Consider the following 139,229-nt stretch of genomic DNA (forward strand, 5'->3'; position numbering starts at 1 on the left):
ATAACCATTCATTTCCACAAAAAGGTGGAACAAATGCTGATGAAAATAGAATGAAATTGAAGACTAGGTGAGGAGGAAGGGGTGGTGGCACTGAGGGATCTGGGTCTGTGCCAGGTAACACTCACGCGTCTCTGTCATCACCAGGTATGACATCATGTACTCGTGCTGGAGTGCCGATCCCTTGGACCGACCCACCTTCTCAGTGTTGAGGCTGCAGCTGGAAAAGCTCTCTGAGAGTTTGCCTGATGCACAGGACAAAGAATCCATCATCTACATCAACACCCAGCTGCTAGAGAGCTGCGAGGGCCTGGCCGACGGGCCCTCGCTCGCTGGGCTAGACATGAACATTGATCCTGACTCCATCATTGCCTCTTGCTCCCCCAGCGCTGCCATCAGCGTGGTCACGGCAGAAGTTCACGAGAACAACCTTCAGGAGGAAAGATACATCCTGAATGGGGGCAATGAAGAATGGGAGGGTGTGGCCTCCACTCCTTTTGCTACAGTCACACCTGGAAAGGACGATGTCTTACCAGAGGACAGACGCACCAAAAATGGGATCCTCTGGTCTCACTGCAGTACGCTACCCTTGGGGAGCCCATCACCAGATGAACTTTTGTTTGCAGATGACTCCTCAGAAGACTCTGAAGTCCCGATGTGAGGCAAGCTGAGGGGAGGCATGAGAGAACCAAGCAAATACTGCTTCGTGGGATCTGGTTGACTTAGTTACTTTACTATTGCTGTGATGAAACACCACGAGCAAAGCAACCTATAAGAGGAAGTGTTTAACTAGGTTTACAGTTTCAGAGGGTCAGAGTCCATGACTGTAGAAGGAAGGCAGGGTGGCGGAAACAGCTGAGAGCTTACATCTTGAATGGCAAGCAAGCGACAGAGAGTACTCTGGGAAAATGGTACCACTCTTTTGAAACCTCAAAGCCTACTCCCAGTGACGCACCTCCTTCAATAAGGCCACACCTCCCAATCCTTCCCAAACAGTTCCACCAGCTGGAGATGAAGCACTCAAACATATGAGCCATTCTCACTCAAAATACCACACACTGGTTATACCTGATGCTCTGGCATTTGTTTTCCTTACTTATTTTACTTGTAAAGTTCGTGGCCTGATAGCACCAGGTGAATGCTGTCAAGTTTTCACTATAAATACATAACCAGGGTCTGGAGAGATGTCTCATGGGTTAAGAGTGTCTGCTGTTCTTGCAAAGGACCTAAGTTGAGTTGCCAGCAACTAAATCAGGGGGCTCACAACCACCTGTAACTCCAGGTCTGATACTCTCTTCCGGCCTCTGAGGGCTCCTGGACTCATAAGGCCTACTCACATGCAGTCACACATAAATCCAAGTAAATTTAAAAGTAAGTAAACAAACAGCAAGACTGGGAGTGTGGCTCAGCCGCTGAGTGTGTGTTTCACCCGTGGACTGCCTTGCGCTCTATCCCAAGACCCCAAAACAGTACAAAATAAAAATACAGAGGCTAGGGGAAATAGCTGGGTTGGAAAGTCCTTAACTTGTAAGCACTAGGATGTCAGTTTGATCCCCAGAGCCTACAGAACAAAAAAGTTCCATGTGGTGGCTCAGGCTTGTCATCTCAGTGCTGGGGAAGAGGAGGAGACAGGTGGATTTCTGATGCCCACAGGGCAGCCAGCCTAGGTGAGGTCCAGGCCAAGGGAGACCCTCAAAGAAAAAAGGTGGACAGCACCTGAGGAGTGATACTTGATGCTGCCCTTTGACCTCCATACACACACACAGACACACATACACACATACACACACACCCCAGCATATACATGAACATGTTCACACAAGAAAAAATATACATAAAATACATAATATATTTATTTAAAGAGAGAACATATATGCATATGGTGGAAAGAGACAAGGATATTATATTTTAATAAAAGATGACTTATTTCACTGACCTTGCAGATCTTAAAATATATTTCTCAGTGTTAACGTTTGTACAGAATCAATGTTGCTTTTTTAAAGTCGTTTTCTTTTCCACAGTATTAAATGTAAAAGTGTTTGTAAAATGAAATGCTAGATTTTGACTTCGTTTTTGACTTTCATGAGAGTCCTGGTATGCCTTCACGAATCATGTGTCTGATACGAATGATTTATTTCATGTTCGAGGTTTTACAACTGATCGCCTGATCTGACTTCTTAATAAAATACAAATAAGGAAGGATGTGTTCAGCATGCTTCAGACTTGGAAAGACAACAGTCACCAGCAGCCCTGATACCTTTGCAAAGGAGTCCCTTAATGGCTGTCCCTCACCACAGTTCCTCTGCTCATTCTTAGGATTGCTTTTGAGGGAAATGGAAAAACCATCTCAGAGTCTATAGATGAATGACTGGCAAAAAGGCTCAGCTGGGCCGGGCGGTGGTGGCGCACGCCTTTAATCCCAGCACTCAGGAGGCAGAGGGAGGTGGAGCTCTGTGAGTTCGAGGCCAGCCTGGGCAGCCTGGGCTACAGAGTGAGTTCCAGGACAGGCTCCAAAGCTACACAGAGAAACCCTGTCTCGAAAAACCAAAACCAGAACAAAAAACAAAAAAAAAGGCTCAGTTGGTAAAGGTACTTGTTACCAAAGCTGATGTCCTGGATTTGATTCCCAGGACTGACCTGGTGGAAAGAAAACCAACAGAGATGTCTTCTGACCTCCACATTCACACACACACACACACACACACACACACACACACACACACACACACACACACACACTAAATTAGTAAATAAATAAATGTAATTTTAAAGAGTTCATAAATGAGAAAAATAATAAAGGATTCAAGATTATATATACTGAGAAGATTTCAAATAAGCTGGAAGGGTCTGACAGATTGAGTCATGCTGCTGTTGGAGAGGTGGCACTCACAGGAGGTGGGCAGCACAGGGCCAGGACTGAGGCTATAGAGTTCTGCCTTCTCATTCCCAGCTCAGCCATCACTTGTTGAGTACTTGCCTTGTTTCCAGCCCTGTATATGTCCGGTCCCTTTACTGTGTGTCCTTCTACCATAGGTACCAGTGACATTATCACCATGTCTAGGCCAGGAAACCAAGGCTTGGAAATACTAAATAACCTGCTTACAGCACGTGTCTAGAGACTGTGAGAGCCAGATTTTAGAACATTTGAATGAGCACATGGTTCAGGGGGTTGTACTAGTAAGTTTCATCTTACAACAAACACTAGAGCACTGGTTCTCAACCTGTGGGTCGTGACTCCCTGGGGGGTCAAACGACACTTTCACAGGTGTTACCTAAAACCGTCTGCATATCAGATATTTACATTATGATTCATAACAGTAACAAAATTACAGTTATGAAGTAGCAACCATAGTAGTTTTATGGCTGGAGGTCACCACAACATGAGGGAACTGTATTCAAGGGTCATCAAAGCATTTGGAAGGTTAAGAACTACTGTACTAGAGGCAATTAACTTACAAAAAAAAAAAAGAAAAGATAAGGTTTATTTAGCATACAATTTGGAGATTACAATCCTAGATAGGGCAACTCCTTGGCTCTGCCTTTGGTAAGGATGGCAGATGGTAAAGGTTGAAGAAACACATGCTTATGTGCACACCATTAGCCAGGAAGCAGAGAGGCCAAGGTTGGAAGAGTACTCTTCCAAACACTGAAGGTCCTCCACAAGATCCCACCTCCATGGAAACGTTGTGGAATATTCATGTGTTACATTCATTTATGCTGTGGAATATTTGTTTAATGATGCAAAGATGTGTTGCATTCTTTCATGTTGCATCTGTTTAAGTCTGTGAAGCTGTGTTACTTTGCCTGTCTAAAATACCTGATTGATCTAATAAAGAGCTGAATGGCCAGTAGCAAGGGAGGACAAAGAAAAGGAGAATGACAGGAGGATACCAGGGGCCAGCCACCCAACCACCCGGTCAGCCACAGAGTAAGAAGGAAAGAAAGGTATTTAGAATAAAGAAAGGTAAAAAGCCCAGAGGCAAAATGTAGTTAAAGAGAAACAGGATAATTTAAGTTAGAAAAGCTGGCTAGAAACAAGCCAAGCCAAGGCCAGGCATCCATAAGTAAGAATAAGTCTCCATGTATTTGTGAGCTGGGTGGCATGCCCCCAAAGTTAAAAAAAAAAACTACAGGGAACCCCTGGGGAACACCCATCCAAATCATAGCAGGGTTCTACTCCAAAGCCTCTAGACATTTTATTTAATATATACAGATTTCATTCACTGTGTGCCAGGGATGGCACTCATTTAATTTCATGGAGCAGACAGGTGGGTAGACAGGCTGGGAGAGACTGACTGCCAAGGGCAGTAAACTGATGCCATCCATGGAAACACTGTGCAGATCCAGGGCCCTTGGCATCATCAGAATTGTTTGCTTCAAACTTGAGAGTGAGCTCACCCCGGCTGCAGCGGCCTTCAGGGATCAGAGTACACAGGGTTCAGAGCTGCAGTCTTTCATAGCCGAGTCCTGGCTCCAGCTGCCAGGCCAGGATCCCCATCTCCAGGGTGGCTCCCTTGTCACTGTGCAAAGGTTCTGAGGAGTTTAGATGAATCTACATCCTTATCAAATGTCAGCATCACATTTTATTAGTGAAAGGAAAAACAGACAATCATAGCCTATAAAGATAATTATGCAGTCGGGCAGTGGTGGCGCACGCCTTTGATCCCAGCACTTGGGAGGCAGAGCCAGGTGGATCTCTGCAAGTTTGAGGCCAGCCTGGTCTACAGAGTGAGTTCCAGGACAGGCACTTAAAACTACACAGAGAAACCCTGTCTCAAAAAACAAAAAACAAACAAAATAGATTAATATGCTAGGGTACTGGCAAGGTGGCTGAGCAGTCAAGAACACTGACTGCTCTTGCATAGGACTTGGGTTTGGTTCCCAGCACCCATGTGGCAACTCATAACTGTCTGTAACTCCAGTTCCAATGAATCAGATACTTTTATGGAGAGTGGAGACCAGGCAAGCACATAGTATGCATACATACATGCAGACAAAAACAAAAAACAAAAAAAACAAAAACCTCATACACATAAAATAAAAATACATAAATATTTTAAAACTATTTAAGGAGCTGAAGAGAAGGCTCAATAATTAGAGAGCTTGCTGTTCTTGCAGAAGACCTGAGATCAATTCTCAGCACCCATGTCAGGTGTCTCACAACTGTCTGTAACTCCAGCTCTAGAAGAATCTAATTCCCTGGCCTCCAGTAGCATCTGAATGCAATATCTCTATCTTTGTCTCTCTCTGTCTCTCTGTCTCTCTCTCTGTCTCTCTCTCTCTCTCTCTCTCTCTCTTTCTCTTTCTCTCAAAGGTCCCTGTTTTAAAAAATATTTTAAAACATATATTGCTGAAATTTTGTGACTAGTTTAAAAATTAATGAAACACATTTTTAAAAAATTTTATTATTTATTTATTTATTTATTTATTTAGGTTTTTTGAGACAAGGTTTCTCTGTGTAGTTTCGGTGCCTGTCCTGGGTCTCACTGTGTAGACCAGGCTGGCCTCAAACTCACAGAGATCCGCCTGGCTCTTTCTCCCAAGTGCTGGGATTAAAGGTGTTTGCCACCACCGCCAGGCCTGAAACACATTTTTTGTTTGTTTTTCAAGACAGCATTTCTCTGTTTAATAGCCCTGGTTGTCCTGGGACTCCCTTTGTAGACCAGGTTGGCCTCAAACTCACAGAGGTCTGCCTGCCTCTGCCTGCCTCTGCCAGCTGAGTGCTGGGAATCAAGATGTGCACCACCACGCCTGGCTAATAAAACACTTTTTAACACTTGGGAAAAGTTTCTTGTTGGTGGTACCCACGAGAGTTTGAAGAACTCAGGGCAGTGAGACGGCTCAGTGGGTAAGGTGGTGCCACCAAGCCTGACTACCGGAGTTCGATCCCTAGGACTCATAACCTGCGTGGTAGGAAGGAAGAACTGACCCTTCAAGTTGTCCTCTGACCCCTGCACAAGGGCAGTGGCACACACACACACACACACACACACACACACACTCACAGTAATCAAAAAACACTGTTAAAGAATTTGAAGAGAGCTAGAGAGATGAGTCCGTGGTTGAGAACACTGGCTACTCTTGCACAGGACCTGAGTTCAGTTCCTGAATGCACAGCCATTGCTAACCACAGCTCCAAGGGACCCAAAGTTCTCTGCAGGTACCAGCCACACATGTGGTGTGCATACATACATGCATGCAAAACACTCAAATACATGAACTAAGAGTGAATTAAAGCAGCTTTTCCGTTGTGTCATATTAACTTAGGATGTGCTGCATTTGTTTATGCTGTGGAATATTTGTTTAATGATGCAGAGATGGGTCACATTTGTTAGATTAAATAAAATTAACCTGTGGTCAGGAGGCTGAGTTCGCAATTAGCTGACAGGAAGCGGTAGGGAGGAGCCACTATAGTGAGGGTTCTTCAGTGGGGGTGGAGCAGAAGGACGCTGGTTTTTGAGGAGACACAAGCAAGGAGAGAAGGTGAGCTACTTGCTATTCAGCCTCTCTGAGCTAGCAGAATTTCACTTCAACCTCTGAATTCTGAGTTATTTCAAGAGGTAAAGATCTAAAGTTTCCCTTAGTGGCCTTGAGAGAGCAGTGCCCGAGGGAGCCGAATTCCCGCAGGCTGCAGCCCTTGAGCTGGAACCGCGTGCTGGTAGCTGCAGAGTTGCAGCTGCTGATTAGGACAGGCATTGCTTAAAGGGCAGCCACTGTATTGAAGCCCTGATTAGGGATTAAGAATAGCTAGATTAAACAACAAAAATTTACATAGAAAGGAAAGTGCATATCTGCTGGAAATTTTCCTATACATTTAATATTAAGTATCTAAACTACTATGCAATGGATTTTATATTTCTTAACTATATGCTATTTTAAAAAAGCATATACTGAATTAGATCATCAAATGCCCCACCACACTCCAAATCCCACCCAGGTGACTCTCTTCTCCATGTGGCCTGGGTCAGTGCTGCTGTAGTGGTGTAAGGGGTGAGCAAGCTAGGTCTTCTGGCTTTTCTTGAAATATCAACAAACACAGCACAGCTGTTCACTCCATCCAGCTACGCAGCCACGGTCCTGGTATTGCTGCAAAGTGGTGTTGTTAGGAGCCTGCTCTTACTCCGGCACATGCGCAGCTTGGTCTAACATCTTACATCATCAGTGGGGGTGGGCGACTGTGTACCCGTCGAGTGGTCACGCAATCCCCGCCTTAAAAAGTCAGACCGCAGACCCCCACACTCTTTCTGTGTTTCCTCTCTGCATTCTCTCTCTCTCTCTCTCTCTCTCTCTCTCTCTCTCTCTCTCTCTCTCTCTCTCTCTCTCTCTCTCTCTCTCTCTCTCTCTCTCTAACTCCGGTAGTCGTGGTCGTGACCCGTGACTTTTCCGCCGGTAACTGTTTAACTATTAAATGAAGCTGGACTACTGCAGTGATATATTAATTCCTTCTGGCAAGAAGTCAGTTCATGGCCGGGTGGTAGCCCACACCTTTAATGTCAGCACTCAGGAGGCAGAGACAGGGGGATCTCTGTGAGTTTGAGTCCAGCCTAGTCTACAGAATGAGTTCCAGGATAGCTGGGAGTACACAGAGAAACTATGTCTTGAAAAGCCAAAAAGGAGGAGGAGGAAGAGGAGGAGGAGGAGGAGGAAAAGAATGAGGAGAAGAAGGAGAACAAGAAGAAATAATCAGTCTGTGTACTGAAAAGGAGAAACTATTTTAGCACCTAGCCCTACCTGCTAGCTATTGTTCAAGGAGGTTTTGACTCTAATCAAAAACCTCTCACACTTTACACAGATTTTTAATTATAATCTCATAATCTTATGTAAGCTTTTATCTGCAGGTGGCTTTTAGGTATGCCCCCCAACCCCAAGTTACATTTTCTGAACAATTAAATGTGTTTTGTAGAGTCAAAGAATTATGGTTACGTTTCTGGGGCTGACAAGATGAATCAGCATTATGAGCACTGGCTACTCTTGCAGAAGACCAGAGTTGGCTTCCCAGCACCCACATGGGGGCTCACAACTGTCTGTAACTCCAGTTCCAGAGGCTCTGACACCCTCTTCTGGCCTCCACAGGGACTGCACACATCTGGCACATAGACATAGAAGGATGAACACTTATATACACATAAAATAAATTAACTCTTTAAAAATAAGTCTTTTTTTTTTTTGGTTTTTCAAGACAGGATTTCTCTGTGCAGCTTTGGAGCCAGTCCTGGAACCAGGCTGGCCTCAAACTCATGGAGATCCACCTGCCTCTGTCTCCCGAGTACTGGAATTAAAAGTGTGCACCACCACCACCCAGCTAGTTTCAGTCATCTTAAAGCAAGCAGGATTTGCTCTCTGGGCAGCTGGCAACCAGGGTCATTCCTTGAGGGAGTTTGTAAGGAAAGGGGGTTTAATGAACAAGGAGCCCTAATGAGAGGGTTTACAAAAGATCTGGCTTCAGCAAACAGAAATTCTGATAAAATCAGAACTACAACTCTATTTTTTATTTTTCTAAATTGTCCTGACAAAGCCTGTCTGCATAACAATTAAGACAGACAGCTTTAGCTAACTTTCTATTTCTATGTAACACTATTTCCAAGTAAGCTTGTTAGTAACGTGTGTGTAATCAATGTTAAAGCTTGTTATTATATGTCGCCCTTCACTACCATGGCTCAGCACATTTAAACCTCCTCCCTGAGAACCCAGAGTCTGTGGGGTTCTCAGCCATAGCCTTGAACGTTAGTGGAGACAACTCACCTTCCCAAACTCCCATGCTGTCTTTCCCATTAACTAGAGAGTCTTTCCTGTTCTCTGTGTACACACTCAAGTCACTTTTCCAAGTGGCTGTTACGGTGAAAAGCTGGAGAGAGGAAACAAGCCAGGTCATTGTCTTCTGCTAAACTCAGACTAGGGCTGAGAGGCCAAGAGGACAGGGAAATAAACAAACACCAGAAACACTGTGGTCTGCAGAATGAGGCTCGTCTGACCTCTTAAGGGGGCTTTTTCTTTCCTTTTTTTTTTTTTTAATTGCTCTAGATTTCTTCCCTTTCTTAATAAGAGTTGTAAGGGCCTTTGAGGGGGGAAAATGAAGTGCTGGCCCATGTGGCCAGAAGAAAGGGCTGTATCAAGGCTATCCATGCCTGCTTTCCTTGGGCAAGACACCAGTATCTTGTGCTACAGCACCCTGCATAGGAAGGGGATGAGGCAGAGTCTTTGAAAGAACTCCGTCCATGCAAACTTGCTTGTGGTTCTTCCTAGTTCGAGGCTTCATTCCCTATGCAGTGTAGGGACCACCAACATCTGTCATATAGAAATGTCTCCCTTGACATTTTGTCTAGGTGCCTTCTCAAGTACTTAGACCCATAGATAAACGCTGCTCTCAGCCTTGCTCAGGGAAATATTTTTGCACTGGGCAGCTGTCAATGCAGTGACTTGGAGCTGCTAAAGAGCTGAGGGTGACTGTCCTACATGGAACGTTCATATCAGCGACGTCAAGACTCAGGGAACATCCTAGGGGGGCAGGGTGGGGTGAAATGTTGTCTTCTAGACAGGACATGGCCTCTGTACTCATGAACTCCCAACAGCTGTGGTCGCCTACACAGGAGCAAGTCAGTCAACATTCCAGCATGGATGGGGAGGGGCTCATGAGGCCCCACCCCTTGCTGAGGAGCTCCTGGCAGTTGGGCTGCTGGAAAGGGGGTGTCATTTTTCTTCAGGGATGTGGTCAGCAGTAGGTTGCCCATGTGGTGGATGGCTCCACACCAATGCACACACAGGCAGTGTGGACTCAGTGTTATTTTTTTTTTTTAAGAGAGGACAAGAAGATGGGAAGGGGATGTGCTGGAGGGATGGGAGGGAAATGGGGGGGGTGAGGATGATATAATATGTTGTATACATACATGAAGTTGTTAAAGAGCAAATAAAAATACATTTTAGCCGGGCGGTGGTGGCGCATGCCTTTAATCCCAGCACTCGGGAGGCAGAGGCAGGCAGATCTCTGTGAGTTCGAGGCCAGCCTGGTCTCCAAAGCGAGTACCAGGAAAGGCGCAAAGCTACACAGAGAAACCCTGTCTCGAAAAACCAAAAAAAAAAAAAAAAAAAAAAAAAAAAAAACTTAAAAAAATACATCTTTTAAAAGAAATAAGTATTTTCCTTAGTGTGTGTGTGTGTGTGTGTGTGTGTGTGTGTGAGAGAGAGAGAGAGAGAGAGAGAGAGAGAGAGAGAGAGAGAGAGAGACTACGTCACTTTAGCCAGAGATGCGTTATTGGGAAGCGCAGAGTGAAGGATGACTTCCCTCCTCACCTCATGCAAACTGTTGGGTTCTGGAACCTGCAAGTTGCTTCCTTTGCACAAACCTGGTCCTGGCTAGTTACTGACCATGTGAGCCTTGGCGTCCCTTTCCCACGTGTGAAAGAAAGCCTTAGTTAATGGATATAGAGACATGAGGTGGGTCAGAGTCTAAGCTCGCTCTCTCTCTCTCTCTCTCTCTCTCTCTCTCTCTCTCTCTCTCTCTCTCCATTTAAGTTCACCAGACGAAACAGAAGTTCCCCCACAGGAAATGGCCAAAGCACCATCACTCATCTCAGAAATCAAGCCTGTTCTGGTCATCCTCATTCACAAAGTCAAGCTGCTAACTTCTCCCCATCAATGGCTTAAGCAAGCTGGGACTTCTGCTGACTCGGTGGAAAAACAGGCAGCCTGACAGTAAACTTGCACACCAGCAGCTTCCACTTCTCTAAAGACCTTTCCTTACTTTGGAGGGTAAATGGGAAATCAGGAAGTCTTTAATGAACATGTCAGTACAGCACAATGCTCTTCTATCTAGATTTTTTTTTTTTCGAGACAAAGTTTCTCTGTGTAGTTTTGGAGACTGTCCTGGAACTCATTCTGTGGACTAGGCTGGCCTCGAACTCACAGAGTGCTGGGATTAAAGGTGTGCACCACCACCACCCAGCATTTCATTTAGATTTTATTTCCTCTCTTTTCAATAAAAATTTCTGCAAAACTACTGTTCTGTTTAACATAAAGCTTGTCCAATTACTTATTTCATCTTTTTAAATGCAATGATTATTTCTAGAAACTGTAACCCACTACTTTAAAATGCTTTCATGTATAGCATATTTTGTTAAAATGGGATTTAAGGGGCTAGAGGTGAAGCTCAGTTGGCAACATGTTTGCCTAGGATGCATTAAGGGATGATCCATCCCCAACATTACATAAAATAAGCAAGGTGTCACACACCCACCATCCCACCACTTGGGAAGTAAAGGTAGAAGGATCAGGAGTTCAAGATCATCCTTGGTTATATAAAGAGTTTGAGCCCAGCCTGAGCTACATGAGACCCTGTCATTGAAGAAGAACTTGGCGATTACTTATTATGGAAATATTATTAAAATAAAATCTTCTTGTACAAAATGCAAAAAAATAAATTTAAAAAAGTTTTAAGAAAGAGAAAGCATGGAGAGGTCAAGTGGATTCTACATATAGATATTTAAAATAGAAATTTAAGATTATCTTAAATAAATTTAAGCATTTTTCTCAGATTTAAGAATTATCTTGGGCTGGAGAGATGGCTCAGTGGCTAAGAGCACTAGCTGCTCTTTCAGAGGTCCTGAGTTCAATTCCCAGCAACCACATGGTGGCTCACAACCATCTATAATGAGATCTGGCTCCCTCTTCTGGCCTGCAGGCAAACATGCAGACAGAACACTATATATAATAAATAAATAAATCTTTAAAAAAAAAAAAATCTCAAAAAAAAGGCCGGGCAGTGGTGGCACTCACCACCTTTAATCCCAACACTTGGGAGGCAGAGACACGTGGATCTCTGTGAGTTCGAGGCCAGCCTGGTCTACACAGTGAGATCCACGACAGGCACCAATACTACACAGAGAAACCCTGTCTCAAAAAACAAAAACAAAACAAAAAAACAAAAGAATTATCTTTTTTTTTTTTTTTTTTTTTTTGGTTTTTTGAGACAGGGTTTCTCTGCGTAGCTTTGCGCCTTTCCTGGAACTCACTTGGTAGCCCAGGCTGGCCTCGAACTCACAGAGATCCGCCTGCCTCTGCCTCCCATGTGCTGGGATTAAAGGCTTGCGCCACCACCGCCCGGCCAAAAGAATTATCTTAAATCTAAGAATTAACCCTTACTACTCCTTAAAGATGTGATAACTTTCAGTTGTTTTGTTCAGAGAATACAATTATAAGTCTGTCCAAGGAAGCGTTTTCAAGCAGCAGTTATGGGTGACATACTAGTCACAAATACAGAGGAGGAACCCAGCGGCGAAGGGGTCTGCACAGTGAAGGGGTCTGCACGGCAAAGGGGTCTGCACGGCGAAGGGGTCTGCACGGCGAAGGGGTCTGCACCAAGAAGGGGTCTGCACAATGAAGGGGTCTGCACCGAGAAGGGGTCTGCACGGCGAAGGGGTCTCTCAACCTGTAAGTGCTGTTTAAAGACTAAGAAACCTTTGAACTAGAAACAAATTGACTTCCCCAAGGCAAGCTCTAAGGTCCTGCCCCGTGTGACTTAGAAGTAAAGGATCATAGGTTGAGATCTGAAAACCACAATAGTTTCACACCACCAGCAGTCTGAGCAGCTTGGAGGCAGGCAGGCTGCTGTGCACCCGCAAGGTGACTGATGACTTTTTTTAAAGAATTGATTTTTCCTTCCTGGGCCCAAATATGTGTGTCTCTAGTTCTTTTTCATTCGGTACTTCAAATGGCGTCTCTAATGAGCTTCCTTCAAGTGGCCAGTTTTCTCTTCTGCCAGTTCCTATCTGTTGTTAGGCTGTTCTAAAGTGTGTGTGTGTGTGTGTGTGTGTGTGTGTGTGTGTGTCTGTCTGTCTGTCTGTCTGTCTGTCTATCTGTCTGTCTGTGTGTGCATATAGGTGCACATGTATGTGAAGGTGACCAGAAAGAGGTCCGTGATGAGTGTCTTTCTTGATCATTCCGCCTTAGTTTTTGAGACAGGATCTCTTGCTGAAACTGGAGCTCACCCATTGACTAGACTGTAGACTGGCTGGCTGGCTGCTGAGCCCCAAGGATCTGCCTATTTCTGCCACCCCAGCCTGGGATGGTAGGCTCACCACAATCTTGGCTCTTCATACAGGTGACAAGGCTCTAAAGTGAGGTCTTCATGCTTGCATAGTAAGTGCTCTATAGACTGAGCAGTCTCCATGGCCCCTCTGATTACTGTACTTCTCCCACTCTGGAATTGCACCCCACTGTGTGTGTGTGTGTGTGTGTGTGTGTGTGTGTGTGTGTGTGTGTGACTGAAACTTCTATTTCACAGTTCCTGTCTTCCAAACTGGAGAAGGGACACAGAGGACATTAGGTGCCACATGCCTGAAGGCTTCCTTCTTTCTCTTCTTTTCTAAAAATCCAGATTTTTTTGTTTTAAATGACTTATATTTCTTTATTGATATCCTCCATTAAAAATGTAGGTAGGTGTGGTGGCACATACCTATAATTCCAGCATTGGGAAGGCAGAGACAAGATTGCTTGAGGTTCAAAGCTAGCCTGCTCTACATAAAAATTCCAGGCCAGACAGGGCTATCTAGTGAGATCCTGTTTTAAAACACTAATGAAAGAACAAATAAATAAATAGATAAAATTTAAATTTAAAAGCCATTTTTTGGCCAGGCGGTGGTGGCGCACACCTTTAATCCCAGCACTCGGGAGGCAGAGGCAGGCAGATCTTTGTAAGTTCAAGGCCAGCCTGGTCTACAAAGCAAGATCCAGGAAAGGCACCAAAGCTACACAGAGAAACCCTGTCTCAAAAAAAAAAAAGCCATTTTCTTTATTTGTCTGAACATATTTACAAATAGATGCCTTCTTATAATAAAGTATTTATCTAATAATTATAACCTTTGGGCCTCTGCAGGGACAGTTTCTACTGACTTCCTTTTTCTCCTGTATAGGATAATATCAGTTACTTATAGGTTTGGTTTTGTTTAGGGGTGGGTGTAGCGCTGGCTGTCCTGGATCTCACTCTGTAGCCCAGGTTGGCCTCAGACTCACAGAGATCTGCCTGCCTTGGCCTCCCGAGTGCTGGGTTTAAAGGCGTGCACCACCACTGCCCAGCTGTGTTTTGTACTTTTTAACTGAATATTTTTCATCATATTATTACAGAAATTCTGGATTCCAGTGTGCCCTTCTCTCAGAGGTGGGAATTGGGGTAATTACCTCCTGAACAGGCATGTGGAGAAGTGGGAGAGAAGGAGAGGTGGGGGTCCGTGCTCTGGGGAGAGAAGCAGAACTGAAAGCATGACACATGATGAGGAATAGGCTGACATGTGTGCCCTATGCTTCTACTTGGGGCCATGTGATGTTGGGGTCTGTGCTGCCACCGAGGGCCATGTCTGGGTCTGTGCTGATGTCCGTGGCCCATGTTACCACAGAAGACCAAATGGATGCCCATGGTCTGGGCCCCCACCTGCTGTGGATATTGCTCTATATAAATAAAGTACTGATTGGCCAGTAGCCAGGCAAGAAGTATAGGCAGGACAAAGAGAAAGGAGAATTGTGGGAAGTGGAAGGAAACAGGAGACGCTGCCAGCCGCTGCCATGAGAAGCATGATGTAAGATACCGGTAAGCCACAAGCCACATGGCACGGTATAGATTTATAGAAATGGGTTAAGATAGAAGAACTAGGTAGCAAGAAGCCTACCATGGCCATACAGTTTATAAGTAATATAAGCCTCTGTGTGTTTACTTGGGTCTGAGCAGCTGCAGGACTGGTGGGTGAGAGAGATTTGTCCTGACCGTGGGCCAGGCAGGACCAGGAAAAAACTTCAGCTACACCCACCTGAGGCCATGTTGATGTCTATTGCTGTCCTGAACTTCCAGCCTCCAGGACAGCACAGGGTTTGGAAGAAGTCTGTGGCATTGGCGAGGCTACGACTTTTCTATCTGAGGGGTTAGGGAAAAATGGAAAAACTCACGCCTCTCTTGATGGTTTCTTTTCTTCATTCTCTCAGGTTGTTCTCATCATGCTGTTCTCTCTCATGTTGTACTACTCTCATTGTTCCCTTGTTCCCTTCCCCTCCACTGCTTAAATACTCAAACAAAATCTTTCAGGCAGTAAAAGTCATAAAAAAGTCACATTCCAAAGGTAAATATATGACCAAAAACAGAGACATTCTGCCAACTCTCATGCAATATATCTAAGTAGCCTGTCATGAGCAAGCAAGGAACATTTTTCTCAGCCAAAATATTGGCACAGGGTTGGGCTATTTAACATTCCCTATGGAAGAATCCTCCATTGATATCTCTTAACTGGTTGAGAATTATTATAAGTAGGCACCGTGAAGACAAATCTTTCTCTGTCCTTTTTTTGTAAGGATATTGAGAAGAAACAGTCTGTTAAATTGATAATTATAAAAGGCCACCCTTTTGGTAACAGAGTAGGTAAAGAAATTCCAGATTGTAGAGAGCCCATTGGCTGAATTACCTTGTTAATTGATCTTAGGCCTGTTACCATTCTCCACTTACCAGATTTCTTTTTAATAACAAATACAGGAGAATTCCAAGGGCTGGTTGATTCTTCAATATGCTGAGCATTTAACTGCTCTTGTACCAGCTCTTCCAAGGCCTGCAGTTTCTCTGTTGTTAAATGCCATTGCTGAACCCATACAGGCTTGTCTGTTAACCATTTTAAAGGTAGAGCTGTTGGTGTCTTTGAAAGATCAGCAGGTGTTGTGCCCTGTTCTTGTACAATCTGGATGGCTGGTGACTGTTCTTTATAATATCTTCTAATATTTCTCTCAGAAACATGTGTTAGTTTCTGGTTTGTTTCTGAGGTTGGAGGAATGTTAATCTGGGTATTCCATTGTTGTAATAGATCACAGTCCCATAAATTCATAGCTCTATTAGCTACATATGGCTTTAATTTTCCTCTCTGTCCTTCTGGACCTATACATTTGAGCCATCTTGTGCTCTGTTTCATTTGAGATAATGTTCCAATCACTAATAGCCTAACATTTACCTCCTGAAGAGGCCAATTTGGATGCCAAGATTCTGGTGCAATTACTGTTATATCCGCACCTGTGTCTACAAGACCCTCAATGAGAATGTCATTTATTTGTATTTTTAATTTTGGTCTTTGTTTATTTATAGAAGTTTGCCAAAATTTGCTTTATGGTTTCTCCTGAAGTTCCTGTTCTCTCTGCTATAGCTGTTCCATCACTCCAAGCAGTATGGTTTATTACAATAGGCATTTGGTTATTTAATTGCTCTGAGAAGGGGTTTCTTCTATGATGGCAGGAAAGGACTGAACTGAATTTGCCATGGGGGCCTGCAAGAGGCCCCTCATGGAGTTTCCCAACAGCAAAGGCAAAGGGTTACCTTGTCTGTCTCTTGTTGATCTACATTCATTAGTCCAATGTTTGCCTTTACCACACCTTCTGCATACTCCAGAAGGGAGGGGTGTTCTGTTGCCATTGTTTCTGGAAGAAACATTGTTTCTAGGAATGCCTTATTTACAGTCCCTTTTTAGGTGACCACATTTACTTCAATTAAAGCATCTGACATTATTACTTTTCTTCAAATCACCTCTCCTATCCATGTATCATCATGGTCATGAAATTCAATATTAATTGTATCCCAGATCCATTCTTCCAAGGGTGCTGATCTTGCCTTTAATGGCCTAATTACCCTTTTGCATGCTGTGTTAATTCAATTATTATCTGTCTAACATCTGAATTTGATATCATTTTATTTACTGCTGAAGACAGCCTTTGTAAGAAATCTGTGAAGGTTTCTCTTGGGCCCTGTATAACTTTTGTAGATGACTCAATTTTCTTATCTACTTTTTTTTTATTTTTTGAGACAGGGTTTCTCTGTGTAGTTTTGGTGCCTGTCCTGGATCTCACTATGTAGACTAGGCTGGCCTCGAACTCACAGAGATCCACCTGGCTCTGCCTCCTGCGTGCTGGGATTAAAGGTGTGCACCACCACTGCCCAGCTTCCCTACTTCTTCACTGCTTTCCCACACATTCATGGCTGCCATGTGGCATAGAATTAGAGTGTGTTCATCATATAAAGATTGTCTTTGTATATCAGCATAATCACCTTCTCCAAGAAGTTGATCTTGGGAAATTTCCATACTTCTAGCCCAACATTATTCTTTTATAGTCTTAGCCTCCTCTTTCCACCAGGTTCACCACTATAACTGTGGACTAGCCTCTAGGATAGCTGTAACCACATCTTTCCAGTCCTGAGGGATAGTTCTATTACAAGTTGACCATGTGTTTAACATCTGCTTTACAAATAGAGAATGCATACCATATGAGACTATAGCTTCTTTAAATCTTCTCAAATCTAACATTTCCACAGGAGTCCAGTTAGCTTGTACACAGCATTGAGCATTTGGCAGTTCCTATAAGGTTACTGGGTAGATTAAGGTTGGTTGTTTGAAAACAAGCTGTTTCTCTGTAACCGTATAATTCAATGCTGAGATAGGTTCACCTTTAAATTCTTCTGTCTGGGTCTGAATATCTCTATAATCTGTTTAAACAAGTTTTTCTAAAACTTTTATCTTGGTACTCAAATTTACCAACCTTTTTAATGCTAAAATAAAAATTATCAAACAAATAATATTCATAATTGATGTTACGTAAATCCCATCAACATTAATTATCCTCTCATTTAATTGTTCCATTTTCAGACTACCTAATGTGTTATCAAACAGAGACCAAATACCCTCTCTTGTAAAAATGTTTCCCATTTTTTTAATGTGGGAAAAAATTCTCTTTAACTAATGTCTTCCTTTAAGATATCTTAATTGACTCACCAAGTCAGCTGACTGTGTAGAACAGCAGAAGTCTGAGGGAGTTTCAAGGCAGCTACCTAGTGTGGTAGCAGTCTAAGATGGGGACCAAGAGAGAGCCCACCATCCACCAGGAGAGAAGAAGCCAAAGAGACTCCCATCCACATGGGGTGGAGACTCCTGCTGTATGCAGCTCTGGCCTGAGCCAGGGGCCTGCAAGGTCACAAGTGGCTTTTCAGTGAATTAGTGCCACAAACGTTAGGGCGTCAGATGTAAGACAAATTGCTAAATGATCTTATTAATAAAAAAAAAAACCCAGAGCCAGATATTGGGGTGAAAAACTGAGCGATTAGGGGAATAGGACAAGCCACAGCCAACCTCACCTTACCGACTCCTCAGTCTCCAAAGAGACACTTCCTGTATGTCTATACGCCCTTCTGTTCTGCCATCTCATTTCCTCTCTCTGCCCAGCTACATTAGCTGGGTGTGATGCGAGCACTTGGGAGGCAGAGGCAGGTGGATCTCTATGAGTTTGAGGCCAGCTTAGTCTACATAGCAAGTTCCAGGACAGCTAAAGTTACAAAAAGGGAGACAAGAGGGAGCGAGGGTGGACAAGAGGGAAGCAGGCAGGCAGACAAGCAGCTAATGGTTAATGGTCCACAACTCCTTATCTCCTCAGGAAGGGGCATCATGGGTATCTCTTGTATCCACTGAAGGGCCCAATCTGAGAGGACTAACTGGGAAGAAAATGAGTTTAGAGGGAAAGGAAGGGAGACAACAGAGGGTGAGGGGGCAACATACTCACAGCACATTGTGTATATGTATGCAATGTCAATTTTTGTTTCATTTTATTCTATGCCAATAAATAAATAAAATTGTTTCCACTATAAAGCAGAGAGAGAGAAAGAGTTGGGATATGGTGGTATACTCCTGTGATTCTAGCACTTAGGAAGTAGAGGCAAGGGATCATGAGTTCAGGGACTGGGATAGTTCAGGACAGTGAGACCCTGTCTCAATAAAGACAGACATTTGATGTATCCGGCCTACAAACAGCCCAGCTCAGCAGCATAGCACACTACAGAGCTTCTTCCATTTTGTTAGTTGACTTCAGGCTGCCCAGGACCACCAAAGAGCACCACATCACACATCTCCAGCCATGGACAGATCAAAATTCAAAACACAGTCTGCACTGAGTGTGTGCTGCTTTTGTAATATCATAAAGGTGAAAAACTCTGAGTCTGTCCTAGGCTGGGAACCATCTACACACACACAATCCAGCTTCCTGGTTAGGTGACTTGGGGACATTGCTCACACACTTATCCAAAGTCTCTCTGAGATTACGTGCCATTTGCCACCGTGGTAGCTGACTGAATGGTTATCTTGTTTTTATTGTTCCCATTCCATTCCCTGTCACATCTGCTCACTGTCTGGACTGATTTGTTAAGACTGACAAACAAGGCAGCAGGAGGCTGGGCAACACCACATGAGCTCCTCGTGGTTGAGGCTGAAAGTCCAAGGCAAAGCTGTTGACACAGGTACTCTTCTGACTGCCTCTGCCTTGGGCTGACCCTGCCTGGGGCTTGTCGCTGTTCCTTTGGTCTACAGTGTCCTCCCCAGGCTGTGAATGTGTCCTGAGTTCCTCCTGTGCAAGGGATGCTAGTCAGGCTGGATAAGGGCCCACCCTTAATTATATCTTTCTGTAACTATCCACATTTGATGGAACTGGTGCTGTGGGATGTCTTTCTGTATGCTGTGAATATGTGTCACAATGATTGGTTAATAAAGAAGCTGCTCTGGCCTATGGCAAGTCAGGATATAGCCAGGCAAGAAATCCAAGAGAGAGACAGGAAGAAGAAAGGCAGAGCCAGAGGGGACACCATCCTGCTGTCCAGGGAGCAGCATGTAATGGCACACAGGTAAAGCCACAGAACACATGGTGACATATAGATTAATAGAAATGGGCTGAGTTTATTTATAAGAGCTGGCTAACAAGAAGCTTGAGCCATAGGACACAGCCATACAGTTCGTAATTAATATAAGCCTCTGTGTGTTTATTTGGAGATTAGAACTGTAGCACATGACTGAATTTCAGGGCATAGTATCTGCCCCACAAGGCTAACTTATTGGTGTTTACGATCCTTTCCTGACGAACTTGGAGTCTTGACCCCAGAGACTACTTCTAGAAACATCTAAATCAAAGAACTCTCTAAAATGTAAGGATTTTTTTTTTTAAAAAAAAGTTACTTATAGACTTTTTAAATAAAAAATACTTTTAGATTTATTTATTTTATCATGTGCTTGAGTATTTTGCCTGTCTGCATGAATGTGGACCACATGGGTGCCTGGTGCCCAGGAACTCAGAAGAGAGGGCAGCAGATCCCCTGGAACTGGAGCTGAAGAAGGTTGTGAGCTGCCATGTGAGTGCTGGGAAGAGAATGCTGGTCCTCTGGAACAGTAGCCAGTGCTCTTACCTCTGAGCCATGTCTCCAGACACCTCAGGATGTGACCAGCTTCTCCTGTCTATTAGCTCTTTCCGGAGTGCTGGGGATCCAACCAGGGCAGGGTACATTTGTCAGATGCTATATCCACTGCCTGCTGATGGATCTTCCTGTGTGTTACGTTTTATTGATCTTATCCAGGTAGAATGCTGTGGATGTAGGAGGTAACAAATACAGCCTGACTTAAAGAAGCAATGTTAGTACCACGGCTCCTTGGATATGAAATGACCCTAGAATAAAAACCATATAATTAGCAAAAGTAATTACTCTTTAAAAAATTTAATTACATTTTATTTATGTATTGAGCGGGAGCATGTGGAGGTTCAAGAACAACATGTCACAGTCTGTTCTCTCCTTACACCATGTGGGATCCAGGGATAGAACTCAGGCTTGGCAGCAAGTGCCTTTAACCTCTGGACCGGTTAAAAAGCTCACTAGTTCCTATGCTCTTTAATAATGTAAAATCCCTGTTGAGTCTATTACTCGAAATTGGTACCACTGTGTGCTACTTAATGAGTAGTAAGACACAGGTGTTCTGAATTGATTACTGGTTTAATGATCTCTTTTAAAGGCACTTCTTGTAGCATGGGATGTTGCTTAGGTGGGGGGGGAGGCTTGTTGGGAAGACCAAGGAGATATTAGAACTCTCTAGAGATAAATTCCTATTTCACTGTAAACTTAAATGTGCTTGCAAAATAACTAAAAATAAGTAAATCAGAGATATGGACAGCAACTCCTACTGAAGTTAGCAACTGTTATCTAATAAGGAGAAAAAAGGCCTTCAGGGAAGATTCAACTTTAAATAAAACATCATCGACTTACTAGTGCCACCTACTGGTGAGATCTGACTATTGCTCAGGAAACGAGTTTTTCCTTTAGAGCTCGTTTTGATGGTTATTTAACAAGCGGTCTGTTGTTTTGTTTTGCTTTTAGACAAGGGCTCACGTAGCTCACGCTGGCCTCAAGCTTGCGATGTTGCTTAGGCTGTCTTTGAATTTCCACTGTCCTCCTACCGCCACCTCCCAGTGCTGGGATCTTCATTTCTGCCAACTCCTAATTAAGAGTCCCATTATCCCCCCAGACCAGATCTTTTACTTTCTAGGCTCCCTGCAGGCCCTGCCTCTTTTTCCTCCCCTTCCTCTCCCCGCCCCTTTCCCCGCCTCCATCTTGCGACACTCAAGCTTCCCCTCCAAGCTGCTTCTAGCTCCGCCCACCCGGCCCTTTAGTCTCGTTACAGTCCAGCCTTCCCCCCTCTCCCGGGAAGGCCCCGCCTCCTGACCACGCCCCGCGTCCATAAACCCTCCCAAATTAAGCTCTTGGCCCCGCCTTCTCCCTCGGTCCCGCCCCCTTCCTGGGCCGGCAGGTCCTTCTCCCGACACTCCTCCCTCCCCTCCACGCTTCCTCGGTTTCTCTCAGGCCTGTCCCTGAAACCCACCTCCAGGTTCCGCCCCGCTTCCCGGGCTCTGCCCGCGCCTCCTCGCCTCAGCCCTAGACGCCCTCCGCACTCGCGCTCAAGCGCGAGTTCCCGCCGTGGGCCCGCCCCTCCGGGGGCGGAGCTACGCCAGGTGCGGCCCCGGGGCGTGGCCCGGTTCCGGGAGCGCAGGTGCGGCTTCCGCGTCAAGATGGCCGCCGCCTGTCGCTCTTCGGCTTGGCTCCCTCCCGGCCTCCTCGGCCGCCTGCCCGCCGGGGCCCAGCTGCTGCGCGTTGCCCTGTGCCTCCTGTGCTGGGCCCCGGCGGCTGTGGACGCCGTCCCTGAGCTCGGGCTTTGGACGAAGACGGTCAATGACGTAAGTACTCGGTGGGGACTGAGGCGTGGCGCTTCTCAGGCCCTCAGGGCCCTGGCAGGGTAGCTCCGCCCGCTCAGGGATCTGGCCTTGGGCTTGTTCACTAGCGCTCTGTCGGGTCAGCAGTGGGTCCTCTTGACAGTCTAGACTGGGCTCTGGGAAAGGAGCGTCCCCTCCTCTGCCCGACGTGGGCTTCAGGGAAGAGTGATCCCGGTTGTGCCTAGGCCGGCTTTCCCCTTCCAAACGCTCTTGCGGTTCATGAGGCTCCCCACCCGCTTCGTCCTGGCCTCTCACTGTGCCCTGACACAGTGTGTCTAGATCTTGCCTTTATTTGTTCAGTCCAGAGCCCCCGGTCTCTGCATTGGCAGCGGCATCGTCGGGACTGAACCCTTCGGCTAGATTACTGCCACAGGGGCCACATCCTCAAGGCCACAGGGAGGTTTGTCTCGCCCTTCTGTTGGAGTGTACATTTAATGTGCTCCATAGTCATGTATACAGTCACCTTGCCTTTCTTTTACTTGCGTTTCTGTATATTCTTTGGCGGTCCTATCACAATTCAGGGACTTCTACGTGTGTAGGCGGGGCAAGTGTGTGTTTAGGAGTGTTTAAAAGGCGGGTCTGGAGGCTTGGGTGGATGAACATTTCCTTAACTGGACAGGCCATTAGAGAACTGAACGTTCTGTGTGGTTAAGAGATGATGTGGGGAAAATGCCGGGGTAGAATTATGGAAAGTCTTGCAAAAGAGACAGGATATTGGGAAGCGGCATTGTCTCTAGTTTCTCTAGAGTTTGACTCACCCAGATCTGCTTAGGGTGCATTGAAATGACGTTCAAGTTTTAAAGATGAAATTTATATATTTCTTCAACCAAAAGTAATATCAGAAGCTGCACATGCTTCCAAACACAAAACTACAGAGAATCAAATATAGGCTTGTTTCTGTATCCTGGCTCAGTGTAGCGTTTCTTTTAAGATTGTTCTGAGTCGGTGTCCTGTGTTATATATAGACATACCAACGATAGGGGCTGAACTTCTCATCATCAAACGGCAACGTTTGTTGAAGCACACTTCACAGTTTCCTGCTGCCTCTGTGGTGAATGTGATTAAGCCAGTGTTTGTAAACTCAAAATAAAAACACTACACAAACACTGTTGCTCTACTTGAGCATATCTGTAAAGATCATTGCCAAGCATACATTGGATAGTAAGAATCCCATGGGGAAGAATGGCAGGGTCTTTGGACAAGCAGCAAAGCTTGTTTCTTGACTGTAATGTGCTATAGTCAGGCTGAGTTTCCTATGTAGCTCAGGCCAGTGGTATCAGAAAGCCTTTCTTTGCAAAAAGCAGGCTGATTATTTTCTTCTTAAATTAACTTCAGAATTTGTCTTTTAGAATAGAGAGAATGAGACTTTCATTTGTTTTGTGAATTCATCGAAAGAAAAATAAAAGGTTCTTTAAGACATAAAAACCAGTTTGAGCACTGCCGTGTGCCATGTGCTAGGTTGGTCATTACGCTTGCAAAGATGAATTTTAGAGACAGTGCTTTCTCTCAAGAAGCTGACACAGTATCGGGGACAACACAGTTATGAGTAGACACTTAGTACCATAGCATCCTTGGGATATGAGTATTCAAGTACTGGTGGAGCCGGCCTGACCTTGGTTTGTGGACATGGGTAGCTAGTCTGAAAGATGAATAGGTATCTCCTTTGTAAGAAAAGGAGTGAAATAATAGCAGTGTGGGTAATCCTTGGTGTTTGTTGAATGACGTCCTAGAAGGTTGGGGACTAAGGTCACCATAGGTCTCCCTCACTAGACTTCAGCCTTAAACTCTAGGACCTACCGGGCTGAGACAGAGCATGTCTGAAGTAAGCTCAGTTTGGACAGCATGTCACTTGAAATTGGTAACTGTTATGTGACTCTCCCTCTGAGGCTGTTTCTAATAGGACAATGACAGAGGAAAGAAACAACTCTGGAAGTCCAGCTTAGTGAACCAGTGAGTACATTGGGGTTCCTCATAAGAACAAGGGTGTCCCTGAAGTTCCACCATACAACGTGCAGGCAGCTACTCCACCCCAGCAGTGGTTCCCTGCTCCTGTCTCTTCAGGGAGGACCCTTGTCAGCCTTGTGAGCTTCTTGAGCTTTAGACCGCCCTCTCCCCTCAGGAAGGAAAGTTTGAAGCCAGCTATATAGAGCAACTGCCATTTGGCTCCAGAGGAGGAAACACTGTGGTTCACGGGCACAGAATTGCCAGAACTCCTTTCAAGTGAAGCAATATGTTTATTATATCACCTAACTCGGATTTTTTTTTTTAATTGCTCATCATGGGCCAGACATGCACTTTCCCCACATTTTGAGGCTTGATTAGGCCCTGGGATCATCAGTAGCTAGTTTTGGATATGAATAACAGAGAGCCATTACAGAGATTTGCTAATTATTCTGGCTGTCATCTAAGGATAAATTGTAGGCTCAGGTCTGGCACCAGTTATACTGTTGAGGTCAAAGCAGAAATGTTGAGGGGCAGCATGACAACCATGTTGGTAGGTGTGGAGAGGAGCAGCTCCATGTGGGAAGCATGCGCAATAAATAGGCATGTGCTGGGGTTGGGATCGGAAGTGAGAGCGACGGCTTGGGTGACTGGAGGGTTTGATCTTCACAGCAGACAGTGTAAGACTTGGTGAGAACAGAGAGGAGTGTGCCTGGTGACTGCAGGTTAGCGTAACGTGCCTGTTGAACAGATCCATGACTGTGTGGCTCTGGAGATCAGAGGAGGGATCTCTCTGGGCCGCTGGTTTTGTTATTGTGGAAACTGTTGGGGAGGGGGAAAGGTTACCAAAAAAGGTGACCTGTCCTGTCGGGGCTCTACACTTCCTTTCTGCTCTTCGTGCAGCGTGGCTCCTTCTTGCAGGATTTTTGTTCTTGGGAAGAACTGTTGGACTTTAATCATGGTTAATGTTGTGAGGCACAGGGGCTGCTAGAGACTGCATAAAGGAGGGATGGGATCCCTGGGGAGCACACCCAGGGTTGGAAACATGCTAAGCAGGCTCTCTAGCTACATACTCCCAGCCAGCAATGAGATTTTGAGCTGGTTCTTGAGGTAAGGAGCTAAGCAGGGGAAGGAAAAGCATGAGAGGGGTTTGCAGTTTTCAGGTTCGCTGCTGAGGTCCTAGCAGCAGGAGTTTTCCACAAAGTGAACAGTGCTGGAGAGGCGAGCAGGCTTTGATTGTTTGGGGTCTGTAGGATTTGGGCCTGCTGTAAGTACAGTGGTAAACAAAATCAGTTTGGAGAGGGATGTTATTTATTGAAAATACTTTTAACTTTGATACCAAGAGAAGAGCATGGAAAAGGGTGGTTTGTGTTACGTCCAAGAGCACTGACCATAATGGCCAAAGCCCTTCTGCCTTGTGTGTCGCCAAGCTCCAACTTTGACTTTTTGAGGTCTTTTGTTTTTTTCCAAAGTTCACTGTGTGACTCAGGCTGGCCTTGAACTCATGATCTTCAAAGGCAGAGCCATTACTTCTGATCCTTATTCACAACAACTAGGGAATAGACACAGCAGTAAGATTTTAAGCCAGCAAGAGATGTGATCAATTTTGTGTTTTAAAGATTAAATTTTAATTATGTGTATAGGGGTGGGGGAGAATGTGTACATGAATACAGGTACCGACAGAGGACAGAAGAGGGCACAGATCCCCTTGAGCTGGACTTATAGGGAGTTGTGAGCCTTGTGTTATGGATGCTGAGAACTGAACTCAAATCCTCTACAAGAGCAGTAGGCATTCTTAACCACCCAGCCATCTATCTAGCCCCAATTTTACGTTTTTAAAATGTCTTGACTTGAAGACTAGATGTGGAAGCTTTAAAATATAACCACTCTAATCAGTGTCACAGGAGTAGAGTGCTGTATTTAGAGGATAAAACTACATTTAAACAATAGAGAAAGAGAGCTTTAACTAAGATTTTTCTGTATTTGTTTTTCACTTTAGAAATCAGGACCTTTGATATTTAGAAAAACTATGTTTAACTCTACTGAGATCAAGTTTTCTGGTAAGTATATTAATATACGATTTTGATATATTGTAAATGAATACAATAATATAAATTAATATAAGATACATTTAAGTTGAATTGTACCAGACTTTTTCTTTTAGGCCACCAATCAGCTCTCAAATCATGACACAGAGACTTATTATTAGCTATGAATGCTAGGCCTAGCTTAGGCACGTTTCTGGCTAGCTCTTTTGACTTAAATTAACCCATTTCTCTTTATCTACCTTTTGCTTCGGGGCTTATTACCTTTCCTACTTCTGTGTATCTTACTCTCACTGCTTGTCTAAGTCTGGCTGCCTGGTGTCTGCCTGGCTTCCTGCCCTGAGTGTGACCCTCATTCTCTCCTCTTTCCTTGTTTTTTTTTCTCTCTTAAGCCTAGATTTCTCTTCCTATTTATTCTCTCTGCCCGCCAGCTCCGTCTATCCTTTCTCCTCCCTATGGGCCATTTAGCTCTTTATTAAACCAATCAGGTGCCTTAGGCAGGCAAGGTGAAGCAAATACAACACAGCTTTTTTTCATAATTAAACAAATGCAGCACAAACAAAAGTAACACACCTTTACACGGTTAAGGTAATATTCTGCAGCAGAAACAAATGCAACACGTCATTGCCCAGTTAAAATAATATTCTACAACACTGAATGTTTTGTTTTTAAACTGATTCTAAAATTTTAGAATTTTGTTTCATTTAAGGCTTAGTTATTTGCAAGAGTAGAGTTTTTTTCTAAAATTCTATCAGCCTTATCTGTGGGCTCTGTTTGGGTTACTATCCTTTAAGATGATACTCAGTGATCCTCACCTTCTGGTACTCATCATCCACCATGGTCTACAGGGTTGCTCTTGAATGTCTGAGGCTATGTTACAAAAAGATACTCTGGCTTCTCTGCCCTTTCCTGATCCTTTGCTCTGGGGAAGCCAACTGTAGTGACATAAGACACTCCCAACAAGTGTTTTCTCTGGCTTTAGACCTAACCCTTTTCAGTCTTAATCACACCACCTAGAACTTTAAGCATGGTGGTGCTTTATGGTATTCAAACTAAAGGTCAGACTGCTTGGTCTGTTTGAACTATATCTAAGCAGTCATCCTTGGTCTGGGCTCACACGTAGACTAGGCTTGAGTGCATCTCTTTACCCTCCTCTTCACTTGATTAGCTCCTGCTTTTCTTCCTCCCTAGATCATGTGGGATGTCCAGTGCCCTTGACACCCTGTTCTCAGCCTCTTGGGCTTCTCAGAGCACCCACTTGTTAACTCCCACAGCATTTTAGTTCATAAAAAGCAGTTGTTCTTGTTAGCTGCTGGTCTTTCGTGGTACACAGGCGGGAATTCATTCAGCATGTTTTGGATGAGTGAATGAGTGAGAGAATGTGGTAGACTGAGAGAAGCCATAGCTGAACAAGCCAGGATGCTTAGTTGATTACATTGGACTTACATTTGAATAGCTGTAGCAAGTTCTGGCCAGCTGTTAAAATTCAATGAATTTATCCTTCTCATTTTACAGTGATTTAGAGAAATTAGGTAATGTTTTACTCATGTTATCATTAAAACAGCCAGTTTCAGACAGTATTCTTGAAGTCTCAAGTTCATACTAGACTGTTTTTAATGTACAATAAAAGTGTTTGTCTGAACAGTGAAATCGTTCAGTTGTTCTGGACCTGTGAAGTTCACCATAGAGTGGCACTTGAAGTACCATACCTGTCACAATGAGTACCCTGAGCTGGAGGAGGTAAGTGAAAACAAGTCTTCAATGTGTACAGAGCTGTGAAGGGAAAATTATAAATAGGCAGATGTAATAGCACCCCAGGTGAGGAGACTGGAAGTGGAGCTCACAATTTTATAAATGCTCCACATTGGAAGTGTCTGCTTCTTGACAAAACTGTAAGCTTTGTAATCTTGTGAGGTGTCTCATTAAAAAAAAAAAAAAAAAAAAAAAAGTTGCCGGGCGGTGGTGGCGCACACCTTTAATCCCAGCACTTGGGAGGCAGAGGCAGGCGGATCTCTGTGAGTTCAAGGCCAGCCTGGTCTACAAAGTGAGTTCCAGGAAAGGCGCAAAACTACAGAGAAACCCTGTCTCGAAAAACAAAAAAAAAAAAAGTTTAAATCAGCCTTATAGGAGCCGTTGATAAAGGGCTAAGACAAATCAACTTAATTTGAGAAGGAAATTGAAGTTTCACGTCATTCAAACAATGAGTTGCTTAGGAGCATGAGTAGATTTCGTGAGTTCGAACCAGTCTCTGAGGAGAGAAGAGTGGAGACATCTGAGGAAGGGCAGAGAAGAAGGAGACTGTGCCAGAGATGGCGTCTCCTCTCCTGGATGGGGGGCGCTCTGTTGTTGTTTCTGCTCATTTTACTCTTTTGGGGGGCCCACCATCCAGCTCCCAATAAATCACATACAGAGGCTTATTCTTTAATTATGAATGTCTGGCCTTAGCTTGGTTTGTTTATTGCCAGCTGTCCAGATGAGGAACTTTCAGTCTCTTCATCTACCTTTGGCCTCTGGGCTTTTCCCGTTCTCTTACTTCTGTAATCTTACTCTTACCGTTGCCTGCTGTGTAGCTGGGTGGCTGGCCCCTGGAGTCCCCCTCCTTCTCTGGCTCTTTCTTTTTCCTCCTAGATTTCTCCTTCTGTTTATCCTCTCTGCCTGCCAGCCCCGCCTATTTCTCTCTCCTGCCTCACTATTGGCCGTTCAGTTCTTTATTAGACCATCAGGTGTTTTAGACAGTCACAGTAACGTAGCTTCACAGAGTTAAAGAAATACAACATAAACAAAAACAATACACTTTAAAATAATATTCCACAACAGCGTTCCTTGTTGTTCCTTACAAGATGCTCTTTGATGAGTCTCATGACGATTGCCTAGAAAGCTTCTCCATTATATGTTTGGCTTCTATCCTGAGTAATGTTGGGTTTCCATTTTATTAGTGCTGTCTTTTCATTTAGAGCAAAATGTCCCTCAATTTGACTAGCTCTGCTTCTTCATGATCAGATTCCAGGTAGGTACTTCTAGCAGGCATTCCACACAATATCGAGTTGTCCTTTGTTTGGAGATGTTAACTCACATAGTTGATAGAGGAAGTATTTGGTGATCCCTCCACTGTAGAGTTACTGCTTTTTGTTGGTGTGTAGGACAGTTTTTTTACAGCTATAAAAATGTCCTGGGGTTTTTTTTCCATCAAATATCTATCCGTTCATGTTAGCAGCCTTTTATGAGTCTTGCCTTATGAATCAATTGTTACTGTAATTGCCAAACAATGATTTTATTATTTCCAGTTTTCTTTTATATTTCTTAGCATTTTTTCTTTATGAATGAGCTGCCCTGTTCTCTTTTTTTTCTGTTGATCCTAGGCAACAGTATGGACACATTAATTTTTACTTTGTTTTATAGGCAATGATCAGTTAATTTTTGTTGTTGTTTTTATGTTTTTGTTTTTTCAAGATAGGGTCTTTCTGTGTAGCCCTGTCTGTCCTGGAACTGTCTTTGTAGACCAGGCTGGCTTCGAATTCACAGCGATCCTCCTACTCTGCCTCCCAAGTACTGGGATTAAAGGTGTGTGCCATTATTCCCAGCTATTGTGTTCTTGTTTGAGACAGTCTGCCTGTGTGTCCCAGAGACAGTTCATCTTTTTCTTTGCTCTGCTCCAGTTGTCCTGTGTTTGGTCTGTGAGAGGCAGTTCTTGGAAGACTGGGTGCTTCTGTTAGCGGCTTCGCTTAGTCCTCTGTTGTTTGTCCCAAAGTATTCAGTTAGGTTAGCTGCTTTTGCGTTATTTACCATTTGCTTTTGCTTCTACTTCTTTGTCATTAAATGCTCTGCTCTTCTCGCTGTAACATTTCTTACATAGAGGATAAAGTAGAAGTAGTCCTAGGGCATGCTTTATTTTTCTGGAAGCTATTTCTTTGTGGTAGCACATTGATTTTTGTTTTTGTCTTAAAGCAGGATTTCGTTATGTACCCCTAACTGGCCTGGAACTTAACTGAGCTAGTCTTGAACTCAGAGATCTACCTGCCTCTTTCTCCACAGTACTGATATTAAAGATGTGCACCACAAATTCCAGCTACTGTTTTGTTTTTTGAGACAGTTTCTCTGTGTGTCCAAGAATAGTCTTGAATAGCCTTCAGTCTTAACCGTCTGGGGTTAACAGTCATGTACCTATGCCCACCTACGATAGTGTCTTAATCACTTTCCTCACAGTAACACCATGATTGTACTTGATACTGGGTACAAACACATTGGAATGGCTAAAATGTAATGGTCATCTCAGTTATACTTAGAATCACAGTTAATATTTTTTTCCTTTGGTATTTTATTTTATTACATATTTTCAAATATTCCAAACTAAATTAATTCTTGGTATTCTTTAGATATGAAATTTTATTTCTTCTGGGAAAAAATGTAGAAGTAAATTATAACCTAGAATTTTACCTTGGATAGGAGCTGTCCCAAAAACATGAACTTAATGCTGATGCGGACGTCTGTGCTTATTTCAAGAACATTGACTGTTGGACAACAAAAAGTGAAAATTTAGATTGCAGCAGTGATTTACAGGCATTTCCCTCATTAAATGTAAGTATCTGCCTTGCCATGATAAAATCAACTCATTTTATTGAAGTGAATACAAACTTCTCAAGCTTGAATAATGTTTTGTCAGTATTTTCAGAAAGGAAGGTGCTTGTCTTTAAGTCTTGGTTTTAGTTTTTGCATGTATGCATTAGGATGTAAGAAAGAAATTGGTATCCTGTTCCTTTTTCTTTTCCTTTTTCTTTCTTTTTTTGGAGATAGTCTTATTATGTAGCCCTGACTGACATGAAACTGTCTATGTAGATGAGACTGTCCTTGAACTCAGAGAAATGTTATCTGCCTCTGCCTTCAGATTGCTGGGATTAAATGTGTGCACCACCATGCCTCCGGTTCGTTCTCTTTTCAACCTTACAAGAGGTTTTTATGATCTACTCGCTCCCGTTTTATCTCTCACTCTTCTCTTCACTGTTCTCAGGCTTTTACTCCCAGCATCCTGTCAGATGAGCCCTAGTCAAGGTTTCCAGTAACCTCCATGTTGTTAAGGCCGGTGATCTGTTACCCTTACAAAGGTCTTGCCTTGTCACCAGCATTTAACAACCTGAACATTCTTATGTGCTTGTTTCCTCTCCCAACAAGTGGAGTTATAAATGTTAATAAAACAGTCATATCTGGTATCCTGGGTTTTTTTGCAGGGGCAGGTCAACTTGACACAAGCTAGAGTTATCTGGGAAGAGGAGCTTTAATTGAGAAAATGCCTCCATCAGATTGCCTGTAGGCAAGTCTTTGGGGCATTTTCTTGATTAATGATTAATGTGGGAGGGTCCAGTTCATTGTGGGTGGTGGCACAGTATCACTGGGCAGATAGTCCTGGGTTGTACAAGAAAGCAGGCTGAGAAAGCCACAGGGAGCAGCCAGCAAGCAGTGTTCCTCCATGGCCTCAGCTTCAGTCCTCCCTCCAGGTTCCTGCCCTGACTTCCCTCAGTGATGGAGTGTTACGTAAGCATCATAGAATTAAACCCTTTCCTTCCCGGGCTGCTTTTGGTCATGGAGTTTATTACAGCAATAGAAATCCTAACTAACGTAAGTGGATAGGGAGGTTATGGATCATTATAATTTACTTTTTCCTAAAAATTCTAAAATGAAAATGCCTTTAGTAAAAAATTTAAAGTTCTTTTTAAATGTGTTTGAAAGCATAATGAACATACAGAAAAGTACACGTATATGCCTCAGTGGTTTTCAGAAACTACAGGTCTCAACCAAGTACAGAATGTTAGCACCTAGAGTCCCTGTTCATATCCTATACTTTCTCTAACAGTACCCACTCCAACATTAATCACATTATAAAGGAAGCAATTTTTAAGCAGAAGAACTTTTTTTTTTTTTAAAGGTAGCATTTTTTTAAACTTTATTTATTTTTATTTTATGTGTGTTAGTGTTTTGCCTGCATGTTTGTATGAGAATGCCAGATCCCCTGGAACTGGAGTTAACAGACAGTGTTAGCTGCTGTGTGGGTACTGGAAATTTAACCCTGGTCCTCTGGAAGAGCAGCCAGTATTCTTAACCGCTGAGCCATCTCTCCAGCCCCAAAGAAGAACTTTTTAAATTCATGTTCAGAGTACAATGAGGCTTGTTCTCTGATATTCAACTTTTAAATCTATTTTCTTCTAACACGTTCATTTTAATTATTAAAAACTACTTTTCTCTAATTTAGAGTGGATTGTTATTAGATAATTGTTGTAATTAGATAATTAAGCAATAAATCCATTGTTTGGAATGGATTATTATCAGCAGTAATATAGAATGGTATTGTTTTATTCTTTTCCAGAATAAAGAGCTAACAGGTAGCAGAAATGTTTCAAGCCAAGAAGGAGCAACGGTAAGCCCTTTTGTCTTTAAATCCAACATGCGCAAATTATAGTGAGATTGAAAAATCCATCTGATGGCTGCTTGAAGAATGATAATTATTTAAGTTGGAAAAGAAAAAGAGAAACTATTTAAACAGTATATTTTCTTTTGTTTCAATATGTATTTTACATATACTATTTCTGCTTTTTAAGAAAAATCTCTTTGAAGACTAGCTCTGCAGCCAGTTTTTTCTTTAAAAAAAAAATTCCAGTTCTCAATGTGCAAGACAGCATAGCTGTCGGCTGCTGCTGTCACCCTACAGTGAGAAAGGAGTGTAGCACAGCAGGGAAGTGTGGCGTTTGGGGCAGTACTAAGAGTCAGAGACTGAGTAAGATGTACACAGGCTCAGGAGGAGTTATGTGCAGGTACTGAATTGGACATAGGAGAGCTTAAATTTAGCTTTTAGATACTGACTTCACATGTTTTCCCAGCCATTCCAAAGAGAAATCTAGTAGGAAGACATTTTCTGCAGTGGCTGGGACAGGACAGACTCTTGGCACAAACTGTCGTATTTTGTAGAAGAGTAAGAAATGAAAGGAAGAAAGTACTCACAGGTGGGGACTGTGCCATATTGATTTTATGTCATTCCCTCGACAATCCTCTATAACAACTGTTTGTATAGCACTTACATTCTATTAGGTATTAGAAATAATCTAGAGATGGTTCTAAGTATACAGAAGGAGACTGTGCAAATCCATGGCATTTTATATGAAGGACTTGAGCGTTCAAGGATTTTGGTACCTATTGGGGGTGGTGCTGGGACCTATCCCTTGTGGAGACTGAGGAACAATTCTGTGGTTTCATTTTGTTTTGTGACATGGTCTTACTGCTGCCCAAACTGGCCTCAGACTCAAGCTCTCTGGCAAGTCAGACTTACTTTTGACATTATCTCACTTCTCTCTCATCTCAGTTTTTAAAAAACAACATTTTGTTAGAATGCTCGGTAATATTAGGATGGAAGATGAGGATTCCAATATTAGATTTTTTTTTTCCTTTTAAGACAGGGTCTCACTCTATAGTCCTGGATAGCCTGAAGCTTTATGTAGACCAACCTGGATTGAACCCACAGAGGTCCACTTGTCTCTGCCTCCTAAGTATTGGGATAAAGGCCTGTGCCACCAAGACTAACCTAGAAAAAAATATTTGAATGATAATCTTAAAGAAAACATAGAATGAGAATCCAGGGGAACATGTGGCAGTATTCGTAGTAGAAGGAACTGAGGATGTGAACATTTGTCCCCCCTCTTGGGTATGGGAGTGTAGGGTAAGAAAAAATTGGTAGCAATGTCTTCCTTCCACTGCCTGCCATTCCTTCCCTCACTGTCTGTTTAGTTACTAAAACTTTAGAAATGTTGACTGTCTAACTGTGTCTCACACACTGATCTGTTTAAAGAACAAAGACTTTTTTTTCCTGTTGCAGGATGTTGTAGCCAGGACCCAGAAAGATGGCTTCCATATTTTCATCGTGTCTATTAAAACGGAAAAAACAGATGCAGTCTGGGATTTGAATGGTATCGTTAACCCCTTTGTATGCATTCTCTGTGTTCTATAGTTTTTGTCATTAATGTGAATCTATATTGTCTGTTTAAAACATGTCTTTCAAACATGGATTTGTTAGCCATACACCTATTTTGAATGCTTAATACTAATATACTTTTTTTAATAGATAGGGAGAAATGAGCTTATGTTTAAAATGTTTTTAAAAGCCTGATTATTGCCAGGCATGGTACTGCACACCTTTAATCCCAGTACTTGGGAAGCAAAGGCAGGTGGATCTCTGTGAGTTCAACGCCTGCCTGGTCTACAAAGTGAGTTCTAGGACAGCTAGGGCTACACAGGGAAATCCTGTCTCAAAAGACCTAAAAACAGAACAGAACAGAACAAAACAAAAAACCCCTGATTATTAATTAACTCTTGTATCTCTTCTTCTCCCTCCCCCTCCTGTCATTAGTTTCTCTTTCTATGGTGGGGCCTCATGGATATATCTCTGCATCAGACTGGCCTCTAATGATTGTGAGTATGTCTCATCCTTTTTTTCCAAATGAATTTTTAAAAAGTATTTATTTAATGTATATGAGTGACCTGTCTTCAGGGACACCAGAAGAGGGAATCAGATCCCATTATAGATGGTTGTGAGCCACCATGTGGTTGCTGGGAATTGAACTCAGGACCTCTGGAAGAGCAGCCAGTGCTCTTAACCACTCAGCTATCTCTCCAGCCCCAAATGAATTTTTTTTTTGCGGGGGTGGGGGTGGGGGGGGGGGTGTTGAGCCAGGGTTTCTCTGTGTAGTTTTTGGTGCCTGTCCTGGATCTTGCTCTGTAGACCAGGCTGGCCTCGAACTCACAGAGATCCACCTGGCTCTGCCTCCTGAGTGCTGGGGTTAAAGGCATGTGCCACCGTCATGTCGCCCGGCCCAAATGAATTTTTAAGGGTTCAGTAGTCTAACTTCTCTGTAGGTATGCTCTGATAAGCCCTCTAATTCTGCTTCCAGAGTGACGAGAAAATGGAGTGGGGGAGACTCCTGAGATGTCAGCTCTCTAGAGTCAGAAGGATCAGAGGCTAACACTGTTTCTCTTCCTGCAGTTTTACATGGTGATGTGTATTGTTTACATATTATATGGTGTCCTCTGGCTGATGTGGTCCGCCTGTTACTGGAAAGATATATTAAGAATCCAGTTCTGGATTGCAGCTGTTATTTTCCTAGGAATGCTTGAGAAAGCAGTTTTTTATAGTGAATACCAAAACATCAGCAGCACTGGACTGTCAAGTAAGTTTCGACTGTTTCCATGAGTTCTGTGTAGTGTGTTTTAGCTAGTGTGAGCAGAGCTGGAGGAAGGCCTCTTTATACATAGGTGAAGAGGATGGAAGCCAACCAGAGAATGTCAGGACGCTGGGAACATAGCTCAGTCCGTAAAGCACTTACTACGTGCATGAGGACCTGAGGCAGGATTCCAGTACTCACGTCAGAGCCAGATGTGTCTGCACACACACTTCCAACCCAGCACTAGAGGATCCATGAGCTTCCTTGCTAGCAGCCTAGCTGCAGGTCCAGTGAGAGACTGACTCCCTCTCAGGGGAATGAAGTGGAGAGTGGATAAATCAGGACACTGTGTCCTCAGCTATATGGACACGTGTAGGCATGTGCGCTCTCCACACCTACCCAAAGTGAGAATGTTAGAGTAGGAACCCGGTCATCTGAGCTCCTCTGTGTGTTCTCTCCATTTGTTTTCTTTCTGCTAATTTTCCCGTCACCTTTTTTTCTGGAAAAAGAAAATTCCCATTCTCTAACGGTATTAAAACAGTACCAAAGCATGGGTAAGGGTTACCTTAGATGTGGCCAATGCTTTTGATATCTTTCCTTCTCCAATTTTTTTATCTCTTTGAAAAAAAAAAGAGAGCCACTTTGGCCCCAGAAAGTAAAGTGAGTAGCACTGAATTGTGTGGTTTCTGTAGTCTGTGTTCTCCTCTTCCCTTCACCCTGCAAGAGCTCCTTAGGACCAAAGGAGGCACTGCCATGGTTTGCACAGTGGGATGTTTGAAGCTGGGAAGGGTGCTGCTACACATTTCAGATGTGTGTTTCAGGCTTGTAGAAGATAAAGTCAAACAGGCTGGAAAAGTGAGGGGTCGCTCTTACCACTGACACTTTGGAAGTGGTAAAGGAGAGAGGATCTCAGAGGGGTAAAATGACCTCTTGAGTGCAGTTACAAATGGTCTTGGCATAGATTATTGACAGAAATAGTGATGCTGGCCAACTCCAGGAAAAAAACTGAGTTGAAATACACAGGAAACCACTTTGGACTCAAGTTGCTATTTATTGAAGCTGAGTGATAGGTTCGTAGAAGTTTATTACACTAATTTTTTTCTGTTGAGGAATGTTGGAAATTCATCAAAATAGAAAGGCTAAAAGCATATCTACAAAAGACTAAACAAAGGGCCAACATGGAGGTCTGCATAGTAGAGCTGCTCCTGCTGTATATGTGCTTGTGCATACTTGCACACAGATGTTTGCATATGTGCACTAAGTCAGAGAGTGAAGTGCTGAGGGAGTATCCCAGTGGTAGATAACTTGCCTAGCATACATAGGCCCTGCATTCCTTCCCAAGCTCTGTCAGGGGCAGGTTGAGGGTAGTATCAGATGATAAGAATTGAAACCTGACTGGGTGTCAGAGAAGGCAGTTCCCTTCCCTTTGTGTTTTGGTAAGGACCTAGAGAGAGCAAGGGTGATGTGGACTGAAGAACAGCAAAAGCCAGAGATCCATGAAGAGATGGTGTGCCATTGTGACCATCAGGGAATCCAAGTCCTTCATCTGAGGTGTCGCTAGAGGGGTGGTCAAAGAAGCTGTGAGTCACTGTCAATGTGTTTGAAGAGTTGTGTAAAGGCCTGGCCATGTATTTTTGGCTTTGCATACCACATGGTCTCTGTTGTAATCACTCAGCTCTGCCATTATGAAAAGTAGCCACAGACAACAATAAATAAACATGTCTGTGTTATGATAAAACTTGATTTACAGAAATATGCAAGGCCAGATTTAGTCCCTGGGCTGTAGTTTACCAATTCCTCTTCTGTATTTACTGTGGTTGACTTCCCCCTGCTTATCAAGTCTGGACTCCATAACAGAGTGTCCAGAGCCATGAATGGTCCTGGTCCTGGTCCTGGCCTCTGTCCTACCTACCTCTTCTCTGTTTCCTGTTGACTTCCCACTGCCTTCAGCATTAAGTCTAGACTCTGTAACAGAGTCGCCAGAGCCATGAGTGGTCCTCGCTTCTATCCTATGTTCTTTTCTTGGCATCCGATGTTGCACTCAGCTGCATACACACTCTGCGTTTCTCTTCTTCATGCTTCCTTCCACAACATACGTCCACTTAGTCTTGAAGTCCTCATTTATTCACCTTTTGTGAGTTTTCCAGACCAACTGTGTATTATGTATTAGGTTGCTCTTTCTCCTAGTCCCAGTGCTACGGAGTCACATGTAGCACTCCCCATGCTGAGTTGTGTCTGCTTCCATGGCCTAACCAGAGTTCAAAGTCTGTGCAGACAGGGGCCAAGATGCCTCTTTTATTATTACAGTCATATAGTAGGAGTACAATGAATACTTTCGTTGATTTTTATGGTGTTAGGGTTTGAACCCAGGGCCTTGCACATTCTAGGCTAGCACTTTACTGCTATAAATATACATTTTAAGTGAATAAATGATGAAGGCACATGGAGAAGAGAGAACTCCAGAGAGCATGATGACTTTCAGATAGTTGCTGGACGTGAAGAGGGATGTAGCTGGAGGGTTGGTATAAGAAAACTGCCCAATAGAGCTGATCAGACTTGAGGTGAGACTTGAGGAGGTAGTACCACCTTCCTCTAGGTCTGCAATATCAGTTGGATTAAATGGCTTGGAAATCACTTATGGCTAATTAATCTGAGGTCAGTGTCATTGCACATGGTAATTTTTTATAGTCTTAGTTAAAAGGCCCTCAAAAGTACACATAATGAGTTGGTTTTTTTCTTCCCCCTCAGCCCAAGGTTTACTGATATTTGCGGAGTTAATATCTGCAGTTAAGAGGACACTGGCTCGCCTGCTTGTGATCATTGTGAGCTTGGGCTATGGCATTGTGAAGTAAGTATTGCTGCATTGAACAGCTCCTGACTCTCCAGTCTAGTGCTTCAGTCCATGATACCACGACTTCTGCAGAACTCAGGACTTGTCAGTATTGCAGCCTGAATCCCAAGAGAAAACTCTACAAGGGCACAGGCCTTATTTATTTATTTTATTTTATTTTTTGTTTTTTTTCGAGACAGGGTTTCTGTGTAGCTTTGCACCTTTCCTGGAACTCACTCTGTAGCCCAGGCTGGCCTCGAACTCACAGAGATCCAACTGCCTCTGCCTCCTGAGTGCTGGTATTAAAGGCGTGCGCCGCCACCACTGCCCCGGCCTACAAGGGCACATGTTTAAAAACGTGTTTGGACTAGTCATTTTATATCATTTCCAAATGAAGATCCTGATTGAATCCCAGTAGCCCGAGGTGGCCTGAGCCTCCCAGAGTGCTGGGATTCTAGGCATGTGCCACCGCACCTATCTCTTAAGCAGTCTGTGTCTTACTATAAAGGTGCAGCAAATCCAGGCCAAAGTACAGAACCATCATAACTAGGGACCACCGCTTATTTCTTCACTGGACATATGATCTTCCCTGGCCTACAGACAAAACCATGACGTTCTGGACACCCTGTTCTAACAGTAGAGCTGCTGAGCGCTCCATGCAAGGTCCAGAAACTGCAAGTGAAGGCAGGAGAATGGGTCACACTACACTGACTCTTCCTTTCTCAGGACCTCATTTCCCTCTGTCTTGACTTCTGTTTTAATAAGCTTGCAGAAGAGGCTAAGGGCTGATAGAAGAACTGTGCATCGAATGAGATGTACCTAGGTAGACAAGAAACATGGGACGGGCCCAACTTACAGGGGTTCCACTGGTAATAGTGACAGTTGTGGCAGAGGGCTGGTGCTCCTAGCCATCCAGGCAGCAACACTGTTACTGTCTATAAAGCAATCTAGGGTGGGGGTGTGTACCCAGAGAAGAACTCAGTGCTTGGGAGGGCTGTAACCCACAGGAACACCTACCCTTCTTTTGTGGGTGCTCTCTGGTAGGAGACTGAGAAAATGGTCATCATCTGGGTCACTCCCATCTGCAGGATTCACTAATGAGCTGTGGTACCATTGACCTACCCAGGGAACCAGGAGAGGCCATGCACTCCCAGAGTAGCTCTCCCATCTGAGGCTAACCCCACCACTGCAGCTCAGGCACGGGCAGCTTTGGAGAGGTGAGAGGAAGGTCATTGTGAAGTAGAAAGCCCTGTTTGTAGCTTCAGCTGGTCTCTTTGCACAGTGCGAATGTTTGGCAGGTGTTTTAGGTACATGTCTAAGGATATTTTCAAGTTAAGGTAGGATCTCTGGGGAAGCAACATTGACGTCAGCTAATAAAAAATACCAAGAGTAATCTAGGAAGTGATTACTGAAGTGTCCCTGGCGAAGGCAGAGGTAGAAAGGTGGTACTGAGAGTGTGGCTTCAAGGGTCTGCATTCCTTACGTCTTCTCGTTGATTCTCACTGTGGGAGCACAGCTAGCACCAAGATGTCGGGCTCCCAGGCCCTTCTGAAGAGTTGACAGGAGCGAAGCCAAAACAAATGTTGAAGTTGGGTTCCATGGACTCTGGGATCCAGGCAGAGGTGATGTTGCTGTGTCTGATGTTTCATTCACAAGAGCAGTAGAGACTGTTTAGAAACTGCTACCTAGGGACTGGAGAGATGGCTCAGTAGTTAAGAGCACTGACTGCTCTTCCAGAGGACCCAGGTTCAATTCCCAGCACCCACGTGGTGCCTCATAATTGCCTGTGACTCCAGTTTCAGGGGATCTAACACCTTTACACAGACATACATGCAGGCAAAACATGAATGTACATGACATAAAAATAAGTAAATTATTTTTCTAAAAAGAAAGAAAAACTGCCATCTAGTCCCAGATGCAAACATGGAAACCGGGCTGTGTCTTTGAATTACAGACCGACCTTCTTAACTGTACACTTCTGAGGTGCCATTCCCTCCGGTGTAAGGAGGACTCTGACCACCGTAAGGACTAAGATGACTTACTTCCATTTAAGCCCTAATCTGTCACGTATCATTGGCTAATTTAACTTATAGGTGTCTTGGAGTTCTGGTCGTTTTAGTAAATGGTTTTTTGTTTTTGTTTTTTTATCTTATTTTACTTCTAATTGAATGTGACTGGTGCAGATGGACAACGCTAGAGTAGGGATTAGCCAAGTTGTTCAGCTTTTGATGGTGCCAAGAGCCAGCCTGGCTTTGTTGGCTTTCTAGTAGGGGATCATTATCCTCACGTAGTTCTACCCGGTTCTTTGCCTGTTAAAGGCAGGAAGGTAAGCAGGAACTGTGCTTCTCAGCAGCTTATGTTGTTATCCTGAAGGGGCACACAGAGGGTGTTTCCATGAAGTGTGTCTCCTGAAGTGTTCTGTTACATACATAATTTTCCCAAGGTAATGAGGATGCTTCTCTTCCTAAAGGTGTTAGTCTATTACTGGCTGGTAAAAATTTTCATCCTTAACTCTTGGCGATAATGGGAAAGCTGTCGTGGTCACTCACAAACAGGCTTTAGGCTTTCTTATTTTGTTTTCTTAAGTATCTTGGAGTAGGCTTGTTAGGTCACAGCTAGGTCTCTCAACACCTGTATTCCCAGCACTCAGGACATGGAATCTGAATGATCTCCAGTTCAAGGCCAGCCTGGGCTGCATTCTAAGCTCTTTCTTTTCTATAACCTGAAGGAGGCCACCACCCTGATCCCCTTCTCCACACCTGACACTTAGCTCCTTTCCTTAGGTTTTGTTTTAACATGACTGTCTTAGATATGTTTTCAAAGCCATTTTTTCCATACTAATTACTCTGAGAAGAGGGTTTTGAAGTATTATAAAATGTATGTGCATCATCTGATTTGTAGATCCCAGTCTGTATTCAGATTGTTAATTGTAAAAGAAAATACATTTTCCCCTACTCATACATATTTTAAGAATCAAAAATATTATTTTAACTTTTAAGTTGAAAGAGTAAAAACCAAATTATGTTATCACCTCTGCTGTGGATAAGAGGCAGGAAAGAGAGGAAGGGCTCTGGGGTTCCTTGTGCTCATACTCTGCTCTGTGGCCAGTCACAAGATCGGTTGGCTCCTCCAAGACAGCGCTCTATGTGGTTTGCAGGTAATGTTAGTAGAAGTTATAATCTCTGTCAGCGGCCCCTAGAAGCTGGCCTCTCCCTTCCTAGGTTCACCAGCCTGCCCTCTGTTCTAAGTAGTACTTGGTTATGTTCATCCTCCTGCTTGAACTTCACATCCTCCGGCACGAGCACAGCTTCAGGTCCTAGAGGAAAGGGCTGGTGCTCCTGGGCCTGGGACTGTCCTGTGAGAGAGAATGCAGAGTTCAAGCACAGCTGCGTAACTAAATAGTGCCCTGTGTATTGACCCTGTGAGTCGTGTTCAGATGCACCCTACTTACCCATGCTTTCTCTCCCCCCTCTTCTCACTCCAGGCCCCGGTTAGGAACAGTCATGCACCGGGTGATTGGACTGGGACTGCTGTACTTGGTCTTTGCAGCCGTCGAAGGCGCCATGAGAGTCCTCGGGGTAAAAGCCACATGAGCCTGACCAGAGTGTGCCGCTGTTCTTAGTGTCTTCACTTTCCTCTGTTTAAGATCAAAATGTGTGAGAAAGTCCCAACCTGAGCTCTTTCCAGAGGGAATAGTCTGCTTTTTTAATACTTGTGAAGGAAGAGCCCAGCAGACTGCTTCCTAAAATGGCAGACCGTGAAAGACTGCTGATAGCATCCCCCTTGGACGTAGCTCCGTCCAGAAATGTCTGTGTTCATTATTAGTGGCGTCTATTTTTGCCCTCACATAGTTTAAACTCAGACATACCTTTCTTAATCCTGGACTTAGAATGGGTTGATGAGCAGAACGGGAAGTATTCCCTTCACTCATGGAAGCACTTCTCCTCTCTGTTGCCTCTGACTTTGCCCTGACTGGACTTACTCTGTGGGGAGTCAGAGAGTCCCACAGTGGAGAACCAGGTCATGTTCAGGGAAGACTCTGGTCATGTGGGCAGCAGCACTTTATCCTCTGAGGAAGTGTTGGATTTTAATCTGTGAAAACCCCTAAGAAAAAAGCAAAACCAAATAACTTGTATGAAAGGAGCTTGGGTTCTTAGGAAGCCAAGTGATTGAGAAGCTTACTGCGGTTTACTTGATTCAAAGACTTGCATTTTACCCAAACCACATTTAAATTCAGTGTGTAGATCAGATCACTGTGCACAGAGCAGTTAATCTGTATGTTCTCATGTAACTTTACTTCACATGTTTTTGTTTGACTCCTTTTTTTTTTTTTTTTTTTGGTTTTGAGATAAGGTTTCTCTGTGTAGCTTTGGAACCTGTCCTAGATCTCCTCTGTAGACTAGGCTGGCCTTGAACTCACAGAGAGTGAGTGCTGGGATTAAAGGCATGTACCACCACCGCCCAGCTCTTTGTTTGGCTCTTAAAGGAGGACATTTTTCAGCAGTATTAAAAAGCCTCATTCCATTGTCTTCATACATCTACATTCCATGCCACAAACCTGCTCTTTTTTTCTTTGAGTATGTTTGTTCCTGTGCATAATCATGAAGAATCCCTCATATATGTGTGTGTGTATACATACGTGTGTGTGTGTGTGTATGTATATATATGGTTTTTTGAGATAAGGTTTCTCTGTGTACCAGTCCTGGCTGTCCTGGAACTCACTCTGTAGACCAGCCTGGCCTTGAGCTCAGAGATCCACCTGCCTCTGTCTTCTGAGTGCTGGGATTAAAGGCCTACGCCACCACAGCTGGCTAGCCTCATATATATTTAAGTATACATCTAATTCATAGGAAATTAGTCTTTGCTGAAAAGATTATAGGAAATAATACCCCACATATAAATTCAACATTATTCATTTTAAAGTTTACACAGCAGTTTAGATAGTGGCTGTTTTAAATGTAACTGTTGAAGCAGGTGTCTAATTTATAGTTTGTTTCTCCCTTTCCACATAGTACCTCACCTTACTTTGCCTTTTTTGTGTGAGTGTCCCTTTACCATCAGGGGACATCAGGAGTCTGTTCCTTTGATAGACTCGGCTCTGAGTTTGGGGTGATGAGGCAGGAGATTGAAATGGCAGGTCTGGATGAGATTGGGGCATGGCCAGCGTTTTGTTTATTGCCAGTCTATTTCTAGCGTGAAATAAATTGGTAAGAAATTACATTTGCTGTTTCCCAAACAGATGATTTCTATGTGTTAAACACAATCCCATCAAGATACAAACTCTTCGGTGGCATAGTAGGTGATAAAGAGCGAAATTGTTTTTCTTCAGATGATACTTGTACACTGCAATGAAACTTGAATAAATTTAGGCTTTCCCTACTTTTATCTTTCAGGGTTCTAAACATTTAGCTGTTGTTTTGAGTGACATTATTTTAGCAGTTATTGACTCCATTTTTGTGTGGTTCATATCCTTTATCATGTCCTTCCAAAATGGTTCGTGGTATTATTAAAATCAGATTACTCTTAATTCATAATAATAGTAGAATGAAATATAATTGTGCATTATTGTTTTCTCAATAAAGGAGTTTAGCTAAAGATAAGAAAGTAGTAACTCCCCAGATAGGAATGTCTCTGTTTTCCTGTTAGTTCACTAAACATGTAAATGCTCAATGTACACCCACACAGTGAGGCTTACACAGAGAATATCGTCTCTGCGTTTACAGAATTCACACCTGCTAGAGAGACAAATAGACAACTTCACTGAATCCACGTATCAGGAGAAGTTGCCATCCTAGAGTGCTGGGGTGAGGGTAGAGGTGAGAGGAAAACTAGCAGAAAAGATAAAGACTTCACAGAAATGGTTGAGCACATAGGAAGAGAATTGAGGGGAAAGCATAGTTGAAGTGTGACATTAAAGGGGACAGTGGCAGAATGTCCCAGCTTAGCTTTTCTGCATGTAAATATGGTGGTGAATCATGGCAGATGAGACCATGGGGAAAGATGTGATGACGTGGCTTCTTAGAGATGCTCCCTTCCTTCGGAGAAGGGCAGGGAATCGATACCTCTGGAACTGGATGGCAGAGCTGCAGTAGAGATGGGGGCAACCCCGCCTTTAGCAGTACATCTCTGTCCTGATGCTTGTCCTCTGCCACTGTGTATTTAGAAAGGAGCCTGAGCTGCCCCTTTTGAAATTGCCTCTTTTCTAAAGTAGTTTGTGCTTGGAACTTTTGACAAGTCAGGGACTATGCCCTTGCATTAAGCAGTTGAGCTTTAGACTTTTCATCCAGAAGAATTTTGTAGGTGGGTGTGGTGGTGCATGCCTTTAATCTTAGTGCTTGGGAGGCAGAGGCAGATGATCTCTGAATTAGAGGCCAGCCTGAGCTTCAAAGAGAATTCAGAGACAGCCAGGGCTACATAAAGAGACCCTGTCTCAAAGCAAGTAAACAAAACATGCTGTTTTCTCTTGGGATTTACAGATAGATATTCCAGAGATTTCTTCACCATCCACAGAGTGATTTATTGGGAAAAACTCAGGTAGTAACTGGTGGAATATTCTAAGGAAAAAGCGGAAAAAGTTCTGTATTTTCTGATCCCATCTCTGTGTAAATGTGGGCAGGCCATCTCCTTTGGACAGCATTGACTTGGTTACCTTCCAGTACAGTGAGCCAGGTTGGGGTAGGGAGGTAGGGAAAACAAGATGAGAGGTTTAATTTTCTCAGAGGTCATAAAGAAATCCAGAAATTAAAACTACCCTGGACAGTATTAAGTGGTGACCAGAAGTAAGTTACTCTAATACTCCTTTCCTTTAAACCTGAATTTGCTGAGTTTGCTATCACCTGCTATTTGGTCATTTTTACCACTGTAAGTGAGAAGTAGGTTTCCTGGGTGACAAGCAGATATAAGCAGGGCTGGATACAAAATTGATGCTTTTGGATGACGACCTTGCTCTCTTTGATTCTGATGAACCTAACCAAAGGCAGTTAATTCTGTAAGAATCTTCCTGACGGAAATTCAAAGTTGGTAGCCTTTCTGATGTCTCCCCATGCCCCCCTGTGCTGCTTGGTTATTTGTTTTGCTGTTTTGCTGCAGGCGAATGACTCTGATCTTGTTCTTCTGGCCAGCCTGCCTCTCTCTCTTCTTGACTCGGGCTTGTGCTGGTGGATATCCTTTTCCCGCCTGGCTCTCTCCACCTTGTGGAGCCTGTGCGCTTCCATCACTGCTTTCTCTTCCGCAGGGGGCGCTGGTGGGGGGCGGGGGAGTTAAACTTGACCTAATTAAACAGTGCACTGGTAAGTAAAGGCTTCGGTAGCTTCAAATTTGCTTTTGACATTTTTAACCCCTTGGTTTTAAAGACACATTTGCATTTTCAAACAAGAACAGGTTTGTTTGTTTTATCTGATATGATGAAGGAGTACAGTGTGTTTGCGTTCTGGTAGGATCTCACAGTAGGACCTAATTGGTTAGAGTGTGTTACTGTAGAAGCTGATCTTGCCAGGCATGGTGGTGCACATCTTAATCCCAGGACTTGGAGGCAGGCAGGAGGATCTCTGAGTTTCACACCAGCCATGGCTAGCTACACAGTGAGACCCTTTCTCAAAGAACTTTTTTTAAAAGTAACTAAAATTTAAAAAAAAAAAAAGAAGAAGAAATCCATCTTTACTGTAAAGTATTAGACATGTAGAATGGTTGAAAAATTAGTTTTTATAAAAAGTATTTAGTATGAACAGGAAGTTTTTTTGTTTTTTGTTTTTTTAATGAGACAGAGTTCTTTTGTTTTGTTTTTTTGAGACAGAGTTTCTCTGTGTAAGAGTTCTGGCTGTCCTGGAACTCACTCTGTAGCCCAGGCTGGCCTCAAACTCACAGAGATCCGCCTACCTCTGCCTCCTGAGTGCTGGGATCAAAGTTATGCACCACCACCACCCAGTTTTTTGAAGTAGTTAGTCTTTTAAATAGGTATAAATCCAAAGCTTGCCCTGCTCTCTGTTAGTGTTGGTATCTGGTTCATAAATAAAGGCCGTTGGTCTGTCCCCAAGGAGGTACCTGCCTGCATGAGTAGACACCTACAGGCCTCTACTGACCTGAGGGGTCAGCAAGGAAGTCTCTGTTTGCTCCTTCTGGACAGTGTTAGCCTTCCTTAAGCCTGGGGCTCCTGGAGAGCACCCTCTGCTAAAACTTCCTCTCCACCAGTTGTATTCTGGGAAAGGCTATTGTACGGCAGCTCCCTTCCCATAGGACTTGGCTCAGAGTCCAGGATGCTCCTACTTTACCTGACTAAGCTAGACCCAGACCCTCCAAATACCCATTCTTTACCTCAGGAATGATTAGCTGAACCTTCTGTACCCATTGTGTAATCAAGACAAAATACTAACTTCATCAAACTTCAAGACTTTCCCTTGAACCTACTGTTAGCCTGAGCTCTTTAAAGGTCCTCGTGAGAACTGACAGACCTCCAGGAAAGACCTGTATGTTGTCACTGTGCCCAGCCACCTTTCCTGTGCTTGCGTCCTTCTGTCCACAGTCCTTTTCTCCCTGGCCTTTAAGTCACTTGAAAAGCTTACATTCCTAGTATGCCCCGTCCTTCCAAAAGATACCACTTAAATTCAGGCTTGTTATTTTTGTTAGTTTTTTTAATTTATAAAAAGGAACTGATCGATGCTCTAACTACTCAATTATAGCTATTTAGAGAATAATATAAGAACCAACTAGAACAAGAAAAAATAAGAAAGTAACAGACATGGTGTCATAGGTAGCAAGAGGTGTCTTACCTGAGAGTTTCTGCTTTGACTGTGCACACTGCACTGGCCTATGTCACAGGAACACATCACAGGTCTTCTTGCCTTTTTTTTTTTTTTCAGTCTGTTCATTCATTTCAGACAATGGAAATTTTATATAGAAAACTGTAATTAAATGTAATTTTAGAATGGTATAGATTAAGATACATTTTCTGTGTTTTGTTTTAAGAATTGTTTTTAGCATTGCTGGTTTGGGACTATAGTACAAGATTCTTACTGTGTTTTCTTTTAACTATAGTTTACCATTTTCCTTGGTTTTCCTTAACTAGTTTTTCACATTTTTATAAGTTTGGCACAGACTATGAAGACTCTAAGGCTAAGAAAGAACACAGTGAAATTTTCATTATATAGGCATTTTACAAATACACTCATCTTTGCTGTGCTGGGTAAGCCATCTTTGCCTCTTTCTAAAACAGTCCATTTCAGTATTGTATGTTCTTTCAAAGGTGACTATCTCTGTCTTTCAGCTTCTATAGTGTTTATGGTGTGGACAACAAAGACCTTCAGGATTGCAAAATGCCAATCAGTAAGTAAAATCTTAAGTATTTTAAAATTTAATTAAGTCATTGGCTAGATAATTAAAGTGGTTTGTTGTGGGGTATTTGTACACTGTGTGAAGATGTATTGGTGTGATTGGTGTAATAAAAAGCTAAATAGCCAATGATATAGGCAAATAGGCAAGAGGTATAGGCGGGAATTCTAGGGAGAGAAGGGAAGAGGAGGAGGAATCCAGGTGCGCAGGAGATGCCTGGAGACAGGGAGAAGAAACCAGAGGTACAAGATGGATGAGAGGTAATGCCATGTGATAGAATATAGATTAATATAAATGGGTTAATTTAAGTTGTAAGAGCTAGTTAGAAATAAGCCTAAGCTATAGGCTAAACTTTTATAATTAAAAAGAAGTCTACATGTCATTATTTGGGAGCTGACTGGCAGGACAGAAAATACTTACTACTTATAGCACCCAATCTAGGGCACCAGATGATGTTTATTATCAGTGGCCCCACAGCCCCCTCATTCAGCACCCTGCCAGCCACTCGAGCTGTGGCCTGGCAGGGCTTCTGGTCCCGCTGCCCTGGCTCTGCCACGGCCTTGATATTTAGGTTTAAATTAAGTCTCTTGTTGTATTTATCAATAAGACTCAGAAGTCAAAGGCTGGGGTAAAAACCTGCCAGCTCAGAGAGACTGAGTAGCAACTAGATGACCTTTTTTTTTTTTGGCCAGAGACACAACAAGAGGTGTGTCGTTTTATTTAGGCAAAAAGGGGGAAATGTTATGGGATATTTTGATCACACTCTGACACACCCTAGACTGCCCAATAAAGTTATACCTTGAATCAGGGTGAAGTGAGCAACTGACTTACTGAAATTGGCCATTGAGAAGTCAGTACTTTGGATAGAAAAGATACACAGGAAGGAAAGGGCGGGAACTATAATTCCTCTTGGTTCAGGGATGAGGGAAGAGATGTGTTCTTATGGTGTCTCCGGCCAGAAAACTAGGTCAGCTAGTTGCTACTTAGCCTCTCTGAGCTATCAGGTTTTTACCTCAGCCTTTGACTCCTCGGTCTTACTGATAAATAGAATGATAGAGAACCCTGGCTGCAGGACAGGCAGCCCCGCCAGGCAGTGGCCTGCGTGGCTGGCACAGAACTGACTGAGGGGCTGGGGGGCTACAGACGATAATTAAAATATCAGTAGATTCATGTGCAGCTACTAAGCCGACAAAAAAATGACTGGTTAATTAAATTATTAAAGAATTAAAGTGCTTAATTAAATTAAATATTTAAAGTTACTGTTTTTAATTCTGTTTTTTGTAGAATTTCAAAGTTTAGTTTGTAAAGGTATAATTTTATTGGTTGTTTTCCTTTTACTTTGACCAATTTTTTTGTAGAGATATCAAAACTTTTTTCTTTTAAATAACCTGAAGTTGGAGGTGGATCTCAGTTGGGAGAATGCTTGTCTCACATGCACAAACCCTGGCTTTAATCCCAGTGCCATAGAGACTGTCATAGTTGCACAGTCCTTTAATCCCATCACTCAGGAGCTAGAGGAGGCCAGAGGATCAGAAGTTCAAGGCCAGCCAAAAAATAATAAATATCGGAGCAAGCTCCTCTCAAATTTATTATCCCTTTTTATGAACTTCTTTTTATATATTTGTGCCCCTTTCTCCCTTTCCTTTCTCTGTACCTTTTGGTACAGAGATGGCACCAGGGCATTGCGTGTGCCCTGCTTCACCGAGCTGCACCCCAGCTGGCTTCGTACCTGAGTGGGACTAAACACCTAAGGTGGACTGCTGCTTTGATGTCACACTCTGCATTGGCTTTGGCGGGATGTCCCGTTTTTCATCCCAGGTCTCACTCAGAACCTGTTCTTGAGATCACAGAGTGCCCGAAGCCCTAATCTACTGCAGTCTTAGGGAAGAAGCTGAGCCTTTTGCCATTTTCCCCCTCTTTAATACTTTCTGCTTGAAGGTCTAAGTCTATATTTTGATTTTTTTCCCCTAAATCTTTCTGTTTATGAAGGGAAACATGTTTGCTCTTTAGAAACAATGCTTACAACATAGGTTTCCTTAGAAGAAAATTGTTTATTTGCTAAGAGGACTTGCCAGCTAGAGCGGTCTCAGTACTCCTGTGTACTGTTTGAATGGGACACTTGCACGTTTATCAGAAAATTGATGGTTTATGTTTGGATCATCCTTGTTCTAGGATTGGATGGAGCTCTGGGTTGATGATGCGTTTTGGAGCTTTCTCTTTTCACTCATCCTTATTGTGATAATGTTCTTATGGAGGCCATCAGCAAATAATCAGAGGTAACAACATGGGAAATTACGACTTGGAGGCATTTGACTTCTGTGGTGTTGAGAACCTTAGGAGGCACAGCTCACAGAAAGCATTAGATAATCCAGAACTGTTAAACACGGGGCTTTTTTCTTTAAGGGAAGGAAATGATGCCTTTTCACCCAGAACACAGGAGTGGATGTTGTCTAACAACCTGGTGATCTTTTGCTATTCTATGAAGCCAGATTTTGCTTGAGCTCCCTGAGCATTGTTTAGGCCCTAATCCTGAGCTTTGTCTCTCACTGAATAGAACCCTTCCTTATGAAAGAGGTCTTCCATCAATAGAATCTTTCCTTATGCTTATTACAAATCCTTCCTCCCTAGACCCTTACCCTGAGCACTGTTATCAGTCAGTAGAACTCATTCTTACTGCCGAGGTCCCAGGTGCTTTGCTAGAGAGGGGTGCTTTGCAAGGGAATTTTGATGTTGCCATCCCTGAAGCTTTGTTGTGATAATTGTCACATGGAGACTTTTCCCCCAAGTTGTACTGTGTTTAAATGTGTAAGACAAAGAAGCTTCGAGGTCAGACTCTAGAAGTCTTGACCCAGCACCTGCTAAAGTGATGCTGACCTGAGTTTCATCTCACCTCACTGATCATTTCCCTGCTGGCCTTGACGCTTGCAGGGACCCTGACAGAAAACACACATAGACACTGCTGGGAAGGACTTTGTTTTTATGCAGTTGTATGGTAATATGAGAAGACAGGCATAGCAAATGGAATACAGTAAGGTAAGGCATTAAGCAGTCCAGGAGGAAGACAAAGACTCCGTGAAGAGCTGGAATTTATAGAATAGCTTTAAAATAGCAATAATACAGTGAAAGACTGGGCTGAGAAAGAATATAAATTTGGGGAGAATTGTGGAAAAGTCATGGTACATAGAAGTCCGCAAGGTGTGCAGTATAGTTAGTATGGCAGGTGCAGCATTTTTTTTCCTTCTTTCTTTTTATTTATTCAGTGTGTCTTTCACATCATGCATCTTGATTCCATTCATTTCCCTGTCCCTTTGCATCCACCCTCTGCCCCTGCAATTCCCCCAAAATAAAACAATTTAAGAGGAAAAAAAGTAAAAATCTCCTCATGGCAGCTGCAGTGTGACCCAGTGAGTCATGCAGTAAACCCTTTGTCCATATATTATTACTTGCAAGTGTTCGTTGCAAAGAGTCATTGGTCTGGTTCAAGGCCTCTGGTTTCTACTACACCATCGATGTTGGGCCCTCTAGGACTCTTCTTGGATATCCTGTTGCTGACCTGTGTTGTGGAGATTCTGCATCTTTGGGTCTGTGGGTCAGGCCCCTTTATGTGATCCAGCAGACCATAGATGGGGTGGATGTTGAGTGGGGGGGCCAAGTCATAACCCTGGTTCTAAGCCTGGGTAGCTGCAGGGTTGGTCAGCCCACCACTTCTCCCCTGTCCTCACCACCAGGGTGAGCTTTCCAGCATTGCCTAGGCTAATTCACCCTTGCAGCGAGGGCTAGGGCCAGCTCTCCTGCTTTCACATCCTCGGTGTCAGCTCTGCCCCACCTACACCATCAGGGCGAGCTCTACTGTGTTCAGGTGTAGCCTTCTTATCCCACATGCTTAGAAGTGCTGTGGTTTAGAATATTTCCATAGACTTTACTGGTTAAGCATCCTAATGTGAAATCCAGGATGCTCAGTGTCAGAAACTTCTAGAGCAACTGACCTGATACTCAGACAGGAATACAGTTTGGGATTCAGGGATTCAGGATGGTCAGCCTTTTTTTATTTCAGGAAAGCTGTACAGGAAGAGTGAGGTGGAATGGCAAAGGGCTGAGTACCAGTTCGGAAGTGTGTACTTTCCACTGTGGTGGCCAGCCCCACCTCTCCTGCCTGCCTACCTTCTCCAGGGAGAGAACGATTGAGTTTCTTACGTATCCCTCTAGGGAAGATGAGACAGGCATACTAGGAAGTGTGTTTCCTTCTCCCTTTAATGACTACCAGTCATAGTGGCCAGTGAAGTGGCCCAGCAGGTAGAGGCTCTCTCCATCAAGCCTGCGGACCTGAGTTCATTGCCTGGGACCCCGTGTTGGAAGGAGAGAACCAACTACTGAAAGTTGTCCTCTGACCTCCAATTGTGTGAGCACATGTGTGTACATGAACACACACAAATAAATAAATAAAATAAAAATTTAAATAGCTAGGCATGTTGGGTCATACTTTTTTTTTTTTTTTTTTTTTTTTTTTTTTTGGTTTTTCGAGACAGGGTTTCTCAGTGTAGCTTTGTGCCTTTCCTGGTACTCGCTTTGGAGACCAGGCTGGCCTCGAACTCACAGAGATCCACCTGACTCTGCCTCCCGAGTGCTGGGATTAAAGGCGTGCGCCACCACCGCCCGGCGGGTCATACTTTTAATCACAGCAGTCAGGAGGCAGAAACAGGTATATCTCTGAATTCAAGGCCAGCCTAGGATACATCTTTAAAAGAATTTTTAAGCTATGCAGTGGTGGTGCTGCATGCCTTTAATCTCAGCACTTGGGAGGCAGAGGCACATGGATCTCTGAGTTCAAGGCCAACCTGGTCTACAAAGCGAGTTCCAGGACAGCCAGAGCTGTTATGCAGAGAAACCTTGTCTTAACCCCCCCTAAAAGAATTAAAATAAATAAATTACTGTTCTACACCTTTCTTTTTAAACTATACCTCTGTATCACCATGGATAGATGCATCACAGTAACCAAAGGCTGTGCAGTATTTTATAATGTGAGTGGCACCCATATATATATATATTTATTTATTGTATATTTATTTAATATATGATGTATTATTATTAAATAAATATATTTATTTAATATATTTATTTAATGTATGATGTATTTAATATATATATATATTCCAAAAATACTGGACATTTGACTTTGCTATTGTAGATGTAATTCTGAACAGTTTTATTAAATAAGAAACACAGAGCCAAATGCAGAGTTAAAAGCCCAAGAGGTCAGAGCAGCAGCCAAGAGCTAAGACCAAGACCGCCTTCTTACCCCTCACTGTCGTCCTTCCCCTCAGAAAGAGACCTACTTCCTGTGTGTTTGTCTTTTTATTGGCTTTCTGTTCTGCCTTCTCATTGGTTGTAAACCCAACCACATGACCTCCTCGTCACTGCCTGTTTATACAGACCTCCAGGTCTCTATGGTTGGTATTGAGATTAAAGGCATGTGTCTCTGAGATGCTGGCTGTGTCCTTGAACACACAGAGATCTGTCTATCATGTGATCGGGATTAAGGGCGTGTGCTACCACTGCCAGACTTCTGCTAAATGCCTTGCTATTAGCTCTGACCCCCAGGCAACTTTATTTATTAACATACAAATAAAATACATTTCAGCACAAATAAAATATCACCATATGCTATTATCAGCAGTGTTTCCTGAATGCTTTTGGAGGTACTTTTCTAGTGTACTATAAGGCAAAGGGACCTTTACTTTGACAGATATGGTCCAAAAGACCTTATGAAAGATTATTGCCATCAATGGTGCATCACATCATTTATTTAATGTATGATGTATTTAATAATTAAAATACAAAATGCTTAGAGGATTCTAACATGTAAATGTTTGTTTAAATATAGGTTCATTTGTTGATATGAAAATAGAACATCAGCCCTATAAACACAATGCTTTTTCGTCTGTAAACATTTTCTCCTTGATGGCGAGAGAGAGAGCTCAGTGGTTAAGAGCACTGGTTGCTCTTGCAGAGGACACAGGTTTAGCTCTCACTAACCACATACATAGTAGCTCATAACTCCAGCTCCAGGGCATCTGATGCCCTTTTCTGGCCTTTACAGACAATAGGCATGCAAGTTAATATATTAAATATATTTAATATATGCAGGCAACACACTCATACACATAAAATAAATAAATGTTTTCCTCCTTGCTCTACTGGACAGTTTGTGGAAATCAATTTTGTCATCAGCAGTGTTTGAGAAGGTGTTTGCTCTCACCACCTTTAATGTCACTAATCACATTAGCACCTTTCTTTCATTAGAAAGATGCTGAGATGGGGTGGATGGGAGGTCAGTTATTATCTCAGCATAAGAAACTTGGGCAGTACGGTTTTTATGTGCAATGACTGACAGTGATCAGATTGAAAGGCTCTTTTGTTTTTATCTAGGTATGCCTTCATGCCCTTGATAGATGATTCTGATGATGAAGTCGAGGAATTCATGGTAACATCTGAAAATTTAAGTGCGTGACATGTTTCTTTTCAAATGACTATTGTACATATTTTAAGAGAAATCTTTACTTGAGACACAAAGTCACATGTATTGTTTAAAATTTTTCTTATGAGGACTGAGGAGATGTCTCAGCCTGTAAAGTGTTTGCCTTGCAGGCATGAGGACATGAATTCAGTCCCCAGAACCAATGTTTAAAAAAAAAAAAAAGCCGGGTAGCATGCATGTACAACCGCAGTGCTGGAGAGGCAGGTCACTGGAGATCCCTGGCCAGCCAACCTGGCCTTCTTGGCTGATTCCAGGCAAGTGTAGGTGGATGGCACCCAAGGAACAACATCAGAGTTGTCCTCTGGCTGCACCACACACAGGCACACAGGCACACTGGGGAGGTGGCCCAGCAGTGTTTGCTAAGCACACAGGAGAACTTGAGTTAGGATCCTAGCACCTACGTAAGAGCCAGGTGTAACATCAGTGCTGGAGTGGGGGAGGGAGGGGTGGCAGGGTAAACAGATCTACTGCGGGGCTTGCTGGCCAGCAGTCTTCCTGAAACAGTGAACTGTCTCTAGGCTAAGTGAGAGACGCCACCCCGCCCCCTGAAAAGAAATAAGATAGAGAATAATAAGGGGAGACATCCGTTGAGAGGTTACCCACATGCTAAACAGTGCCTAGCCGACTTGGACTGACAGTATGCACACTGACAGTGCTCAGTGTTCTCAATAGTCAGGGAGACACAGACAGCAGTGAGCTACTGCAAACGCCACAGTGTCAGCACGACTGATAGCCAGGTGGAGAGGATGCCGCACACACCACTTACTACAAGTCATGACAGTGTAAAGTCTCTAAGAGGAGTGTGACATGCCCACATAGACACGTGCATAATTTTAAAAAGAGCTTTTATAAAATATGAAGAAAATAATTTTCATATCATATTTTATACCATAAGCATACCCTGCTGTTTATATGTCAAGCAAGTAAAAATTTCTAAGGGGTGTTGGTGTGTGTGTGTGTGTGTGTGTGTGTGTGTGTGTGTGTTGGGGTGCTAGTGATGAAACCTAGGGCTTCACACATTCTAGGCAAATGCTCTACCACTGAAATAGAGCCCAAGCCTCCAAAGATGTCTTATTTTTGAAATATTGTAAATCTTACTCATTTATTCTTAAACTTTAAATTGGATTGGGGAAGTGCATTTCAGACCAGCTTGTTGTGAAATACAGTTACCAGAGCCCAAGGCATGTTAAAGCTACTCCCCTGGCCAAAGTGGCTACTCCTAACTCTTTTAAAAAATAATCTTTTTTCTTATTAGGTATTAAGTGTGAAGTTACAGAGGAAAGGATAATTTTGTGATCTTTTATATGTCTCTGTGATGTTTTTCATTGTAGCTGAAGGAATAAAACTAAGAGCCTCAAAAACCGTTTCAAACGGAACAGCTAAGCCTACTTCTGATAATTTTGTGAGTATCTGTATTTAGTGGGGTCTCTGTCTAATACCTTAGAGTCTGTCCATGTCAGAGTCACTGACTGTCAGAGGAGCTTTTGCTAAGGTGTGGTGTTATTAAATTAGCTGTTTCCAGGCACCATTGTACGTCAGGCCCGGAGCCGCGATGCCGCTGCTGTCTATTCTCATTAGTCAGGGCCTTTGCTGGAGGTGCAGCACCTGAGGCCTCGCCGCCCTGTTGTGTCTGAGTCCGTGCTGGCCAGGGTTCTACCAGGCTCGTCCTGCATGGTGAGGCTTTGTCTTGGTAAAAGTCAGTGTGGCTTTTCAGCATATCCAAGCAATTTCTTTTGAAACTGCATTAGATATTGGTTGTCACCTGTTGGGAAAAGGACTTCTTATGTCCCGTTCACTTTCCAAAATAGCAGAGTTTTAAAACCATGAAAGCATGGATAAAATGTAGAATATAAGGCAGGGATGAGTTTATAAATTATTTGATTTATTTTTTTATGTATATGAGTATTATTTGCATGTATGTATGTGCATCATGTGTGTGCCTGGTCCCCTCAGGCCAGAGGAGAGAGTCAGAGCCTCTGGAACTGCAGTTATGGCTGGTTATGAGCCACCACTGGGGTGCAAGGAACCGAACCCAGAGCTCACGCTGTAGACCAGACTGGCCTCGAACTCACAGATCTGCCTGCCTCTGCCTCCTGAGTGCTGGGATAAAAGGCCTGCACTGCCACCCCTGGATCAAAGATGAGTCTTAAATACCTTACGTCTGTTGCTGTGCACAGAAGTGATGGTGATCGCAGGGAAGCAGAATGAAGCCTTACACACCCTTGCATTCCGCTGCCTCGGAATGATGCTGTATAAAATGTGTGGGAGTTCCATGATAAGTGCTGTGTGACAACACTGTCCTCAGTTGGAGTTGACAAATTCCCTTCTTTTGACTTCTGGCAATCTGTAAAATGTATTCTTCGAGTAGTTTCATGGTAATTTAAGCTTTTAAAAATCTCTAGTTTTACTTAGCTGGTATTAGAGCTTCAGGTAGAGCACTCTATCTGAAAATTCAAAGCCCCCAAATTTTTGAACATCAACGTGATACCACAAGTGGAAAAACTACTGTGAAACTTGGTTTCCTCTGCTAAATTCTTACAAATACTGTATAAAATTGCCTTCGGCCTCTGCATGTAAAGCATATGCGTTATAAATGAATTTCATGTTTCAACTTGGGTCCCATCCCTATGCTTTTCATTATGTGTATGCAAATACTTGGAAATATAAAATGTGAAATCTAAAACACTTCTGGCCCCAAGAATTTTAGATGAGGGATACTTAAGCTGTGTTAACGTTTCCAACTTGTTAGTATTTTGCTTTTATGTTGCTTATCAGTTTATTAAAACTCAGTAGTCGCAAACATGTCAAAGGATTTCTACTCATTCTTCTAAACTAAGTGTTGTTGGCTTTTGATTAGAAGTTAGAGATTTTACTTTTCATTACTAATTTCTGCCTGGGACCCCCTCACAGAAACAGGACTCTATTGCCTTCTCTCAGCCAGCAAGGTGCTTCCTGCTTCAGTAGAGTGACCCGGGTCCACAGGAAAGAAAAACTTGATTTCTGTTGTACTGTCCTTTCTCTTTTCTCCATGTGATTGACACCTAGAAGTCAGTTTCTGTTAGAAGGAAACCCCTCCTACCCCAGCTGATTGGCCTTCCTTGCCTTGAGTAAGGATATGGACACAGGTATAGACACTCCATTTCAGTGCTTTGCTGAGGGTGGAGTATTGTCCATTAGGGATAATGAGGGGTAGAAGCAAAAAATCAAAGTGAACCTTGCTGTTTTCTATCTTACAAATCTATTCTACGTTTTTATTTTGACTTTTTGAGACAAAAAGAAAAAGAACAGGCTTTTTCCGCCATCTTGGTGCCTGTGGAGGTGAGGGAAGTTCTTGTTGCTGAACGTTGGAGGCAGATTCCTGGGGCCTGCTGGGAACAGGACTTCTAAAAGGGCAAATCTGTCTGGAAGGCTGTGGGGCAAGGCCATGTGTTTGCTGGCTATGTGTGAGGTGTTGGGAACCAGAGAGAGCACACAGCTCTTCTTAAAATTGGAGGTGTTTATGCCCAAGAGGAAGCTGAATTCTACTTGAGCAAGAGATGTACTCATGTGTATAAAGCAAAAACAACACAGTGACTCCTGGAGGCACACCAAAAAAAAACAGAGTGATCTAGGGAGAAGTAGCTTGGGCCCGTGGAAACAGTGGCATGGTTCATGACAGTTTCCAAAGCAGCCTTCATGCAAAGGCCACTGGACACAGAATCCATGTGACGCTGTACCCTTCCCAGATATAAACTGATGAAGAAAAGTAAATAAATAAAAGTGGGAAAAAACAGTAATATACTTAGCTAAAACCAAGATACAGAAAAATCAGCAGTTTTCTATCTGTTTCTGAAACACTGTCACACTTGGTGTGTGGTCACACTTGGTGGGTGATGTCCTGAGCTCCTTGGAGCACGTGTAGTACTAACAGACGCCGTGCATCTGATTTCAGTCTGAATTTACAAGCATGCTACCAAAAAATGTATGCTTCCAGGTGATACTTAGCAAATACTAAATATAAATATTTATTTCTACAGGATGAAGATTTGAAGTGGGTGGAAGAAAATATTCCCTCTTCATTCACAGATGTGTAAGTATCCTCTGTTCAAGTTTGAACCTGAGACTGTAGTTTAAGGGGATTTTGTTGGATGTTTCTCAAACTCTGTGTGTGATGCATGTGTGTGTGTGTGTGTGTGTGTGTGTGCGTGTGCATGCGTGCATGAACATGTGTAGGACCACCGTCACTTCTTACAGAACTGAACACAGCCCCAAAGCCCTTTTCCTGCCTTTCTACTCTATAAGTATTTCAGTACTAGCAGCCTGCAACTAACTACCTCTCTTTCTGGTTACAGTTTTCAGAATCATTTATTTTGTTTTAATTTTTTATTACAGAAAAGTTCAGACATATGTAAAACCATTTTTTACATCCATTTGTATACGTGCACACACATGCTCACCGAGGTTATAACAAAGGTCAGGTGACAAGTTGTAGAAGTTGGTGCCCTCCCTTCCTCTGGGCCCAGTGATCTAATCAGGTCATGTTGGTGGGTACTTTCCCATTGAGTCGTCTCCCCATCCCGACCTTTCAAGACTTTAGAAGGAGTCTGCTTGAGTTCGCACCCCTGCGTGTTATGGGGACTTAGTTTTGTGTCACTGTGGTTTTATTTTTTATGTATTTGCTTTTTTCCCCAGCCTCAAGTTTCTTTACGTTTCATCCCTAAGTACTGGGAATTTTAGGTGTGTGTGCGTCTGGCACATCAGGCAAAGGCAGTGAGTTAAGGAGAGAGCTGGCCCCTGAGTGCCCTCTGATGCCCACACCCGTGCGCCATGCACACACCTGCTAATACGTACAGTAAATAACTACTTCTCCAAACAAATGTTTTCTGTAAAAAAAAAATAGTACCCTTAATAATGTGGTGCTTATCTCTCCTCATTTTCACAAAGGCACGAAATTTGAGTTTTCTAGTGAAGTGGCAGATACCCAGCCAATTGTTAAAGTGAAAAAATAGCCAAGTACATGGGGAGTGGGGTGTGGGGTGTGTGTGAATACTGCTGTGAGTTTTTAACCAACTGCCCATGTGTAGGACTGCCCTTGTCCTAGCTTGTTTCTATTTAAAGTTCAGAGTTTTTAAATAGTTCTGTTAATTTAGACTGCACATTTTCAAAGGAACACACATTCTGGGCATTGCACACATCTAGGAAGATGTCAATGCAGTTTTTAAATGAGTCCCTTTCTGTCATCCGAAGGCAGAACACTGCCAGTCCCCTAAGCCCCGTCCCTCCCGCTGCGCCCCCCTGCTGCCCCACCCCCACCCCCGCTGCCCCCACAGCACTGGCTGTAGAGTTCTTGTGGGATTCACTGTTCTTGTCTCTCTCATTTCAGAGCTCTCCCAGTGTTAGTGGACTCAGATGAGGTAAACCTACTTCTGCTTATTTCCTTAGAGCTGTTTTCATTTTCACAGTGTCTTTCAGAAGTTAATTCTGAAAATAACCTTTTGAAGCAATTACCAGCTGAGCAGGCAGTAGGACACAGCTGGCTTAAGTGTGAAGGATTGTGGGCTAAGTTTCACTGCAGGCGGAAGCAGGATGAAAGATGCTTGGTGTAAATGAAGGGAAGAGGCTTTTCGTGAGATTTTTGTTTGAAAATCTGTGATTTTTTTGTTTTTCGAGACAGGGTTTCTATGTGTAGCTTTGTGCCTTTCCTGGAACTCGCTCTGTAGCCCAGGCTGGCCTCGAACTCACAAAGATCCACCTGCCTCAGCCTCCCGAGTGCTGGGATTAAAGGCGTGCGCCACCACCGCCCAAGTCTGTGATTTTTAAGGCCTCGTGTATCCATTTGTTTAGCTTCTGACAGATGTAGATAATTTATTGGAATAGTTTCTTTCCAGCTTTATTTACTAAATAAGCGTGACATTTAAATAAAGGTTTTGTGGAGGAGTTAGTTTTTGGTCAACTAGACTTTGCAGGGTAGCCCAAGGCAGGGCACATCTTCAGTGTGTGGATTAAAGGGTAAGTGACGAGCCTTGGCTCGTACAGAGGCGGGTGGCAGTTAGCAGGTGGTGTGCACTGTGTTGGCGGGCGAGCATAAGAGCCGGAAGGAAGGTGGCTGTGACGCAGCGCTGTGCTCCTTGGTGGCTGTGGAGGAGGGCTTGCCCCGTGATAGACTGCGGGACCTACAGCCCCAGGGATGGCTGGGAGGCTATTCAGTGGTGCACTGTCATCATTTGACATGATAAATAACTTCTTGGGTCCAGTAACAAGAGACAAGTCTCTCGTGTAAGGTCCCTGTTAGCTCTGGTTCTGCCTCTCACAGAGAACCTAAACTCAGTTGTAGGTAGAAGGAAGCTGACCTTTTCCAACCTTGGCTAATAATTGACTTATTGTATTAGAGAGTGTGGGGGCCATGGTTTTTATCTTATTTGATACTTCCCCAGAGTTAGGTCTATTAAAAAGATTAAATATAGTGACTTGTAAGATTAGAACATTTTGGTAGTTCTGGATGTAGCCCCAACAATTGACACTTAACCTTTTTTTTTTTTTTCTAGGAAATTATGACCAGATCTGAAATAGCTGAAAAAATGTTCTCTTCAGAAAAGATAATGTGACTGGGACCTGCAGTCGAGTGATGGGAAAAGCCTGTCTCATCAAAACCGACGGCTTCGCTAGGATACATGTTTTACTGTATTGTCTTGGAGGGCTGTGTATGCAAATGAAGAATTCAGGTGTGGGAGGGTCTGCCACCCTCATAAAGCCATCTTTAAAACTGACTCAGTCAGTTTAATTGCCATTATGTTGCCTGAATTTGGAAATAATCTGATAAGTCTTAACGAGGTGTGCACAGATGCTTGTTAGGTGACAGCTACAGACATGCGCATTTGTGGTCTCTCAGTTTTCTCCAGAACAAAGAATCTGTAGCTGGGTGTGGTGGCACATGCCTGGCAGTCGAGTCTCTGTGAGTTCAAGGCCAGCCTGGTCTACGTAGTCCAGGACAACCAGAGAGAGCTACATAGTGAGACTCTGTCTCCAAAAACACACAAACAGCAAAAACAAAAAAAGACAAAAAGGAAAAGAATCTCTATGAATACTCCTCCCTCTCACCTTCGAGACTGAGTCTCCTGAGTGGTCCGCACAGTGTTCATCTTTTGTAGTGATAATTTCAGTCGATTTTTACACTGAAGTGACTTACTGTTGGAACATGAGCACGCTCATCCGTTTAATCTTGTCCCTTCTGTTGGTGTACACAAAGCTCTTATTTGTAAATACCACCATGCACTGCACGTCGTGGAGTCTGAGCTCGGGAACACAAGTGCACAGAGACGTCTGAGGGTATGTCCAAAGACTTGCAGGCCACGGGTACACATGCTGCTGCTAATTCCGCAGTGACCCCTGGCCATGTGGCTCCCCTAAAGCACTTTCTTCCCAGCCCCTCGGTGCGCTGTTCCTTGTGAGCCTCGTGGGGACTTGCACATTCTCGGTGTTTCTGTTCTGTGATAAAAACATCTAACTATACCATGCATCAACGTGTAATTAACCAGCCCTCAACCATATTTTACACCTTGTTTTGTTAAATTATGTTTATAATGTATGATTGAAAGTTTCTATTCTAATATTTTTTAAATATAGAATGTTCTAGACTTGAAAGGCACTTGAATGTAGTGTGATGAAAATGTGAATGAATGCTCCTTTCATGACCAAAGTTACCAGGCTAGTGGACTTTTAGTAATGAAAGGTGGAGTCTTGTGGCTTTTCTCTGGAAAACTTCTGGCTTTGTGAATTAGAACAACTTGGAATAATTGAGAAAACATGAAAATCTGATGAGGAGCACTTCACCATAACCTGCAGTGATTCTCACTGTGACACAACAACCAAACCTTTCTTTCAAAAGTCTACTGAGTTTATTTCCTGCGTACTCATTTCAGAGGGGTTGGTAGAGATATATTCTGAAGTTGTATCTCTTAAAAACGTGTTTTCCTAGTGAACACTGGGAAATTGTGCGGTGTTGGCTGACCTGGTGGAGAAAGGCCGGTTCACAGACTCACTGCTTCCTGGCACTTCCCAGGGGAGAGTGGCCAGTTCAGCCATGCTGGCTCCATTGCTCCTGCCACTTTCCACCATCGTGATGGGCTGCTGTCCACTCGGTTTCCCTGTGTGCTTGTCCGTTTGGGCTTTGGCATAGCCCACCTTCAAACCCAGTTGTTTGAGAACTGAAGATGCCCTTGGGGGGCAGGGTTTGCAGGTGTCGCTGTGGCCCAGGCTGATGTTAGATTTGTGAATCTCTTAAGATTGCAGGCATGCACCACTGAGGCCCACTTACATTTGTATTTAATGCCCTTCCCTCACGGGGTGAGGCAGTTGACCCACAACCCACGTGCCTGCAGGAGCTACACACTGAGTAGGGTGGGTGTGTGTGTGGGGGGGGTTGATGGCCAGAGAAATGCTTTTGACACCACCTCAGTAGTGTTTCTAAAAACAAAACAACAGAAAACCAGGAAGACAAATGATGCTGCCTGTGGCGTAGCTCCAGGCTGAAATGAACACTTTTCTTTCCATCTACGGAGAGTGGAGTTTCATCTTAACCTCTCTAGAAATATTTTGGAAGGGTGTATGTGGTGTCTGTTGCTTTTAGTGATAATTGAGCAGGTGCTGGTGTTCAGGGCCTGAGTTGAGTATTTCTTGGGGGGCCTTAGCCCAGCATGTGTCCCTGAACTGTCAGTGCAGTTCACAAGGACGGGGAGGTCCCCCAGGGCCGCCATGCAGCTCCTCAGCCTCCTTCCCCATCTGCCCCGAGTCTCCAGACTGTCCGTCTTGGGACTGTCCCAGTGCCCAGCTCAGTTTGTTCAGGATGCTGTTGGATGGGCCTCTCTTTTAATTGATCGTTGTGAGGATAAGGCTCCAGTTTTGTGCTCAAGATTTCGTGTTAGACGGTTCATGTTAGATTTTGATGATGTATGAAGTTTGCTTGAGACATTTTTCATGATTTGAATTAGGTTAATATTTAAACATGTGCCTTCTGGGGAAGTTATTAATATTTCAATAAGAAACAAGAGATGGACATTGTGAGCTTGGGAGATGGTAGGATGCCCCCATGCTTTTCCTGGGTTTTTTGTTTGTTTTTTTTGGATTTTGTTCGGGTTTTTTAACTTTTCCTATCCTGTGGAAAGTGCCACCTCTCCCTCTGGATTATGGCACATCATGTTCGGACTACTATAATGTCAAGATTAGGCTTGAAGTGTACAGACAAAGTTGATTTATATACCCTTTTTGAAGGAGATTTGAGGCTGTTGACCTGGCTGTCTATGACTGAAGCTGAGAGAGACTTGCTAGGTTTTGTCTCCTGTTCTGATACTCATGTCTGTGTGTGATTGACAGCATGCAGTTAGCAATACAAAACACCAAGCCTTACACCTATCAGAGGAAGTTTAATATATGAAATTCTGAGCATACAAATGTATGTAAGTGACAAACCTAGATTTTTAAGGAAGTGTATGTTATAGGACAGGAACTTGATACTGTATTAAGTACTTTAGAACTAGGAAAATATTCATTCTTTGGGGAGAAAAATTTAGAGGTTAAAAATATACTGTCTATTTAAAAAGGTTAAATTATTATTTGGGAGAAATTTCTTTGAATATAGAACACAATTTAAAGAACCTTTGTTTGAAAAAATTGTATTTTTGTGCCTTAATATTTGTTGTTGTTTTTTTTTAATAAATTGCTTTCTGACATTTGGAGATTGTTTTCTGAGATTATCTGTTAGTGCTGCCTCATGAAACTCTGTAGGAAATGCAGACTCCAGGAGATAGCAGGACAGAATTCTTTCAAAGAGCTAAAAGTCAGAAGAACGTTCAGCCTCAGGTGTGATAAAGCAGAACAGAATGGGGACTATTTAACTCAAGCTAATCTAAGTGTGTACACCTGTGTGTGCATTTGTACGTATTCATGCACGTGTGTGTGTGTGTGTGTGTGTGTATGCGCACAAGCGTGAGCGAGAGACCCGTCACCTCTCAGTCCTAATGAAATGAGAGTGCTCATTCATGATGGCATCATTGACTTGGTCTTTGTGAGAATGTTTAAGACCTTTGAATAATACCAATTCTCTTGATGTTTTCAAAGATGTCTGAAAATACAGAAGAAGGTTTCTGCATACACACACAAAGTAAAGACAAGCTAAATGTCAACACCAGACAAGAATAGTGAGTGAACTGTGGCCAGTTCATCTCTTACAGGGTGGGTTCAGCTTCTGAGTGAAAATGAAGAATGTGTGATAACAGAAAGTACATAGATGAAGCATGAACAAGGGCACATCTGCGGAGGGATGAGGAGCACGGTGTTAAACGGCCCCACAGCTTGCGCTGCCGTTGAGTTCTGGTCCCATGACCACAGCTGGATTCCAGCCCTTCAGAAAATTAAAGTCAAAGTTATCTGGGGCTGGAGATGGTGGCTCAGTGGTTAAGAGCACCTGTTCTTGCAGAGGACTTGGGTTTCCCCAGCACCCACATAGCAGCTCACAACTGTCCCTAACTCTGTTCCCAAAGGATCCGATGCCTTCTTCTGGCCTTAGAGCATTGCACACCATGTACATGCACAGATGTACATGCAAGCAAGAATTCAGACACAAAATATGTAAATCTTAAAAAAAAAAAAAAACAGATGGGGTTTTAAAAAGTTATCTGAACCAGGCATAGTGGCACACACTTTTAATCCCAGCACTTGGGAGACAGAGGCAGGCCAATCTCTGAGTTCAAGGCCAGCCTGATCTACAGAGTGAGTTCCAGGACAGCTAGAGCTGCACAGAGAGACCTTGTATTGACAAACAAACATAAATAAAGGTTACCTGGTCAAGTAACAGTTCTGGGTGGTGAAGAGGTGGGAGGAGCAGAGTATGGCCCTGGAGGACCCCATAGTTTATTTCCATCTGTGGAAGCAAGACTACTGCATCCAGCCAGTCAAAGGCAAGGACAGCCAGGAAACTTCAGAGGCTGGACCCTGAAGTGGTGGCCTTTGCTTCTGGGTATGTTGTCTTACAGTCATACAGCCACACCAGTCTGCCAGTTAGTGTAGAAAGTGACAGTCATATGCCTGTCACTGCTCTAGTTCTGCAGGAGACAGACTAATACTAGGTTGTTTGGGGGCAGTGGATTATGGGAGATATGAAGCCCTGCCCCCGTGCTCTTCTGTTCTCCTAATGTTTTTTTAAAGGAAAACACACTAAAAATAAATACATAAAGCACGGCAGTGCCTTAAGAAAAGGTATGTAAACTGGGTGTGGTGGCGCACGTCTTTAATCTCAGCACTCCAGAGGCAGAGGCAGGTGGATCTCAGTGAGTTCAAGGACAGCTTGTCCTACATAGAGAATTCTACATAGAGAATGCCAGCCAGAGTGATATAGTGAGATCCTGTCTCAAAAAACAAACAGAAGAAAACACATGATACCAGAAAAAAAGGAGAAGCCAGTGTGGCCTTAGGGCACAGGAATGAAGCACACCGTGCTGTAAGCAGGAAGGGGACACTTCACAGACATGCTTCCAGGTTTGAGCTGTGGTGCGGAAACAACACAGACATTCTCAGAGGAAAGCCTGAGCTGTTTTGATAACAGCAATAATCTTGGAGGGCCAGGAGTGTTTGCAGGGCTCCAGGCTTTGTTCACTGCTGTACCACCCGAGTTTCAAGGAGGTATATTTCTATAACTCACCCCTTGGTGTAAAGGTGAGCGTCACCCTCCTGGCAGAGCGAAGAGGCAAGCATCATCTAGCAGGAATTGTCTGTGAGAGACTGTCCTCACGGTTCTGGGAGAGGGGGAGTTTTGTTTACTGGCTAGTCAGATGTGAAGGCAATACAAAAGGGCCTGCCTGGTGTGCAGCCTTCCTAAGGCCCCTGAGGTAGATGTGGAAGCTCCAGCTGAGATTGGGCGGTGGGGAGGCCGTTGCTAAGAAACTCCACCTGAAACATTCGAAGGTTGACCGACTCAATTGAAGGGAAGTTGCCCAGGACAAACCCCCCTGAAGTGATCATGGATTCACAGTCAAATCCCTTCTATCATAGGCAGTCCTGAAGCTGAACTCAAAGGAAATAACCTTGACAGTAGTTGCTCAAAATCAGTTTATACACAGGCAGACATACCCAAACTATTCAGCAGGTGGTGCCACACACCATCCCTGAAGAATTTGGTTTTCCTTTCCTTTAACCGTCTCATAAATGCATTTTTCCTTACTAAATGTCAGTCTGCGAATTTGAAGATGAAAGAAAAGACCTTAAATATACTAAGCATACTACATTTTAAAAAGTTTATTTATTTACCTTTATAGACGGGTTCTGTCTACAGAGCCCTGACTGCAAGGGAACTCACTCTATAGACCAGGCTGGCCTCAAACTCAGAGATCCGGCTGCCTCTGCCTCCTGAGTGCTGAGTTAAAGGTGTGTGCCATCATGCCCAGCGCTTGCTACGTATTTAAATGTCAGACTTTTAAAATCTGTTGATTGGCATGAGTCCCTAGGTTCAATTCCTAGTCCCACACACAAAATAATGGAGGAAAGAGCTCTAAAGAGCAGGGTAGCCGGACACAGGTGCTGGAGGGGAGAAATGGGAAAAGGGGGGGGGGGTGGTAGTTTGAATGTAATTGGTCCCCATAAGCTCATAGGAAGTGGCATTATTAAGAGGTGTGGCTTTGTTGGAGTAGGTGTGGTCTTGTTGGAGGAAGTGTGTCATTGTGGAGGTGGGCTTTGAGGTCTCATATGCTCAAAATACCGCCCAATGTCTCAGTCCACTTCCTGTTGCCTGCACGATGTAGAACTCTTGGCTACCTCTCCAGCACCATGTCTGCCTGCATGCCACATGTTCCACCATTATGATGATAATGAACTGAAACTCTGAAACTGTAAACCACCACCTCAATTAAACGTTTTCCTTTATAAGAGTTGCCGTGGTCAGAGTGTCTCTTCACAACAATAGAAACCCCAACCAAGACAAGGGGGCAGAAAGAATTTAGCTGGAAACTGGTGAGGGAGGCCAGTACAAAGGGAGAGAGGGATGAGGGATAAATAACATTAAGGTATTTGAAAAACCCTTAGAGAAGCATAGTTTTATGTTAATTTAAAAATACACATGTGTGTACACATATTAGATGATAGATTAGGTAGATGGATAGAAAGATTGACAGATTTTGAATGGAATTATGCCATTTAGGGTAACAATTCTTTCCTCAAGAACCATAGACCATCTAACATAAACCTGAGTGCCAAGCATAGGAATTCTCCATTCAAACTGTCGGTTGGGGAAATCGAGAAGACTCCCAAAACAATATATGCTATTGCCATTACCCTTTGTTACCTTCCAGAACTTGGGGGTGAGACCTTATTGCCAAAGACACCACACACTTTGGAAACAGTACTTGGATGAATCCCCAGCTGGAACTGACCCAGAAGCCCCTTCCTTGGGGACTAGCTCTCAGAGTATGCAAAGTTGCTGTGCAAACTGCCGAGGGAGAAAAGCAATCAATAGTCCTACCCAGCTGTGACAATGACAGAACACAATGACCTGCATGACAAGATATCCCCAAGGTACAACAGTGGCACTTGTGTCCTGGGGCTAACCAAGAGAGAAGCCACATACTTGGACATAAGGGCCACTCAATAGAGGGGACTTCGTACCTGATACTGTAAACCCAGCCAACTTCATTATGAGGTCATGGACCCTAGAGGAGAACATACTATTACCACTTTCCTAAACAAGTACAATTTCTTTTATAAAAAAATTTTTATTATTTTATGTGAATGGGTGTTTTTGCTTGCATGTATGTCTATGTACACATGCATGCCTGGTGCCCACAGAGGCATAAGAGGGCATCAGATCCCCTGGGACTAGAGTTACAGATGGTTGTTAGCTGACATGTGGGTGCTGGGAACTCAACCAGTGTCCTTTGGGAGAATTATCAGTATTTCTAGCCACTGAGACGTTTCTCTAGCCCCTGATATAATTTCTAGCTGCATTCTAAGTACTTATCCTTGTACCAATAGGTAAGTTAGTTTTTACTCCTCATCAGAGAAGCTTCTTTTTGCAGTAGATAGAGACTATTACAGACATCCACAGCTGGTCAGAGTTCAGAGAACCACTGACCACAAGGTACCCAGCCCTAACTGTTACAGCTACAACAGAACCCATACAATCTAAAACTCAGGAAATATTGTCAAAGAGAGTGCAAAAAGATTGTAAGAGCCAGAGGACCAGGGCACTTGCTATAATATCTCATATATATGGCAAGAACACTGTAAATCTCAACAATATGATTGTCTAAACAAGATTTACACAATAACATGTCAACATCAGGTGACATGCTGTTGGATAGGTGAAATGTCACAAGACTCCACTGTTAGGTAAAGAACTACAAGCAATTAATGGCTCTTGAGAGAAGGATAATCAGTCTTCTCCAAGGATGAACCTCCTGATAGGTCCCAGGTGGTAAGCCTTAAAGACATGTACATACAAGCAACACTAAATGGACCCCACATGTGTATTCATGTGTGTGTATGTAAATATAGATAACAGTAATAATTAAAGAAGAGGTTATGAGGGGCTGGGGATTTAGCTCAGTGGTAGAGCGCTTGCTCAAGGCCCTGGGTTCGATCCTCAGCTCGGAAAAAAAAAAAAAAGAGGTTATGATTTGAAAAGGAGTTGGGGGCACAGGAGGGGTTTGGGGGGAGATAGAAATGTGAAAAACAGTATCATATATGCAATTCTCAAAAAAGAAAGCTAATGTTAAATGGTCTGCTCAACAAAATAAAGAATAATGGTGACATCAGGCAAAAAAGAAAAGATAAAAATGTCTGAAGGTTTGCAGTGGTTTTGAATAGGAATGGCCCCCATTGGCTCGTACATTTGAACAGTTGGTGACACTGTTTGGAAAGACTTAGATGTGCCCTTGTTGGAGGAAGTGTCACTGAGGGTGGCCTTTGAGGTTTCAAAAGACTCAGACCATTCCCAGTGTCCTCTCTGCTCTGTGGTGGATAAGTTGCCTTGACCATGGTGTTTTATCACAGCAATAGAAAAGTAACTAAGACCTCAAAAAAGGTTAAAAAAAAATGGAACCTCAACTTAAAAAAAAACACACAAAACTTGGGAAATTAGCCAGTGTTATAACAACCCAAAGAGTATTTACTCAAGAAAAATGGCTGCTTCAGTAAGAAGAGAAAGCAGGTGATGTTTGGGCTTGCCCAGGTCCCTGACTCTGCCCCAGCTCAGCAGAAGCATCAAAAATACCAGATATCGTTCCCTATACTCCTGAGTAGAATGGGGTTGGAGGTCTGTTGAAGCTCCATTCCGAAAGATTGTCATTACATGTGGAATATCTCTTGTCCGAGTTGTGTAGAACCAACAGTATTCCAAATTTGGGGGGACAGGTTGTTTTGTTTTTGGGTATTAGAATATTTTTACATATCCAGAATGAAGGATCTTGGTAATAAAGCTCAAATCCCAACACAGAGTTCATTCATATTTCATATTCACTTTACACCCATGTACTGATGACGGCAATAGTTATAGTGCACCTTCATTTTGACTGTAACCTATCACAGAGGTCACGCGCGGAAAACCCTGCTTGTGGGGTCATCTTGGCACTCAAAAAGTTTTGGGTTTGGGAACGTTTGGGGGGCCCAAATTCTCAATCTGTATTAGACATATCTGGCAATGCCCTAGATGACTAGAAAGACTTGTCTCATCCCACCAATCGGGGTCTTCCCCCTGCTAAACCTCTTCCCAGCTGATGCTTGTTTCAAAGGCTCATGGGTGCATGCTTTGAGGGCCTTGGTTTTGGGATGGCAACTGTAAATATGAAGACTGTTGGGCTGTAAGTTTACTTCTAAAATAAAAATGTCCCATTAATTACCTCAGGCACCCTCCAACACAGGTTGGAGAGCACCCCTCACCCCACTTTTCATCTGGACAGCACTGTCGTTATGAGAAGAGTGAGGATTTGCTTGTTTTGTTTTGTTTGTTTGTTTAGGCCTATGGTAACCAGGTTTCTCGTGACTGTGATGAATGCCTGTCAGAAACAGTTATAGAGGAGAGCTTATGGTTCATGGTTCCAGAGTTTTTAGCACAATGTCAGGTGGATCCAATGCTTTTGGTCCGAGGTCAGACACAGTGGGAGTGTGTGCAGACTCATCTCGTGGTGGCCAGGAAGCAGGAAGAGATGGCTGAAAGAGGCTGAGAGAAGATGCGTCTTCGCCAGGACATTTCCCCAAAGGCCTACACACATCAACCACTTTCCTTAGCTCCACCCCTTCCTGATAGTCCCTTCATGGATTGAATCCATCTGTGAATTAAACCTTGATTTGGTTTTCTAATGGCCTCTGAATACGCCCTCAAAGGCACACTCAGAAGTTTTACTTATCACCTCGGTGTCTCTCAATCCAATCGAATTGACCGTTAAGACTCAACATCTCAAGATGTGACCATCAGAGGGACATCCCTGATAGTCCTGTCTGAATTCATGGTTCTGCTCCAGTCAGTACCGAAGTCTGGTTCCTCCTGGCCTACACTTCTGCCATTTTGGATTTCTCCTTCCCATGGTCTTTCCAGATGCTGGTTTCATCAGGGACAGGTGGATGAAGGTCTCAGAGGTCAGTACTGGAGGTTAGTACTGGCTTGTTCCTGCTGATCGTTTGCCCGCTGTCCACTCCATGGCTCACACCGTGGCAGTCCTGGTGTCAGCCCATGCCTGCCCGCCCTGCACAGTGGGAGGCTGCACGTCCAGAAGAGGGTGTCGCCTGGTCTGGAAGGGCTTCCTCCACATCTTCCTCCTTCACCTAGCAGGCTCAAGTATGGCATTGGGGGGGCTGAGTTTGACATCTTGGGGAATCAGAGAGGCAGAAGCAGACCCAAACATATGAGGCATGTGTAGTCAGTCTGTCTCTGTACCACCAGGCCCCCCAAATCATGATACAGAGGCTTATTATTAATTATGAAAGCTCAGCCTTAGCTTAGGCTTGTTTCTAACTAGCTCTTATAAAATTAACCCATTTCTATTCATCTACATGGCTCGTGGATTTTACCTCTCCTCCTGCATGTCCTGCTTCCTCACCATCTCCTCTGCTGTCTCCTCCACGCCTAGATTCATCTCCTCTTCTTTTCTCTCTGCCCAGAAGTCCCACCTAACCTCTTCCTTTCTAGCTATTGACCATTCAGCTCTTTATTAAGCCAATCAGAAAGCACCTTGGCAGAGACACATCTTCACAGTGCATAAAAAGATTACTCCACAGCATGGTATTTGCAGGTAGGTAGGGCACTTCCACCTCTCTCATCCCCACCCAGCCTGAAATCCAGCCCCCCTGAGACAAATACTTGAAGTAATTTGAAATATAGTCAACGAGCTGGAAGAAACGGTGTCCTAAAACCAAAGCGCGAGGCTGATGTCTGGAGCCGGAAGTTTCTCCAGTCCTGCCCGGCCCTGCAGCCAGGACGAATCTCTCCCACCTGAGTCCCACAGCCACTTGGTCCCAAGTAAACACACAGAGGCTTACATTATTTATAAACTGTATGGCCTATGGGTCAGGCTTCTTGTTAGCTAGCTCTTATAACTTAACACACTTCCATGGCATTACCAGTCTGTTGGCATCTTGTTGCTCCTTGGGTGGCGGGCTGGCATCTCCCCTGACTCCACCTTTCTTCATCTCATCTTCAGTCTGAATGTACCGCCTAACCTTATCCTGCTCTGCCATAGGCCGATGCAGCTTTCTTTATCAACCAATCAGAGCAATACATATTCACAGTATACAGAAAGACATCCCACAGCAGATGTCTAAACAGGAAGTATTAATAAAAAAAAAATGGCAATTATAGCTGGGCGGTGGTGGCACACGCCTTCAATCCCAGCACTCGCGAGGCAGAGCCAGGTGCATTTCTGTGGGTTCGAGGCCAACCTGTTCTACAGACTAAGATCCAGGACAGGCACCAAACTACACAGAAAAACCCTGTCTGGGAAAATCAAAACCAAAAAAAAAAAAAAAAAAAAAAATGACAATTATAAAAACAAGCCAAGTGGAAATTGTAGCGCTGGAGAGTAACTGATTAATTAACACCCAAGCAGATTTGTTGGACAGAGGAAATAATCAGTGGCTTGAATATTGGCCAGTTTCTGTTACTCTGTCTGAGAAACAAAGAGAATATAATAGAATGAAGAAAACCCACAGGATCTTGGAGACCTGTGTGGCAACAGCACATTTACAAACACACACACATGAACACACCAGGAGACAGAGCACTTACAAACACACACACACATGAACACACCAGAAGACAGAGCACTTACAAACACACACACATGAACACACCAGAAGACAGAGCACTTACAAACACACACACATGAACACACCAGAAGACAGAGCACTTACAAACACACACACATGAACACACCAGAAGACAGAGCACTTACAAACACACACACATGAACACACCAGAAGACAGAGCAGGAAGGAGGCAGAAAAATATTTAGAGAAACAATGGCTTAAAAAATAACAATCTGGCCGGGCGGTGGTGGCGCACGCCTTTAATCCCAGCACTCGGGAGGCAGAGCCAGGCGGATCTCTGTGAGTTGGAGGCCAGCCTGGACTACCAAGTGAGTTCCAGGAGAGGCGCAAAGCTACACAGAGAAACCCTGTCTTGAAAAACCAAAAAAAAAAAAAAAAATAATAACAATCTGCCCAGCTCAGATGATTAATAAATTTCTGTAAAATAAACTCAGTGATTCATACGAAATACAGCATCATCAAATGGCAAAGATAGAGGTAAGATTTTTTTAAATTGTTTTACATTTTGTTCACTTTTTGTTTGTTGTGGGTTGAGGGTTTGTGTGTAAGTGTGTGTGTGTGTGTGTGTGTGTGTGTGTGTGTGTGTGTGTGTGTGTAGGTCAGAGGACAGCTTACAGGAGTCAGTTCTCTCTTTCTACCATGTAATTCCCAGAGATCATGTTGTCAGACCTGGCAGCCAGCAAACACCTTTACCCTCTGACCCATCTCTCCAACTCCAAAGATAGAATTCGGGCTTTAAAATATATCTTTATCTACATATTATTGTTTTAAATATATAATATTTGTATTAATTCATTGAGAATTTTGTACAATGTATCTTGATCGCATTCATCCCCCACTGCTCCCCAACTCCTCCCATACACATGATAGATGATAGATAGATAGATAGATAGATAGATAGATAGATAGATAGGATAGAGAGATTAGAGAGAGACTGATATGTGTGTGTCACATAACTTTAAGTAAACATAAAATAATTTCCTGTGACTTCTTCAACCATCCATAGTGTTATTTATCCTAACACCTTTATCATGTCTGACTCTTTATTATTTAGGATGCCTTATTAACTCTGATAAATGTTTTATTCTCATATGAATGAGGAAAGAGATTTCTGCAAAGAATTGGAGAGTTGCAAGTCCCCCTTAGTACCTGCAGGTGATGAGGTTTAGCTCAGGCCTTTGTGACTCCAAGAACTACATTATCCACAACTGAGCCCACTACTCTGCCCCTTCCACAGACATTTGGACTTCATTGTGGAATGGCATTTGTGGATTTTCAAAGCCTCTCTTCCCTTGGCAGATACTGAATGATGCTTGGTCTATAATTATGACACAATGAAGTCTGGCTTTTTTTTTTTTTAAACAGGCATTCATCTTGTAAGATTGGAAATCGTCTTCAGGGCATGGCCAGCAGCTTCTACTGTCTGTCCTGATGTACACAGGCAGACAATGTCTTCAATGTTCTACATGGGACTGCATGGTTGCTGGCCGAATCTCTGGATATAATGTGTAAGCATAATGTAGTGCCTGGCTCAGGGCCAGGCCTGGAGTTGGCACTTGATAAATATTTGTATAATGAAGGAATTGGATGAAGTCATGGCTCTCCTGCTGAGTGATCCCTCCCTCCTCTTGCCCTGGTATCCCTGGTCAGACTAACATACCAGCTTTGTTCCTGCGACTGTTTGGACTAGCTTCTGAAAGGCTTGATGACACCGAGAGCCACAGACAGATGCGGAGCTGTGACTGTCAGCAGTAAGACTGGGTCACGGATGGATCAGGAGGAAAGCATCACAATGTGGGCACTCTACGAGACCATGAGGGCCTCACAGGACAGCCCTGGAATCACTGTTTTCCACTGTATGCTGCCAATGGCCAGGCATACATACATCAACATAGATTTGTACAACAAATCTTTCTCTTTTAGCCAGGGCTGATGTGGCTTCTGTAACCATAGCCTGGATTACCTAGTAAGAGCCTATCAGCTATAAATAAATGAAGTTTAAATGCTGAGGGGATGGTTTGTGCAGTAAAATGCTTTACCTTGTAAGCATGAGGGCCTGAGTTCGAGCCCCAGAACCCATATATATAAGCCAGGGCGTGGCGGGGCACACTTCTAATCCCAGTGTTTCGGAGGCAAAGACAGGGGGATCCTGGGGCCAGCCAGCCTAGCTTATTTGGCAAATTCCAGGCCAGTGAGAGATCCTGTCTCCAAAGAAAAAGGTGTACAGTGCCTGAAGAATGACACAGGAGGTTGTCTTTGAGAGAGAGAGACAGAGACAGAGAGACAGAGACAGTGTAGTGGGTAGCCATTCCAGCTTTGATCTGGAAGTTCCAACCCCCATTGAGACTTCGGCAATGTCACGCCTACAAGGCGGGGCCAAGGGAGGCGCCTGGGGACCTGAGATCTGGATCGGCAGGCTCTCTCTCTGTTGCGGGACCCCTGGACTGGAGAGGTGGACTGAGCAGAGCTCCAGAGAACACCGCTGGACTGTGATACACCTTCCCCAGACTCCGCGACCTACCTATTCCTTAATTTGTAAGTTACGCCATTAAATAAATCTCCTTTTAACTACGTGGAGTGGCCTTAATAATTTCACCAATATCTGGCGCCCAACGTGGGGCTCGAACCCACGACCCTGAGATTAAGAGTCTCATGCTCTACCGACTGAGCTAGCCGGGCTGGCGTCCTTTTAACTACGTGGAGTGGCCTTAATAATTTCACCAATAAGACAGAGAGAGAGAATATTAATAAAAATTAAAATCCAACCTCCTTCTTCTTTCTTTGCCTTCCCATATCACACAGGAAACCAAGGACATTCCAGCATAGCCTATGTAGCCCAGGCTGGCCTCAAACTCACTATGTAGCTGAGGATGTCCTTGAACTTTAGATCTTCTTACTTTCACCTCCAAGTGCTGGTTTTATAGGTGTGCACTCCACACCTGGCTTGTGCGGTGCTGGGGAGCTAACCCGGGTCCTCAGTGTTAGTCAAGTACCCTACCGACTGCGCTGTACCCTTAGCCCCTCGAGCCCTTTCTCTCATTAAAAAAATCATATTCGCCGGGCGGTGGTGGCGCACACCTGTAATTCCAGCACTCAGGAGGCAGAGGTAGGTGGATCTCTGTGAGTTCGAGGCCAGCCTGGTCTACAGAGCAAGTCCAGGACAGGCTCCAAAGCTACAGAGAGAAACCCTGTCTCGAAAAACCAAAAAAAAAAAAAAATCATATTCATTTTATTTATTTATTATGCACTCTCTCAAACATGATGGCATTCATGGGTAGGGCGGGGAATAACCTGTGGAATTTGGTTCTGTCCTGTGTAGATTCAAAGGATCAAACTCAGGTCATCAGCCTCAGTGACAAGAACCTTTGTCTGCCAAGCCATCTCACTGGTTCCAAAACAGCCCACCAGTTTCCTCAATAGAGAGGAAACAGAGAGAGCAAACCAGCTGGTAGGACCATTTATCAGGCCAGAGGGAAGCCCTAACTGAAGAGCTTATTTTCAGAGCCATCGCCTTTTTAGATTTTTTTTTCTGTATATGAGTGTTTCACCTGAATGTATATATGTGTACCACATGCATGCCAGGTGCTGCAAAGACCAAAAAAGGATGTTGAATCCCCTGGAACTGGAAGGAGGGATGGTTGTGAGCTATCACGTGGGCAGTGGGAACTGAACCCAGGTCCTCTGCAAGAGCAGCAAGTGCTCTAAACCACTGAGCATTGCTCTAGCCACTTTTGAGATAGCCTTGGCAAGTTCTGCTGGTGGGGCATCTGCTTTGGTTACTGCCTAAGGACACAGAGAGAAAGGCAGCCAGACCTCAGAAAACTGATTCTGATGAACCCTGAGCACTAAAGGGAGTCAGCCACAGGACAAAGGTCCCAAATAGAAGTTAGAAAATAGGGACAACAAAAAAGCAAAAGTTCCTGTTGACTTTTAGAAACATTAGAAAAGCAAAAACGTCGACAAACCCAAGGGGCATCTGTGTCACTTTAAGTAAAATTGCCGAAGTCCTGAGATTCCTCAAAGTAAAGAGAGGATTAGGGGGGCTGGAGAGATGGCTCAGAGGTTAAGAGCCCTGGCTACTCTTCCAGAGGTCCTGAGTTCAATTCCCAGCAACCACATGGTGGCTCACAAGCATCTGTAATGTGATCTGGCACCTTCTTCTGGCCTGCAGACAGAACACTGTGTATATATAATAAAGAAATAAATCTTTTAAAAAAAGTTTTCTTTTAAAAGAGAGAGAGAGAGAGAGAGAGAGAGAGAGAGAGAGAGAGAGAGAGAGAGAGGATTAGGTCAAGATGGAATGTCCTGGAAGCACTTTTCTGAGAGGGGACATTTAGAATTGAACCTGCATTCCCCAGGCTGGTCACCAACCATGCTGTCTTTTATTTGCCTTTTACTATAACAAGAGGCAACTGAAAGAGGAAGCATCTTCAGGCTCATGGGTTGAGTGTAGCATCGAGAAGGATGCAGTTCATCTGGCTTCTGCTTTCTCCACTCTTCCTCAGTCGGGGCCCCCAGCCCAGGGGATGGTGCCGCCCCCACATTCAGACTGGGTCTTCTCTCCTAATTTAACCTCTCTGGGAACACACTCTTTGACATGCCTAGAGGTGTGTCTCCTAGGTGATTTCAAACCTCATCAAGCTGACAAAGGAGATTAACCACCAGATACTTTGTTTCATTCTCTTCCTCTGTGAGATCTGGTCTGTTTGATGATTCTGAGAAGAGGGTAACAGGAGAGAAAAGAGGGCTTGCTTACATCTGTCCAGCCTCTAGTGTCCAGTATGCAACCAGAACCAGCTAAGAGTGCTTGGAGGTTGCCGTGTAAATACAGGGTAGGATAAAACTCAAATAGCCACTCCAAGCAGAATGAAACCTTTCATTCATAGGAGGTAAGCGCGGCCAGGAAACCAGTAGTTCTCTCATGGACAGCAGACACATTGGAGACGGACACAGAAACCCATCATCTCTATGTGCTACCCTGGTGTGGCTGCTGTCCTTTCCTCTCCACCTGGACAGTGACAAGCTGTGTTCTGACTAGGTCTCTCTGCAAGACTTTCAAAGCACAAGCATGTGGACTTTGCTCTGCTTCAGGGAGCCAGAGGAAACGGTTCAGTGGGATTTGTTGGGCAGCCAAAGCTTGGGTGGTCCCCAGGCCCCATGCCCAATGCCCCATGCTCCATGCTTTCCAGGGAACTGGCTATGGTTGCGTTTTGAACTCCCTTCTTGGTGTGGTAGTATTAGGAGATGTGGCCTTAGGATATTTCTGAATTAGATCACTATCATGTTGTTACAAAAGAGGCCTTATGTAGGGTGGGGATGACACATGCCTTTAATCCCAGCACTCAGGAGATAGGGGCAGGTGAAACTGAGTTCGAGGCCAGACTGGTCTACAGAACAAGTTCTAGGGCAGCCAGAGCTACCCAGAGAAACCCTGTCTTGAAACCCCCACATACACCTGCCCCCCCCCCAAAAAAAAGAGGCTTCAAAGAGCTCCCCTGCCTGTTCCCACAAGTGAGGATGAAGTAAGCCCTCATCACCACCAAATCTTCCAATAAATACCTGGGTCTTGACTTTCTAGCTCTGAGTCTCAAGGAACACGTTTGTATTGTTATACACTGCCTAGTCAGTGATACTTGGTTATAGCAGCCCTCACAGGCCGAGAGAGGACACCTGGCTTGCCTTTCTATTTCTATTGAAAACAGCTCCAGGTCAGGGACTGTGGGCTTCAGAACCATTCTGTGCAATCAGAGTGAGCTACACAAAACGTTCTTCCAGGGAGAGCTAAGTTACATTTTCCATGGGTAGAGGTCTGAAGCACCTGGCTCACCCACAGCCTGGGTGCAGAGACTTCAGTTTTGTGCCTGTCCATCCCATGGCTGTGACCTACCAGACCTTAGTGAGGTTCTGTTACTGGGCCTCTACCTGAAACTCTTGGGAAACAGACTGCACGCTAGAAGGCAGGCTGGAGATTCTTAGTCACTAGGCATGCGTGCTCCTAAAACCATGGGGAGCACTAGTTTTGAAAATTTTAAGCTTATTTTAAAGTAATTCTTTGTAGCCGGGTGGTGGTGGCACACGCCTTTAATCCCAGCACTCGGGAGGCAGAGGCAGGTGGATCTTTGTGAGTTCGAGGCCAGCCTGGTCTACAGAGCAAGATCCCGGAAAAGGCGCAAAGCTACACAGAGAAACCCTGTCTCAAAAAAAAAAAAAAAACCAAAAAACAAAAAAACCAAAAAACAAACCAAACAAACAAAAAAAAGGAAATTTGGTGTGCTTATTTCTTTCACATGAAGAACTAAATCTTGTCTGAATATCTGATATTAAAGAAAGAGATGCATTTTTGACATTTTTTTCCAAATTGATTGATAGTTTGATATTGTAATTGTCACACCAAGCACACCACCTCACATAAATATGTAGTACAAAGTGGCAGAAAATTTAGTTACGTACAGTAAAACCACTTCACTTCATAACAGAAATAGTCTCGGATCTGAGCCAAGTGTCTTAGGTCAGGTTCATTCGTGTGGTGCCCAGGGACAACTGACCAGCACCACTTGTGGAGACCAGGGACACCTTGGGTTCATTATATTTGATTCTGAATTAATTTTTGGTCTTGTGCTTTTACCAGTTGCCAAATTCAGCAACTCAACTTGCATATTTCGGCCCAAAGTTTAAGAAGACATGTTCTATCCTAGGCCAAGTTTATGAAACCCCTCTTCCCGCCACACTAGCCTTGTGCTCTGCTGTCCTGGAGGAAGGTGTAATCGTGTGGGCTTTGAGGTAGGACAGACCTAAGTTTGGCTCATCAACTAGCCACGTGTGGCTGGCGGAAGCCTGGGTCGCTCCCGGCGGGAAGTGGGGGCCGTGGGCAGTAGGGCAGTCCAGGGTGGGCACCGGCCACCCTTGGTGGCGCCCGGCCTCCTCCCGGAGTCGCGGCTTGGGCGCGCTCCCAGGCGCATTCCAGGCTCTGCAGCCCCTCCTCTCTCGGCCTCCGCCACGGGGCTGGCGCCTCCCCGCGTCGCCCGGACGGTCTCGTGCAGGCGGCTGCGGACGCTGGTGGCCGCCGGAGCTGCAAGAGACCCGCGCATCGCGGGGACTCAGGGTCGGCCAGGGAACAGCGACCTGCCTTCCCCAGCAGCCAGGCTGTGCTGGGCAAGATGGGGCCCGGCTCTCCGCGCGCGCTCGTCCTTCTCCTGCTGCTCCTCGCCCGCCCCGGAGCGCGGGCTTCCCAGGTCAGTGTCCCCGCTGCCCCTCCCGGGGTCCCGCTTCCCGAGGAGGTAACGCCGAGGCTGGGACATGCTACGTTCCACTCATGCGCTGCAGTTGAGGGCTTGAAGCGGAATCTCGGGCTGGGGTTCGTTTGTTGGAGAGAGGAGTGGGGTCCCCCATCTGTCATCGCGACCCGGGAGGATCTGGGCTGCTGCCGCCCAGCAGGGGAAGGCGGCTCCGCGTGGGAATCGCCGGCAGCGGAAAGTTGCCCTGGGACTTGTGAGTCATTGGTCTTTTGTGGGTCTCGGTGAGAACACCTGGCCGCCCAATTCTGTTAGAGAATGTTCTCGCCCTCCAAACTCAGCATTTACATTTCTAACTGAAATAGTCTTGCTGCCACCACACCTTAATCGTTCTCAGAACTTCTTAGTATTGCCCTGGAGGCTCCTCAGGTGGTCTTATTCTGAGCACCTGAGGCCTTAGAGTTGCAATTACATTTTCTTATTCATATGGGCAGCGCAGTTTTTCCTTTCTTTTCTTTCTTTTTTCTTTTTTGTCATTTATGTGTCCGAATCCAACTGGATTTAATTCCTTGATCAGATTCTTCTTCTTTCTTTCTCTCTTCCTTCCTTCCTTCCTTCCTTCCTTCCTTCCTTCCTTCCTTCCTTTCTTTCTTTTTTACATTAACCATTGGAAACTGATTTTTACAATTAAAAATGTAAATGAAAATTCATTTTAGGGACTTGGTATTGCCAGGTTGCTGGTTCCAGTAGCCAGAGCAGTCCTCTTTACCCCTGTGAAAGTCCTGGCGGAGAAGCAGGCCGCCAGCTTCCCCAACCATGCCAACAGCATCATAAACAGCTGTAGGATGTGGAGGGATGCTGGGTGCCTGCTGCATATCAAGATCCTTGCTGCTCTTCCGAGCCTTCTATAAGGCCACACAGTCCGGGGGAGTGCTAGGAATTCTGTCTGACCTCCTGATCCTTGTCCACACTGCATGTCTTGGAGCTAAATCGCTGGGCACAGGCAAGCTTGCCCCAGGGTTACTGAGAAGCCCCCTGGGGTGCAGCAAGAGTTTCCAGGCCTGAAGAATTTGGTTTAGATCAGACCTGCTCATGTTCATGCAGAAGAAGGTAATGAGTGGGCGTCACAGGAAGCAGCTGAACAGCCAAATGGCAGAGGCCCAGCCTGGGGCTACAGTGAACCCACCCACAAGAGCAATGGGATCGCCCCAGTTTTGCAGATTACAAAACCAAACTAAACCTTCATCCCATGCCCAATGCCAGAAGCACAGAAGATACATCTCTAATGGGCTTCTCCAGCCCAGGCTGCAAAGGGGCAGGACGTGAGAGGAGATGTTCCAGAGATCCACCATCTCCTGGTCTCAGCAGGCTTTGTAATCGGGTGGGCATCTGTCACAGATTACATGGGAAATAGTGGGATCAGGGCAACTGGTGAATCTGGTGCAGAGGCGGCACGGAGCTTGCCTCAGCGGGGACATGTTCCCGAGTTACTGAGATCTAATCCCTGCCCTGCCCAGGCCAGCTTTTCTCGTGCCCTTACTGCTCAGTATTGCCTTCTTTATCGGCAAAACACCTGCTGCAGGTGAAGTCAAAGGAAGCAAAAAGGATCAGCCATAGATGTCTGTTTCAAAGTTCTAGTGAAATTAAGATGGGCGGTGGTGGCACATGCCTTTAATCCCAGCACCCAGGAGGCAGAGGCAGGCAGATCTCGAGTTCGAGGCCAGCCTGGTCTACAGAGTAAGTTCAGGACAGCCAGGGCTGTTACCCAGACAAACCCTTTCTGGGGGGGTGGGGTGCGGGGAGGAGGTTCTAGTGAAATTGACTAAGTTGGAGCTACCTTGGCCTTCATGCTCCAGGCTGGGCAAACCCAAGGAATGAACCACAGGAAGTCTCCGTGTTACCTGGTTCCTTCTCATCTTTCAGATCTGTGCTCTGATAAGCACATCTTTGCAGAGGCTTCCTGGCCCCCTGCTCTACATAGATTCCTCCCTGCATCTGGGTTTTTTTTTTTTTTTTCCTACCTTGGTCTCCTGAAGGGCAAATCAACACTGGCCAGTGCCAGGCAGTCTCTGGGTAGATCTTGGCTGTGCATAACATGACCCAAGGGACTTCTAGAAGCCCTGATAGCAGCCTTACCTCCAAAGGCAGCTTCAAAGTTTGGGTGGTCCAGGTTGTATCTCAGGTAGGGCTGTTTTTAAAGACATCCCTCGTGATTCTTACAGTGAAGATGCCTGAGACCCAGAGCAAGCCCAGCTCTCAGAGTCACAGTGTGGAGTCAGTTACAGCTCAGAAGAGGTTGAGGTCAGGTTGAGAATTCACAGTGGACTCAGTATGGGACTTAGAAACTAAAGTGACATGGTGTACTTGGAGTCTACCTGACAGTATAAACCCCGAGGCTCTCAGATCCAGCGATGAGACCTGCCGGCAAGCAGAAAGAACGGAACTTACCCACAGGATCACCTCTTTAATGGAGGAGATTGGCTAAGATGGGCAAGGGATGTCACCAGCAGAAGCCAGAGGGCCACCAAGTGGAGACAGTGTGAGCTCCTATGGAGAAGCCCTGTCCAGGGTTCCTCTTTGTCTGCAAATGTTCTCATTTTGCTGTCTTTTGTGACATCTAAGAGTGACATTATAGGTGTGTATCTGTGTGAGTGTGTAAGTGCATGAATATGTCTGTGAATTCACAATTGCCTTGTGTGTGATAAAGATGAATGAGTGTTTGCATATGTCAGAGCATGTGAGGAAGCGTGTGTTATTCTGTGTGTATATGAATGCACGGTTGTGTGTATGTATGGTGGTGGGTATATGTGTGTGCATGAGTGGAGATATGTGTGTATGAATGTGTGTACATACGTCAAAGTACATAACTGTGTGTCACCATGTGTGTATGTGGTGAAAGCATGGCTGTATGAAATGGTGGTGTTCTGGTTTGCCATCTATGGCTGTGATAAAACACTGGTCCAAACCAGTTTGGTGTCATTGTATTGGCAAATACTGTCCAGTTTAGGGATGAACACATTTCATGGGTTCACCTATAGAACAACATCCGTGGTGTCATTTCTAGATTTTGGCTATCATGAACAGAGCATCATGGGTCAGGGGAGGGAGCCGGCTCGGCAAGTAAAAGCAGTTGCCATTTTAGGCTGAATGATCAGTCCGGCATGGTGGCACCCTCCTTTAATCCCAGCACTCGGGAGGATCCCTGTGAGTTCGAGGCGAACCTGATTTACAAAGCACATTTCAGGATAACCAGGGCTGTTACACAGAGAAACCCTGTCTCAAAAAACAAAACAAGACCAACCAAACAAAAAAAGGTTGGGTGATCTCCACACACACTTACACATACGCACACACACACACAAAAGCTTCACACAGAATTTTGCATAATATAAATTTTCTTTTCTCTAGTGCTGCTTTGTAAGTGTGACGATAGAAATTCAGGTCCCTGAGCCCATAAACACTGGGCGGGTGTGGTGGCTGGCTCCCTGATGGCCTCAGCACATGGGAGGGAGAGGTGGGAATCTTCAGGGTAAGCGGATAGCCAAAGGAGCCAAAGTGGCATGCTCCAGGTTCATCAAGAGACCCTGTCTCAATATATAGGATGGAGAGCGACTAAGGAAGACACCCAAGGTCAACCTTGTACCTTGCACACACACAACCGCGTGCACGCACACACACACACACACACACACACACACACACACACACACACACACACACTGATTCAAATGGTGTATTTCTAGTAGATAGCAAAGCAATGGGCTTTTTGTGTTGACTTTGTATCTTGTTTATTGTAAAGATGAAGACAATGATGATGATGATGATGATGTTGCTTGACACCTGCATTTAGAACTTCCTGTGCTGGTTCACAGGGGAGAGGACATCTTAGTCTGGCGCCAGAAAACACTGTGCTTCCCAGCACCAGGTGTGGTGCTAGCTCTAGGTGTGTGGTTGCCATGGGTGTGGACAGAGAGTCCTCCTCATTCTGCCTCAGTGTCACAGAGTACTGACCAGCAACAGATGTTGAGTTTGAAACACATTTTTTTTTCCTGCCTCAGTTCATGTAATCCTGTAGTTTTTCAGTCCCTTGAAGAAACTGGGTAGAATTGGTGTCAGTGTTTGTTTGTTTGTTTGTTTGTTTGTCTGTCTGTCTGTCTGTCTGTTTCAAACAAGGTTCCTCTATGTAGCCCTGGCTGTCCTGGAGCTTGCTCTGTAAACCAGGCTGGCCCCGAACTCAGAGATCTCATGTCTCTGCCTCCTCAGTGCTGGGGTTAAAGGCGTGTGCTACTACACCCAGCCTTGGTGTCAGCTTTTGAAATGTGTGGTAGCACTTGCTGATGAGCCCCTGGAGGCCTGGAGATTCTTTTTATGGAAGATCATACCTACAAATTCATTTCCTGCCACAGAGCAGAACCATTCCCGTTGGGAAGTGTGTTTCTCTCGAGAAATTAGTAACTGGGCATGGTGGTACACACCTGTCATCCTAGCAGTTTGAGGCCAGCCTGGGTTACACAGCAAGACTCTTCATTAAAAGGTAAAAGAAATGAATTCCTAACTCCGCTCCCTTGAATCAGCTCCTTGAAATATAGGCCACTCTGTATGTCTAAAACAGGTAGGCACCTGTTTGTCACCGTATGTCACCACAGGTGGGCACTTGGTTCCATGGTCACCACAGGGCCAGGTGGTCTGTTGTGGTTAACTTCCTGTCTTGTCTAACTTTCTGACTTTCCTGGCATGTTTCCCCTCAGCTGAGTCTGTCTGTCATGGACGTTGCCATGACTACTTCCTATTGCTCTTTCCTATTAGCCATTCAGCCAGGCTGTCTCTTTGGAGGCCTGTGCATTCCGGCCCTCTACTTGGGTTTGCAGGGCTTGTGGTCCTTCCTGCTGACCTGGGGACTTGAGGACAGGGCCTCTCTGCTCTCATGAACTTTTTGAGGCTCTGATCATCCTCCTCCTTGGATTGCTCCCTTACATTTTGAGCCTGTTCTTATGAAAATTATTCCTAGCCCATGACTGCTGGGCCGGTCAGACTGTTCGGCTCTGCAGGCATCACTCGTTCTTGAGAGTGGGTTTGGAGGCTAGCAGAGGAGCACAGCTACACCGATAGATACCCTCGAGTGAAGACTGGTCCTCCTCTGTTGAGGAAGGCTGTGCTTGATTAGTGATGTCTGCTGTGGTCACAGCACTAGGAGATTGTCAGCCCTTTAGTACAGGGTTTTAGACTAAATCTATAGAAATTAATTGAAAACAACATGGTCGTATGGGCCATCCAGATCCAAACCGGGTGTGCCATGAAACAAATATTTGGTGCCTTTGACAGTTCCTACAGTAGAAGCAAAACAAACAAGGACCCTGAGTTTGAATAGGGCACTTAGACTAGTATGGGCAGAGCAGGGTGGCAATCTGAGCTGGGCTCAGGTGGGTTGCCCTGATATTTGGGTCCGACTCCACTCCTCTGGATATGGCTTGCTCGTTCTCTAGGATCAGCTGTCAAGTCAGCTAGTGGGGTGGTCTGTGGATCTTCTCTAGGATATCATGGCTCTGTTCCATGAGGCTAGCTGGAACTTCTCTCACGGAGGTGGAGGACCAAGACTGAATAGAAGGATACAAGGCTTCTGGAGAACCAGCCTTGGATGTGAGCTGGTGCATGACTTTCTCTGCCTTTCGTTGGCCAAAGCCAGCCTAGGGGTGTGTGTGTGTGTGTGTGTGTGTGTGTGTGTGTGTGTGTGTGTGTGTATGTGTGTGTGTGCATGTGTGTGTATGTGTGTGTGTGCACATGTATGTTTGTGTTTCTTCTATGATAGTCAACTGCATGGACCACCCTGTGGGCACATATGTGCAAAACAGATTCCCCTCTTTTTGAGGAACTTCAGAGTCCCTTTGTAAATGAAGTGGGTGGGCTGTGGTCATTCTTGCAGATGATCCAGCACTGGGACCCAGAGTTTACTTTCCACAGCACCCGTGCATCTGGAGGGTGGGCTGAGGCTGGGGTGAGCCACACCTCCCATTTTCTCTAGCAGCCCTGTGTGCGCATTCTGAAACATGGCCTGTGGCCCATCAAGGGCAGTCAGTCTTGACTGCTGGGAAGAAGGAGCCATCTTTGCTCCCAGGGCTGGAAATGGAAGTAAGTGTTGAACTGAGCCCTGGGAGGCTTGGAGGAGATGTAGGCAGCCATCTGCATGGCTTCTAAGGAGGCCCTTAAGGAACTGATGTCCTCCATACTGGCCTACTTGACACAAACTTTAATTCTGAGGAAGACCAAGCCAAGACATTATGTTGTCACTTCCCTTGATACCTGGGCTCTGTCTCTGCCCTGATAGGCTTGCTTGGACCTGCCTGTTGGCCATTTGCCCCACGGAGGATGTCATTGCTCAGGCATAACTGTTCACAGAGACCTGATCATTCTGATCACCACCCAACACACACGTTTTTTAAATTTTGAGATGGGGTTTTTGTGGCCCATGCTGGTCTTGAACTTGTAACCTTCCTGCCTCAGACTTCTACATGCTGGGATTATGATCTCTAAGTGAAAAGGGGCAGCTTATGCAGGGCTCTGGGGACAAAGGCAGAGTGGGTAAAACTTTTATATCCTTTCACATTTTCTTCCAGAAACTTCCATGCTCTCAGTAAGCTCCTAGGACTTGTAAGAACAGGACATCTAAATAAATAAATAAAATATAGGATCTTCTTATGTAACCCCTGGCAGGCCTGGACCTCATTTATGTAGACCAGCCAAGCTTCTAACTAGAAGCAATCCTCCTGCCTCTGCCTCTTGCTGAGATTATAGGCATGCACAACTGCACATATTTTTTATTAAGGAAAAATAGCACCCATAATTTGACGTCACTCAAAGCCACCAGTTTAAGAAAGTGAGATGCACGTGCCTGGGGAAATCACCATTTGTAGGAATATGTGCATCCAGAGGAAGCTACTGGGCATGAGACTTGAAGAGCCAGACTTGGGCTAGGGGTGAGCAAGATAGGCAGGCAGATAGGCAGGCAAGTAGACAGATAGGCAGGCAGGCAGGCAAGCAGATAGGCAGGGCAGGTAAGCAGACAAACAGGCAGATAGGCAGGCAGATAGATAGGCAGGCAGGCAAGAAGGAAGGAAGGAAGGAAGGAAGGAAGAAAGGAAGGAAGGAAGGAAGGAAGGAAGGAAGGGAGGGAGGGAGGGAGGGAGGGAGGGAAGAGAGGGAGGAAGGGAGGGAAGAAGGGAGGGAGGAAGGAAGAAAAAGAAAAAAGATTGGTTGTAGACAAGTACAGTCATTTACAATGTAGTGTAAAAACACATTAACATGCTGGTGTCATGTGACCATGCCAGTATCACCCTAGAGCATCTGTCCCTGACTTAATGAAAAGAATGCATGTCACTACCCACAGCCTGGGAGCTTAGCTTGCCACCAGGACAGGCAGTGTCCCAAAAGGCAGCAGGGCCCAGGTGATACCGACTTCCTATGGTTGGCCCATGTCCTGTCCTGCACAGCCTTTTCCTGGCTGGGTACTGGGGCAGGTTTCTGCCCCCGACACTTAGCTTCCTCCTCTGAATAGTGATGACAATCGATGTTCCTGTCTCATGGGGCATGGTGAAGAGGAAATGCATAGAAGAGAAGACATATGTCGCGTGTTTGGCACATGTCAGGAGAGAAGAATGAGCTCGCTCAGCTCCTGCTGTCACACAGCTTGCTGAGCCGTGAGAAAGAGGAGGAGCCAATGTTACTGTTTCCATGACTGAGAAAACAAAAAGGACAGTTTGGGTATGAATATAAAATCACCAACAGTCCACAGGGTACAAATTAAAACGGCAGGCTGTGTGTGTGTGTGTGTGTGTGTGTGTGTGTGTGTGTGTGTGTGTGTGTGTGTGGCACAGTGGTAGACACCTGCCTCCTGTGTGTGGATTCCATCCCTGGCACCACAAACACAGGGAACCTCAAAATGCCCTGGGCTCTGGCCCTCAAAGGGAGACTTCCAGCTGGAAGCCTTTGATGATTAATTTTGTGTTAGCTTAGCTAAGCCATGGCTTCCCTATATGTCGCTGGGAAAGTGTTATTTAGATGTGATTAACATTTACATCAGTGGCCTTAATAAAAGAGATTACTCTCCTTAATGTTGAGTTTTCATCTTATGCAAATGAGGAGGCAGTTCTTCCAGGCTGCCTTTGAAGGTGCAAGAGCGCCATAGACTCTGGCCCACAATTACGGGAGCAGATGAGCTCACCTCATCTCCCACATCTCTCTCTCTTCCTCTTTCTCTCCCTCATGAGTGTGTGTAGGAATGCAGATCTCACACACACACACACACACACACACACACACCAAGGGCTGGGAGAGTTGGCTTGGTGGTTAAGAACACTTTCTGCTCTTGCAGAGGACCTGGGTTCAGTGCCCAGCACCCACATGGTGGCTTATAACCATCTGTAACTCCAGTTCCAGGGAATCCACCTCCCTCTTCTGGTCTCTGTAGGCACTGCATGTTTTTTGTGTACAACATACATACCAGCAAAACATCTATACATATCAAATTTAAAAATAAATCAATCTTAACAATAAGAATATGATATATATCAAATATGTATGTTATACCTTAGATATTAAACATATCCTAGCGTATTAACTATGTGGCCATGTTCATTTCCTATTGTCTCTGCTTCTCTGGAGAACCCTAATGCAAGGGCTGTGAACAGCTCCTAACGTGAAATCTCTCTCTCTCTCTCTCTCTCTCTCTCTCTCTCTCTCTCTCTCTCTCTCTCGTGTGTGTGTGTGTGTGTGTGTGTGTGTGTGTGTGTCTGTGTGTGTGTCTGTGTGCGCGCGTGCGCATGTACATGCTCAGTGGAGGAGTTACAGCCTTTGACTTGGTCTAAAAGAAAAGCTCTGGAGAAAAGCAATACAGGAATTTGACCATGACTCAGTGGTGAGGGCCTCGAGCCTTGGCTTAGCAGGCCCGAGTTGGCAAGTGCGCTCTGTCCTCTCTGAGACCTAAAGGCACCAAAACATCTGTGTTTCCATTAAGAATATGCTGACGAGACACATAGCTGTGGCTTAGGAGAAAGGAGCATGAGAGGCAACCCCTCCCAGTCTGAGGGGTCATCTGTGGCCACCCGAGAGCCCAAGACTCCATCAGCAAGGTAACTCTGGAAATCGTTACCACGCTAATACACATTGGCATTGTGAAGAAGACCTCTCAGCTGGCTACAGAAAAGCCTCAAGGACCATCCAGAGCTCTCACCCCATACACCCTGCCTGTGGGAGTCTTGACAGTAGACTCTGGGTCTTGACTTTATCTATAAATTGAGCCCGATAACAAGGAGGCTGGTGGGATGAGAGGGAGGGGAAGGGCTAGGCCTACTAAATTCTGGGATGGGGACAGGTAATCTTGGGGTCGTACACAATCCTTAGCTGTGGCTGCTTCAGTCAACTGGTGGGATCTGGGTATAAAATGTCTGCAGACTCATTTCTCCTGGTTGCTTCTCAAAGAAAGAGGAACATGGTGAGTTCTGAGGGGCTTTGAGCAAATACTGTGGGAGAGACAAGTATGAAAGGGTGAACAAGGACTTCCCTGAGGAGGAGAGGGGAGATGAAATATTTGTGTGTGTGTGTGTGTGTGTGTGTGTGTGTGTGTGCGTGTACACTTGCTCGTGAAAGCCAGAGGAGGACATCAGGCACCCTGCTCCATCACTCTATACTGTACTCCCTTGAGACAGACTTTCCCGGTGAACCTAGAGCAGGGTCAACTCCGGTGACCCTCCTGTCGTCCACTCCCACAGCCCTAGGGTTACAAATGCATTTACCCATGCCCAGCCTTTTACCTGAGTGCTAGGCAAGCATTCTTACCCATGGAGCCATCTCTCTAGCCCCAGACAGAGTATTCTCATCACTCTCTAGACCCTCTTGGCGCCTCTGCCTAGTTCTCAGCACTGACATCATATTATAGAATCATCTATGCCTGAGAAGAGCTGATGGTATGACCCCGCTCCTCAATGAAGGCTTCATATCTGTCCACCCTGAGTCTGGGTTTGAGTTAGGTGAAGTGCTGTCCCTTTCAAGAGTAGCATAACAACAATGAGAAACCCTAAACCAGGCATGGTGGCCCACGCCTTTAATCCCGGCCATCAGAAGGCAGAGGTAGGCAGATCTCTGTGAGCTCAAGGCCAGCCTGGTCTACAGACCAAGTTCCATGACAGCCAGGGAAACACAGAGAAACCTTGTCTCAAATAAAAAAAGATAAAGTCTGGTCTTCTTATGGAAGAATTTCCCTGCCCATCTTGGTTTCACCTTAAATGTTATTAAAAAGTAATAGAGACACTTTTCTCACGGGTTCTTGTCAGTGGCATAAGCTGGGTCTGGAGCCTGTGGTTTTTGCTGTTTTGGTTTTCACTTTTGTTTTGGTGATCATCAAACTAACGACCTTGAACCTGCTCGGTAAGAGCTGTGCCACTGTCCCGTCCTTCCAGCCTGACAGCTAGGGACAGATGCTCACATCAACCAAGGGAATCTCTTCAAGAAAAAGATGAAAAACAAACCTCCAGAACCAAGTCCGAGTATTTGGTCCGTCGAGGGAAGTAACACTGAGTAGGAAGTTAACGTTGGTGTCTCTTTGTTTGGATCAGTTTTGTGTTTTGAATTGATTTTCAAGGTGGATGCTTTCCCTGAACAAGTGAAGATGATAGATACTGTCTCAGTTTGAAAATGGGGACCGTTTGGACCCTTTATCTTCTTCCTCCATGACCCACTTGTCCCCCAAACTCATGCCTCTTGAGCACTTGCCCTGGCTGAACAGGGGTTCCAGCCCCATCACCCCATTCACAGGCGGACTTGGTTCTGGATTGGGGAAGCAAATTCTGAGCCTGGCTCCCACCAGCTCCATGTTTAACATTTTGGAATTAGAGACCTGCCTGGTTAGTGGCAGCTGCGGTAAGGACCCTCGGACTCCCTGTGGAAAGTACTCATTCCCTCAGCCCCTGCCTCTCATCGGCAGCACAGCTGGCCGAGAGCACCTGAGATCTTCCTTACACTACCTGACACAGGTCAGACAGGGGTGTGTGTGTCAGAGAGAGCCTTCCGCCTTCCTTGTTGAGTCACCACAGACCTTCCAGCTGGCTCCCTCTTCGCCTGTGTAGTCAGCACTGCTAGGTCACGCCCCAGGGACAGTTGGAGGGGTGAAGCATCTGGTGGTAGTTGTCCTTAGGGGCAGCTCTGAGGCTAGAGAAACCTGGCTGCCCAGTGGCCACATGGTAACAGGCCCTTTCCCCCTTGTCACTACTTCCTGGGGCCCCAGGGCTTCACTCCAGCTTCCCATGCGTTCGCCTTTCCCAGCAAAGCGTCTGGCATTGAGAACTCTTCCCTTCAACACCGAGCCCTTGCACATCCCTGGACCCAGCAAGATCCCTCCCACACATCATGACCTGACATCTGGGTGAGGAGAGGTACCTCCCCACACTACTACTTCCTGTCCCAGTGTTAAATCTCCAACTTGCACAAGAGTTAAACATTCACTCCAGGGGTGTTAATTCCTAGTGTAAATTCCAGAAAAAGATCCCACCACACAGTGTTATGTGAGAACAAGTAAGTCTGCTCCTTGGGGAAGGTTGGAAGTCCCAGGTGTCCAGACTCTACCACTCACAGATTACAGGATTTGAGTCAAATCACTTGACTTTCAGCTTCTGTGTGACATGGGAACTATCATAATCCTAATAATAATCACAAGTAGAGGCTGCCTTCTCCACACGTGGATGCCAGCCAGCTGCCAAGCAGCCTCTGAGCAAGAGAAGCGTGTCTTTATCGGCAGAAACACATCCCAAATGGAATTGACACAAGCCACAAAGACATCCGTTTTCTTTTTTAGCACAGGAAGATTAGGTGTGGGAGCTCAGGTCTGGGGGAGTTGGCCACGCAGTGCCAGGCAGGTAAGAACTGGTCATCGCCCAGATGCCTGGGACTGGAGTGGAAAGGATGGCCAACAGTGGGGGAGTAGAAAAACAAACTTCTCTTCCCGGTAGTTGCTTTTGGGGCTATGCTTCATCAGGCCCCGGTTATGGTGGAGGCCAAGGAGCCCCTGTGGATTAACGAGTTCCAGGGGCAACTGGGAACTCGATTTTGTCAAAAGCGTCCATTGACTCTAGCCCATGAGTCATGCGTTTGGTGAAAAGAAGGTGCGGCGGCGGTGGCGGCGGCCTGGCAGTCTCTCCGGGAGAGTGGCCCGTTGTGACCACAGCGGCTCCACCGAGAGGTTGGACACTGCCCAGGCTCTGGAGGCCACATACCTCAGCTGCCCAGCTGCCTCCCCGACTTGTACGCATTTCTTTTCATTATAAAACTTTTACACGGGGCTGGGGACATGGTAAAGTGCCCACACAAACAAGAGAGCTTGAGTTCAGATCCCCAGCAGCCCTGTGAAAGCTGGGGAGGCAGAGGCGGGAGCATCCCTGGAGTCTGCTGGACAGCTGGTCTACTGGAACCAGTAAGCTCTATGGTCAGTGAGAAAGCAATTGAGGAAAACATAAACATCAACCTCTGGCCTCTACATATGTCCACTTGCACACACATGGCCACACACATGAACATATATACACACTACAATACACACAACTGATACTTGGGAAAGAGCCCCAAATAAACAATGATCCATGTCCCTAAATTTGCATCATCACAGTGTTGATGTATTGCCTTTCCTCCTGTGCAAGTAATCCAAGCCAGGTCAGGCAGATTACGCTTCCTGACATACAGTTCCCAAATGAATGAGAATGACCTTGGGCCAGAATCGATTACCCAAGGCTAAGGGCCTTTCTCCTTCCTGGATACTCCCTTTCTTGCCCCCACCCACGGCTCTTTTTAAGATTTCTTCTATTTCAACTATGCGTGTATGTGTGTGAGGGGTGGGGTAGGGGATCGGCAGTGTGTGAATGTGTACGTGCAGAAGGCCTCAGAATCCGGAAGACCCCTGGAGCGTCAGATCCCCTGGAGCTTTCAACCGGTCTCAGCTGCTCCTGTGTGTGTTGGAAACTGAACTTGGGTTCTCTGCAAGAGCAGGAAGCTCTCCTCACCACTGAGCCGTCTCTCTGGCCCCTGATGTCCTCACTCTTGACAGTAATGGAGACTGCAAGGAAACCTTGCCATTTTTATCATCCAGTGTGATGTTGAAGTTGCTTTAAGTCAGATAGTCTTTGCCAATGTTAAGTACAATCCCATTTCCCTCAACAACAACAACAACAACAAAAAACTATTAAAAATCACCAAAACTGGACATTGACTGTATCGAACACCTCTTTCTTCTGTTTTCCCCCTTATTTTACTTGTTATGTTTTTAGAAGCCGAGGCACCACCAGGGAGGGCTCCCTGACTGTCTGTGTGCTCCACTGTTGTCTTGTTTTTCAAAGTGTCTAATGGAGAAAGAAAGGAAATGTCACCCAGCCTGGAACTGAGTCTTCACTCAGAGTGAGGAGGAATTCGTGTGTCTTTTGGAGTGACAGACCAGTGACTATAGGAACTTGGGGTTCACTGGTTGCTTCAGGCCCTGGTCATTCAGTCACCAGCTTTGCCCTTGTTTTGTGGTGCCAAGGGGTGAAGTGGGGCTATGGCACGTGTCTTGGGCTGTCACCAAGCAATTTAACCCTGCAGACGCCGTTGTTCAGGTAGAGCGGTGGTTCTCAACCTTCTCAGTGCTGCGACCCTTTAATCCAGTTCCTCGTGCTGTGGTGGCTGCGACCATAAAATTATTTTCCTTGCGATTTCATAACAGCAGTTTTGCTACTGTGATGAATCCTACATATCTGATTTGCCGATGGTCTTAGGCAACCCCTGTGACAGGGTTGTTCCACCCCCAAAGGGGTCGAAACTCATAGGTTGAGAACAGATGAGGTAGGGTACCTGGCAGGGAGGGGTGCCTGGGAGAGGCTGCTCGACCAAGGTGATTTATGAGGCGCCAGGGAGTTTGAAGCCCGTGGTTCGGATTTCTGAAACCCAGAAGCACGATGGTAGGATGAAGCCCGCTACAACAGTCTCTTCTCTCCCCAGAGCTGTCTCAATAAACAGCAGCTCCTGACAACCATCCGCCAGTTGCAGCAGCTGCTGAAGGGCCAGGAGACCCGCTTCGCTGAAGGCATCAGAAACATGAAGAGTCGGCTGGCTGCGCTGCAAAACACTGTGAGCAAAGTCGCCCCAGATGCGCCTCCAGGTGGGTCCCACATCGTCAGGCGAGGGCCAAGAGCTGCACTCAGGAACCTTCTGGGCAACTCTCTCCATCCAGTTGGCCCCTTGTGTGTGTGTACCTGTGTGTGTGTGCACACACACACACACACACAGGTACACACACACACACATACACACATGTGAGCATTAAGGTTACTCCTCTCCCTCATATTTGACAGTCACCTATTTCCAGGTTTGTTTGTTTGTTTGTTTATGATTTATTTATGTGTGCCTGTGTGTAAGCACATGTGTGTGCATATGCCCGAGGAGGCCAGAAGAGGGCATTGGCTCCCCGGTCCTTTGCAAGAGCAGCAAGCCCTCTTAACCTCTGAACCATCTCCTCAGCCCCCTTGTTTTGTTCTTATCTTATGTAGCTCAAGTTGGCCTCAAACTTGCTGTGTAACCAAGGACAATCTTGAACTCCTGATCCGTCGGCCTCTGCCTCCCGAGTGCTGGGATTATGATTTGCATCTCCAGGCCTTTTTTTTTTTTTTTTTAAATGACAGAGTCTGCCCTGGAACCCAAAATCCTCTCACCTCTGCCTCCCAAAAGCTATGGTTTAATCACCACACCCGGCCCATTTCCTCTTATACCTTTTATTCTAGGCTTAATAGCTACATAGGTAGCAACCTATGATCCCACAGAATGGTCAAAATCATCACTTTGTAAATCTAGGTGCCTTTCACTTCTCCCTGCCCTCCCCAGAGAGCACAGTGGACTCTGATTTTGCTTTTGTTCCTGTTTTTATTTTTAGTGTAACAGTCTATTTTCCAAACTGGTTTTTAAGTTCACAGCCTGGAAGGCCCAGATACTTCTCACACATGCCCTCCTCCCAGGCTCACCTTCCGCCCCGACCTGCCCAGAAGGCTGCACTCACAGTATTTGCTATTTTCCATGAACCAGCATGGCTCTGGCTTTTCTTTTTTTCTTTTCTTTTCTTTTTTAGTCTTTTGAGACAGGGTTTCTCCGTGTAGCTTTGGAGCCTGTCCTGGAACTTGCTCCGTAGACCAGGCTGGCCTCGAACTCACAGAGATCCACCTGCCTCTGCCTCTCAAGTGCTGGGATTAAAGGTGTGTGCCACCACTGCCCAGCCGGCTCTGGCTTTTCATACCTGAAAGTACATTCTCCAGGGACTCACCCAGTTGGGGTGAGAAGAAGGGCTTCTGGGGTAAGTCCCACTTGTCTGGGTTACAGTGGGATACCCCAGTTTCCCTCCACTAATGGGAGAGCTCTAACACTGGGTCATGTTTTCCTGGTGACATCTTTTATACTTTCTAGGCCTAGAGGTGAGCACTGGGTTTCTCCTGGTCTAGGGGCCCAGGGGACAGGAGATGGAGCCTGTGGGATCCCTGACATCATTGGTACTCTGTGACTGTTGTCTTTGGGTCTTCTTAGTTGTGTGAGGTAACATTTCCTGGGGAAGGCTTTCTTCAGAGGTTCAATCAAGCATGTTTCTCTCAAGGCTCACTTGTAGAACATACTCTGTGTGCCGTGCACTTGGCTGGGGGCAGCAGAAAGGACGCAGGCCAGACCTGCACTCAGGCAGAGAACACGGAGAGTAAGCGTGAAGACACACTGCAGTCCTCACAAACGCTGAGAAGAAAGCAAAGTGGCCTGGGGACAGAGATGCTTGGTAGCCAGGGATCCCTCTGGAGAGTAGTGACATTTGAGTAGAGACCCGGAGAGCAGGAAGGAGGGGCTGGCCTGGTGGTAGGCTGAGGCTGTTCGGGAGACTTAGGACATCCAGGAGGCTGGCGACAAGAGGAAGCAGAGGCAGTTAAGTGTTGGCCTCATCAATCTGGTGCTGGGCACTGCACTCTACGACCCTGTGCATACGACCTTAGGGTCTCTGAGTGACCCTCAGGGTCCCTGCGTATCGGTTTCCCCAGCTTTCACTAGGCCAACTGTGTGTTCCCCTCCTCGTCTTCAAGAACACAGGGAGGGTTTTGTGAGATGTGGCGTTTAGAAGGTCCAGCTCCACGCCCAGTCTGCAACAATCATTCAACGGGGCAGGGGTGGGGGGCTCTTCTGAGTGACCTCCATGCCTCCACAGCTGCAGCCCAGGGGGAGGGCTCCTAATCCTTCCTCTTTGCCTTACAGTTTCCTGCCCTGCTCTGGACGCCCCTCCCGATGGCAAGAAGTTCGGAAGCAAGTACTTGGTGGACCATGAAGTCCATTTTACCTGCAACCCTGGGTTCCGGCTGGTTGGTCCCAGCAGTGTGGTGTGTCTTGCTAATGGCACCTGGACTGGAGAAAAGCCCCATTGCAGAGGTATGGCCGTCTGCCCTGTCCACAGCACACAGCGTGGGTATGCTGGTCAAAAAGGGTCATCCCAGAGACCATCTCTCTGGTGAGTGTGTGTGTGTATATGTGTGTGTGTGTGTGTGTGTATGTATGTGTGTGTGTGTGTGTGTGTGTGTGTGTGTGTGTGTGTGTATGATGAGAGAGAGAGAGAGAGAGAGAGAGAGAGAGAGAGAGAGAGAGAGAGAGAAGTTCAGGTGAATACATGCCACAGTAGTCAAGGCTAGCCTCAGGTGTCAGTCCTCACCCTGTCTCACTGTTTGCCGCTGTGTATGCCGGGCTGACTGGTCAGCAAACTTGCAGGGGTTGCCTTGTCTCTGCTTCTCATCTCACGGCAAGAGCGCTGGGTTCCAGGCGCTGCTTCCGAAGTCTCTGGGTAGGTTCTGGAGATCCAAAGTCAGGTTTTCACACCTAAGTGGCAAACATTTGGCCCACTCAGCCATCTCCTGCTCCCCATGGTTCTTCAACCAATTCCTCAGCCGAGAAACAATCGGTGAACCTATCGGCTCCCTCACCTCTACGTCAGGCCTGAGTGGTTTCCATCATGAGCTTGCTTAGTCTTGGTCTGCCTGTAGAGAATCTGAGGTGCAGGGTGGGTAAGGGACTTACACAAACCCATTCTCTACTTCCCAACAGCTCACCCTGTCCTGGACTCCAGTGGCTGAATATGTTTGTTTGTTTGTCTGAGATAGGGTCTTATATAGCCCAGGCTGACCTTAAACAACTCACTTTACACCTGGGGTTGGCCTTGAACTCCTGGTCTTCCTGCCTCTACCTCCTATCTTCCAAATGCTAAGCTTACAGCCGGTTGCCACTGCCTGGCTGCACACTTTTAATCCCAGCACTTGGGAGACAGAGGCAGGCAGATCTCTGAGTCTGAGGCTAGCCTGGTCTACAGAGCTAGTTCCAGGACAGCCAGGGCTACACAGAGAAACTCTGTCTCAAAAAAAACAAAGAAAAATAAAAAGATTGGCTCTTAGTTGGGTAAAGTGTCTCCAAATTTAATCCCAGCTCTTAAAAGGCTGAGGCAGGTGGGCTGCCTGGAGTCTGAGATTAGCCTGGGCTACAGAGTCTGAGATCCATATCAATGTCATGGCCTGGGTCTAAGAGGGCTAAGAGGAGGAACTAGAAGAGAGGTACAGTTGAGCTGCCCTGGGGCTGTGAGGCTCCTGGTATAGTCTAGGGAGGAAGAAATCCCTCAGCTGTCCTTTCGGTCTAGCTGGGACTTGGTGTGGACAGCTCCAGGAGAGACCTTCCTGAGAGCAGCATGGGAAGAAAAGTTTTCTCTGTGCTGTACTTGAGAACAGACCTGTTTTGACAATAGAAAAAGTGAGGCCTGGCACACGTAATTTATTGGCTTTTCAAAAGCCTATAGACCACAGTTAAAAAAAATTCATGGCTATCAATCATTTTTAGGCATCCATGGAACATCTTTTGAGGCAAGATGCCCATGATTTTAGACAGGATTAAGGAGAGCATAAATCTTTTTTTTTTAATTTGTTTATATTTTATGTATGAGTATTCTGCATGTATACCTTCATGCCAGAAGGGAGCATCAGATTCCACTATAGATGGTTTCAAGCCACCATGTGGTTGTTGGGAATTGAATTCAGGTCCTCTGGAAGAGCAGCCAGTGCTCTTAACCACTGAGCCATCTCTCCAGCCCCGGGAGTGCTTCGGACTGCAGAAATATATCATAAGAACTAAGCTGGTTATGGCAAAGTCACTACCTGAAGGGATCAAGGAATTCCTTCAGAGGAAGCCAAATTCCAAGGAGTTTTTGGTGTTACTTGGCTTGTTATATATCAGCTGTCTTCTGTTATGAAAATCATGTGTGCCTTCATAGTTTTCCCAATTAATTTTTCCCTAAAAAGGGCTAACAGTGTGGACTGATCACTCTCTGGACATACACATTCAAGGCACTTGGAGAACAGCCTCAGGAAAGGCTCCCTCTGGAATCAGAATCTCCCTTAGCCATTTTCAAGGACTAACAATAATAACAGTCCACATGCTAGTCTCCTGATTTAAGGTAAATTCCACAAGGAGACACCGCCTAGGTCAGGTGGACATTAAGTAATAGCTTTACACAACTTAGCTTGGACCCTCCTTTCTTACAGCCTTACTAACTATATAGACTGCTAACTCCTTACCTAACCACTTCTAGGAATATTTAGATAACTTTCTGTGCTGACAGCTATGCTCAGCCAGAACCCCAGTTCAAGCCTCCCTGTAATTATCATCATTGGCAGCATCCAGCCAGGTCCATCCCCAGATGGAGGAAAGTTCCTTATCAGAGATACCTCTGTACTCTCTAAGAACAGACTTAAGCATCCAGACTACCTGTTTGAGAAGGCCTGGCGGATGTGCCAGTTAAGCTTAACTTCCTCCTTTCCCAAACCTTACCTCTAGTTCCAGATCTCCCTTTAACTATCACCAGAGGCATCTAGCTGTACACAGGTTGCCTAGCGACTGAGCACACTTTCCCCGACCCTGCAGAAAAATGGCAGATAGCTTGGACAGATAGGAGCCACAGGAAAGAAGAAGGCAGTTTTATTTCCTCCCATTGACCTAGCAACTTACAGATTCTTAGCATTTTCTACCAATCACACTTAAGACTATAGTGGAGCACATAAGATCCCTCTTCTTAGATATTATCTGAATTTAGCCTTTAGTTAATTCATTTCCCCATCAGTCACTTCCCTTTTGGGTTGCAAATGATAATTAAAAATTACTGCCCCTCTATGTGATTCTTATCACCCCTCCGTTTGACCCTGGAAGTCTGGTGGTCACTGCCTGAGGAAAATCCTTACCTACCTTTATGACCCTGTAGAATTCAAGCCTGGTGACCTTGCTTGACCAGGGGATTGTTACTGCTTGGGTTTATAACTGGACTCCTGAGAGACTTGGGGAGGATGGAGAGATGGAGAACAGAGAGGGATAAGGAGGATTTTGACCAGAGAGAACATGTGGATGAGATGGAAGATGAGGAAGAGTCAGATTGAGAAGTACTGGCTGGGTAAGAACAAGAGAATTAATATAGAACTTAGAGGGAGCAGTAGATAAATATAGAGAGAAATCAGGCAAGAAAGGAGCTAGGCATGAGAACAGAACTGAAGCTGTGTAAATAGGATGTTATTCCAGAGAATTAAAGTAAATGAACTACAGTCTCTATAGAGCTCGGTGTGCTGAGATTCTATTTCCCGAAAATAGTCCTCGCTGTTCATAGTTCTCTCTCCTGAGCCCCTGGGATGTATAATATTAAGGCTGGTCCCTCTAATATTATACAGGATGGGAGCATAAATCTTAAACCAATGCAAGAGCACTGTGGACAGGGGACTTGGGGGTGGTATTCATTTGAGATAGGGCCTCTTTATGTTGCCCAGTCTGGTCTCAAATCCTCATTGAGTACTAGGAATTTAACCAAGGGCCTCATGCATGGTAGACAAGAGCTCCACCATTCTGCTACAATTGATAGCCCTGAATACTTAAAAACCTTGGAGATGAGTGGGGATTACCAGGAGGAGCTGGGACATGGCAGCACTCACTGGTCCAGGGTGCCCTTTCCTGTTTCCTGAGGTGGCTCAAAGGTTGATTACAGGTTCCAGCTCTCAGACCTCACTGGGAACCACTGAGATGATAAATCATGAGCTATGTAAACACACCTGGGCAAATGCCAGAGCCTGCTGTTCACCCTGACTCTGAAGGAATTCTGTCCAATTAAATACCTCATGAATGATAAAAATGCCATCCTAGGTGTGAACACAAGCTTTTCATTGCTTTGGGCATCTGTAGTTTTAACTTCCAGGCTGAGCTGCAGACCCTTGGTGGGGTCTTTCCATGTCCACTCAGCACCTTCAGGGCCCATTCACTTGGCCACTTGTGGCCTGATCTGCCTGCCTATGTTCTGTAGTGTGTACCCCACATTTGTCTGTCTCTTGCTCTGTCATGGACATCTGTTTGTAGTCCACCCCTGGCCACAATGACAGCACTGACATGGTCTTCTTTTCCCACCTTGTCCCTGGACTGAGTGTCTGTGTATCATCTTTTTAAAATTTTTTTTTTTGGTTCTTTGAGACAGGGTTTCTCTGTGTAGTTTTGGTGCCTGTCCTGGATCTCACTCTGTAGACCAGGCTGGCCTCAAACTCAAAGAGATCCGCCTGGCTCTGCCTCCCAAGTGCTGGGATTAAAGGCATGTGCCACCACCGCCCGGCCTGTGTATTGTCTTGACTGGTGACCTTGACTGGTTCAATCCCTGGAACCTACATAGTAGGAGGAGAGAGCCAACTCCTAAAAAAGCTGTCCTCTGACTTCCACAAGCATACTGTGGCATGCATGTCCCCCCCACACACATACACACACTTATATACATATACATACACACAAACAAACACACATATACATGTGTACACACATACATACATATACACACATATTATACATGCACACACACACACATTCTTTTTTTTTTTTTTTTTTTTGGTTTTTCGAGACAGGGTTTCTCTGTGTAGCTTTGCGCCTTTCCTGGAACTCGCTTTGGAGACCAGGCTGGCCTCGAACTCACAGAGATCCGCCTGGCTCTGCCTCCCGAGTGCTGGGATTAAAGGCGTGCGCCACCACCGCCCGGCTCACACACACATTCTTACACACACACACACACACACACACACACACACACACACACACATACACACACTAAATAAATGTTAATTTTTTTCTAGGAGGCTGGAGAGAAAGCCCAGCAGTTAAGAGCTCTTACTTACTGTTCTTGCAGAGAACTGGATTCAGTTCTCAGCACCCTCCAGTTCCTGAGTTTGGGTCCCCGGCATCCACATAAAAGCCCTGTGCAGAGCTGTGTGCCAGTAACCCCAGCACCGGGGAGAGAAGGGACAGGGGGCTCACCAGAGCCCACTGGCCAGCCAGTCTAGTTGAATTGGAGGGGTCCAAGTTCTCAAAATAAAGTGGACAGTTCTAGGCCATCTGACACCCTTTTCTGGCTTCTGTGGGCACTACACACACGTGGTACACGAACACACACTCAGGCACACACGGACACATAGCATAAATAAATATTTTCAGTTTCCCCCCAAAATATTGGAAGATGAAGAAAGACACACAGAATGGAGGCAAAGACACATAAGCCATAAAGACACTACTGAACTTTTATTCTCTGGTTTCAGCTCTCTCTATATATATATACATATGCACATAGTGGATAAGTGAATTAAAATTTCTTGTTATTGAAGTAGCTAGAGCCATTAAGTAAATAAATGAATAAATAAGCAAAGTAATTGATAGTGAGAGTGTGGAAGCCTATGTGAGGTTCCATGGCTTCAGAGTGGCCATTCTAACCATGTAGAAGTTCGCCAAGACAGACAGAGTCGGGGCTGAGCCAGGGTTTCAGTGGCTGCCTGAAACTAGCTGTGTGATGCTTGATTTCTGAGTTGGTTAGAATAAAGTGATTACATTTAATGTTTTTAAAAAAAAATAGGACCTTGGATATTTTTCATCTCACTAAGTGTAAACTGGGCCTGGATGTTTACTCTGTACTGAGGGAATAAAATATTTGTGTGTTACAACCAACCGGATCAACAAGCTGCCAGGCTCATCCCCCAGGTTGGCATGCTGTGTCTGTACTGGCGCTCATGGATGCTGTCTTCAGCCAGAGCCCCACAGCAGTGCCAGACAGCTGCTGTTGGATCTTCTCAGGGAGCTGTGACGATCTGGATTACGTGGATGAGACTTCGTGTTGCTGGAGCTGTTAGGATCAGAGCCTCGGCCCTGGCAGCCTTAACTACACTTGGCTACCCATCCTTGATAGGCAGATTAAGCAGACTAGTAGTAGTGAAAAACAAACATAAAGGCCTGGGCTGGGGTGCCCAGCACCCACATAAAATCAGGGTGTGATGATGTGTGCCTGTAACCCTGGCGCTGGGGGCAGAGAGACAGGCAGGTCACCAGAGCCTGCTCGCCAGCTAGTCTAGCTGAACTGATGAGCTCCGAGTTCTCAAAAGCTAAGATAGAGGGACTGGAAAGATGGCTCAGTGGTTAAGAGCACTTGCTGCTCTTCCAGAGGACCTGGGTTCAATTCCCAGCACCAACATGGTGGCTCACAACTGTCTATATAACTCCAGTTCCAGAGGATCCAATGCTCTCTTCTGGCTTCTGTGGGCAACAGACACACACAAGATGCACAGACATACATGCAGACAAAATATACATTCACATGAAATAAAATAAACATGGACAGCAGTAGAGAAAGACACTCAATGTTGACCCCGGTCCCCATTCTGGCACGCAACAACCACCCCTGCCCCTGTGCATGCACATTAACATATATATGTATAACACACACACACACACACACACACACACACACACACACACACATACGAACAACAAAGAACTATATGCAACCTCCTCCTGGGAGACAAGTTCCTCCTCTGGCTGGCACCAAGCTTAGCCTTTTCCTTCCCCACCGGATGAGATTCCTGAAAAAATTCCAATTCGTGATGTCCTTTGTCTCAGTACCGTGAGAGCCCGTGGGTAGGAGTGGTGATTCCAAATGTCTTCAGAACACCTCCTCTCCTGCCAAGACAGTTCCATCTGGCTGGAGCTCAGCAATGTGGTGACCAGCAGCTGCCGAGTATGCCCAGTTCAATTTCCACATCAGCAGTTCTGTCACTGTGTGTTGTAACCATGGGGGACAATAATCTTAATTACAGTCATTCACTTCAAGACACAAAATTATGTCAGTGCAGTGAAACACTTGGCGACACTCTAATAACTGGCCGGTCCCCACTCTGCAGGCCACTGAGGGTGATGAACCGTACTTGGCATAGAAGGAAATTATACTTAACGACACCATTAAAGATGCAGTGGGCAAACCGGGTGGTGGTGGCGCACGCCTTTAATCCTAGCACTCAGGAGGCAGAGACAGGCAGATCTCTGTGAGTTCGAGGCCAGCCTGGGCTACAGAGTGAGTTCCAAGGACACTCAGAGCTGCATAGTGAAGAGACCTTGTCTCAAAAGAAAGGAAGGAAGGAAGGAAGGAAGGAAGGAAGGAAGGAAGGAAGGAAGGAAAGAAGGAAGGAAGGAAGGAAGGAAGGAAGGAAAGAAGGAAGGAAGGAAGGAAGGAAAGAAGGAAGGAAGGAAGGGGGGAGAAAAGAAAAGAAAAGATTCAGTGAGGGAGAGGTGGCTCAGAGGTTCAGAGCACTAGCTGCTCCTGCGGAGGATCTGGGTTCAGTTCCCAGCACCCACAGGTCTCCTCATAACCATCTATAATTCCAGTTTCAGGGAATCCAGCACTGCACACATGTGGTGCTCACACATATATGCAGGCAAAACATTCATAGACATAAAATAAAAATAAACTTTTTTTAAAAAAGAAAAAAATCCAACACATAAAAATATAGAAAAAAGATCTTATAAACCAAAACTCCAATAATTTTCACAAAGCAAACTCCTTAGTGTCATAAAACATCTAACTAAAATAAAATTTTCCCTATTGTCATATGTATTTTTAGCTCTTTGTTTGAACTGGACCCCTGTAGTTGGAAGTTTCTCTGGTCCCACCAGGCCCCTGCAGTCCCACGGCCCACTTACAAAATAATCATTCAGAATCTTATATTATAACCACTTGGCCATTAGCTCAGGCTTAATACTGACTAGCTCTTACACTTAAATTAATCCATAATTCTTATCTATGTTTGGCCATGTGGCTTGGTACCTTTTCTCAGTTCTGCCTTGACATCTGGCCGGTGACTCCTGGCTCAGGCCTTCCTCTTCCCAGCATTCTCCTTGTTTGTTTGTCCCGCCATATTTCCTATCTGACTACTAGCCAATCAGCATTTTATTTATCAACCAGTCAGAGCAACACATATTCACAGCATACAGAAAGACGTCCCACAGCAGACCCCAAATCAGCTCCATTATTTCTAACTGGTTGTCCTGTCTCTTACATCTTGCAAAGTGTTGCTCGGGTCCTCCTTTTGAGATTTATTGGTTGATTCTTCAAGAAAAATTCAGGGTCAGTTCTCTGAGCTCACACACTTTTGAGACAATTTGTTAGAGGTCAGCTTGATTGGATATAAAATTGCCCATTTTGTTGACTCTCTTCAATACTATGCATCTGATTACAGGTGTAGGTAATCATACCCAATTTTATGCTGAGGACCAAGCCTAGCTCTTGATACATGCCAGACAAGCAGTCTGCCAACTAGGCAACACCCCCAGGCAGGACTCTTCAATAGGAAACCTTAGTTCCAGGGAGAGTCTGAGCAAGAGTCCCTAAAAGGTTCTTGCCAAAATGTCAGGGACAACCAGAGTTGAACACAAAGAACACAAGTTCAAATAAGATATGGTTGTTTACATAAAAATGCCATCAAGAGGGTTTCAGAGTCGACTCAGCAGTTAAAAGCACTTGTTGCTCTTACGGAGGACTTGGGTTTGATTCCCAGAATGTACATGGCAGCTCACAGTCCTATGTAGCTTCAGTACCTGGGGATCTTTTGCCCTCTTCTGGCCTCCACAGGAACTGCATGCATGGGCTGCACATATACATGCAGAGAAGCACTCCAACACATAAGACAATAAACTAAATCTAAAAACAATTTTAATGCCATCAAGACATTGGTGAAGTAGGAGGTTCTGCTTTTGGTCACAATGGAAAAATAACAGGAAAGGAAATTTTAGAGGCTAAAGGTACACAGGGAAATGTACCTCATGTAAGTGGCAGGGGTGGGGGGGTAGTGGTGACAACATGGGACATACTCCTGTCAAATCCCATGCAAGCTGGTACACAAAAATAAAAATTAAAAAACAAAACAAAACAGAGGATGGACAACAAAGAATTGTCAGAAAGACATACCCATATACCCATAAAGCAGAAGGAAATTACAAGCCAATATTTCAAAACATGTCTCTAGAAGTTTTTAAAATAGAGAGACTACAAGAACAACATCTAGGCGAGAGAGATAGCCAGTAGGGAGAGGCTCTCGCCCCCAAGCCTGATGGTCTGAGTTCAAGCCCTGGAACTCACAAGGTAGATGAAAAGAACGGACTCTGGAGAGTTAATCTCTAACCTCTCCACTCATGACGTTCGTGTGCCCCCCACACAAAAAACAACCCAATGTAAAAGAAAAACTAAAAAATGAGAAAACCTTAGAAATAAAGTCACTGGAACAATGGGAAATTTGAAACAAAATGCAGAACCCGGGAACAAAGAAAGAAAAAGAAAAAAAGAGGGAGGGGGATGAGGGTGCAGCTCACATGGTAGCGTGCTTGCCTAGTGGGGATGAGGCCCTGGGTTTAATGCCCGGCACTACACAGATCAGGCATGGTGGGTCATGCCTGTAATCCTAGAACTCAAGATGTGGAGACGGGAAACCAAAGACCAAGGTCATCCTCAGCTACATATCACATTCAAGGCCAATCTCTGCTACTTGAGACCCTATACATAAATACTTTTTAAAAGAGAAAAAAGTATACATATGACAGTTCACTTTTATAGAAGAATAAGTATTCATGAAACAGGAGAGGGAAACATGATCGTGCCCATGCCATGGCTTGCCAGCCTTTTTCTTACCACCATTGCCATTGCCCTCTTCACAGTTCTAAAATCATAGCTGAAGGCCACAGCCTGGGACACACTTGAATGTGATGACAGCTATCCTTCAATTGGGACAAGGCATTTGCCAGCCTGGGCATCAGGCCATTGGATACCTCTGACTGCTCATCAAGATAAGAAATGCAGAACGTCTGTCTGGAGCCAGTAATGAAATGAATCCACTGAGACACCTGTTCACATCTCTATCCAGCTGATGTCAACCTAGCCCCCTCTGAGGGGTTCAGGTGCAAGCTTGGCTTGTCTTCCACTGGGGTCTCCCTGAGGACAGACAATGGTGTGGGTGTGCTGAGACCAAACTGAGGGATAGAAGCACTCACACTTTCTGGCTTCCTTCCCATACCTTCATGATTTATTGATCTGCCCGCTTTCAGAGGGGGGCAGTAAGCAAAGATAGGTTTGGATCTTGAGAGACCTTGGAACACTGATGGGGCTGTGGGGGGGGGGGGGGCACTGTCATTTGTGTGTAGTATGGTCTCAGGCACATTCCCGGAAGTTGATCATCTGAAAACAGGCTGACCGGGGAAGCATGTCACCGGCCTGAGGTTACAGAGAAATGGATATAGGGCCTTCTTTGTGGACAAACTGTTGGGACAGTCTGAGTCTTAATAAAGGAAGCCAAGGTCTCTTCCAAATGACCCAGAATGAGGCTATGGTTCTCACTAGATGCAAAGTCCCTGCTTCTTCCTCTTGGAAGACACACAGAAAGAAAGGTCACTTCTAGGCCTGAAAGGGGACGTTCTCAGGTTTCCCTCCTCTGAGAGATGCTCAGAGGTTAAGAGCAAGCACTGTTCTGCACCGTAGGGAAGCCAGCAAGCTGACAAAGCTCCTCTTGGATGGCTTGTGTATGTATGTGCTTTAACAGGCCTGGGACATTTGTAACAGAGAAGGTTCTACAAAGTCATCTTTTCCAAAGTAAGACATTTTATAAGTATTTGTTGTAGACAAGGGAAGGATAAAAAAATTGACAAATGAGAAAAAAACTAACAAACAACAAACACCCATAAGCCTAGCAGAGAAAAGCTGGAACTCAAGTTTCTTTGTGGGGGCAGTACTGGGGATTTGAACCTAGGGCCTCATGCATGCCAGGTAGGTACTCAACTGCTGAGCTAACTAACTCAGAGAAAAAAAAAACCTACTGAACTTTAAAAGTTCTCTTCCTTTCTCTCTCTCTTCTCTCCTCTCCATGGAACAACAGAGTATGCAACCCCAGAACTACTCCCTTCATCAACCCTGGAACCGTCAATAGCCCCCAATTGGTGGAGCTCAGGGGAGCTGAGTTAACTTCCCCCATCTCTGGATATTCCAGTGGGCCATCCTCTCTCCCTCTTTAATTTCTTGGAATTGAACTCCTGTTTGAAGGATGACCCAGGGATGGAGATGTGGCTCAGTTAGTACAATAAGGTTAGCATGTCTGAGGCCCTGGGGTCCACCCCAGCATCCAATAAAACTGGGCATAGTGATACACAGCTGTTAATCTTAGCACCCAGGAGGTGGAAGCAGGAAGATCCTAAGTTCAGTTTCATCCTTGACTACACAGAGAGGGAGTTCAAGCCAGCCTAGGATCTACCTTGGAGCAGAGTTGAAGGGCCTCGCTCACAGAGTTGAAGGGCCTCACTCACAGGCAGAGGCCAACACCTGGCTACAGCTGTGTCCACTGCCCCCTCGTAAATTACAGCATCAGGTTCCTTCACGGAGCATGGGTGGTGTTCTGCCAGTTCCTGCACATAGAGCCCCGTGTGGGCACGGTGGGAGGCAGGTACTCAAGAAGCAATGGCCTCATCTCCGCTCATAGGTTCCCTTGCAGCTCCCACAGGTCGAGAGTGCCAGGGCAAGGTAGAAAGCTGGGGTGGTGATGGTGTAGTGGAACATGTCTGTTCCCAGGAGGCTGAGGCAGGAGGATCACAAACAAGCATGCTAACCTGAGCTTCATAATGAGACCTTGTCTCAAAAACAAACCAAAACCAAGCCAGACGGGAAGCTGGAGTGGTCCTGCCGTGTGAGGGAAAACCCACTACTGTTAGCGTTTGCTCGACTGAGCACTAGAGTCCACATAACCATGTGTTGACATCCTTCCCTAGACATCAGGGCATGCTCCAGCCAGCCTTGTCACAACGGTGGGACGTGTGTGGAAGGAGTCAACCAGTACAGATGCATCTGTCCTCCAGGAAAAACTGGGAACCGCTGTCAGCATCAGACCCAGGCTGGTATGTAGCCCCTGTGGGACTTGGTGAGGATGCTCCCCTGGGGCCTGGCAAGGATGCTGGTCGTGGTCACCAAAGGCAGATGTGTTAGGAACTCTGTGCCTCTCGTAGACTCAAGCTTTTCCTCTGTGGTTCCCATCCACTGGCTGACCCTGCTGGTACCCTAAGGCGCTCCTGTAGATGGGCTCTGCTCTTTTTTTATAACCAGAGTTTTGATCCTTCTTTTGGAGAGACAGGCTCCAACTTAACAGCATGCAGATCAGAGACATGGCCTGCTACACAGAGCACGTTTACCTGCTTAGTGTTTCGCCCGCTAGCAGAATCGCTTTTCCTTCCGATGATTCTATCACACCCTGCAAGGTCAGCAGCCCAATGTATTTTAAGATATGAATAACCAGACATTTGAGTCCCAGCACACAGCAAGAAAACCTCATGATAAGCAATCTATGAAGGATGGGTGAGGGGTTTCACACCATTCTGCAACTGAGAGGTGTAACTGAAAGATGCCCTTTTCCTTTCCCGACAGGCCTAGCTTGTCGTTATTTCTTCATAGACACATCCCGTGGGGGAAAGGGCATTTTGGTGGATAGTGTAAGGTCCAGAGAATAAGAGCTGACAAACTCTTGGGGCTGGAGATGTAGCTCACCTTGTAGAATGCTTGCCTCCCAGGCAGGAAGCCATGCATTTGATCCCTAGCATCACATGAAGCTGGGCATGGTGGTGGGCATCTGTGATCCCAGCACCAGTGAAGAAGAAGCAGGAGGACCTGATATCTGAGGCTATCCTTGGCTTCATAGCAGAGTCTAAGTCCAGCCTGGAATACAGGAGACCCTGCCTCAAATAAAATAAAACAACAACTTCATGCCCTCTAGAGCAGCCAGCTCCAAGTCAGGGTTAAATAGTGCACCTATAAGGTTGCTGCTGACTGCCTCGACAAGTCAGTGGGACTAGCCTGACAGATCCTTTCTCATAGTGAAGAGGTCCCCTGTAGCTCTTATGTCTGGAGTCACCGTCTGTTGAAACAGTGGGAGGCGGGGCTTTCTTGGAAGCTCACTGACTGTTTATAAAGAAGAGCAGAAAAAATTTCTTTTCGCCTTGGTGATACCGTACTAGCCACTAAATGCGCCTTGTTAGGGGGTCCTTCTGCTGTAGGACCTTCGGGTCATCATTCCTCATTTTATGAAGTGTCTCCAAGACTGGAGTCTTCTCCAGGAATGGAGAGTAAGAAGTGAGCAGGTCCACACTAAGAAATGACCCAACAGACTTACCTAGAACCTTCCTGGACTATGCCTCTTTCCCAGTACCCTGTAAGCCTCTCCCCAGTATTTTTCTAATTTCTGATTTTTAAGTTGTGGGTGTGTGTGCATTTGTTTGTGTGGATGCGTACACTTGAATGCAGTACTAGTGGAAGCCAGAAAAGGGCTTCAGTCCCCTGGAAGTGGAGTTCCAGGCAGTTGTGAGCCTCCCCATGTTGGTGCTGAGAATCAGACTCTAGTCTTCTGGAGCGCTGGTTCTGGCTCTTAACCACTGAGCCATCTCTCCAGTCCCTAATATTATTTTGAGACTGAGTCTGACTCTGCTACCCAGGCTGCCCTTGAACTGGTCTCAGGTGATGCTGCCTAAGTCTTGAGAGTAACTACAAGAATTTGTTTTTTTGTTTGTTTGTTTTGTTTTTGGGGTTTTTTGTTTGTTTGTTTTGTTTTTAGAGACAGGGTTTCTCTGTGTAGCTTTGGGCCTTTCCTGGAACTCACTCTGTAGACCAGACTGGCCTTGAACTCACAGAGATCCGCCTGGCTCTGCCTCCTGAGGGCTGGGATTAAAGGCATGCACCACCACTGCCTGGCCAAGAATTGTTTTTTAATAATCCATTTACCAGAGTTGGAGAGATGGTCAGAGGTTAAGAGCAGGCACTGCTCTTGCAGAGGTCAGGGGTTCCCGGCACCCACATGGTGCCTCACAGTCATCTTTAACTCTCCAGTTCCAGGGAGATGAAGAAACCATCTTCTGGCCTCCACGGGCATCAGGCACTACATGTTGTACATGTATACACGCAGGCACTTAAACATAAAATAAAATCTTTTTAAAAATCCTTTAATCAGGAGGCCGAGGCAAGAGTTAAAGGCCAGCTTGGTCTACACAGTGAGTTCCAGGCCAGCCTGGGCTACATAGTGAGACCCTGGTTTTGCTTGTTTTGTTTTTATCCCGTTTACCTTATTTTTATTGTGGTTAGAAAACTAATTTCTGTTCTTGGAAAGATGCAAAAACTGTATTAACAAAACTACCCTTGAACATATGAAAGAAGCCACAAGCTGTGTGTACACACACACACACACACACACACACACACACTGAACAGAAAAAGTGGAAACTCAAGATTTTAAACTCTAGGAGTCACTGCATCGTGGGCGTTGTACAAGATTCTCAAAATGAGCCCGGCAGCGGTGGTGGCGCACACCTTTAATCCCGGCACTCGAAAGGCAGAGCCAGGCAGATATCTGTAAGTTCGAGGCCAGCCTGGTCTACAAAGCGAGATCCAGGACAGTCACCAAAACTACACGGAGAAACCCTGTCTCGAAACAAACAAACAAACAAATTTCTCAAAATGAATCTCGAACTTCACATTGCACATGTCCAGCTGTTACATCGCTCCCTCACGGGTCCAGGTCCTTCCTCTCAGTGGTTTAGGTTCAACCACTTGTCATTTCTTCCCGGCGGTACAGTATGCACGAGAGATAGGGTCTCACCAGCCCCGGGGCGCACTGCAGGTGCCGGGGGGTGGGGGGTGGGGGGGTGGTCGGGCGCTGAGCGTGTCTTCTTCCCGCAGCGGCCCCCGAGGGCGGCGTGGCCGGCGACCCCGCCTTCAGCCGCGCGCCGCGCTGCGCGCAGGTGGAGCAGGAGCAGCACTGCAGCTGCGAGGCGGGATTCCACTTGAGCCGCATGGCCGGCGGCGACAGCGTCTGCCAGGGTAGGCTCCGGCTCCGCGGGGGAGCGGGGATCGCGGGAGAAGACGCGGGGAACTGAGCCTGGGAACCAAGGGTCCTATCTGCAGCCCTGGGGCGGAGTGCAGGGTGGGGCGAGGGCCTTCCTGGGCGTGATCTCAGAAATACCAGCGATTTGCCACGATGGATGAAATTAAAGGGTAGACTTAAGGGGGATTCTGGAGATAGCACGCCCTTCTTGGTTCTCCTCCCTTACTGGGCTCCAGTAGGGTGCACTGGGGCCTTCTCTGAGACAGTGTAGACAGCAGATGGAGTGCTGGGGATGTGCATTCAGTCTCTAGAGTGCTTGCCTAGCATGCACAAGGCCCTTCGTCCAATCTCATCACCACTTAAATTTGGAGTGACAGGCCTGTAATCTCAACCCTTGGGAAATGGAGGCAGGAGGACCAGAAGTTCAAGGTCATCTTCTGTAACACAGCGGGAAGCGGGGGAGGAGGAAAGCAGCCTGGGGGTGATAGCCCGGAACTACTGTGCCCAGTTGGGACCACAACCTCCTCCCTGTCCCCTGGCAGCGTGGCAAGGGAGTTGCTGGGAGCACTTAAGGCAGACAGGGCCATGGATGTGGGCACACTCTGAGACTCGTTCCCTAGCCACCTCCTCTCAGTTTAGCCGACTCTAGAGCAGCTCCACCCTGAGATCTGGCCAGTTGATGCACATTTCACAGCATCGGAAATAAAAAGACTCCCCACCTGCTTCTAAAGCGGAGTCTCACTATACAGTCCAGGCTGGCCTCCGACGGAGATCGGTGCCTCAGCCTCCCAAACACTGGGGTTACAGGCCTGCCTCACTCACCACACAGGCTGCAGGGCTCCCTTACTCCGCATCTCCATTGCTGAAGTTGAGGAGAGCCAAGATGGATGTCTGCATCTGGTTCTCCTCCCCGACTGTGGTACTTGACTTGCTAGGCTTTGTAGCGTTTCCCAGGTTAGACTGAGGAGCCCCCCGGAAGTCCCCCACATCAGCTCCTTCTACTCCTCCCTCCAGCCCTCTTGGCCCTTGGGGGGAAGGGGAGCATCCCAGATGGTCCTCTGCAGGTATAGTTTGTCGCGTATTTAGTCACAGTTGCCAAAGAGTCTCGTTTGATGGAGGCCACATAGCCTCCTGGAATCAAGGGCACTTTTGTCCCCAGATGTGAATGAGTGTGAGATCTACGGGCAGGAAGGACGCCCCCGGCTCTGTATGCACGCCTGTGAGAACACCCCTGGCTCCTACCGCTGTACCTGCCCCAGTGGATACCGGATCCTGGCTGATGGGAAGAGCTGTGAGGGTGAGTGAGACGGCAGCAGAGGAGGGTGACCACGAGGCTCGAGGTCACCCTCCACACCTGGTCACCTGCTGCTGTTATGACCCCTGCTCTCATCCCATTCAGGAGTGATTAGGCTAAGAGAATCAATGATCTGGGCACACATTCAATCTTGGAGAAGAAATTAAAAAGAACTCTCAAAGATCAGGCTATATGTTCTACACAAATCAACTGTTTAAGCATCGAGCCTCTTCTGACCTCATATGAGTGACATTTCTAGGTAAGGTCACTTCCTCTTATTCAGCACTGCCCTCAGCCAGACCTGAACCCAAAGGCCAAGAAGCCAGCCTGAGTCCACTTTATTGGAACCTGAAGGGACCTCGGAGGCTTCACGGCCCTGTGTGTCCACCTACTAGGGTCCTCTGACTACAGGTGCTGTATCTCAGCATAGCCAGGCTCGACAGCTCTGACCATGTGTGGTGGCTAGCTGAGGACAACAGACAGACAGAGCCACCAATGACAGGCAGGAGCGAGGAACAGGGCTCATAAGAGCCTGATGACCATTGTGGCTGGAAGTATTCATCCGCCACCAGAACTGAGCCCAGGCTGAAAACAGAGACCACAGCCGCTCAGGCCTCCATTCGCCAAACTCCACTACACACCAGAAGACCTGGGAATCAGAAGGCCTGGAAGTCTAGGCAGATGGTCCAGGCCAGTCAGTCTCCCAGGGACAGAGAAAAAGATTAGAGGGTGGGTTGTAAATGCAAACACCTGGTTCAGATTCTACTTAAGTGCCACCCATCCATTGTGACCCTCTGGACGACAGGGCTGAGGTTTCTCTGTTTCCAGACATGGTGCAAATAAGTACCTTCATCAGCAAGGAATGTCTGCAGGTAAAGCGGGAGTGGGGGGTAGAAAGGAGAGGCTGAAAGCTGCAGGCACCATCATGGACACCAGACAAATCTAGCAGAGCCTGGGCACACCAATGGGAGGCCTCCTGTTACCATACCTCCTCTGAAGACAAACACAGAGGTTAATAAACAGATACACATCAGTTCTCTGTATTAGCACAATCAGAATACAGTAGCCCCCTCCCAGCCATGGGTCAATACCCAAATTCAGAATAGTGTCAGCCCTACGTGTATGATGTTTCTGTCCTACAGTACATACCTAGCATCGTGAAGTTTAATTTATAAATTAGGCAGAGCAAATATTAACAGCAACGAATAGCAAGATAAATAACTATAATATACTATAATAAAATTTATTAAAAGCTAATGAACTGCTTGTTTCTAAAAATTTTTATTTAATATTTTCAAACTACAGTTGGCCACAAGTAAGTCAAACCATGTATAAGTTGGGACTGCTGTATACAATTCAGGCCTGAAGGCAAAGTAGAGTCTCCTCTTGCTCATCTTGATTAGGAGTTGGGGCGGCAGGGGACCTCTGGGGAGAATGCAGCTGCTTCAGGCTCACATTGGGAGGATGTTCAGGCCTGACTCCCCCATGGACTAAGGACACTGAAGGGCACCCAGTGGGTGTCAGAAAATGGCTCTGAATTACGGAGGAGAAGGCAAAGAGAAAGGGCAGGAAGCTAAGCCACAAGCTGACTTGGAATATAAAGAGAGAGGTAGCTCTCTGGTGACATCTTGTTGAACTCCAGTGTAAGTTGCAGAGGAGTGGGCAGCTGGGAACTAGAATAGGAGATGTCCAGATAGTCATTCTCACATCTACCCATCTACACTTCTGCTCATCCACCCACCCATTCATCCACCCACCCATTCATCCACCATCCATTCATCTATCATCCACCCATCCACTCCATCATCCATCTCACAGCACTCATATGGGCCCACATGGGGCTTGGGAAGGGACAGCCTCCAGCTGGGTAAATTCACTGGATGTTTGTAGAGAGCACAGAGAACTCTTATAAAAAATGACCGAGTCCAGATGTCTGCTTTCGGTATGGGATGTGGTTAAGGAGGCAGACATTCCTGAAGGGTTGAGTCTGAGTGTGAGGACAACCATGGGTAATAAGGAGACTCAAAAGTGCCTGGGGCTGAGAAGGAGGCAGGTGACTGGTAACACTCATTTGGTGTTGGCAGGAACCCCTGTCACTTGTCACAGCCCAGGATAGGAAGACAGCATCCCAGGGAGGGGGATTCACCACCACAGTCCTAGAGCACTTTTGAAGGACCTCATTCCAGATGTTGAAAGAATGTCTGATAAGGTTCTTGCTGTAAGGGGATGGATCCCTGGCACTCACAAGCCAGCCAGCCTAGTGGAACCAGTGAGCTCTAAGTTCAGTGAGAGACTCTGTTCAAAAAATAATGTGGAGAAGTGATTGAGGAAAATTCCCAAATTGTCAGCCTCTGGTCTCCGCACACATGCACACTCACATGAATGTGTGCTGCCCCCGACACACACAGAGTAAGTGTTGGGTATTTGGAAAATTTACCCTTTGTGGAGTCTCCCATTCCCATTGCCTGTTGGGGTTTCAAGTGGCTGTATGATGCAGGAAAGTCAGGAAGATTCACAGCCTCCATTGTGTCTCCTGAAATACAGATGTTGATGAGTGTGTGGGTCCACAGTCCATGTGCCCCCAAGGGACCACATGCATCAATACTGGAGGAGGTTTCCAGTGTGTCAGCCCCGAGTGCCCCGAGGGCAGCGGCAACATAAGCTACGTGAAGACATCTCCCTTGTGAGTAGATCCAGGGCTGCCCACGGCTGGGCATGCAGTTCATGGGGGCGGGGGGGTGGGGGGGTGGAGGCAGATAATTTCATCGTACACAGGAAATATGAAAGACAGAGAAGCTTCTTGGAGCTTCCATTTCCCCTATAATTACCAACTCACATGAAGCACAGACAATTTGTTCTTCAAAAGAGATACTAGAGTCCACAGGAGTGTGGCCTCTGCAGGAGGGCAGATGGGGTAGCCCCTCTTGAGTTTTCCCAATCCTAACTGTCTCCATTTTACCTCTGCTCCAGCCAGTGTGAGCGAAGCCCCTGTCCCATGGATAGCAGGCCATGTCGCCACCTGCCGAAGACCATCTCCTTCCATTACCTCTCTCTACCTTCCAACCTGAAGACACCCATCACACTCTTCCGCATGGCCACAGCCTCAGTTCCTGGCCATCCTGGGCCCAACAGCCTGCGCTTTGGAATTGTGGGTGGGAACAGCCGTGGCCACTTCGTAATGCAGCGCTCAGACCGACAGACAGGGGAGCTCATCCTTACACAGACCCTGGAGGGGCCTCAGACTCTGGAGGTAGATGTTGACATGTCAGAATACCTGGAACGCTCCTTCCAGGCCAACCATGTATCCAAGGTCACCATCTTTGTGTCTCGCTATGACTTCTAAGGATGCCATGGCAGTCGGGGGACTGAGATTTGAGATCTGGGCTGATTTCTCTTTCCCAAGGACACAACTGTAGGCAAGAGCTGCAATGGTCATTTCTCCTCTCTGTCATGTTCCCATCTACTTGGCCTGTTCACCCAGGCTGTTAGAGCAATGTACTGTGCTCTGTCTCACGGGCTGGCACAGGGAAGCCAGAAAACAAACACTGTACCACCATCACACTTCTTTTTTTTCTCTGCTTTAAGCCCCACTGTAGTTACCCGCTTTGGAGACAGAACAGACTCTCAGAATGCTGTGTGAATGACTGTGTGAGTTTGAAATGAGCTGAGGTGGGGGAGGAGCTCGTAGTGCGTGTCTGAGACAATGGCCAACTGTTCTGTGTTGAGGTTGCCAAGCTTGTTCTGACTGAGTATGTTCTCACTCTGTTAATGGTCTAATACCCCTGTGAGCCTTCTTCTCAGGGGCAAATAGGAGAGAGAGCCTGGTAACCCCAAGTGGATCCTTCTAGATCAAGGAGTCAACATTAAATCATGGATTCTGCCAGAGTTTTTTCACTTTACAGAAAACATGTCTCAAAAACATGACCCAGTATTATGGCTGGGGAAATAGAGCCTGCTCCTGTCTGCCCATCTGACTTCTCCCTGAGCTGGAGAGCGCCTTCTAGGAGGGAATAGCTCTCTTCCTGCCCAGCTTGGACATAGAGGAACAAGAGAGTAAGAGAGGCAATGTTTAAGATTGCACCGTTAGTTGGCAATCTCCATCAGTATGGGTTGGTCACATGGGAGACTGGTAAGACCGGCATCTGGCCACGGAATGTTTAGAACACTCCAATTGTCTTTCATTTCATGGCTTTCTTCTGCTGCTGCTAGAAGAACCAAGAGGTGATGCCTTCCAGATGAATGAAGCCCTGAGAAGTTTCCAGAAAACTCTGTGCAGCACTGAGAAGTGGGTGGGATGGGGAACCATTCCAATTAAAAATTTAAAACTAGATGGGTTGAGAGGATTTTCAATGTCCAAATACACATCGATCTACTGGTAATATTGCCTTATATACATTTTATTTAAAAAAAAATATTTCTGCAGGGCGGTGGTGGCGCACGCCTTTAATCCCAGCACTCGGGAGGCAGAGCCAGGCGGATCTCTGTGAGTTCGAGGCCAGCCTGGACTACCAAGTGAGTTCCAGGAAAGGCGCAAAGCTACACAGAGAAACCCTGTCTCGAAAAACCAAAAAAAAAAAAAAAAAAAAAAAAAAAATATTTCTAGAGGATAAGACAGGCGGATCGTGGGTTTGAGGGCAGCCTGGATGACATAGTGGGACTATGTCTCAAACAAAACAAGACAGGAAGAGGAGCAGAGGGGAGCTCAGTTGGGAGAGTTGCTGTCTAGCACGCAAGAGACCCTGAGTTCATCTTCTGGTTGTGCAATCTCCATCAGTATGGGTTGGTCACATGGGAGACATGTGCTACATAGTCAGTATGAGACAGGCCTGGACCACACGAGACCCTGTGTCAAGCAGAAACAGAAGGAAGAACCCCAGCCCCCCATTTCCCAAATCTTTGTGTTTGTTCAGCTAGGAAGCTGAACTAGGTGTCCCTAGCTTAGTGGTAAGTCTAGTATGAAGCTCCTAGGAGAGCTTGTCCCTGGCCTCTTCTGTGAGACAAAGACTGAGACTTATCCCATGGCTTCAGCAGCGGCCTCTAATGACAGGACAAGGGCCTGACGATGCTTTTCCAGGTCCTTATGTGACTCATTAAAACATTATCCAGCCGGGCGGTGGTGGCGCACCTTTAATCCCAGCACTCGGGAGGCAGAGCCAGGCGGATCTCTGTGAGTTCGAGGCCAGCCTGGGCTACCAAGTGAGTTCCAGGACAGGCTCCAAAGCTACACAGAGAAACCCTGTCTCAAAAAACAAAAAACAAACAAACAAACAAAAACCATTATCCAGAGTCTTGTGTTTCTAGATGGTAGTGTGATGGCAAGTGGTACTTTTCTCCACTGAGATGTGTCATCGTCAAAGCGCCTCTCACTTAGTGCCTGCCTGCCTCAGACTCTGTCGTCGTCGTGTGGATTATACTTAGGACCTTCCTCCTCTTCTCTCCTGTGTCAGTCAGCTTTCTGTTACTGTAACAAAGTAGCTGTGGCAATCCACTCATGAAGAGAAAAGGTTTATTCTTGCTCTCAGATCCACTGGCTCTCTTGTTTTGGGGCCATGATGATGGCAGGAGGCAGAGCTGTTCACCTCATGGCTGGGAGTAAAGACAGCAGAAGACCTTGTCTCATAATCCACTTCAATAGCTTGCCCTCCCATTAGGCCCTGCCACTCCCCGATACTTCCAAACACATGGGATTTCGGGGAGCCATTCTGGATCCAAACTACAGCAAAGCTCTCTCGTTACTTTGAGAAATCTGCTGCTGGGTCTTCTTAAGGCTGCAGTCTGTGTTAAGTCGGTGTGACTAGCTGTCAATGTGTATTAGTTTACACATTTTTCTGGGTAATAACGGATCCAAGGACTGAAAATGCACAAACTAGAATAGCATAAGGAACCCCATGTGTCATCATTAGCTCCAACCATCAACGCCTGCCAATCACCTCCTCCTCCTCTTCCTCCGCATGATGACTTTGAAGGAAGCCCTAGACGTGATATCATTCCATCTGTATTTCATCCTGTGTTTCTAAAACATTTCTCTAAAGCATGACCTCAACATTATCCACATTCAACGTTATCTAGAAGTTTAACAGCAGGGCTCACAGGATGGCTCAGCAGGAAAAGGGGTTCGCTACTGAGACTGACAGGCTCTCTTCAATCCCCAGGACCTACACGGTGGAAGAACAGAATCAACTCTCACAAGTTGTCCTGAGACCCCTCCACTGTGCTGGGTCCACTCACATCTATATTCATTGCAAATAAATAAACAAGTAAATAATATAATTAAAAAACAGAAATTTAACAATGATTCCTCAATACCTTCAGCCCCTCAGTCATTGTTTAAATTTCTCCAGTTGACTTGGGTTTTTTCTTTGTTTGAATTAGGTCCATGTGGTATAATTTATTGATCAACTTTAACATGTAGCAGGGAATCCTCACATTTCAGCATATATGAGATGACACGGAGGTTTGTTAGAGGGTAGAATATTAAATTGTTTATTCTTTTCCTCCCTCCCTTCCTCCCTCCCTCCTTCCCTCCCTCCCTCCCTCTCTGTCTGTCTGTCTGTCTGTCTGTCTCTCTCTCTCTCTCTCTCTCTCTCTCTCTCTCTCTCTCTCTCTCTCTTTCTTTCTTTCTTTCTTTCTTTTGGTTTTGGGGTATTTTAGGGACAGATTCTGACTATGTATCCCTGGCTGTCCTGGAACTCACTCTGTAGCCCAGGTTGGCCTCAGACTCAGAGTCTGCCTGCCTCTGCCTCCCAAGTGCTGGGATTAAAGGTCTGTGCCACCACCGCCTGATTTGGATAAGTTATTCTTGTAGAATTTCTCACACTCTGGGTTTTCCTGAGAGCTTTTCTATAGAACCTGTAAATGTGATCCTCTGTCCCCTCTCTTTCATATATACCTGTGGTTCTGTTCAGATATTTCATGAAATTTGGATTGTCTTTATTATGAAGAATACTTTATTAGTATTGGCTGGTACCTTGAGTGGAAGGCACATAGTATCTGTTGCTTCCTTTTTAAATTTATTTTATTTGGGGCTGGAGAGATGGTTCAGCAGTTGGGAACATTTGTTTCTTTTTCTTTTTTTTTCCTTTTCTTTTCTCTTTTTTTTTTTGTTTTGTTTTGTTTTGTTTTTCGAAACAGGGTTTCTCTGCGTAGCTTTGGAGCCTGTCCTGGAACTTGCTCTGTAGACCAGGCTGGCCTTGAACTCACAGAGATCCACCTGCCTCTACCTCTCGAGTGCTGGGATTAAAGGCATGCGCCACCACCGCCCAGCATCTTTTTTTTTGTTTTATTTTGTTTTTCCGAAACACTTGTTTCTTTTGCAGAGGACCTGGGTTCGGTTCCTAGAACCCTATTGCAGTTCCAGGCCAGCCAGAGATACACAGTGAGACCCTGTCTCAAAACACAACTATAATAATTTTACGTCTTGGAAAACATCTCCCAGAAAAACATCACCAGTACCGCTGGTAACAATAATTCTTTTGTGTTTTGTTTGTTTTTATCCTCAAGTTTATTGTTGTCAAGCATGAGTGTTGTACAGTTGGTTTGCTTTTTCAAATCACTTAAAATATTCTTTACAGCTCTAGCTCAAGCTACAATCAGAATTGTTGCATTTCATTTTGCTAAAATTTTTTTATTATTTTTCATTTATTTGTTTGTGTGAGGGGTGGTGCGTGCCACACCTGTGGAGGACCACTGTGAGCGTCTGTTTGATTCTCCTGCTGTAGTGGTTCCAGGGCTCACACTGAGGCGACCAATCTTGGCAGCAAGCGTGTTTCCCCACTGAACCATCTTGTTGGCTCTGACATTTTTAGCGACTGCTTGTGATTTTTTTAATTTAGTTTCATTTAATGTGTGTGGGTGTTACCCTGGGTGTCTATCTGTGTGCCACCTGTGTGTACCCAGTACCCGCTGAGGCTTCATCTCCAACCCCTCATATTTCCTCCCTCTTAATAGCCAATTTTCCCTCTTTATCTTTTTACTTAATATAATGGGGCTTGAGAAATGGCTCCATAATTTTGAGTATTGGCTGCTCTTGCAGAGGACCCAAATTAGATTCCCAGCACCACCCACATGGTGGCTCACAACTATCTGTAACTACAGTTCCAGGAGATCCAACACCCTTTCCTATGGTGTACAGATATATAAATAAGCACAACACACACACACACACAAAAATACAAATATATTATTATTAATATCAATAAAAATAAAAGTGAAATAATATAAATTAATGATAAATGATAGCATAATATGCAGTGCTTCCTTTGACCTTTTATTATTAATAACATTGGCTATCACTCCTCACAGCCATATCTCATATCAGTTCTCTACTTTGAGAATTTACCATGGATTATTCATCTAGTTATTTGGCAATGACAGCTAGGCCATTTTCAGTCCTTTGACACTGAAAATGTTACATCAGTGTGTGTTTTTAATATTTTTGCCTTCATGTCTTAGAAGTCAATATTTCCTCCACAAAACATAGGCAACCTTCTACCCCCAAAAAGGCAATGTATGCAAGGCCCTGTTCCTAACTAAGGCAGGTCCCAGCAACACCATTTTCACACCTGCTCACTGAGCAGACCCTGCTTTGGAAGGAAAGGCAGGCCCCAGGGCAGGGCTGATCTACAGCCCAACTGTCTGCGTTGGACCTCTGAGTAGCAGTCAACAGCCACCAGGAAGACAGGAGCAGCCAGCCAGGAGATCATGAGCTGTTGAGCAATGGAAAGTTAAGTAGGATTTTGGATGAGTTTTTTAAAATCACTTTATTTTTAAATTGTAACATGTCCAACAGTAGCAAACAAAAAGGAGAATATGCCAAACCCCAAAATGCCATCCCAGGGTCACAGTCAACCTGACGGGTTTATAGTCTGAGGTCAGACTGGGATGCGTCACTTTCTTTCCATCAGCCACTGTCCCAGCTTTGCCAAGCCCTCACTACAGAGCTAGAAAGATGAACCCTTCTGACTCTGGGCTTGTTCATATGAGCGTTTCTCCATGTCATCAATCATCTAGAAATTGCAGAGACAGCCTGCATATCCACTGAGGACTGGTCCCTGCTCTGGTTACTGAAGATACGATGATGAAGAGATCGCTAGATCCCGACCTACTGAAGCTTATATTTAGAGGAGGGGATTACAATGTATGTGAAGACAAGAAAAGCATGTGATCAAAGAGGAACATGGACTGCAAAAATAAAAACAAGCCAGGTGTGGTGGCTCACACCTTTCATCTCAGCTCCTGGGAGGCTGAGGCAGAAGTTCAAGGCCAACCTGGCTTACATAGTGAGTGCTAGGCTAGCCTGGACTATGTATGAGACCCTGCCTCAAAAACAACAATAACAATAAAACAAGAGTCAGAGGGGACTGGAGAGATGGCTCAGCTGTTAAGAGCACTGGATGTTCTTCCAGAGGACCCAGGTTCAATTCCCGGCACCTACACAGCAGTTCACAATTGTTTGTAATGCCAGTTCCAGGAGACCCAATGCCCTCACACAGACATACATGCAGGCCAAACACCACTGCACATAAAGTTAAAACAAACAAACAAACAAACAAAAAGTCAGGAAATATTACTTTTCCCTAAATCTGCTACAGTCTTGACTATTCCAGTAAACTTAACAGAGCTTTCTATAAATAAGTAAAATTGAAACAGTAAAGCATACAACAAATGTGTACATGTTATATATAAATACTGCATATCATCCATGCAGCCTGCATGCTGCAGACACGTATCATGTGTGGTGACAGTTGGATCACACATCCATGGTGTCTGGGATTACAGCTCCAGAGACAATCCTACACAGATGTGCTCACAGGCCAGCCTGATGTGGGCAGTCCTTCAGTTGATTCTAGGCCGTGTCGAGTTGATGAATAAAGCTTAGTAGGACAATTACTCATATTGGCGATCTCTGGGTTTGAGTGAGAGTCCCTGTCTCAAAAAGGAAGGTGGTAGGTCAATTAAGGATGATTCCCAACATCCATCTTGGACCTCTCCATGTGCACATACATGGGCACCCACACATATCTTGGCCACACACATGCAAAAATGTGTTCACAGATATATACCATGCACACATAGAAAATAAAAAGGGGGAAAGATAAAAAGGATCGCATCAAGCATTCTAACACCATTCAATCCAAAGATATACTAAGTTGGTACTTTTATGCTAAGAAATCAGAGTAGGATAATATTAAAAGACTTCATTTCCATAATTAAATCATTACATTTCCGTAAGGGCAGAACAGATTGTAAAATAACTGCAACTCACAACATACAATGGTCTCAACTTTGTACCATGGTGTTTCAGATATCATTCAATGGTGTTTTGTGGTGTGACTCTGTGTGCATACCTGTTGTGTGTTTTGAACCAAGGCTACACTGATGTGTGATGCAACCCAGGTGAGCCCTGCTAGAAACACCTCAGATTCATTACCTGCTTGCTTCTGAATTAATTTTTGCTCATTACCATCTCAGAAACCTTTCACTGTTGTCAAATATTTTGCAACCCCTCCCTAGTTATATGACTCCGTATGAGGTCATCACCAGGTTGAAGAAGCCTGGAGCTACAGCATTACGGTGTCCACCAGCCATAATACTTCCTGAGCTGGGAAGACTCCATGCCTGAGGCTCTGGTTACCTAAGGGTTATTTGGTCACTCTTGTAGTTGGCTTGGGTTCTGTTAAGTCAAAGAAGGACCAACAGTTGGGATGCCTGCCCTTGGGGACTCCATGTGATTTAGCCCACTCTGAGAGCATGGTGGCCTTGGAGTAATTGGACTTCTGACACCATGACTCAAGTTTCCAGCAGAAGGAACATTTCCTGGAAGGGTCACAGACAGTTCATGGAGAAGTTGGCACTTGAAATGATTCTCTTTAGAGTAAATTTGATGAGAAACACAGGCCACATCCTTCTGATACAAGGATTTCCAACAAAAGCCAGCATTAGCAGAGCCGTGGGAATTGGAGCTGACTCACAAACGAGAGTCTGATTGATGCCAAGTGGGTTTGGGCTGATGAGTCCGACCCTCTCCTAATGAAAGCTAAGGTCTTAGCCTTCTAGTTCCTTATCTCAAGGAAACTTCTCAGAGACCCTGTTGGGAGAAAGTGGGCTCTACCATTTACCAGAACTCACAGCCACCATGGGTACACTTGTATAATAAATAGCTTGCCTTCATGTCTTTCTATTCATGGAAAATACGTAACTGTGTGAAGTTACTTGGCCACTGAGTTGTTCCACACACTCCGTCTTCAAATGGGATTGCTGTGTTTTCCCTGAGGCAGCAGGATATTGGAGTGAACCCCTAAATTCTTGCATTGATAAGTGACCCAGCTGCTGTGGAATGCCCTGTATGCTGTGAATATATGCTGCTATGATTGATTGATAAATAAAACACTGATTGGCCAGTAGCCAGGCAGGAAGGATAGTGTAGGCGGGACAAGGAGAGAGGAGAATGCTGGGTGGAAGAAGGCTGAGTCAGGAGACGCTGCCAGCTGCCATGAGGAGAAACATGATGTAAGATACTGGTAAGCCATGAGCCACGTGGCAACTTATAGACTAATAAAAATGGGTTAAATTAAGATATAAAAACAGATAGCAAGAAGCCTGTCACAGCCATACAGTTTATAAGTAATATAAGTCTCTGTGTGTTTACTTGGGGGACACGAGTGGGAGAGATTTGTCCCGACTGCCGACAGGCTGAGACACAAAAAAAAACCTTCAGCTACAAATGGTGCCCAACATGGGGCTCAAACCCACGACCCTGAGATTAAGAGAGTAAACTAGGTCAGCCTTGGCTAAGGAATGAGACCTTATCTCCAAGAAAAACCAACCCAACCAACCAAACCCCAAAGCACTTTTCTCTACTTGAAATAATCATTAAATCTTTCACTACATTCTGGGCCCATCCTGTTGGCTGCTCATCCAGTATTCATTTCCCTTTTCCACATTCTGAAAAGAAATATTTGGCTCATAGCATCTTCCTCCCTTGTTCTGAGCTAAACTGTGTTACCTGCCCCTCCACCAATCCATATGCTGATGTAAGATACATCCTCAGTGCACCAGAATAGAAGCAGGGTCTTAAGTCATTGGAGAGGGCCGCAATCTAATACACCTGCTGTCCGTGTAAGAGCTAGGCCATGAACACACCCTTAGGGGAGATGATATACAGATCTAGTGAGCAGGCAGCCAGCCAGAAGCCAAAGAGCGGCTTCACAAGAAACCACCCATGGCAACACCTTGATTTCACACTTCTAGACTCCAGGTCTACAAAAGAATATCTTCCTGACTATTATTATTACTACTACCTCTACTACTATTGTTATTACTATTACTACTTTTATTTTTACTTTTACTTTTATTATTTATGAGACAGGGTCTCACTGTGTGCCCTAGCTGACCTGGAACTATGTAGAGTAGGTTGACCTCAAACCCACAGAAACCCACTTTCCTCTGCCTCTCAAGTACTGGGATTAAAGGTGCATTACCATGACCAGATCAGTTTTTAAGATGTGTGTGTGTGTGTGTGTGTGTGTGTGTGTGTGTGTGTGTGTGTCTGTGAAATTCAGAAGAGGTCATCAGATCCTCTGGAGGTTGAGTTACAGGCAGTCATGGGTTGCCTGATGTGGGTGTTGGGAGCTGAATTCCAATCCTCTGAAAGAGCAGGAAGTGCTATTTCTTTAGGCCCTGAACTTTCCATTGTTCAGCTCATCGGGTCTATGGTACCCGGTGATGGCAGCTGTGGCTGACATGTGCCTATAATTCCAGCCTGTGTCTCCGTGGAAGATGACAACTCACCTCCCACCCTCCAGCCACCAAGGGCAAATACTCTGAGTCATTTTCAGCAGAAACTCAGGCTAGAGCAGCTGTGAATGAATGGCATTCCTAGACGACTGCTGCATCTCTACAGTCTTAGGCAGAGTGAAGAAAATAATTTTAAAATAAATATTCTTAAAATAATGTTTTATTATTTTTTGTCTGTGTATGGCTGTTCTGCCTACATGTATGTCTGTGCACCATGTGTGTGCCCACAGCAGTCAGAAGAAGGTGTCAGATTCCTTGGAACTAGACTTACAGACAGTTGTGAGCCGCCATGTGGGTTCACGTAAACTGAATCCTCTGCAAGAGCAGCCAGTGCTCTTAACCACTGAGCCATCTCTCCAGCCTCTGAAGGAATTTTCTTTCTGAATGATCTTTTTCTTTTCCACCAATGAGAGGAAATATCTCATCACAGCTGCTGCTGGAAGCCATCTTTTTGGCAACAAAGGAAGCCAGGAAAGGTCAAAACATCCTGGTGATTAGAGCCAAGAAAAATGGAGATGAGCCCCCAGCAGGAATGGATCTGGAATCCTCCCTGCCTCTGAACTTCCAACTACGTGAGAGGACATAGGACTGACGTGGTTTCAGACAACATTCTCACGGAAACCAAAGGCATCCTTACAGATTGAACCCTCTGGAATCCCACCTCCACCAGAGCAGGCATCTTGAAGCAGCCCCGGCACCCGCCTGCACCATGGACAAGATGATGGACAGGCTACAGAAGAAGAATTGGCGTCTGAGGCTGGCAGTAGTGAATTTGGCCACCTCTGGGCCTAATGGCTGGCTGGACTTTCTGCCCCCTCGCAGTTAGATGTAGTGGGTGAAGAAGTGGTACAGTGACTGGCAGATGCTGGAACCACCAGAGTGCTCTCCTCTTTCATATGGCAACTGGCCCCACTTAGGGTGGAGGTTGCTCCATCAGCTCAGCTGCCTGGGTTATGGCAGGGAGCTGCTGCTGCAGATGCATGAAGGCATGGGTGGAAATGGTCCTGTTCGTTAAGACTGTAGTGTTCTTACTCAAGCATTACTATCCAGACAGAAAGGGGGAAAATGAACTAAGATGCCTCCCACCACTGACAATAAGATCACACCACGGACCGAGACACCGAATGGAGTCAACTCCTTCTACCTGCTTTACAATTTTTTCCCTTAAATTGTAAAACTGGAGCTGGAATGAATTTGAGAAGGTTCTTAAGACCAATCCCTAGCTTTATCCCAAACACTTACCTAGAGGGCATAACAAGCCTGTGTGAGCTGAAGTGTGTCCCACATAATGCTATGTTTGGCCCTTACGCCTGACACCTCTCAAGAGGACCTTAACCGGAAGCAGGGTCTTCTGCAGATGTAACCAGTTGAAATGAAGTCATTCCAGATTGTGGCAGGCCCTTAATTCAGTAACTAGTGTTTAAGAGGAAACAGACACCACAGAAAAGGGAAATGGTGGTCAGACCGCTATGGTGATATTTTATTTGTGCTGAAATGTGATTTTATTTGTATGTTAATAAATAGAGTTGCCTGGGGATCAGAGCTAAGCCATTTAGCAGAAGTCTGGCGGTGGTGGCACACGCCCTTAATCCAATCACATGGCAGGCAGAGTCTCTGCGTAGTCAAGGACACAGCCCAGCGGTGACCTGAACCTTTAATCCCAGTACCAACCATAGAGACCTGGAGGTCTATATAGACAGGCAGTGACGAGAAATTCATGTGGTTGGGTTTAGAGCCAATGAGAAGGTAGAACAGAAAAGCAATAAAAAGACAGGTCACAGAGGAGAAGGTCTCTCTCTCAGGGGAAGAGATGGCAGCGACTGGTAAGCTAAAGGTAGTCTTGGGCTTCGCTAGTGCTCTGATCTCTTAGGCTTTAACTCTGTATTTGGCTCTGCATCTCTGATTTACTAAGACTGTTTAGAATTTCATCTACAGACCGCAATTGTGCTGTGAGAGCCATGAGATACTGAGGACTGCTGGAAACATCCAGAAGCCAGGAAGAGGCAAGAGAGATTTCTTCCCTAGAGTCTTTAGTGGGAAGTCCCTACTGAAAAGGTGTCCCTGCTGACACCTTTTAGGATTGCAGCCTTCAGGACTACGAGAGAATACATTTCTGTTATTGGAACCACCCAGTCTGTCTGGCTTTGCGATGGCAGAGCTAGGACACTAACCCCAGAGAACGCCCCCATCACCGGCCCCAATCCCCCATCCCCACCAAACATCAGCTGAGCCTACCACCTCCCCTTGCCAGGGGAGGGGCAACCCCATCCTGGGGAACACTGGGTACCACCACCTGCTAACTACAGACATTTCTTCCCAGTGCCCTTCCAGCTAAGTCATGCTTTCCTTTGCCAAGAATGTGGAGTCAATGGTGATTTTATTAGTGTAATTGCTGTTAAGTTTAGTCAGGGAGGCAAGCCATTTGCAGGGGGTACAGAGTAGGACCTTCAGCAGCCAGTCCTCAAACATTGTGCTCTTTTTCTTTTTCTGAAAGAGACATTCACTAATGTTATATCTAATAACGACGACACAATTCTGCTTACTTCAGCAGTAAAAATTGAAACAAGGGGCCCAATCAGCAGATTTCATAAAGAGATTCATTGAATTCAGGAAGAGGAAGGAATCTGGACTCTTGATGCCAACCATGGATTAGCGTAGAGTCCAGCCTCTCAAACTCCAGGACTATAGGTTGCAACTGCACATGATGGTAACTGAAGGTGGTGATGGACGGATGGACAGACACACGCATTCTCGCGCGCTCACGCACATGGGACACAATAAGGTTTCTGAACATGTGACAATCAAAAACTAACTCAAAACCTAATGTGCAATGCATCTGAGGTGTTGGCAGCTCCAGGTGTGCCTGCAGCTTCAGTATTGCTTTGGTTGTGAACACACAATTCATGCATTTGGCACTGTGGAGGCTGTCACACCACACTGTGCCCATAAACACTGCCTGAAATCCCCGGGCTGAGACGAGGCCATTGTATTATCCAGTACAGCGTTTCTGCTGTACAAACTAAATTTTCTGCTCTTCTAGAAACGTAATGGAAGCATGATAACACGAAGCACTTTTAATGTGAAATGTTTTCCTATTATCATTTCTCTGCTTACAATTATTAAATTATTGTGTCTTTAGATTGTATTGTCCTAGAATATTTGATTTTGAAAATTATTGTTTGAGTTGCTGACTTGAGTCTCATAAGACAAGTAATCAGTGAATTATGGCTTGGATTAGTAAAAAGAAATTCCAATTATTTCTGAAATGGCCCTAAGCATATTTGGACTATTTTGTACTATGTTTCATGGATTAAATGCATTAGCAATGACCTCTGAGTCACCAACAATGTGCTGGTGTTACGTTAAGAAAAGAAATCAAAGCACTAAAGCACTTCCTCTTGGCGTCATTTACCAGAGTGAGGCCAGATTTGAATTCTCCACTTCATGCTTCCCGTGTCTCTGCCCTCTGTCTATCTGCTGTGTGGCTCTGAATCTGGGCCTGGAAGGCTGTTTTGTCAATCTGTCCCCGCGCTTTCTGTTTGTGTGTGTGTGTGTGTGTGTGTGTGTGTGTGTGTGTGTGTGTGTCTGTCTGTCTGTCTGTCTGTCTGTCTGCCTATCTGCCTGTCTGCCTGTTGTGTCTGTGTATATCGGTGTGAATGTGTGTCTGTTCCCAATAAAGGATTTTAGATTTATTGAACAGCACAGAAAACATCACATGGGGAAGGAATGAGATACTTTACAGAAACCTTTAATGGATTTTTATAAGGAATTAAGTCACTGACTCCAATTGGCACTTACTGACCTAGACAAACAGTATTACAAACATCATTGTTTTATCAGGCAATATCCAAATGTTGTGTTCAACACTTATGATGGATATTCATTTTTAAAATTGTTTTCAACCTCAATTTTGCTGCTTTCAGCAGATGAGTATTAGGACATTTGTGCATTACTCTGGATCAGGGACATGGAAGAAGACATAACTTAATATTGCAGCTATGCATTAGCTTAGGCTGTACACGTTGGTACATGGGAAATCCAAGGTGAGTAAGGTCGACTGTTACATTGTTCTCTTAAACACGGGTTAAGCTGGGTGGTGGTGGCGCACGCCTTTAATCCCAGCACTCAGGAGGCAGAGCCAGGCGGATCTCTGTGAGTTCAAGGCCAGCCTGGTCTACAGAGTGAGTTCCAGGACAGCCAGGGCTACACACTGTGAAAAACCAAATAAAAAGACAACAACAACAACAAAACCCACCACGGGTTAAACAAACAGGGTGAACACACAGTAGAATAGCAGCTTTAAGTCCTAAGTGACTTCAAAGTGTATCACTAACTCTGACTGCGAGGTCCGGCAAAAGTTCCAGTCTCTCAGAATGGAAGATATTTTTGCCATACGCACCACCACACTACATATTTATGTGAAGTGAGGTGGCAAATTCAGTATGGATGATGATAGAATCAAAAGTGTGAAAGATTATTTACATCCTACTCTGTCTAGTAGTCCACTGACACTTAATTCTTGTCATATGTGTGCATGTTCATGTATATGAGCATATGTGCATATGTGTGTGGAAGCCAAGGTTAACATGGAGTGTCTTCCTCTATGCCCTTCTATACTCTCCACTTTCTTTATTGAGACAGGGTCTTTCGTGGACTTGGCGTTCACCAATGCAACTAGATGGTCAACAAGCCTTAGGGACCCTGTGCTCCCCACACCCAGCACTGGGATTACACAGTTGCATCCCACTACACCAGGCTTTTGCATGGGTGCATGGGTGCTGGACTCAGGTCCTCATGTTTGCACGGCAAACACTTTACTGACTGAGCCTTATTTCCAGCCCCAATTTCTAATTCTTTTTTTTCCCAATATCTAATTCTTTATGTAAAAATAAACATGCATGTTCATCTTATTAGTATGTAAAATTGCTTTCCTCTTTAATAAATTGTAAATGTATACATATACCAAAGAAAATTTTAAGATTTGTTTTATTTTTAATTATGTGTGTGTGCCTGGGTGGGTAGGTGCATGTGAGTGCAGTACCCACAGAGGCCAGAAGAGGCCGTCAGTTCCATTGGAACTGGTGTTCCCACTGTTACAGTGGTGTTACAGGCAGTTGTGAGCCACCTGCTGTGGGTGCGGGGGAGGGGGGGGACGGGGACGGGGACGGGACTGAAATTAGATCCTCGGCTAGAGCAGGACACACTCTGAACCACTGAGCCAGCCCTGCCAAAGAACTGTTTGAAAATGAATTTCTTTGTAAGGCACAACCCGTCATGGCAGAAAAGGAAGGCAGCGGAAGTGTGAGGCAGCTGGTCACAGCGTGTCTACAGTCAGGAAGGAGACAAAGATGAAAGCTGGTGCCCAGCTCACTTCTTCCTTTTTATTCTAAGTCCAGGACCAGAGACCACAGAACGATGCCACCCACATTTAGGAGAGCTCTTCCCACTCCTGTTAATCCAGTCTAGAAACTCTGTCACAGACAGTTCAGAGGTCTGTCTCCTAGATGATTCTAGATTCTGTCAAGATGACAGCATTAACCATCACAGCCACAGGCAGGTTTGTTTTTGGTTTTTTATTTGATTTTGGTTTTTTTTGTTTGTTTGTTCTTAGTTTTTGGTTTTTATGAGACAGGGTTTCTCCATGTATCCCAGACTAGCCTTGAACTCACAGAGATCTGCCTGCCTCTGCCTCCTGAGTGCTGGAATCAAAGGCGCCACCACCACCTGGCTCCTCTGACAGGTTTGTAATGAACTCTTAGGAGGTGATGAAAACTTAGGATGTAACTGAAGAGGATTCCTTTCTGAGGCTCCTACCCTCTTGGTTTCCTGGATGCCATAGGGTGAACAGCTTCCCGAACCATACACTTCTTCTACGATGTTTCTACCTTTCCATACCTTAACAGCAACAGATCAAAAACCCTGACACTGTGAACCAAAACAAATCCTTCCGCTTTAAGCTGATTTTTTCTGAGGTTTCTTGTCATGGTGAAGAGAAGCTGACTACAGGAAGGGACTGGATGAGGAAGCCACCTCCACATATGGGATTAGTGTCCTTATAAAAGAGACCCAGAGAATTTGTTTGCTCCTCACCATGTGAGGATGCAGCATCTATGAGGTGGGCCCTCACCAGACCCTGAATCTTTGATCTTTGATTTCCCAGGCTCCCAAATGAGGAGAAATAACTTTCTGTTGTTATAATTCATCCAGCCTAAGCTAGTTAGACATCGCCTGACGGAACCCACAGCAGCCAACTTTTCCAGAGTCTACCAGGGAAAGAATCAGCCTAATTTCCCCCCCACCAAAATCTCTGCTTTCGTTAACTTCAGATGACAGGAGAGAGCAGGCGAAGGAGTGTGTGAGTGATCACACCAGGCCATGGAAGCGCTCGCTTTTCATCCCAGTATTGGGGAAGCAGAGGCAAGTGGATCTCTGTGAATTTGAGGCCAGCCTGGTCTACATAGGAAATTCCAGGCCAGCCAGGGCTGTATCGTGAGGCCCTGTCTAAGAAAGAATCAAATAACAAATGGGAAGGAATTCCCCAAAAATTCTTCTCAGACCGGAAAAGGCACTCCTCACTCTCTGATGGGCATGCAGCTTCTCCCCTACATACACTGTGCTGGCGGGGGATGATGTGAGGGGGGAAAGTCATTACTCAGTCTCTTCATCTCTCTCATTTGCTACACTTTCCTCATGATGGAGAGGAAAACTGATCACCAGAAGTGAGGCAGCTGGAGAAAAGTAAGAATTGAAATAGAAACTACAGCTCTTCCAAGCACTCTGTTCTGGGGCTTGCAACACTCACGGACTGTGCCCGTTCACAGCAAGAGCACCACAGACCATGTAAGCGTGCACTCTCCTAGCCCTGCCCACAAATGCCATCCAAACATCACTGACTCTTCCAGCAACTTTCACCTACGAACTCTGGCCTTTTCCTTCCAGGATCATCCTAAGGTCTCAAACACCCTGTTACTGCTTTTCGCTTCCTACTGTTGCGATGCCCCATATACGCAATCTCTCTTTTCTAGCAAAATCAGCCTTCTTTTGTTGACAGTCAGCAGGTGTTTGATGGTCTCTGGCTGATGGGTATCAACCCAACATGAGCAGCCAATAGTTCCAGCAGCCGTCCCTAGATCTACCAGTATGTAGTGATCAGCTTTAAAGTGTGTGCTGGGGAGTTGGTGGTTCGTACAGATTAAGATCCTCAAATTTGGAAACGAGAACATAGCTCGCTCAGGAACCGTGCAATGCCAGCCGAGACAGCTTGCGTGTACATGTGACTGTCATATGTATATTCCTGGTCCACGCACACGGAACCACTGACCTGCATTCTCGGGTACACTTCTTCATTTATGCCTCTGGGGAATTCTTGAATTGCCTGGGTATAAGGGTACATTACCCTTGTAAGTGCCGCTTCATGAATTGACCTCGCCATGGCAACGTTTGAACACTACAGAAAATTTATTCTTTCATATTTAAAAAAAAAACTAATTTTTTCTTATGGTGGAAAGAAAAACCTTTTAAAATAGTTTACATTTTATTGGCTCAGTGAATACTGAACTAGTAGCTTCTCTTGACCTGCTTCTGCAGGAAATACAGCCTTGAACAGACCAAACAGCTTGGTTGTCTCTCATATTCCAGAATATCAAATGGCAAATTTAAAAGCAGGGCCCCTGAGGGTAGAGGCTGAGGAGTGACTCTGCCTGTTCTACAGAGGACAGAGTCATTCAGGAACACAGCCAAGGTGGGCGAGGACTCCGACACAGCAGGTTGGCCCTTTAACAAGGTCTCCAAACACCAAACTTTAATTCCCGGGTGGGCATAGGAGGCCTGTTGATTGGTTTTCATGCAGCTCCCACATGGCAGCTCACCACAGGTATGGTATTCCATATTTTTTTTTGTGTGTGTATAAGTGTTTTGCCTGCATGTAGGAGTGTGCTATTGGATCCCATGGAGCTAGAGTTATAGACAGTTGTCAGTTGCCATGTAGGTGCTGGGAATCTACCCCAGGTCCTTTGGGATAGCAGCCAGTGCTATTCTTAATCACTGAAACCTCTCCCCAGCTCCCACAGCTATGGCATTCTTCCCAGGATTTTTTTCTTTTTTCTTTTTCTTTTTTTTTTTTTTTGGTTTTTCGAGACAGGGTTTCTCTGTGTAGCTTTGCGCCTTTCCTGGTACTCGCTTTGGAGACCAGGCTGGCCTCGAACTCACAGAGATCCGCCTGCCTCTGCCTCCCGAGTGCTGGGATTAAAGGCGTGCGCCACCACCGCCCGGCTTTTTCTTTTTTTTATTTTAATTTTTTTTCTTTATTAAGAAATTTTCAGGTGGTGGTGGCGCATGCCTTTAATCCCAGCACTCAGGAGGCAGAGCCAGGTGAATCTGTAGGCCAGCCTGGTCTACAGAGCAAGTTCCAGGAAAGGCGCAAAACTTCACAGAGAAACCCAGTCTCGAACCCCCCCCCCCAACAAAAAGAAAGACATTTTCTACTCATTCTACATACCACCCACAGATCCCACCTCCTCCCTCCTCCCACCCCCCAATCCTCCCTCCCAAGCCACCCCACATCCCCACATCCCCCAAATCAAGGTCTCCCATGGGGAGTTAGCAGAGCCCAGCACACTGAGCCTAGGCAGGTCCAAGCCCCTTCCCACTGCACCAAGGCTGTGCAAGGTGTCACACCACAGACACTGGGCTCCCAAAAGCCTGCCCATGCACCAGGGACAGATCCTGATCCCCCTGCCTGGGTGTTCCCCAAACAGTTCAAGCCAAACAACCGTCTTCCGTATCCAGAGGGCCTAGTCCAGTCCCATGGGGGCTCCACAGCCACCAGTCCACAGTTCATGGGCTTCCACTGGTGTGGCCGGTCATCTCTGCCCGTCCTCTCATCATGATCTCCACGTCCCTCGCCTGCAGAATCCCTCCTCTCTCTCATCAATTGGATTCCCAGAGCTCAGCCTGGTGCCTGGCCGTGGATCTCTGCATCTACCTCCATCAGTCACTGGACAGAGGCTCTATGATGACAGTTAGGGTATTCACTATACTGGTCACCAGAGTAGACCAGTTCAGGCACCCTCTCGACCACTGCTAGCAGTCCAAGGTGGGGTCATCTGAAAACAACCTAGATGCCCCTCAACTGAAGAATGGATAAAGAAAATGTGGCACATATACACAATGGAGTACTACTCAGCAGTAAAAAGACAATGATATCAAGAAATTTGCAGGCAAATGGATGGAACTAGAAAATATCATCCTGAGTGAGATAACCCAGACTCAGAAGGACAAACATAGTATGTACTCACTCATAAGTGGATACTAGATGTGAGGGAAGGGATGGCCAGACTGCAACCCACAGCTTCAGAGAGGCTAGCTAACAGGGAAAGACCCTAGGAGGGACACATAGATGGCCCAGCAAAGGAGAAGTGGATGAGATCTACATGGGCGAACTGGGAGTGGGGGTGTGTGTCGGAGGGTGAGGAGTGGGGGATGAGAACATAGGGAAATGGGAGGGTCCAGCTGGAACAGGGACAGAGTGGAAGGGCAGGGAGGGAGATACCATGATAGCTGAGGACATCATGGGAATAGGAAGAGGCAGGGTGCTGGGGAGGCTCTCAGGAATCTTCCCAGGATTTAACAAGGTCACAGCTCCGGCAGTTTCTTCCCAGCTGAGTGTCTCCCAAGTCTCTTCAATTGCTCCAGGGAACTCTATCACCTTGGCCTCCCATGAAGGAGGTCTGCAGATCATATTAAAATGGGTTGCTTTTTTTCCCATCTTTTTCCTGGTTCAGATTGAGCTGTGGGATGCATCTGAAGGAGCATAGCTCTCTAGAACTCCTGAAGCCAAGAATTGGTGGGGGCCAGAGAGGCTGAGTGAGTTTCTATTTCCTGAGGGGCTGCCCACATCATCTCTCCAATGTTCAAGAACACAGAACCCTTCACAGGCATATAAGCACAGGCATTCAGTCTCAGAGACAATAAGGAATTCACAGGGAGCACGCTTTCCTTCTTCATGAGCTGCGGTGACTGTTTTAATGGACATTTGGCTAAGATTAGGATCATTTCTGTTGATTCTAGGTTTACCTAACTGAGTTCGGCTACATGCGGAAGTTTAAATTGGCTTGCAATCTGGAGGCATCTGGAAGACGGGAAAGAGCTGGTGAGTCGGCAGACACAGGTCTGGAATCAGAGATTCCTTCAAGAAGTCCAAGATTAAAGTCCAGTGTATGTTATTATATGAAAAAAATCTACCTGCCAAGTAACACGTCCCAAGAAATACATGTAGAATATTTTTGTACAAGATATATCTGGGATATAAAGCATGTATTTATTTAAGAATCATGGGGACCATAAGACCATTTCTTATTTATGGAGTCTCTTAAAAAGATAGTTTAAGGGATTGGAGACATGGCTCAGTGGTTAAGAGCATTGGCTGCTCTTCCAGAGGACCTGGGTTCGATTCCCAGCACCCATGTGGCAGCTCACAACTGTCTGTAATTCCAGTTCCAGGGGATCTGACACCCTCACACAGACATACATGTAGGCAAAACACCAATGCACATAAAATAAAAACAAATAAATTTTGAAAAAATTATTTAAAAATAAAGATAGTTTAAAAATATTGGAGCACAGTGAAAAGGTCTGAAAGACATAGGGAACAGGAGCTTCCTGCCAATAGTCACATGCACTCTGGTGACTGTTTACTGTCTCGTTCTTCTGTGTGGGATTGCATTCCCAGAAAATGAGCCTGGGCACGCCAGGCAGGGAAGGGGATGCTGGGATGAAAAGTGCTGGCGTGCAGCACACAATCAGCTGTTATTTAGAGATATACACATATATAAACACACACATACATACAGCCACTTCTTTTTTATTTATTCTGTTTATTTATACATATTTGTTTATAGAAAACATTTAGAAACTCATATTTATAGATTAGATGTCTGAATTTTCTGGTAAGGTCAAACAATTCTTAAAAATGAACAAAGCTTTCTATTTATGGAATGACCTGAAAAAAAAGAAGGATTTATAAAGCTCTCAACTCTATGAAAGGTTTGGGAACTGGTAAAATGATCAAAATAAAGTTTCCCAGAATTCTGAAAATGAACTAACGACTTATAAGAATTTGAAGAGAATGTATTCAAGCAAAACAGATGAATCTGGGTGAAATGCCTCTTACCCTCCTTTCTCTAGCCCTCCAAATCCCGCACTTTACAGCTGTGAAAAATACCTAATAATGGTTGCTGGAGTAGACAGATCACGCTCTGAGTATCCCGTCAAAGCATCACTATTTGGTCTATTTGACAGTTGGCTGGAAAAGCTGCACACTTAGGGACCAGTGTCAAGAGTGCACCCTGTGTGAACAGCCCTGGAGGCGGGGGTGGGGTGGGGTGGGGTGGAGGTAGGTGGGGGTGTAACACTCGCCTCACATACATGAGTCCCTGGGTTGGATCTCATCTGATCTGAAAAACAAAACAATGCTGTCCAAATAGATTTACTGGCAGCTTATTTGGTCCAAACAACCAGCAGCAAACTGTTGAACACTGTTAGCTGCCTGTGCTGATGTCCCAAGTGGGAATCAAGGAGAGGCTCTTCCCTTTGGCCAGTTTGGAGACTCTGTGTGAGAAGTAAAGTCAGACAGAGATGTAGCTGTCTTTCAGACTGTTGAAGGTGATGTCTCTGTCATATCACACAGGCAGGAAGACAGGCCTTCCAGATAACCAGGCCCTCCCTAAACAGAGGTCTGACAACACACCCTACCTCCCTGCCACGCCAGGGGTTGGAGGAAGCCTGATGACACCACATCTGTCACATACTGAGCAAGTTCCACACCTCACCCAGAAAAAGAATGACCTCTGTCTCATAGCTTAAGTCACATACGCCCTGCTCCCCTATCTCTGTCATGTGTCACGGTTCACATATTAGCTGGGCTGCAATATCTCCTCAGAGGAGGTGTGGTCACTGCTACATAAGTAACATTAATTAAGCCTTCTTTGCATGGCAAGATCTCTTCTCCCTGGGGGAAAACCTATATATGTATCATAAGATATATCTGGGATATAAAGCATGTATTTATTTAAGAATCATGGGGGTCATAAGACCATTTCTTATTTACAGAGTCTCTTAAAAAGATAGTTTAAGGGATTAGAGACATGGATCAGCAGTTAAGAGCATTGGCTGCTCTTCCAGGGGATCTGGGTTCGATTCCCAGCACCCACGTGGCAGCTCACAACTGTCTGTAACTCCAGTTCCAGGGGATCTGACACCCTTACACAGACATGCATGCAGGCAAAACACCAAATGTATAGATTTATCTTTTTGGTTGTGAGCCTAGTCTTTAAGGGCTGAACCATCTCACCAGCCAAAATAAATTTTTAACTAATTTTTTTATATGTATGGGTGCTTTGTCTGCATGTGTGTCTGTGTTTCATGTGTGTGCCTGGTGCCTGTGGACTCCAGAAGATGTTGGATCCCTTGAGACTGGAGTTACAGGTGATTGTTAGCTGTCATGTGGGTGCTGGGAATCGACTCAGTCCTCTGCAAGAATAGTCAGTGCTCTTAACTGTTGACCCATCTCCAGCCTCCCTGTAAAAACAAAACAAAACAAAAACCCCTTGAAGCAGACACTTTGCTAGAGCTCCAGAGTCCTGATGTGTTGTTTGTTAGCATTAATAAACTCTCGTTGGAAGACAACACGACTCAGTGCCTTTCTCTCCTTACCTCCCTCAAACCTAATACCTGGTGCTGAAACCTGGGAGGGACGCCTTGCTGAGAAGAATTGCCCCACGGGCTGGCTCCTTCACCCTCCCTGCTGCTCTTTCTGCATCCAACAAAGCCCCTCGTGTGAGGTCAGGAGTCCCCCGTGGCTTGGATCTGTTCCCCTTCCTCTCCCTGCTGAGTCTAGGGATGCCTTTTCTCAGCCTTGGCTCCTGGCCACACCTCCAGAAGGGAAACTGAGGAATATGAGGATGCTTGTCTCCCCAACTCCCTTTCAGTCTCACCAGCTCGATTCACCAGGTTTTATGAGTACCAACCAATCTCGACTGCCTCAAATTTCTCCCCTACACTACCCTCTCCATAACCTCAGGATCCTTTATCCTTTTTTTTTTTTTTTTTTTTTTTTTTTTAAGATTTATTTATCTATTATGTACACAGTATTCTGCCTGCATTTAAGCCTACAGGCCAGTAGAGGGCACCAGATCTCACTACAGATAGTTATGAGCCACCATGTGGTTGCTGGAAATTGAACTCAGGACCTTTGGAAGAGCAGCTAGTGCTCTTAACCGCTGAGCCATCTCTCCAGCCCAAGGATCCTTTATTCTTAGGGAGAGATGATATGCTGTGCCCTTGAACTGTGGACCAAATTAAGCCTTTCTTTCCTTAAGCCGATTCCTGTCGGGCATTTTGTCACAGCAAAGGGATCAATAATGACCACATCTACTTCAGATCTTTACTAGCACTAGAGTGAACCGACAACATAATGGCACAGCAGAAGTGGTAGCAGAGCAGTAGCCACAGTGGCAGAAGTGGAGTGGGGGGCAGCTGAAGTGTTTCTGAGAGCAGAACCAGAGCTGAGACTCGGGGAGTCCTGGTTGCTGCAAGACATCTGCCATCCCTGAAATGCCAAGGGTCTCTGACACCTTGGCCCAGAGATCTGTGATACTAGGTGTTGTCAAGGGCTGAAGATCTTGACATCCTAGGCCCAAGAGCTGTAACACTGCTGTAGGCCTGAAGGTGCCAGCACCTGGGAGCCTGTGTGAGAGCTTTCACACCGTGATTGCCGCCATCCACTGCTGTTCAAAGTTGAGGATCACAGTGGCCGACACACAAAAGCCCAGAGCCTCCAACATGAGTGCCCAAAGCTTTAGTCTCGATTTCTAAAGCTGAAGCAATAGGCCCTAGCTCTCGGGAATCGGAGCTGTAAGCGTCTGGGTCCACAGGTCCAACTCCAACATCTTGCCCTCAAATGCCTGGGACTGCCAGCACCGGAAGAGCTTCTTGCCTATCCAGGTAGAGCCAGAGGATTCCAGCTGACCGCTAACAGTGAGGTTCTTCTGTAGGGACAGGGAAGAGAAAGGGGGAAAAGACACTCCAAAAAATGCCTGGAAAGTTTCCAAATTTGACGACACACGTCAATCTGTACAGCTAAGAAGCTAAAAGAACTGCAAGTAGGCTACCCTCAGAGATTCACACCTAGACACAGTTAACACAGCATCAAACTAGTTTTAAATGGGTAGAGGTCTTCAAGTTCTAGGGAACCTCAGTGAAAATGACGGGCCAGTTCACACCAGAAGCCATGAAGGCCAAATGACAGTTGGTTGACACATTCAGATGCCAAGGAGAAAGAAACCTGCCAATCAACAAAACTCTTCTTCAAAGAAGAAATAGAAACATTCCATGTACAAACGGCTCAGCATT

General features: G+C 45.4%; 3 protein-coding genes, 1 non-coding gene and 1 pseudogene across 6 annotated transcripts in view; 4 read left to right on the forward strand and 1 right to left on the reverse strand.

Annotated features, from left to right (window-relative positions):
• The window catches only part of Mertk (MER proto-oncogene, tyrosine kinase), a 107,114-nt gene extending 104,918 nt beyond the window's left edge, over positions 1 to 2,196 (forward strand). Inside the window, exon 19 of the mRNA XM_052723981.1 lies at positions 145 to 2,196. Coding sequence (XP_052579941.1) covers positions 145 to 658 — 514 coding nt within the window. The 3' untranslated portion in view covers positions 659 to 2,196. The remainder of the gene's footprint in view (positions 1 to 144) is intronic.
• A 19,515-nt stretch (positions 2,197 to 21,711) lies between these two features.
• On the forward strand, positions 21,712 to 63,653 carry Tmem87b (transmembrane protein 87B). Of its 2 annotated transcripts, none has more exons than XM_052723389.1 (19): positions 21,712 to 22,035; positions 26,012 to 26,072; positions 27,703 to 27,797; positions 30,501 to 30,632; positions 32,413 to 32,463; positions 33,913 to 34,003; positions 34,444 to 34,505; positions 35,077 to 35,260; positions 38,003 to 38,102; positions 41,569 to 41,662; positions 43,478 to 43,548; positions 47,153 to 47,262; positions 47,344 to 47,402; positions 49,581 to 49,684; positions 53,835 to 53,908; positions 55,275 to 55,345; positions 57,960 to 58,012; positions 59,306 to 59,336; positions 60,468 to 63,653. In XM_052723389.1, exons 1-19 carry the CDS (start codon positions 21,871 to 21,873, stop codon positions 60,525 to 60,527), a joined length of 1,668 nt encoding a protein of 555 aa, XP_052579349.1. In that variant the 5' UTR covers positions 21,712 to 21,870; the 3' UTR covers positions 60,528 to 63,653. The 2 variants fall into 2 exon arrangements, with proteins under 2 accessions (XP_052579349.1, XP_052579348.1); XM_052723388.1 differs by lacking the exon at positions 43,478 to 43,548 and adding an exon at positions 45,174 to 45,245 and having other exon boundaries at positions 21,719 to 22,035; positions 47,154 to 47,262.
• Positions 55,496 to 57,953, forward strand: LOC128102522 (60S ribosomal protein L35a-like; annotated as a pseudogene).
• An 11,175-nt stretch (positions 63,654 to 74,828) lies between the features above and the next one.
• Positions 74,829 to 74,901, reverse strand: Trnak-cuu (transfer RNA lysine (anticodon CUU)). The gene has a single exon. It is a non-coding gene; the product is annotated as a tRNA-Lys (tRNA).
• Positions 74,902 to 79,176: 4,275 nt separating this feature from the next.
• Fbln7 (fibulin 7) lies at positions 79,177 to 115,908 on the forward strand. 2 transcript variants are annotated; one of them, XM_052723773.1, is made up of 8 exons: positions 79,182 to 79,454; positions 93,462 to 93,621; positions 95,736 to 95,906; positions 107,640 to 107,765; positions 110,587 to 110,727; positions 111,891 to 112,028; positions 114,570 to 114,708; positions 114,996 to 115,908. In XM_052723773.1, the coding sequence occupies exons 1-8, from the start codon at positions 79,380 to 79,382 to the stop codon at positions 115,366 to 115,368; spliced, it is 1,323 nt and encodes a 440-aa protein (XP_052579733.1). In that variant the 5' UTR covers positions 79,182 to 79,379; the 3' UTR covers positions 115,369 to 115,908. The 2 variants fall into 2 exon arrangements, with proteins under 2 accessions (XP_052579734.1, XP_052579733.1); XM_052723774.1 differs by lacking the exon at positions 111,891 to 112,028 and having other exon boundaries at positions 79,177 to 79,454.
• The last annotated feature ends 23,321 nt before the right edge of the window (positions 115,909 to 139,229 follow it).

The sequence above is a fragment of the Peromyscus californicus genome, unplaced genomic scaffold (genome assembly GCF_007827085.1).
Source record: "Peromyscus californicus insignis strain IS unplaced genomic scaffold, ASM782708v3 Scaffold_7__1_contigs__length_154581171, whole genome shotgun sequence".
Classification (NCBI taxonomy): Eukaryota; Metazoa; Chordata; class Mammalia; order Rodentia; family Cricetidae; genus Peromyscus; species Peromyscus californicus.

Bases quoted from the DNA above. Each gene is read 5' to 3' on its own strand.
- Tmem87b (XM_052723389.1), top strand. From the start codon at position 21,871: ATGGCCGCCGCCTGTCGCTCTTCGGCTTGGCTCCCTCCCGGCCTCCTC. The intron at 30,633-32,412 runs GTAAGTATCTGC...ATTCTTTTCCAG, and splicing joins AGGCATTTCCCTCATTAAAT to AATAAAGAGCTAACAGGTAG. The intron at 49,685-53,834 runs GTAACAACATGG...GTTTTTATCTAG, and splicing joins CCATCAGCAAATAATCAGAG to GTATGCCTTCATGCCCTTGA.
- Fbln7 (XM_052723773.1), top strand. From the start codon at position 79,380: ATGGGGCCCGGCTCTCCGCGCGCGCTCGTCCTTCTCCTGCTGCTCCTC. The intron at 93,622-95,735 runs GTGGGTCCCACA...TTTGCCTTACAG, and splicing joins CGCCCCAGATGCGCCTCCAG to TTTCCTGCCCTGCTCTGGAC. The intron at 107,766-110,586 runs GTATGTAGCCCC...TTCTTCCCGCAG, and splicing joins TCAGCATCAGACCCAGGCTG to CGGCCCCCGAGGGCGGCGTG.